The 140778-nt window shown below is 35.1% G+C and overlaps 17 protein-coding genes and 2 non-coding genes across 27 annotated transcripts; 7 read left to right on the forward strand and 12 right to left on the reverse strand.

The window, feature by feature from the left end:
• Positions 1-365: 365 nt before the first annotated feature.
• On the reverse strand, positions 366-6056 carry LOC108997122 (L-aspartate oxidase, chloroplastic-like). Of its 2 annotated transcripts, none has more exons than XM_018973265.2 (9): positions 5913-6056; positions 5672-5775; positions 4865-5006; positions 4323-4677; positions 3584-3826; positions 3260-3316; positions 3075-3155; positions 2048-2109; positions 366-1558 (listed from the first exon to the last, which is right to left on the reverse strand). In XM_018973265.2, exons 3-9 carry the CDS (start codon positions 4996-4998, stop codon positions 550-552), a joined length of 1941 nt encoding a protein of 646 aa, XP_018828810.1. In that variant the 5' UTR covers positions 4999-5006; positions 5672-5775; positions 5913-6056; the 3' UTR covers positions 366-549. The 2 variants fall into 2 exon arrangements, with proteins under 2 accessions (XP_018828810.1, XP_018828809.1); XM_018973264.2 differs by having other exon boundaries at positions 4865-5009.
• Positions 6057-10073: 4017 nt separating this feature from the next.
• On the forward strand, positions 10074-13890 carry LOC108997124 (protease Do-like 1, chloroplastic). The gene is made up of 8 exons (XM_018973267.2): positions 10074-10627; positions 10733-10855; positions 11259-11430; positions 11752-11789; positions 12459-12657; positions 12790-12942; positions 13104-13238; positions 13550-13890. The coding sequence occupies exons 1-8, from the start codon at positions 10161-10163 to the stop codon at positions 13625-13627; spliced, it is 1365 nt and encodes a 454-aa protein (XP_018828812.1). The 5' UTR covers positions 10074-10160; the 3' UTR covers positions 13628-13890.
• Positions 13891-15710: 1820 nt separating this feature from the next.
• LOC108997114 (carbonic anhydrase 2-like) lies at positions 15711-20010 on the reverse strand. 2 transcript variants are annotated; one of them, XM_018973247.2, is made up of 9 exons: positions 19807-20010; positions 19016-19077; positions 18775-18921; positions 18449-18497; positions 18217-18333; positions 17983-18036; positions 17522-17607; positions 17294-17399; positions 15711-16042 (listed from the first exon to the last, which is right to left on the reverse strand). In XM_018973247.2, exons 1-9 carry the CDS (start codon positions 19993-19995, stop codon positions 15878-15880), a joined length of 975 nt encoding a protein of 324 aa, XP_018828792.1. In that variant the 5' UTR covers positions 19996-20010; the 3' UTR covers positions 15711-15877. The 2 variants fall into 2 exon arrangements, with proteins under 2 accessions (XP_018828792.1, XP_018828791.1); XM_018973246.2 differs by having other exon boundaries at positions 19016-19092.
• Positions 20011-24664: 4654 nt separating this feature from the next.
• LOC108997041 lies at positions 24665-25960 on the reverse strand. The gene has a single exon (XM_018973124.2). It carries the CDS (start codon positions 25816-25818, stop codon positions 24946-24948), a length of 873 nt encoding a protein of 290 aa, XP_018828669.1. The 5' UTR covers positions 25819-25960; the 3' UTR covers positions 24665-24945.
• Positions 25961-29500: 3540 nt separating this feature from the next.
• LOC108997017 (probable phospholipid-transporting ATPase 8) lies at positions 29501-36446 on the reverse strand. 2 transcript variants are annotated; one of them, XM_018973091.2, is made up of 11 exons: positions 35464-36446; positions 33942-35296; positions 32916-33026; positions 32548-32824; positions 32344-32432; positions 32151-32259; positions 31838-32068; positions 31618-31743; positions 31100-31198; positions 30467-30658; positions 29501-30337 (listed from the first exon to the last, which is right to left on the reverse strand). In XM_018973091.2, the coding sequence occupies exons 1-11, from the start codon at positions 35854-35856 to the stop codon at positions 29744-29746; spliced, it is 3576 nt and encodes a 1191-aa protein (XP_018828636.1). In that variant the 5' UTR covers positions 35857-36446; the 3' UTR covers positions 29501-29743. The 2 variants fall into 2 exon arrangements, with proteins under 2 accessions (XP_018828636.1, XP_018828637.1); XM_018973092.2 differs by lacking the exon at positions 31100-31198.
• A 9257-nt stretch (positions 36447-45703) lies between these two features.
• Positions 45704-55013, forward strand: LOC108997111 (serine/threonine-protein kinase BLUS1-like). The gene is made up of 21 exons (XM_018973242.2): positions 45704-45942; positions 47132-47774; positions 48246-48500; positions 48902-49026; positions 49172-49216; positions 49327-49408; positions 49525-49593; positions 49670-49840; positions 49940-50005; positions 50768-50836; positions 50954-51094; positions 51232-51305; positions 51795-52001; positions 52399-52490; positions 52607-52683; positions 53436-53561; positions 53649-53691; positions 53782-53828; positions 54345-54406; positions 54495-54546; positions 54640-55013. The coding sequence occupies exons 2-21, from the start codon at positions 47607-47609 to the stop codon at positions 54706-54708; spliced, it is 2040 nt and encodes a 679-aa protein (XP_018828787.1). The 5' UTR covers positions 45704-45942; positions 47132-47606; the 3' UTR covers positions 54709-55013.
• A 1702-nt stretch (positions 55014-56715) lies between these two features.
• On the forward strand, positions 56716-59488 carry LOC108997128 (cinnamoyl-CoA reductase-like SNL6). Its single transcript, XM_018973272.2, has 5 exons — positions 56716-57169; positions 57438-57619; positions 58491-58685; positions 58782-58935; positions 59016-59488. Exons 1-5 carry the CDS (start codon positions 56905-56907, stop codon positions 59315-59317), a joined length of 1098 nt encoding a protein of 365 aa, XP_018828817.1. The 5' UTR covers positions 56716-56904; the 3' UTR covers positions 59318-59488.
• LOC108997129 lies at positions 59489-61233 on the reverse strand. Its single transcript, XM_018973273.2, has one exon. The coding sequence runs from the start codon at positions 60311-60313 to the stop codon at positions 59831-59833; it is 483 nt and encodes a 160-aa protein (XP_018828818.1). The 5' UTR covers positions 60314-61233; the 3' UTR covers positions 59489-59830.
• On the reverse strand, positions 60968-61065 carry LOC118349758. Its single transcript, XR_004802676.1, has one exon. It is a non-coding gene; the product is annotated as a small nucleolar RNA snoR1 (small nucleolar RNA).
• A 364-nt stretch (positions 61234-61597) lies between the features above and the next one.
• LOC108997090 (universal stress protein A-like protein) lies at positions 61598-67329 on the forward strand. The gene is made up of 4 exons (XM_018973202.2): positions 61598-61965; positions 63147-63268; positions 63392-63510; positions 66752-67329. The coding sequence occupies exons 1-4, from the start codon at positions 61782-61784 to the stop codon at positions 66858-66860; spliced, it is 534 nt and encodes a 177-aa protein (XP_018828747.1). The 5' UTR covers positions 61598-61781; the 3' UTR covers positions 66861-67329.
• A 421-nt stretch (positions 67330-67750) lies between these two features.
• Positions 67751-71621, reverse strand: LOC108997088. The gene is made up of 2 exons (XM_018973201.2): positions 71448-71621; positions 67751-71257 (listed from the first exon to the last, which is right to left on the reverse strand). Exon 2 carries the CDS (start codon positions 71222-71224, stop codon positions 68054-68056), a length of 3171 nt encoding a protein of 1056 aa, XP_018828746.1. The 5' UTR covers positions 71225-71257; positions 71448-71621; the 3' UTR covers positions 67751-68053.
• A 2047-nt stretch (positions 71622-73668) lies between these two features.
• Positions 73669-75557, reverse strand: LOC108997127 (50S ribosomal protein L12, chloroplastic-like). The gene is made up of 2 exons (XM_018973271.2): positions 74834-75557; positions 73669-74051 (listed from the first exon to the last, which is right to left on the reverse strand). Exon 1 carries the CDS (start codon positions 75432-75434, stop codon positions 74868-74870), a length of 567 nt encoding a protein of 188 aa, XP_018828816.1. The 5' UTR covers positions 75435-75557; the 3' UTR covers positions 73669-74051; positions 74834-74867.
• Positions 75558-75614: 57 nt separating this feature from the next.
• TRNAP-UGG lies at positions 75615-75686 on the reverse strand. Its single transcript has one exon. It is a non-coding gene; the product is annotated as a tRNA-Pro (tRNA).
• A 4394-nt stretch (positions 75687-80080) lies between these two features.
• On the forward strand, positions 80081-86263 carry LOC108997025 (DNA (cytosine-5)-methyltransferase DRM2-like). Of its 4 annotated transcripts, none has more exons than XM_018973105.2 (10): positions 80081-80356; positions 80958-81003; positions 81231-81368; positions 82146-82245; positions 82326-82372; positions 82841-82957; positions 83245-83344; positions 84440-84540; positions 84740-85486; positions 85703-86263. In XM_018973105.2, the coding sequence occupies exons 2-10, from the start codon at positions 81001-81003 to the stop codon at positions 86135-86137; spliced, it is 1788 nt and encodes a 595-aa protein (XP_018828650.1). In that variant the 5' UTR covers positions 80081-80356; positions 80958-81000; the 3' UTR covers positions 86138-86263. The 4 variants fall into 4 exon arrangements, with proteins under 4 accessions (XP_018828650.1, XP_018828651.1, XP_018828652.1 ...); XM_018973106.2 differs by having other exon boundaries at positions 80081-80290; positions 85703-86137; XM_018973108.2 differs by lacking the exons at positions 80081-80356; positions 80958-81003 and adding an exon at positions 81062-81120.
• Positions 86264-87461: 1198 nt separating this feature from the next.
• On the forward strand, positions 87462-95178 carry LOC108997083 (ATP-dependent RNA helicase-like protein DB10). The gene is made up of 9 exons (XM_018973195.2): positions 87462-87716; positions 88790-89147; positions 90053-90205; positions 91072-91140; positions 91703-91972; positions 92138-92488; positions 92692-92969; positions 93252-93635; positions 94297-95178. The coding sequence occupies exons 2-9, from the start codon at positions 88824-88826 to the stop codon at positions 94718-94720; spliced, it is 2253 nt and encodes a 750-aa protein (XP_018828740.1). The 5' UTR covers positions 87462-87716; positions 88790-88823; the 3' UTR covers positions 94721-95178.
• Positions 95179-104859: 9681 nt separating this feature from the next.
• Positions 104860-109089, forward strand: LOC108997042 (transcription factor MYB118-like). Its single transcript, XM_018973125.1, has 3 exons — positions 104860-105563; positions 105717-105843; positions 108154-109089. The coding sequence occupies exons 1-3, from the start codon at positions 104860-104862 to the stop codon at positions 108772-108774; spliced, it is 1452 nt and encodes a 483-aa protein (XP_018828670.1). The 3' UTR covers positions 108775-109089.
• An 18913-nt stretch (positions 109090-128002) lies between these two features.
• LOC108984721 (phosphoenolpyruvate/phosphate translocator 2, chloroplastic-like) lies at positions 128003-132292 on the reverse strand. The gene is made up of 9 exons (XM_018956765.2): positions 131843-132292; positions 131301-131423; positions 131071-131223; positions 130139-130224; positions 129883-129967; positions 129662-129781; positions 129471-129548; positions 128325-128454; positions 128003-128168 (listed from the first exon to the last, which is right to left on the reverse strand). The coding sequence occupies exons 1-9, from the start codon at positions 132185-132187 to the stop codon at positions 128092-128094; spliced, it is 1197 nt and encodes a 398-aa protein (XP_018812310.1). The 5' UTR covers positions 132188-132292; the 3' UTR covers positions 128003-128091.
• Positions 132293-132402: 110 nt separating this feature from the next.
• LOC108984722 (tRNA (adenine(58)-N(1))-methyltransferase catalytic subunit TRMT61A-like) lies at positions 132403-135985 on the reverse strand. Of its 3 annotated transcripts, none has more exons than XM_018956769.2 (4): positions 135972-135985; positions 134479-134971; positions 133739-133983; positions 132403-133552 (listed from the first exon to the last, which is right to left on the reverse strand). In XM_018956769.2, the coding sequence occupies exons 2-4, from the start codon at positions 134925-134927 to the stop codon at positions 133314-133316; spliced, it is 933 nt and encodes a 310-aa protein (XP_018812314.1). In that variant the 5' UTR covers positions 134928-134971; positions 135972-135985; the 3' UTR covers positions 132403-133313. The 3 variants fall into 3 exon arrangements, with proteins under 3 accessions (XP_018812314.1, XP_035551198.1, XP_018812313.1); XM_035695305.1 differs by lacking the exon at positions 135972-135985 and adding an exon at positions 135760-135942 and having other exon boundaries at positions 134479-134937; XM_018956768.2 differs by lacking the exon at positions 135972-135985 and adding an exon at positions 135760-135942.
• A 1354-nt stretch (positions 135986-137339) lies between these two features.
• On the reverse strand, positions 137340-137735 carry LOC108984720 (zinc finger A20 and AN1 domain-containing stress-associated protein 5-like). Its single transcript, XM_018956764.2, has one exon. The coding sequence runs from the start codon at positions 137733-137735 to the stop codon at positions 137340-137342; it is 396 nt and encodes a 131-aa protein (XP_018812309.1).
• Between the last annotated feature and the right edge of the window lie 3043 nt (positions 137736-140778).

Here is a 140778-nt window from a genome sequence, read left to right on the forward strand (position 1 = left end):
ATGCTCGATTCCGCCGCTCCGTCACCAATATGGCGTTTAAACAGTTGGTGGCGGTAGTTGGGCTGCAATTGTCTTGAGGTGAAAGACCTGTAAATATTGTCATGCAATTTTGATTGATCAACTGAAATTGAACAAGCATCTAATAGCATCCTTGCCCTTCCCTTTGTCTGAAAGTTATTTTGACTGAGAACTATCCTATCATGAAGCTTCTTCAACTTGACTCTAACGACAGAAGACAAGCTTTCAAAGACACTCTCTCAACCTACCTCGACGGTTTAACTTTCAGATATAACTTGATAATGTGATTGTAATATTTTTCATGAAATTTATTATAATAAATTAAGCATAGAGGAAACGAGAGGAAGTGAAGAAAGAGGAAGTATTCCAAATTTTAAAGTGTCCAAGTGAATTGTAATAATCATTTTGTCACCTTTTTGCAATTATTTTAAATTTAAATGATCAAATTTATGATCATATAAACGTAACAATGAGAAGTTCTTAAAAGACCTAAACATGCGAATCTTGCCAGCGCGGCTGAGTTGCTGACTGCTATAAGGGCTGCCTGGATAGTTGTCGTGAACTCCAGGTACTCTTGACTGATGAACAGGGGAAAATAACTGTTGGCAGCCTCTTACTTTCCTCCAGATGAGGGAAATCAATGGTGTAGTGGAGTCCACGGCTTTCGTGCCTAGCAAGGGCACTGCTAATCACGAGCTTTGCACAACAAAAAAGGTTCCTCATTTCACAAGCCTCAAGCCCCACCATTGTTGGCTCCCAACCGTGTTGAAATAAGTAATCCTCCCATTTCCCCTCCAGCTCACCAATCTTTTGCTCTGCAAATTCCAGCCTTGTTGTTGACCGAACGATTCCCACGTATTCCCACATGATTGATTGCAGTTCTTTCCTTACTTCCCTCGTCATTTTTTCCACTTTGTTCATAGCATCACTTGCAAGTACCAAAGGAACAACTGGTCTTGCCCACCAATTTGAAGCGCTGGGATCATGTTTGGAGCTCTTCATGTGATCGATTGAGGGCTGGACAGCTCTTCTTGCAAAAACTAGCGCTTCAAGCAATGAGTTACTAGCAAGTCGGTTTGCTCCATGCAAACCTGTGCATGCAACCTCACCGGCCACATACAAGCCCTGCACATTTGTCTCCCCTTGGAGTCCAGCACGGACACCCCCGCACATGTAATGAGCTGCAGGAACCACTGGAATTGGTTGGCGAGTTATGTCCAGGCCATATTGTAGGCACTCAGCAGCAATGTTGGGGAAGTGTGAGAGAATTTTTTCCCTGGGCTTGTGACTTATATCTAGGAGCGCATACTTCTCATTCCGCTTTTTAAGCTGGTCATCTATACTTCTTGCCACTACATCCCTGGGAGCAAGTTCTGCTCTGTCATCATACGAGGGCATGAACCTTTCCATTCCTAAATTGTACAAAATGCCTCCATCACCCCTAACAGCTTCAGTGATAAGAAATGCATTCTCTCGAGATTTGGCTGGTTTCGTGGGAAGGCCTTCGTCAGCTAGGGCAGTTGGGTGGAACTGCACAAATCTGAGCAACAAAATAATGCCAAGAAAATATAATTTCCATTATATCAATATATAAAGATCAATAAAATCCTATTGTCTACACAGTAAACGAGATCTTCTAATACTAAAATGATTTGTGGCCATGTAAGCAGAGGTGTAATCCTGATTTAGGAAATCTAAAATCACAAGCTAATGCAATTACTCTTAACAAAATTGGCGAAAAGGATGGGTTTCATTCTTCAAAGCCCCTATATAAGTGCAAAGTAGCTTATCCAGTATTGAGCTATATATATATATATATATATATATATATATATATTCCCCAATTCCACTCACCATCCCAAATGATGACCTTGCACATTCAAATGTTACAAAAATAGGCATTGTGGGTTTGAATTTGGATCTTCAAAATTCTTCCTGAATTCTTACATGATTACTTCGAAACAGTTTTGTATGACATTTATCCGGGAGAATTTATAATTTCAAACAAAGTTGAAAGACATTTACTCACTCCATATTGGATATTACAGCTTGAGCTCGATGGGCCATGGCCATTCCGTCTCCAGTGGCAACCTGTAAGAACCAATTGAGCATAAAGTAGAAAACAGAGAATTAAACTCGTGATCAAACAGGCTAGATCTTTTAGATGGTGTTTTACTGTCACGTGGAGTCAGAATCCACCAGATATAGGTAGAATTATAGTAGTATCTGAACGAATGCTAAACGGAGTATTACAACAATAATGGATGAAATTAATATAACAAACAGAGAGAGAGTAAGAGAATCTATTACCATATCGTCAAATGATAAGATTAATTGTGTCTTTATACTCTTTCTCGGGTTTATTTTTTTCTATAGCTATGCAAGACTATCTGTTGAACCCGAGTATAATTTTGTCCTGCTAAGTAAAGAATCCCATCAATATCACTTTAGTGAAATGACTTTCTTTGTTGCTACTTTATGTATTGCAGTTTTTCGTTCAGTTTGTTCTGCTTGACTCAAAATAAGACAAAATTAGTAATTTCTGAATTCTTGTCTTGACTGCTGCCTCATAAGATTGATGAAATTCATATTTGATGAGACTTTTAAGCTTCAAAATTTTGATTTGAAAGAGAATGAAGTGACCTTTTAATTCAGATGTGATTAGACCTTGAAACTTTCAAAAAATTTTAGTTAGAAGAGGATGATGTAACTTCACAAAGACAAAACTCCATGTTTCTAAAACTATATACAGTAATAGAAGTGTTACGGTGAGCGAAGATTTCAACAATATTAAAAGTTCAACGCATCTATTAATTAAAGTGATATATATATATATATATATATCAGAAGTAATGTATGCATATATAAATCTTTGTAATATTTTGAATCATAGATTTTGACACATTGACATTGAAAGAACCACAAGAAATAATTCTTTCAGACACAAAAACAATTTTTATTCTGGCCATGTATGAGAGCATCATCATCATTAAGAAGCAATTGGAGAGTCAAACCCCACTTACAACATTATACAGTGGAAGTGTGAAAACATTTACCGGAGGATTTGTAGTTGTCGGATACATGTGTCCAGCACCACCTGATGCAAGTAAAGTCACCTTTGAAATAATCCTTATCACCTGAAAAATACAAAACAACAAAGGTTGCAGAATAGATACTTTTATTTGGAAAAATATTGCCACATAGAATTTAAGAAACTTTAAGAGGTAAATTCTTTCTTCACCTCTAATGTTTCAGTATTCAATGTGTCAAAACCAAGACATACTGTGTCAGAACCATCCTGCAATTGGCAAAAGACTCTCTTTAGTGAATGCCGGTATTCAAACTATGGTGGTGTCAAAGTTTGTGTATGTCAAATTGACACAGATAAAATAATGAAGTCCAGAAGAAAATTCAGCTAATATCATATGTTGAAACAGTGTCTTAAACCCACAACCAAGATATGCTTAATTTTTCTTTTTTAAGATCATTCGACAGAAGGGTACCATATAGGAGCATGTAAAATGCAACGTGAAACAAACATTATAAAATATTGTGAAAAAGTGACCTGACAAGTTAGCAAATCTACTGCAAAATGGTGTTCGAAAACAGATATATTTGGATCATTGACAACTGCCTCTAGTAGAGCACGCTCAATCTCCCTTCCAGTCATATCAGCAGCATGAACAATTCTATGATGAGAATGCCCCCCCTCTCTTGCTAGATGCAAATTGCCATCTTCTCCATGATCGAATGAGGCACCCATAGCAATCAATTCTCTGATTCTGTCAGGTCCTTCTGTACAGACAACCTGGATAACATAACCAAACTTGATAAAAAGCTCAACCATTTATGCAAGAGGCAATGGTAATTGACACTCAATGAGACAATATTGAGAGAGCAAACACAACCAAATAACATGCCCAAAGTTTGCAGGTTCTATTTTTCATAATGGAAATGTTCATTTAATGCAAACTTATTCAAAGAAACAATATATCATTTTCAGCTTTTAAAAAAAATCTCATCGTATATAAATCAAGGGCATTAATTGTAGTTCAGTGTACTAACTCTAATAGGGTTCAAAAAATGAGGGCGTGGGATAATGTATCATTCACGTAATATTTCAATACGAGTGTTCCCAGTTAATTTTATTTTCTTTTATAGTCTCAAACAGACACTTATGAGCTATAAACAAATATGCCATGCAGCATGACCCTTGAAATATCAATGCTATAAATTCATACCAGAGATCAGAACACAGAAATGAATGATATGTATAGAATAAAATCACAAGTTTTGAAACTAACTCTGACAGTCTCCTCATCACACAGATAAGCACCAGCTACAATTGTGTCGTGCATGTGACTCTCCACAGAATCTGAAGGGCAAAGCACAGCACTAACACCACCTTGAGCATAGTTTGTGTTGCTCTCATGAGGCTCATCCTTGGTAATCACAGCAACAGTTCCATGTTTTGCAACTTCAAGAGCGTAACGAAGGCCAGCAACTCCACTTCCAATGACAGCAAAATCAAAATACTTTGTGGAACCATCTCTCAAGCAAGATGAAGTTACAGTTCTAAGGGGCTTCTGATTATCACCAAATGGAGATTGGGAAAAATTACACCTTTGGAACCGCAAGAATTTTGATACACTACATGACCTGGAAGATCAGGACAAAAAAAGCATTCCACAGATTCAGAACGCGAGTGTGTAAGAAAAAAAATAAAGACATAATATACAGTCAATGGAACTGTCTCGGTGCTATCATAAAATAAGTTTCTGAGCTGTGTTTATAGATTAATAAAAGCAGTTCTGTAAAACATAAATATCAGAAACCCAATGTGTACCATGAAAGCTCTTTCTGGGTACTTCTCTTTAATGCTATACCAGACACCCAAGAAGTTTTTCTACAGCCATGTCCCTTGCTTAGTGCCGAACTATAATGCAAGTTGCCGCTTCCAGCAGGTATACAAGTAGTCATTTGCAATACTTCTGCCAGATAAAATCAGCATCAATACCATTAAAAAAATATTAAATCAATGGGAATAGAACTATTATTTCAATCTATCCCTTGAATGATTTCACTTCCCCTTCTAATTATTCTAAGTATTTCATCTGAGCACAATCTCTTTTCCTTTTTTTTTCAATCTCTTTGAGCACAATCTGCACAGCCCAATGCCATCATATCCAAGTTTTCAGAGTTATTATAAGGAAGAAAGTACATGTCAATATGTCATTCCCGTTCATAACAAGCTACCCCCAAGGCATTGCTTACAATAAATCGAACTTCATAACCAGACATTAGTAAAAAAAAAAGTTATGATTGACATCCCTAAAATCAGAAACAACGAAAATACATTAAAAAAAAATGTAAGGAGCAATTCAAAGTAGAAAAGAGCAACAATCATCACCAAGTAAACAACAACCCAACATCCTCGCATCGAAAACATAACCACCTATTATCCAAAAAGGGTAGTTACGACAGAAAACCGGCATAAAACCTTTTAAATGGATAATGACGAACGAACTCCGGCATGTTAAACAGACATGTGCCAGAGATTCAAGATTTCATCAGAATATTAAATCAAACACCTGAACCTCAATTCAACCCTCTGCGAAAGGAAAGAAGTAAAAGAAGAGCTTTTAATACTTACAAAGAGATTGTATTTCTCTCAAAACTGTATAAAGTCTGGCTATAGGATAATGGAAACAAACGAATTTATATCTGGGTCTCTTCGCTTGTTTTCAGACGATAAACCTGAAGCCAATAAACAATAGAAAGAACACATATTGATCCCAAGAATATTTGTTCGTACAAATTAAAGATAACAATAAAACAAAAAATGGGGTCGGAGTAATTTGTAAAGAGAGGCCAAAGGAGTGGTGGAAGCCTACGTTTCGCATGCGCCAAATCCAGTACTTGCTCAGGAACCACCGTACTTCGAGGCGCCATCCTCCTCCTACATACGTGTGCAGCCAATGTTTTGTCTCTCTCTTGTTTTTTCTCCTCTATTAGTAACGGTTATTTCGATTTGTAGGATGCAGAACTATTACATGTGATTAAAGACTTCATAATCTTAATCTTGATATCTTTTTTTTTCGCAAGCATTATAAATAATTTTATTTATCGATTACTTTAAATAAATAATTTATTAAATAAACACTAACTTAAAATATATCACTTCAATAAATTTAATTTGAGACGACAAAATCAAAATCAATGATTAATAATAATGACTTTGAATTCCTCAAAACATTAAAAAAAAAAAAAAGTGGGAATGAAAATTGGAATGACGATTTTGACACCGAGGAGACGGTCCACCTGGTCAGAAAAAGGTAGTCGAGTTTTTTTTTTTTTTTTGGGTCATGAAAAAGGGTAGTTGTTGAAGCACAGGACGCCCACCCACCCGCAAGGTCTGTTCATGGTTATTTAGGAGCCAGTGGACCATAATCTTCAAAAAGTGATCATAGCCACCCAAAGCGGTCCAATGACATGGGTTCCTCCTCAGCTTTGCTTCTTTGACTCTCTTTTATTGCGTCGGTGGAGAATAATAATTTCCAGCGCTGTAGGAATTCAGATTGAGAAGAAATGAAGAATTTCCTCGAACCTGACCAGACATCAGTAGGAAAGAAAGACACGTTTACTATTTGTTAATAATTTAATTTCCATTTTTATCCTTCTTCTGAACAAAATTGGATTTCTCCATCTAAGTTGGACTTTGTCACACTTGTCTTGCGTGGAGGGAATGTAATTGGGGCCACCTCCCACTTGCTCGAATTATATTTAAATCGGAATCGTCTAATAATATTTTATCATCTCAATTTAATTTAATTTAATATTAAAAATTAAATTATTTAATATTATTATAATATTATTTTTTTAATATTATTATTTTTTTAAAATTTAAAAAAATTAAATTATTTATTATATTTTATATTTTATATTAAAATTTAAAAAAATTATATTTATGAAACAAACGAAGCTTTTATTAATTAGGTCGAATATTCTCTTAAATGAAATGGGCTAGACCTCCCGTCTCAAAGGCCCACGAACCCAAAATCAAGAGCCCACTTAGCAAAAACCAAAACTACGAACACCCAAACACACTAATGCAGAATTCTAATCCAAACATCGTTGGTGGCGATTAGGCAGTGAGAAGTGTTGAGAATGTTTATGAATAGTAGTAAAAAATAATAATAAAATAATAATAAAATATTGAATAGTAGTAAAAAATAGATAAAAAATAATGAATAGTAAAAAAATAGATAAAAAATAATAATAAAATAAAAAATAGTAGTGAGAGTACTCTCACTTGCTAAACATAAGAGTAACAGACGAGAAATCTCGGGTGTATCAATTCCTCCAGGCATGGCAGCGGACCTGAAGCCCTAACAGTCTACTGTCCAGTAAGGATTAGAAAATGTCAAGCCTTAAAATAAGTCACTTCAGTCAGGCACTCAACATGTATAAATAAAGGTGAAAACACACGCTAAATGTAACTTAGGACCCTGAGGATTGCAAATAGTCCTTTAACAATGTTCTAACTTAGGTATTGGATGTGTCATTGGCTGTGTCTCTCACCATACTGAGCTCCCATTATCTTCTTGGTGCAGGTTGCTGGAAGTCATTAACAAGAGTACGATACACATCCATAACACAATTAATTGGGTGATTCAATAAATTAAATCGGACCATTTATGAAAATTTTGAATTGGTTATTTTAATATTAATAAAAAATAATTTCTAATGCAAATTAAGTATTTATATAATGTATAAAGGAGTATAAAATATAAATTAATTAATTAATTTTAATAAAAATATGATATGAATGTAAATAGTTTCAATAAATATGCTATTCATGTATTTAATACAAAATACTCATGGATCATCGCCTTCAACTAAAGAAAACAAAAAGTTATATGTTTTATCTGATACTTATTAAATACAATAATAAAAAAAATTAATGAATGTAACCCTAGCGCCTCCATCTCTCTCTCTCTCTCGCATAAAAATCTAAAGATTTCAGATCTAATTTTTGCCAAAGGGGAGGTGGAGGAGGAACTTTCCTCATTCTTCCATTCATCCACCTTATATATCGATTATTTCTTTTGCTTAGTTTTATTTTGTTTTCTTTGAAGTCGAAAAAGATAGATCTACAACTTTTTGACAACTTCTGAGAGACACACACAGTACAAGTAAATTCACAGGTCGAAAATTGTTTAGAGAAAAGTGGTGATTTTGCAAAAATCATCCCGCGTGATTCTCACATGCCACCCACATCTACGCGTGGTTTTCCAGCATCTCTTCTCGACACACATACCAAATCACCAAATTCACCATAATTAGACCTTTCAGATCTAACATTTGTGACTGAAAAGATATAAGTGTGTTGCCGTCACAAATTTTGAAGTCTACTGGAGTTAGTTCAAACTGTAATCCGTCTTTTTTCGCATCTATCTTACTGCTTTCATTTTTTGTTTCCTTATTGTTGATTAAAATAAAAAAGAGCTCGTCTCTGGGACATTTGTCTATAGAGGTTAAGTCATCTATTTTTATGAAATGTGAAGTTGAGTCTATATTTAGACAAAAAATGTTATCTCTTGAATGTTTGTCTGTAGAAAGTATCAGTAATAGTAAAGATTAGATCAATCACAAAAGGAAATAATATATTAATGAAGCGCTAAATGCATTATTTTGATTTATAATGTCATATTTGTTGTAGGGACATCCCAGAATATATTTTATTATGGATGTAAATTTTTTTTATGAATAAATAATGATAATTTCCTTTAAAAAAATAATAATATATGTTTAATTTTATCTCATTTATAACATAAACATTATCCCCTCATGAAAAATTATTGGGAAGGTGACACGTGGATTTGACTTTCGTGTTAGGATCTAAATAGAAGCCAGGATCAAATACCATCGTTTCCTACTTCCTATATGGCAACGGCAAGAAGCTTCTAGTCCTCTTAACGTCTAATCTGATAATTAAATTGACCCATTTAGGTAATCTTTATTTTTGAGATAAATGATAATTAATATATTATCAAAATGGTATCAACGTAGAGGTTATAGATAGATGATAGTTATCATAATTTTTAGCGTATCAATAGCTGATATATGGATAATTAAATTTATTATACGTTTTTTTAAAATATAATTAACATTTCTCTTAAAATATTACATGTATTGTAAATATAATTTAAATAGAAAATACTATTTTGATACCTCATTTTGACATCTCATATATTTTATTTTATTTTTAATTTTATTCTTTACTTAATAGTTAAGGAAGTAACTATTAATATATTGATATAATTTTTTTTATATATTTTTTAAACATGTTCTAAAATGATAAAAAAAAATATTAATAAAAAAATTTAAAAAAATGAGAAAATAAATTTATGCTAGGTGGCACGTCCAACGGTCATTGCTGGGCGGCAGTCTAGCACTACTCAATTTCAATAACAAAACTATACAAAACTAAATACATAACAGCACCTTTTCACCTCTTTTGGAATACACTTTTGAGCATGATAAATGTGTGAAATCCCTTTAGCTCCCTCTGTTATACAAAAAATCAGTAGACAAAATGAAATATGGGATATTGGATTCATCTGTCATGTGAAGATGCTGAAATTTGATTATGATGTGAATATGAGAATGGTGCACTAAATTGTGGTAGGTTATATGCTTGCTAATGTGATACGTTTTAAGTTATTATGTATTTAAGTGTTGTGTTGCACATATAAAATATGATTACATGTGTGACTGTATATTATATAATTTAGTAAGATTTCTAAAAAAATATAATATTGCCTTGTGTGGCTAAATTTTAAGGAAAAATAATATTAGTCACTTTTCATCAAAAGTAGTCATAATATTTTTTCAGCAACGATTTTTATCAATTTATTTTCTGGAAGTTACATTAAGAACTTGTTATAGCGAAACTCTCGTCTCAAAAGAGTAGCCATAAGATCACCTCCATTGAGAAGTAGACGGCTTTCTTCAATAAGATATTATTGTAGCAAAAACCTTGACGAGGAGTGACGATCGCACAACAACACAGGCTCAAAGGAGTCAATCCACTCACTGCAGCTGTCCAAAACGAAAAAAATAAAAGAAAGCAGGGAAAGATGGCTGCGTATTCTTCGCTCCTTCCCTCCTTCCACTCCTTTTCTTCTCCACCTTTTTCGTCTCCATTTTCTAGCTCCCCAAACAGAAAATCCATTTCCTTTCCCTCCAAATTCCTCTCTCCCACTCCCCATCCCAACCCCCCTATCCTCTCCTTCCCTCAACACCACCACCGCAATTACGCTTTCACCCCTAACGGTAATAGTTGCTGTAGCAGCAGCTCTAACAACACCACCACCAATCCTTCGTACATCCGCAAGCTCCTATCATTCTCCTTCCCTCTAGCTTCGCCCCTCGTTCTCTGCGCTTCGATCGCCTTGTCTTTCTCTCTCCTTCTTGCCGATGTTGACCCCGCCTCGGCCTTTGTGGTCACCACGCCTAGGAAATTGCAGACCGATGAGCTAGCTACGGTTCGCCTTTTCCAGGAGAACACGCCCTCCGTAGTTTACATCACCAATTTAGCTGTCAGGTATTCTATTTTGCTTGTACTATGTTTTTCTCACTTCGGGTAATCCATTCTGATTTATGTTTCCGTTTGTTTGATGGGTGTGTGACTGTGTTATTGTGGCTTTAGGCAGGATGCGTTTACGTTGGACGTGTTGGAGGTGCCGCAGGGCTCGGGTTCGGGCTTCGTGTGGGATAGAGAAGGTCACATTGTTACCAATTACCATGTGATTCGTGGCGCTTCTGATCTCAGGTTGGCTTGTTGCTTGTTATCAATTCATTCAATGGGATGGATTGTATACTCATGCCACTTCTTATAAAGTGACACCTCTAGGAATGAGGTCGTGAAATTTTTAGCCCATAATATGGGCTGTATCGAAATTGCTTCGGTGAGCCAAGGAAACTTCCTCGCGTTTGTCTCTGGGAAATCATGGAAAATTTTGCATCAGTGACGGATTAGTATATTCGATTGATGGCTGTTTTACTTCATCATAAATTATCTGTTTGCTTTGATGCATGCGATGCTTTGTGCTCAGACTTGGGGACTGTGATATTTGTGTTATGCCTCCTCGAGATTTTTTTTTTTAATATCGTATTAGGTTGACGTAATTAAGCTCCTTATTGTTGATATTTAAGTTGGTGCTGATTGTGTACAGGGTTACTCTTGCTGACCAGACAACTTGTGATGCAAAAGTTGTTGGATTTGATCAAGATAAGGATGTTGCTGTTCTGCGTGTTGATGCATCCAAAGAAAAACTGAGGCCCATACCTATTGGTGTCTCTGCGGACCTGCTTGTTGGTCAAAAAGTTTATGCCATTGGAAACCCTGTGAGTATGACATTTTTTTACTTATTCTCCTTTCATAGGACAGTTCATCTTTAGGAAAGCAACAGCGTGAAGGATTCATTTTATATTTTTTAATCCATATGTGCAACAGCTGAGTTAAACATCAAGCATGAGATAAATCTTTTGTTCTTTTCATCTCACCAGTCCAAAAAAGTGCCTAGAAAAATATTTTGTCGGCTTATCAGGATTAAATGCTATTTCCAAACAGTTGTCAAGACATTGATCATACCGTCAATGTTATTTTTTGCATTTACTATGTATCCAAATAAATTAAGAATCTGCTTTATTATTCATTTTTTGCAGTTTGGACTTGACCATACTCTTACTACTGGCGTTATCAGGTATAATTCCCATTGAAATTCACATTGCGTCTTGCTAGTAAATGTGATACAAAAAATTTTGAGTTTCCTCTAGGATGGCCTAATTTTTTTCTCATGAACCATTTTATGTAAACAGAGTTACCTTAATGCTAGTGGAATTGGCTATGATGATTTGGTTGTTCCACATATTATGAGCCCTTTTAGAGCAACCTATATTTAAAAGAAAAAATCTACACAACCTCCTACTATTCACACAACCTCCACACACCACACTTTTTTTAATTTTTATTATTTTTTTCTTTTATCAAATATTTAATATATGAATAATGAATAGAAGAATTGAATTAGTTTAAAAAGAATAAATTCAAAAAAAATTTAAAAATTTTAAAAAATATGGTGTGTGAAGGTTGGGGAGGTTGTGTAGCATTGCTCTATTTAAAAATATCAGTTCTTATATATTTTCATCATAATTGAGAAAAATGTATGCAACATTTATGATGTGTGCATGCACGTGGCTCTGTGTTTAACATACCAATAACTGATGAATATTCATATTGGTACTGTATCCATAAAACATGCTGATATCCCCTCATGTAAATTTGGCTTTTCATGTTGCTTATCAAGAAATAAGCATATGACATGTATATAAAAATATTGTTTGCTAATGTGTTGTTGATGTTCTCTTCATAGTGGGCTTCGCAGAGAAATTAGTTCTGCTGCTACTGGCCGACCCATTCAGGATGTGATACAGACAGATGCGGCCATTAATCCTGGCAATAGTGGAGGGCCACTATTAGATAGTTCTGGAAACCTAATTGGTATAAATACAGCTATATACTCTCCATCTGGTGCATCCTCAGGTGTTGGATTTTCAATTCCTGTTGACACAGTGAGCTACTATTAGACTATTTTTTTATTCTTTGTAGGAGAATCTCAGTATAGACATCATGTCTAATTGAGACACAAAAGCTTCTCTTTTGATGATAGATTAGATTAAGTCTCTTCATTCCTGCATATCCAGGTTGGTGGCATTGTTGACCAGTTGGTGAGATTTGGGAAGGTCACAAGACCGATTTTAGGTATTAAGTTTGCGCCTGATCAATCTGTGGAGCAATTAGGAGTAAGTGGGGTGCTTGTCTTAGATGCTCCTGCAAATGGTCCAGCTGGTAAAGCGGTGCGATTTCTATAAGCTTTATCTACATTAAAATGTATTTCCTGTCTGCTGAGTGGAACATTCATCTGTACTTTGATATTTCTTATTTCACTGACATGCTTATTAAGGTTGAAGGTTCTCTGCTTCCACTTAACCAGAATTGATCAATCTCTATGCTACAGGGCCTGCAACCAACTAAACGGGATAGCTATGGTAGACTCATTTTGGGTGACATCATAACATCTGTGAACGGTAAAAAGGTCACCAATGGCAGTGATTTGTACAGAATTCTTGACCAGTGTGAAGTGGGTGATACGGTAAGGTGGCATTTTATTTCTTCAGTTTTTCTTGCTCTCTCTCTCTCTCTCTCTCCCCCTCCCCCTCTCGGGGGTTAAAATGGCGCAAGTGGAAGAGACAGCAAAACCAAACCATCCTAGTGAAGTAATCATTGAAGAGAACACAATACAACCTCTACTCCTGTTTTTCTATGTAGGCTCTAGCTAAACTTTAGTATTTAGAAGCGGTTGATTCTGTTTGGCCGGAGCATGTTTAGATAAATATTTCTTTAGTTCTGAAGCTGATTTAATTAGTTTTCAGAAGTGCAAATGGTGATTATTTTGGCATTCAGGTGACTATCGAGGTGTTACGTGGTGATCATAAGGAGAAGATTCCTGTAATACTAGAACCAAAGCCCGAAGTGTCATGATGTGCCTAGCGGTCCAGCATGTATATTTTAGGCACATGTATACTTAAAAATATTATTTTTGTGCGTTAATTGTTTCATGCTTAGGGGCCCTGATGTACATATGTATTTCAACTGCTGTATTACCTCTGATAACAAAGTTCTCATATTGTTGAGGGCAGACTGTCGAACAGTAATATCCTTTTGTGGGTATCACTGGAAAGTGAAGAATATAGAAAGTCTATAAGTGGGATGTAAGAGCTGCACCTATTTGTTCCTTGAGCTAACTGCACTCATTGAACTTTGGTTCTTTCAACTGGTGCCATTTCATCTCATATAATTCTACTCATCATCCCTATACCGTATATCTACTTTTATTTTTTATCTTTATATTTTTTTTTTTCCTTAGCAAGTATATGGTGTAGGGATGATGAGTAGAATAACTCTATTAGTTTAGCAGGAATTAAAAATAAATAAATAAATAAAACACCAGTAGTGTGCTGTGTAGTCAGCTGGATAGCATTCCTCTTTCATCTCAGGCTCGAGCATGCATGTGCTCATGCCTTCGTATTGGTTGTCCAAGGCCTACTTTTTTTTTTTTTAATAGAAAAACACTTACTCATTAACTCAAACAACATTACAAGTGTAAATCAGTCCATAGGACTTGTTGAACACAACTGGGAACAGAATCCCACCATACATTAGTTGCAATAACATTTCTAGAAAACCTTGCTAGTTTGTGTGCAGATTCATTGGCTTCTCTATTGATGTGTACAATTGAACAACTTTGAAATATGCTCTCGAGCTGCTGAATTCTGTTACTACATTCCCATAAATGGAATTCGAAATATCAGAACTGGTTATCTCTTGGACTAGTAACAGTGAATCTGTTTCAATGCATAAAGACTGGAGACCAAGAGGAATGCAGAATTGCAATCCTCTCAGTACCGCAATTAGCTCGATCTCCAAAGGCTCCATCACAGCAGCTTCTTTCTTACTCACTGCCATTAAAACTTTTCCTTCTCAATCTCTTAAAATGAGCCCTACCCCTGCACTGCCCTCAGCACGAAAAATTGCCCCATCCACGTTGAGTTTTGTCATTCCCTGTGGAGTTTTGTCTTCTTAATATTGCTTTGATCGAGAACTTTAACTGCTTTGTAGGTCTTATGCAAAGAAAGAGATTAATATGCTAATAGGTGTAATTGCAATCCTCTCATTCAACTACATGCTAATAGATTTGGTGGGCTTTCACAAATGATAAATGGTGCAGTTTTATTTTTTATTTTTACGGAGAGTTGGTGCATTCGATCTTGTACCATAATAAACCAGCGGCTTAAAATTCGTACCATGGAAAACCAAATTCAGTGGAGAGAAGTAAATGGATTTGACTTCCCACAGATTTTTATTTTGTAATTTTGGCTTCCAACAAATTAAAACCTATTTGTTACTGGTGATAAAGGTTTTCTGGCTTTCCTTGAAAAATTAAACTCTTGTGATTTTTTCACATCTTTTTTTTTTTTTTAATCATTTTTCACGACACCAAGACTGTAGAACTAAATTGCCTAGCTAGTGTGTAATTGAATGAAACCAGTGTGAAATTACTATTTATCCTAAAAGTTTAAGTTGATGGGAATAAATAGATTTATTATTTATTTTATATCTTAACACTCCCTCTTACGTGTGGACCAGACTCTCTCTCACATGTGGACTAGACTCCCCCTCAATAGGTTGCCCAACACGTGGAATATTTAATTTAAATGAGATAGAGTATAGAGTCAAGGTTCGAACTTAAGATCTCTGCTCTACTATTATGTAAAATTATTATTTGTCCTAAAAGTTTAAACTGATGGAAATAGATAGATTTTATTATTTATTTTAATATCTTTACCGTCAGACCACGGATACTTAAGAAACTAGGAATATGTCAAGGAAATTGGGAGGCAAATTGAAATTCAGTCTCGGGACACAACCAAAATGAAGAAGAGCCTCATCTTTGCCGGAATGACCTCTAAGCATGCAAGCCCTAGAGCTTCCAATGCAGAACAGTGGCCACATCCTTTACCTAACAAAGAAACAAAGAAGAAGAAAAAAATGCAGTACCAAAAAAAAAAAATCAATCAGAGCTTGCATGTTTATTCTTTATTGAAGAAAATTAGGAAGTTCATCATACAGTTCTAATAGGAGCATGGGTACTGATCTCCTTGTTATTTAACTCATCAAGCCAATTACAGAGTACATTGGAGCTAAGACAAAGTCACTGGTAATGGTTGATGTTCATACAGAGACAGAAGGAGAAAGACCAAACTCAAGCCCCCATAGCTCAAAGCTTCCTTTAACAAAGTCGTAGTAGCCGCCCTTCAATGCAAGGGTTTTCTTCATCAAGCCTTCCCTCACAAATGGGTAGCTTAGTAGGTTTCCCAGGGATACATTTACTGCCTCCTGTATCATCCAATTCCAACATACAATGGTGATAAGAAAACTTCAGGAAATGTTCTAAAAAACTATGAATAAATGTAATGAATAATATCTATAATTTTATAGAAATATAGGTGCAAGAAAAATTCTATTTATAAGTCAATCATCTGGTTAACATATCTAGTAAATTAAGTGTTAACATGACATAATTTAATTTGAAAAATAAATTTTAAAATTTGAATCTTATAAATCAAATATTACCATGATTTATGTGACATGTATGATGTATTCTACACACTGATAGAATAACTTTGAATGTAATAAGTAGACCTAATATTCTTTATGGACATTATAATTAGGGTTGAAAGTTGATCAACCAAGACCGGAGAAACCAACTAGACCTACTAGTTCAGTCCAGACCGGACCAGACCAAGACTGAATGAAATAGAAAACCGAAAGTTTTTAGTCTAGTCCCGGGGTGGGGCTTTTCCACCTTGGACCAACCAAATAGTAAAATAAAAAATATATATTTTATATATTATTTATATAATAATTATATAATTAATTATGTAATTTTCATCTAACCTATCACTATTTACAATATAAGATTTTAAATATGTAAATTGTAATTAAAAATTAATATTAATATAATTAAATAATCCACATTAATAATTCACTTAATTTTAATTTGGTAATTTAAATAAGTTTTATTAATTTATCTAAAAAATAAGAAAAAATAAATAAAAATAAATTGGGCCGAACAGGATCGGACTGGACCAATAGCTACAGGTCCGGTCCCTACTGATGTTCGGTCCGGTCCGATTCGGAAAAAATGATGGATCGAAAATTTCAGTCCATCACCCTAGACCAGACCGACCGATTTACTTCCCTAATTATAATTTATTGTTCTATCTGGTTTCGAATAGGAGTGAGACTACTACGCCGCCCCACTCTTATCGCTGGGTGTATCGACTAGTGGTTTTTTTTTCTTTTTTCTTTTCATATTTTTTTAATACATTTAAATATTTTTAAAAAATAAAAAAAAAGTATATCAATATACTTAAAATCATTTACTTAATCACAAAGCAAAAAAAAAAAAAAAAAAAAAATTGACCAGCAATCAAATAGAGCGGTCAAAATGGAGAGGTAAAGTAGTTTTATTCTTTAAAGAGTACTAAAAGTTTATGTGAGAAGATAAGATTCCAGCTTCTTTCTTTTTGCACCCATACATTATATATTTCATTGAATTGGGTTAGGAAGAAATTAAGGATTTACCTTTTCACAATGTCCACAGAGTTCTGGCATAGGTGCATCACCGAATTCTGCTTTCACCTTGGCTTTGGCAGGCAAAGCGATTTTGACCCAGTCTTCTATAAAATCGCTGCATGCGCATATATATCCCAAATGATCAGACTAGTAGGTACTAAAGGCAATCCACTTCTTACTCCAATCAAAATATTTTAACTCCTTGAACATAATTCATGAATTCTAGTTGAAAATTACGTAGAGGGGGGTCCCTGATCTGGAAAAGAGAGCAGTCCCTTAATTCCACCACAAGCACTGTGCCCAATCACCACTATGTTTTCCACCTGTAAAATATAATTACCAAATATACTATTAATTCCAACCATTAATTACCTACCTACTGCTCGGAATTTTTTTTTTTTTTAAAAAAAACTGATTTTTTTTTAAAACCAATCATTTGATGACATGTCATAAAATGATGAAAAAATAATTAAAATAATAATAATTAATATTTACTTTCAAAAAAAAGTTAGATCATGAATTATATCATGAAAAATAATTTGTACAAGTCTAAATAAATAAATTTTATACAAATTTATATAAAAAAGTAAACTCTACCTTAACAAAATAAAAAATAAAAAAATTATTTTTTATTAACATGACTCAATTTTTCAAAAAATAAAAATAAAAAATTACACGAAACTTAAGCATTACGATACCTTAAGATGCAAAACAGCGTACTCAACGGCAGCCCCAACTCCAGCGTATCTAAGCTGTTACAGAAACATACAAGACCGAAGGCAGGCCCAAGCACGTACGTATGTCAGAAATGTACGTGAAACAACTATAAATACCAAAAACGAAAAGAGAAGGCGGGGACCCAAAACGGAATAATTACAGAATAGAATATTAATGATCATCACCAAGCCAGCAAAAAGTAATAAAGCTAAGACCTTATCATAAGGTGGAACCAAGTTTGCAACATTTCGGACCACAAAAGCTTCTCCTGGTTGGAAATGCAGCACGTGTGATGGGCACACCCGGGAATCCGAGCATGCAAACACCATAAACTACAACATATTGACATTCATATATAGTAATTATAATACGGGAAAAAAGCCCGGAGTTCAAAAGAATAAAAAAACCAAGCATGCATGTATGTTGCAGATCATGATGATCTACTACCTTGGGGCTTTGGCCTTTTGCAAGTTCACCGTACAAAGCTGGGTTTTTGCTGCAGAAAGTATTCTTCAATTAGCAGATATATATATATATATATAGATAACACCTAGCCAGCTAGCTAGTTTTCACAATTAATATATATATATATATATGATTATATAAAAATAATTTGATATGATATAATTCGTCAGATTGTAAAATTATTTTTATTATAAAATAAATTTAAAAAATTATATCTAAGATTATTTTTATATAATTTAAATTACTGTAGTAGTAATATATATGTACGTAGCTTCACAAAATGTGAAATATGAAAGTAGGTTACTGACTCGAATTTCTCGTTCTTGAAGTGAATGTATCCGTTTTTTATCTTCTCAATTGGGTCAAAAGGTTTGCGGTCAGAAGTTTGGGTTTGTAGCTCAGCCGTTATCTGCCCCACTTTTGCAGCCGCAACGGCTTTCAAGTCCCCCTTCTCACTGTCACGAAATATTTACAATAATTATAATTAGATCATCGGTTATATATACTCGATGTCAGGTGACAAGATTCAGTAGTACTGATCGATCGTACCTGAGGAGCTTCTTGAGACCCTCAATAGCTTCCTCGTATGCGTCTTTGCCCATGCCTTCTCTCTGCAAATTAATTGACTCCACCCAAAAGGAAAGAATGTCATGTAATTATGGAAAAAGTTCACAAACAGTACTGTTAGCTCTCAGTACTCTTTCTTTTTCTTTTTGTTTTTTTTTTTAAAGGAGAGGTTTCGACAGTATGCATGCATGGAATTAAGATACCTTATATTTAGAGTACCTACATATTTTTCAGCTCTTTTCCAATTCTCTTTAGGTTTGAGAAAAATCAAAAGATAAAATGTCTGGAGGGAACCATATTTTAAACTCGACTTCTCAAACGGTGTTTCTCATGTGCACAATATTATTGGGACCATATTCTTCGCATTTCAACTGCATGCCTCAGCTTCCAGTTGAAACGAATCTCTCTGATACTTTCCCACGTCTAACACGGTACGGCGGACTTAATTATCAGTGTGATGAACACCCTTTCTAGCTAGTACTCATGTTCATGAGCAATTAACTGAAAGTTATGGAGTCATTGGTCCTGCTTACAAACTTTTATCTGATCTCTCATTCAGCCACACTTTACATCCGGTTAATAGAGACTTCAAAATTGTTTAGAAAAAAGAAAAAGAAAAACCGGTACATTGTGACAATACTTGTTGTTATCATTATCTGCATTATCAAACTAGCCAGCTAGTAATCATGTTAGATGTCGATGGAGGGATCAGTGAAAACACACGCACAATGCAAACAATGATAATTCGGAGAGAGAGAGAGAGAGAGAGTTACCCAAGTGGGAGTGATGATGGGAGCGGGGGCAGCGAAAACGGGCTTGTTCTGGATAAGCGAAGGAGGAGAGGGAGAAGAAGAGTACTTAAGCCTAGCAAAAACTGAAGGACGTAATGCAGCTTTCTTGAGAGAAGATTGGGTAGGAGAAGTAGATGAAAGACACCAGCCGTTGATTGAAGCTGTCGACATTGCTCACACCACCCTCCTGTTGGGTAGATTTATAAATTAAATATTTACTACGTAGTCTGACCCGCACTAGATAATGAAAGCGAAACCCCAATGAACGAGAGCTTCTACCGTGGTAGATGAGGTAATTTGGAATGCTGGAGATGCATGGAAGAGAATGCCCATGCCCTGGCCCATGGACCTTTCCTTCTTCCTCGGTATGCATGTCACTTTTTGCACGAATTAGACCAGTACACGTGTCCAAACATTGTGGTCGAGCCCTTGACAAATGTTATTGCCTTGTTGGCACCTCTGAGATCACGTACGTACATGTCTCTAATAAAACTCCACTTTATTTTTGATTGACAAAATCAAACTAGTTTAGGATCCAAAAAACTTTTTTTATTCTTTATTTTGAATTTTACACTAGTCAATCACGTTGTATCTGACCCTCTCTTGTTAAAACTAATAACCTTCAAGCTGAAAAAAAAATTAGTCACTTGCATTATATATATATATATATGTGTGTGTGTATGCTCCATCTCTTGTCCAAACAAATTTTTGTCGACTAACATTCGAAGGTACGTAGCACATGACATGACTTAGCCTGTTCCTCGGATGCCAAAAACCTGATAGCTCCCATATTTACACAACTGCATGCATGCATGCATTCTCCCCCATCTTCAGAGTAATAAATGTTACATTTATGTTAATGATGTGTTTCATATCACCAACATCACGGTATTCCTGCAGTTATAGAATAGGCGACGTTTCGTACCCTGTGTAAACTCTGATACGCTTAAGTTAGTATCAGTATATATATATATATAAATATATATATATATATTAAAGTGGGTGATAAGAGTCTACCTTTGTTCATTACTTTCACCAATCTATTTATAGAAGAATGTGGTCTAAGGGCCATTCACCTTGGTCGATGGCCTAGCTCTTCTGCTTGTCTCCTATTATCCCTATTAACAAGAAAATGTGTCTCTCATTACATTGGGATTCACTCAAGGACCTCATCCCCGCAGAATTAGGGATGTAACAGTCCTTCTTGTTTGAGGGAACCTTTAATAAAAGCCTTCGAAGCCTTCTGGAATGTATGGATGGCCTGACCTTTTAGAGATGGGCTCGAAGCAGGGCTTAAATATCACCTCCACTTTATATATTGTGCTGATCTTACGGTGCACCAAAGGTCAGGCCGGGTAAGATTTGATCAAAAAAATAAAAATAAAAAAGTCTGTTTGGTAGAAGACAAACGTCTGCAGGCGCCATTAATTCGTTATCAAAATCTAATGGCTTACAAGGGACGACTCAATGTGTGATGGAGTATAGGGATAAGGCTAGCTCTATATATCCTTAATGGATGGACGTTCTTGTATCGTGTATCCATCCATTAATATTGGATGGCGTTCGTACGACTCTATCCCTAGAGTGTGGTATATATGTCAAATTGCGGGCCAACTGTAGACTTTGTGATTCCAATATCATGGCCTTTTGATCCCATTAAAATAAATAAATCAACACTCCTAGCTAGCTGCTCCTGCATGCAATTCTCTTCCGATCTACATTCTTAGCTGGGCGCGCACTGCTAGCAAATCTCATGCCCACATGACTAGTAGTACTCTACCTAGCTAGTTGCAGAGTTGCAAATGATGCTCTTAATTATCCCAACCACATGCATGTACTTAACTAAGGTCACCAATATCTTCGACGACGTACTGCACAGATGGAGATGATCGATCATCAGAAATGATCAAATTGATCACATGAACGCCAACAGGGTGACTAGCAGCTCCCAAATGGTTTGCAAAAATGGAGTGCCTAAGTACCTATGTGTGGTTTCACAATGCATGCATGCTCTAAGTAAGATATGGGTAAGGCTACGCGCATATATATAAGAATCATAATCTCAGGTATAAACTAAAGAACTCATGACTACATATGCACGCGCGGTATATAGCATTCTACGTGATGCTGTTATCAGGGAAAGCAAGGCAGATTATCAGGACACCTTGTTTGTTTTTGCTGTACCAAATTTGTTGGATACACGAGGGAGGGAGGGAGGGAGGGAGGGAGGGAGAAACGAGGCAATTGATGCAAACGGCCGGTATAACATGTCGAGAGAGGCACCGGCGCTACTAATGAAATGAAACGTGACAACCATTTTCCATTGCACAGATGCTAGTTTTTTCTTCATATACATGTTTCTCTTGAGAAACAATGTGGGTAATTCAGTGTCTGATCACATGAATTAGAACACGCACACGCGAGAAAGGAGAGGGATGGGTATGTGGTTTTATTTGGGGAACTTTGTGTTTTTGTAAGCTAAGCCCAGCCATAGTGTCGACATTGTTTACAAGGAGAATGTCAACACGATGTTGCCATTTTAATTTGCGTTAATTCTATCTACACATTTTTCTGCAATCAAATTAACTTCGAACGAATAGGACCAAAGAAGAAAGAATATTTGGCAAAGTAGATCGTAATCTTTACTTATTTATCTTTTTCTTCTATTTATTAATACTTCAAAATTTAGAAAAATATTTAGTTATTTTGTTTATCACTTTTAATCATTTATATATTTTTTCAAATAATTAAAAATTAAGAGTTCGAGAGCTGGGTCAGCTTAGCTTCAAATATCACGATTACTGTTGCATTAGGGCAACATGATGATCGTTGTCCTATGCATAAAAATGGGCCAACAAAAATTTAGGATTTATTTAAGAAGATGATCTCATCTCATCTCATTTCATTTCAAAATGTCTATCCTGTTATTTATAAATTCTAAATTTATTTATTTTTTCCTATTCCATCCTTTAGGCCGGGTTGGGAAGGAGCCCGACAGGGTCCTCCACTTATTAGGCCAGGGCCCTACTTGAAAGTGAGGTTATGGGCCTGATAGTAACAGTCATGCATCTTGTCCTCGATAAACTGCAATTATTTGTGGACCATGCCACCTTTTAGGCTACACGGGAATAGGATAGCCCGCCCATCAATGTTCTAACAAGAGCACTTTTTTCCCAAGTTTATTATTTGCTGTATCACAACTATGCTTATGGATCGAAGAGTTATGTTATTAATAAGTCATGTGTTTTTAAATAATCTTTCAAATCAAATCATGTCATCATATTTTGTAAGTATATATATTTTTCTCTTGGTAATATTAGTGCCGCCAATATTGATTAATAGACAGAGATCGGCACAAATCAAATTGTCGTGTTAATCAAGGGATTGAATTGTATGTGTTAATGTCGTGTTTTGTATGCCTGAACAAGGTTTTGGCAACTCGAGTCGGGATCTTCACTTGCAAACACAAGGGGGAAGGTGGGCTCGGGGTGGATCAGGGAATCTCTGATTCCTTAGTTAGTCTCGAGTGTTTTGAGTCTTGTCTTTTTTAATCATATAGTTCAGAGATAGTTCTTTGTATTTGAGATGTAACTTTTATACAAAGTTATGAGAGAACATTTTGTTCCCCCTGTCAGGATTAAGTCGTCCCGCTCGCATCTATCTTAGTTTGGGCATTTAATGCGACATGGTGTTATGAGACAAAGTTTTTAATGCAGTGTGGCTTCCAAGGTGTGTCTCAGTAGTGACTAAACGATATGGTCACTTTTGGTCCTCTCTGTCAGAGAATGGAGGGTCGTGCGATTCTTTCATTTACCTATTGATGTAAGTCCCTTAATGCTAGGTGCAACAAGGGACGTCAGAGACAACGTGTCCTATATGGTTGCCTTATCTGGCATCCCGCACTTTGTATTCTCCTTTCTTTGATACAACCTTGAGGGCTAGACCCCTTTGACGACTTTGGATTCTCGAAAGGGTGAGACCCAAGTTGAAACGGGCCCCATAGTTGGGGCTAGGCCCAATTAGGATGGGCGGGGGAAATACCCCTCCCACTATGAGTACCATTGCTCTTGGGGGATTGTACTGGCATGGATTTTCGGGTGTGCATGCCTTGCTGATCTCTAGAGCGTCGCATGCATATAATAGAAACGAAAGAAGATCATCATGTGCCGTGCATGATTCACCTGTTTCTAGTGTTAATTATCTGGTTTTGAGGATCAAAAGGTGTGAATCCAAAAGGACCCACCAATACAGTGATCAAGTTGCCCATGTGTACGTATATAATTAAATAGCAGCTGTAAAACTAGTGTATGAATTTTTCCTTAATTTTGTTGTTCCACTAGAATATATATATATATATATCTTCCTGCATACACATGAGTGATCAAGACTGATTTTAATAGACTGAATGACTAGAAAAGGGGACCATTCTGGCCTGGGATTAATGTTTGACACCCATTCTACCAAATTCTCCCTAATTAATTAACACGCAGTACCCTCCTTATAATCAGGCCGAACCCACAAGCAGCTATATAGCTAGCGCACGCCCACCAAGCATTTGCTTTAACTTTCGATCCAAGTTTCATGTTATGAATTAAATATTGTAGGATATTTGCTCACATGCATGCATATATATATATATATATATATATCTCATGCGTGTATTCATGTATACTTATCATTCCCTCAAAAAAAGGAATACTATTCATATCCACATGTATTTTGTTTTTTTAAAGAAGATGAAATCTCAAATTTATTAATTGTCCTCACTTATAACGGAGGAAAATCATATCCACATGTACTTATAACAAGAAAAAAAAAAAACTTACAGAAATATATAGAAAATCCACGTGCACGTACGTAAAGTTCACATTGTACATGAAAATATATCGTGAAAACTTATTGACAAATGAAGTAATTATTTACATAAATCATGTAAAAACTCGATCATGCCCATTAATTCCATGGCTCTCTTTTTTTTTTTCTTTGGCAAGCAAGTAATCACATTTCATAGATAGATTACCTGCTGAATCTCTGATCTCTCAATATAAAATTAATTGTACCCTCCCACAAAAAAAACACGGGTCAATCAAAACTCGATCCAGAGGATCGATCCGGAAACCCTCAGAAAGGAGGCAAGCTCCTGCCCAAAGTCCCCACGCTAGTCCAGAACCCGACCAAGTCTTGCCTGTACGGCAGGTATGTCCGCCTCTTGTCCCCCTCTTTCATCGCCCTGTTCCTCACGTAAAACACCTCGTGCGCCGATGACATCGTTTCCCTCGCCGCCTTCTTCACCTTCTTTTCCTTCGAATCCGTCTTCTCGGCTTTGATGATCTCTTCCTTCTTCGGCGTCAAGAATACCAACGTGTCCTTGCCTTCGCTGTTGCACCTGCGAAGCAAGCTCAGTAGCCTCCAGCGTTTTGATGCAGAAGATGATCCAGTCCCTGTGGAACTGCTTTTCTTGCATTTAATATTGCTGGGTGAGGCTTTGGCAGAATTGTTGTTGCTATTATTATTCGGGGTCCAAATACAGTAAGTTCCCGGAGGAACCCCATTAAGCTCAGCCTCCACATCTTCCTCCGACGATGTCGAAAATCTGGGGCTGGGATCGCTTTCCTCGACGAACAGCTTCTTCAACGGAAGCCGGAGAGACAGTGCGTCGTGACCCTCTTCCTCCTTCGGATCGTGAGCGAAGTTGGTTTGCAGTTGAATTTTCTCCGGTACTGGAAGGTCGCGATTGAATATCGGGAATACCGGACCGAACTGGCCGTCGAGGACGACCACATCGTCGGCCTTAGAAACCGAAACGAATTCGAAATCGTCCTCGTTGTCCAACTCCCCGAAATCTTCACCCCGAAAATCATCACCAACTTGTCGTCGCCAGTCCCCTAAACCACCAAACTCGCGAGTTACTTGAGCAGCTATGTCTGTGAGTCCATCAGAAGAGTAGCTACTGAAGCTGAGACAGACCGAAAGTTCAGAATTTTCTTCTTGCATTTGGAGTACTTTTGTCTTTTACACCGCTTTGTGACTTCGTCTCCTAGACGATGATGATGATGATTCTTTCTTGATCTTCTTCTTATTCTTCAATGTAAATCTGTTTGGGAAACGAAAGGAAATTATATATATATATATATGGGGAGGTGGGTGGTTGGTTCGTAATTAATGATGTTAGAAGAGAAACAGCTGAAGATTAAAATAAATGAGGAAAAGGGAGGCGTAACTGTTGGCTGTTGGCGTCTATAGCATTCTCGAATCTCTTCTCCTCGCCTTGATATTTCTTCTTATTTCCGTCGTTTTTACGTTAAATGTGGTAATTAGTTCCCACGTGATTCTAATATATTTGGACTGACCTTTGGTATTCATATTTTCTAGATCCCATCGATTTGGTTCTGTTAATTATTTAAATTTTTTTTTTACTGTTTTAAATCCAACCAACTCATGACTGTTGGGTTGCGTTAATTAGTATACGAAATGGGTCTCTATAATTAAAATATTTATTCTCATAATTAAATAGTTATTTTAAAAAAATTAGAGGTATAAATATTCTTGAAAGAAAATGATGTAATATTTTTTTTTTAAATATTTTTTTTAATGAGCCCCCACCTTTTTCACACAATTCTTAAAAAAAAATTATCTCAATATTTTTTAAAAGAAAATGTTCTGTCAAATTGTTTATAAGGTCAAACTGTATACATATATATATATATATATATATATATATATATTTTTAGGTATCCCTGATCCACCTGAGCCGTCATCGATGACGGTTGAAGTGGATGTTCGAGAACATGAAATTAACTTTAAAACTGAATTGAAGAGCCTTCACATTGGATAAGATAAAGTGGTGGGAAAGTTACCACCCATCAGTCCAAACAAATGGGAAAGAATAATAGATAGAATTAAAGAATGGCAGCCTAACCGCAGACTTTCTAGAAGGATAGAAAATCCGCCACCAGAGATAATAACGACTGTACAGTACACACGCACGCACGGCATGACTAAATTCAGATCATTGAGTTTTATAATCGATAAATGCTATTATTTTTATCATTCTCATATATTAATATATTATTTATTATTTTTATCTTATTGCCTAAATAAAAAGATAAAAATAATAAATTATAAGTAATATTTATCTTTATAATATTTTCCTTGCTTGGCAAGCAAAGACAAGTTGCCATGGAGTCATTCAGTCCCCAGATTCCTTGAAGAACAAGGACACAAATAAATACTTATGATATATATGCTTAATTTATTAAATCATATGGCATAACTTGGGACAGCAATTTTTAGTTATATTCTATTTTTAATGCATTACATTTGTTTATCGATGTGGAGAACAAATCCATTAATATGATTAGATTTTATTTATAAAATAATTTTCAAATTAAGTTTCTTTTTTAAATTAAATTCTATGGCATTAATAACTTCACTTACAAATCTAATATTGATATTTTATACGCTCCGATATAGTTTTAGATAATATAGTAAAAGACAAATCTAGTTTTAGATTACGTTTGGATGTAGAAGTGAGTTGAGTTGAATTGAATTGAGATAATAAAATATTGTTAGAATATTATTTTTTAATATTATTATTATTTTAGAATTTAAAAAAATTGAATTATTTATTATATTTTATATTGAGATTTTAAAAAGTTGTAATGATGAGTTGAGATGAGTTAAGAGATGTTTAGTAACCAAACCAAACCTTAAACGAGGGATAGAGATCAAGTGCCGTAAAATCCGACCTTGGAATCCTAAAGCAATTAGAGAAAAGTTTTTTTTTTTTTTTTAAGAAGATGACGATACTCTAAATTTCATAAAAAGTCTTCATTTATAGTGAAGAAAAATCGTAATTACAATATAGATACTTAGATGATATAATTTTTCAATAAAACCCATGCAAAAAAAAACAAGAAAATAAGCACATAAATCAAATGATAAACCCATGCATCTTACCGGAAACAAACACTACGAGATCCGCAAATTGAAGCTAAGTTGTAGGCATGGGCATTTTAATATGGGAGCTACTATACTCTATCGCCGGAAATTCTCACAGAATATTGTAATTTTTTTTTTTTACTTTCTTTTAAATATTTTTTTAAATCTCTCAAATATTTAAAAAAAATTACAAAGTCTTTAAAAAAATATTTCATTAACTATATATTAAATAAAAAAAATTAGTTAATAGATTTTTTCGGAGGAAAGTGACATTTTCTTTATTCTGTTATATATAATTATTTTTATGTATTTTTATAATATAATTGATCAAAATAATTATTTTATATTAAAAAAACGACTTAACTAGTACCTAAAATTTTAGTAATATTTATGTTCATTTTCACCCTCGAATTGTCGTCAATTCTGAGTACCTCTCTCGTGCTTCACAAATACCCCTTTTGATGATCCGGAAATCGATACGCATTACGCGGCGACATTTATGTTATCATTCTTTCCATCTTTCTTGCTTCTTCTTTTTTTTTTTTTTTCTTTTTTAATAATTATTGTGATAGAAATAGAGTCGAACTGTCCTCGTGACTTTGAGTCGTAATTGGTGTTGCTTGATCTGGGGCTGATCCTGAATCCTGATCGTAATCCTTCTGTTGATGGGTTTGGTGATATTGCAAATGGTGGGTCGCTTCCCACTCGTGAATCAATATTCCCTGGAGTATGGTACAACATCTTTTTAAAAAGGTTGGCTTGGAAAAAAGGCCAACTCCTTAATTATCTTTTGACCTTCTACAGAAGAGAATACTAGCTAGCTAGTGGGGTAGTTCTCTGATTGGAATAAAGATTCTCGTATCTCCAATCTCCATTACTTCAACAGGTATCATTAGATTTATACAACGCATTGACTGCAAGATTATTGGTGTACCCCAATGTTGGCTTTAAACCTTTGTTTGAAATTTTGGAATAAATTCCACACACCAGTCTGTGCCATTGGCTCCAGTCTCAGAGATTTTCAAGCTCGAGGAAAATCCATGCAAGAGGTAGCCCCCCCTGAAGTGGAGAAGTTCGATGAAAAGTTTCACGCAGATCTGAAATGTGACACATGGATAAACACAGGTTGCCGCCTATCAAGAAAGTCTAACGATGATTTAAACATTTCCTGTATTCTATATTTTGGCCTTTTGAAAATATTCGAGTTTTATCGATCATTTATTATGAGAGGAAATGAATTAAGATAAAAGTTAAAAATTAAATAAAATATTATTAAAATATATTTTTTTAATATTATTTTTATTTTAAATTTTGAAATAGTTAAGTGGTTTGTTTTATTGTGTGTAAAAATTTAAAAAAATTATAATGATTATATAAAATAAGATGAAAAATTTTATGAAAGTGAACGAGACCTTAGCTTTGACGTGGATAGAAGATGAATACAGGCAAATGTATTCTACAAATTCCACGAAATTTGATCATGAGTAGTTCTCAAGATCTGTCATTTGCACCGACAACCTCAGCTTCTGTTTGTACGCTCTCTCATTCAGGTAAAAGTTTGATCTGGATTCTGTAAAACTTATCTGAAAGCTCTCATTCCAAATAAGAATCCGACATTCTTGCTCCACAGCACTTTATGTTGGGATCCCTATTCATCATATATTTGTATGCAAAAACATTTTTGCAATTGTAATTGAGAAGCAACCAGTTGGTGATCTTAACTCAGAACAGAAGAGTTTTGCTTAGATAAAAAATATTTACACATTTGGAATGCTGGGAAAAAAACAGAAACATAAAAGATCTGGTATTCCTGGGAAATGAATAAATCAATGTCTTACTAATCTACGTGTAGGATCGAGGTAAGTTACACAGGTCTTGCCTATGCCTACATGATCATCATTCCCCAATGATGATTCAAACACCAACCTCGACATATATAGACACCCAGTTCACATAAGCTAAGAGATGTTTTTGTGTTTCATAATTCCCTATGCATCAATCTCTCCCTGAGATGTAGCAGTCTGTCCTTGAGTTGCCCATGTAATGTAGGAGTGTTCAGAGTCTCGGAGTCTTCCAGCCGTTTTATTTGTATTATGTCATGGAGCATTGGTTTAAATCGTGTTTGGAAAGCCCTATAGCAAAAATAAGGAAGCAGAGTGCAAATAACTACAAATGGGGTGACCAGCCAATAGAGAACACTTGGGGCACAGGCTTCCACAAAGACCTGATATGCTGTTGTTGATATGGTTGATGGGAGAGAACCATAAATGATTAAGAATATGTACCAGAAGGCGATGCTGCCCCAGATGAAGAGGTGCTGGATCCAAGTGAAGTAGTTGATGGAGAGTGCCATTTGGCAATTTACAGCCCACACCACACAAGTATACATCGTGACACCAAGGATTTCATAGTCCAATACTTGCCCATCTCTTCGAAAGGCCTGGTTAGTCATGAACTTGGTTGTAGAGAAGAAGATAATTATGGAGCTTATAAATCCATTAAACATCCAACCAAGGATGCGGGGCCAACTGAAGAGGATGTTTTCTACTCCCTCCGAATATAAGATGGGGTACTGTAATCGAAAGAAGCATGAAAATTACATGTTTATTTAGGCTTCTATATAAACCTTCAACGAAAATGTGGAAAATAAGCAGGTTGATTGCTATTCCTATAAGCTCAGACAAGGATAATAATTTTATACCTCGAGGCAAAATCGTGCAGAAACATCCTGGTCGAAAACACCAAGCGCAATTACAGGAAGCGAGGTGAAGAAGACATTGTAAAATGACATGTACCAATCATTGTATGCAGGCTGACCAGAGAAAGAAGCAAGGGCCTCGAACCAAAATAGAGTAAACCCAAATGTTATGTTCTTGTAAAAGAAGTAGCATATCTGCACCAACAAAAAGAATACAGTAGTGCATGTCAACCAAAGATACGTTTTCTGTTGATTACTTCTTGTATCTTCACATGCAGCAATATATTGGTAAGTAATCATTTCCGTAACAAGGAAACTGAAGAGCATAAAATTAATAATATGCAGCTTAGAATCCCCCAATCACACCATGAGAAGGGACTAGAAAGGGGAACGAGAAGAAGCTAACTTTTCAGTTCCGATGCATGTTTATTTCCACCAAGAAAATTTTAGAAGGAGCATCAAGCCCAAAGAGAATGGAAATGATTTTACTTAATTTCTTGACAATTAGAAAATTTATGAAGGAAACATTCGAGTCCAAAGATAATGGGAATGATTTTTCTTCCTCAACTTCTTGACAGTATAGTTTTTTCCTTCTTTTTCAAGATTTAAGTGCAATAGATGGAAGCACAGTTCTACCATCATTGCTATTCGCCTGTAACACCAATGGCCATGTACCAGCAACAAACGTTCTAGAAAACGGAATTGAGCTATTGAGTAATCACTAGCCATCACAGCCTGCAGTTAAGAGACATTTGGAATCAGAAGTTGGGTCTTTTCTCTTATTCAAAGTGAAAACCTAGAATAAAGTAGTGCAGAACATAATCAATAGCAATGGAATATACATATTTTACAACTGACAAATGATATGGCTGTGAGCTTAATCATCAGTGAAGCAAATAATAAGAACAAATAGTGTTGCAAGTCAGGAATTCTTTTCAAATACATAATTTCTAATGGATTTATACATTAATATAATTCGATTTAAATTTGCACCTGCTGCAGATCAGATATAATTCATTAGTCACTTAAAAGGGGCACTACGAGTGTAAAACTCCAATAAATTCAATAGAAGTCTGGGTGACATACATGAGCAAAAAGATGAAAAGAAAAAGGCATGGGTGGGAAGAGAGATAAGACAAAAAAGATATAAGGACCTGCATCCCTTCAACTCCACTGATGCCAACTCCAATATCAGCCTCTTGAAGCATGCCAACATCATTTGCCCCATCACCTATAGACAGTGTTGTCTTACTTGTTCCCTCTTTTACCAATCTGGTCACCTGCAAATCTCCTATATTACTATCAGACTATCCTGATGTCGTGAAAAACATAAACTACAAGGAAACTTTAAACCGGCATGATCAGAAAACTTACACGAGCTTTCTGCTTGGGTGAAGAGCGGCAGCATATAACAGAAGAACAATTAATTGCAAGTTCAAAAAATGACTTCACCACATTCTTTTCTAGAGAAAAATCCAAGGACTTGCCATCTATTATCAGGCCAAACAAAATAGTACTTTCTTTAGCTGAATTAGAACTTTGTTTTGCTGAGTTTATCTGAGATATCCCTTCTCTAATTTGCTTCGTTATGCTTTCAAGCGAAGCCTGTAACAGTCAACGTTCCAGAAAGTTTTCTGAGCATTTGACCATTAAAAAAATCAATGTTGTTTACTTCAAAATCCTGTACCTTTGCAATGGCCTCTTTATCCCCTTGTTTTTCCAAGGCATCAATATCTGGCGAATCAAGAGTGATTATGATTTGTTTCATATCTTGTCTAAGTAAACTACAAGCATACCTGGAACAATTAAAGTATTTATAAATTTACATAAATATTCACATATCACAAAATAATTATTCTGCACTAAATCTTTTACAGTACCCAATGTTAACTGCTGTTTCCATTTTATCACCAGTTAATACCCATATCTTAATTCCAGCTCGGGAAAGCTTCTTGATACATTCAGGGACCTGAACACCAGAGAGTGCTATTAGATCAAAACGGATGATAAAATAATGAACTGAAATGTTTTAAAAAATAGAATGATTGATTTGGCTCTTAATAGAACAAATATTCAATACTTACGCCCTTTTGTAGTTTATCTTCGACTGCTGTTGCACCAAGAAGAATCAAATTCCTTTCAATCTTATCAGCAGCTTCATCTACCAATACATCATGATATACAGTAACAGATGTTTTGGCCATTCGGAACTCCTCATCCCATGATTTATATTCTTCTTCACCAAGCTCACGGTATGCAATTACCATGGTCCGTAGTCCATCTTCAGCATATTTTTTTATGTGATCCCTGGTCTGAGACTCAAAAAGCCGCCCGTCTTGTGAAAGCCTTTCAAACATTACACTATAGCATATGCAGATAACAATATCATATCAATTGACTCAACTTGTAAATTCATTCACGTAACAAGTAGTGTATGCATCAGTTGTCTAACCTGTCCGCCCCCTTGCAAAGGAGCAATAACTGATTTTCCGCATTCCTTACAACTACAGACATTCTTTTGCGAGCACTACTAAATTCTAAGACTTGGAGAAGCTCATATACTCTGGGATATAGAAAAACAGGTCATGCCAAGTGTAACCAAAACGCCATAAATGAAACTGTAAGAAATAAAAAATAAATAAATGGAAGACTGGAAAAAGAAAAAGAAGAAGAAGATGATGAATTAAAGAAAATATACAATAACATGCCTCACCCAAACGTAGCCGTTTAGCCTCTCTCATAAAATAGAATCTAGTTATATCTGCCATGGATTTGATTGCCACAACAAAGAATCCTAGTGTTTTGCACTAAAAAAAGAAGAAAGGAAAAAGATAAAAGGAATGCCCTAAAAAGCAATCATTTTTCATATAAGTGTAATGTAATATTACAGAACTTCTCTACAGATTTCTCTGATATTCTGATATTAAACTCTTTTTTCTTCCCTCCTTCCCCAGTTCATTATACAAGAAGGCCTCATCAAAGTAAAAGATGCATCCCTCAATGTATCATCTTGAAGTCTGCCTTGTGATTTCAAGACCTTCGAGAAGCCCTATATCCTGGACAGTTAATTGAGAAACGGTAATTTGCTACCAGTTTTAAGGCTTTGTTTCTGATAGATGACATTGGATCATTGGCTACAAAAATTGTTAAGAGCAGAGAGAAAAGATTTTTTAGAACAAAAGAAAAACTCAAATTCATATTAGGCATATTACACTTGCAGACACCATGAGAAAGTTGTTTGCTGCAAATGGCTGTTTATGAAAGTGAGAAAGATTATATTATTATGTTAAATATGCAAGCAGGATTTTCTTTTCAAAAACATAAGCTGAACAATTATATATGAAAATAGAAAACATGGTCCCTCAAATATGACAAATGGACATCATACTTCATATAGACAACTGGCCGCATAGGAAGCGGACACTACACTTGAATGAATTTATGATATGTACCATAAAATGTTACGTGAGGAGCTCACCTGTCAACCTTTTTGCCAGTTTCATAATCTAACTCATGCAATGAAATGCTTGTTTGTGTCCTTCCATAAAACTCAAAGCCAACCTCCCTTGCAGCTATTATAAAAGCTGCTTCATCCGGTGACTCAGCTTCATAGAAAATTTCTCCCGACTCTTTATCGACCACAGGAATAGCTGTATGACAGATTGCTAAGACCCGAAAGAATTTCTGAATGATATCAGGATGAGGTTGATTAACCCATTGCCCATTCATAATGCGCTCATCTCTGAAATTGAATCCCCTAATCAACCTTCTGAAGTCCATGGCATCGCCATCATGGCTTTGTACATCATTTGATGCATCTCCTGGTTCAGACAGTGCACCCCTCCTCCTCATCAGTGCCCTCTCCACTTCTGTCGTACCACGGCCATAATCAGTGCCAGCTATTGAACATTTCATAAACTCCATGGAATTACATGTCAAAGTGCCTGTCTTGTCGGAAAGTATTGTATATACCTGACCAAGTTCCTCATTCAAATTTGATGTGCGGGCATGTGCTGGCCTATTTGTTTCTTCATCATACATATCCTGATCTTGGTTAATGAAAATACTCTGTAAAACCTTCACGATCTCAATGGATACATATAAAGATATTGGTATCAGGTATCCATACAACATTAGGGCTGTGAAGAAATGAAGAAACGCGGCAAGTAATGATCTTTTGGGGTCATAAAACACAGTTGAATCATCTGGACGAAGATACCACCTTCGGTACTTTCCACCGCTAATATCTTTTTTGGTTTCAATTCCAAAAAACACTGAACCAACAGAAGCTATCACTATCAGAGTGCTGAAAAGTATGTAGATTATCTTGTCCATTTTCTTCTCAATTTTACTTCTCTTGGAAGGAGGATCTGTAGCATTCTGCATCACTTTTGTATCATGTCCCGTAAAAACAACCACTCCGTAGATATATTCAGTGTTTTTAAGCTTAGAATCTCTTAAAAGCAACTGTTTTATGGAAAGGGGGTATTCTTTGCCATCATAGGTCAAAGCTCCAACAAATGAAAATAAATTTTCATTAGGGTCCTCACACTTGATCACGGCCCTAAATTGTCTGAAGGATTTTTCATCTTGAAGATGGGATGTCACCTCCAAGGCATGCTTCAATTTTAAATTAGTCTCTCCGTCAAGGTTCATGGTCTCAACATAACAAATACCATCCTCATAGCTTGACGAGAGCAGAATAATATCAGCAGGAAAGTATTCATCTTTACACACCTTTACGAGATCACCAACTCGAAGTTTCTTCCATTTGATTTCATGGAATGTATAATCTCTATACACTCTGACTTTTCGATTGTTTGCCTCAATATCCTAAAACCATGTCAACACTCAGCTAGAAACCACATAATTAAGAAAGAAAGTTGGTTATCAAGAGTTTCATCCTCTCTCTCTCGTATTTTAAATTCTATCAAAAACAAGATTTAGAAGATTCACAATCATGATAACAAAACGAATTAAAAAGGGCATTCAAATATTACCTGCTTTTTTCGTCTCCAATCTTCCACACCCTCCTTGGCCATAGTAGCTCCAATCACCACTAACAATGGTACAAGAACACTAGGAGCTGAATAAGGTGCCAACGGAGTAAATGAAACGCAGGCCACAACTAGAAAGTATATATTTGCAACCCTCCTAAACTGCTCAAATAAAGACTTTGGAATAAAATTAACCGCCGTATACTTGGTAGTTGAGACAAAATTTCCTCTGTATTTCAACTGAACTGCCCCTGGATTGCCCGGATCATTGCAGTACACAACCCTCGAGTACCCTCTTCGCCCAATTTGAGCATGTTTGTCTTCGAACTTTGATAGAAAACAAGCAAATGAATAGAGTTTGCTAAAAAGTATCCCTCTCCTCCGCCCTTCTGGCATTTTCAAACCTCAACAACAAGCGGGTCTTTTTTTTCTTTTCTTTTTCCCAGGGAAACCAAATAAATCACCAAACACACCTCAGCCCACAACTCATATTTCTTTTCACTTTCCAAAACAATCACCAAGCAACCAAACAAATCTTTAGCTTACAACTACTTATATAAACTCAAACCCATTATTTGCAATTCACACCCTCCTAATGCAAAATAATTTAAAAAACGAACAATATTTTTTCTTTTTAAGAAAAAGAGAGAGGGAGAGAGAGACTAATTTTCACCATTCCCACTGAGAGTTTGGGTCATGAATGCTTTCAATCTAAAAATGACGATTTGATAACTTCACGAGCTCTGAATGCTTTTTGTGAGCTATAGCCAGAGTCACGAAGGCTTTCAATCTAATAATGAGGACCTGATAGCCTCATGAGCTCTGAATGCTCTGTTTTCAAGCTATAGCTAAACACAGAAAATGTATGAACCAAGTGTAACATTACGCTCAATGCAAAGCACGGACAAAACAAACTTATTATTTGGGAAACCTCATTGTTCTATGCCTCTGCCATTAGTGTTCTGTTCCTTGCTTTCATTTGAAGTTGCAGAGATCTCTTCCTTGTGGGGTTTATAGTGTAATTGTAGAGAAAGAGAGATAACGTAAAGGCCAAAAAAGGGCGCTTTGTATGCGGCGGGTGGATTACTGCGCTGGAGTCTGTAGGAGTTTCTCGTGAAGTCCAGCCTTCAAGGGAAGCTTGACGTTTGCCTGTACGGCAACATGTCACGATCTTTGCCTTACACGTGGCTGATGGTGCCAAGACAAATGAAGTTTGTTTTGCATGCCTACTTTTGTTTTCCTTTCTTTTCCATGATGTTTTTTTATTCACTTCGACAGCCAATTAAAGAATAAGAGCGGTGCTACTTGTGATCTTTTTTTTATTTCAAATTCATAGATTTCAAATTCACAAATAATCACTTCAATTTGTGATTTTTTTTTTTTTTTTTATAAAAATTTTTATGATTGTAGTATTTCTTATTAGAAAATAACTTATATTCTATTTAAATGGCACTTGGAGTTTTTTTATTACGAAAATCTCCATTCAACATAATTAAAAATTAAGGCATGAAAGTAGGGAATCGCTTGATCATTGAGTGCATCTCTATATTCTATGAAGAATTATGCTATATATATATATATATATATTATAATAATATTGTAAATTTTTTATTTATTTTTTAAATATTTATAATAATAATAAATAAATAAAAAAATACATTTATCAAGACATTTTTTATTTTATATAATCACTTTATATCTATATAATATTTATCATTTGAGAATGGTCGTTGGCCCATCTACACTGAACAAACGATGAGATGTGCGACTAGTAGTGGGTCCAGATTGGAGTTAGCCCTTTTTGGGCTTTTGTTTTGAAATCTCTTAGCAGACTGGGCTTAAAGTTGAGGAATTAATTTTGTTCTTCCATATTTAAAGAACACTTTTAATTTGTTTTAATTCCTATAACATTTGATCCTTAATCCTGATTGAAAAATTTTCTGTACACGGAATCTTACACTGAAGAAAATTAAAAGGTAAAACAGTATTAATCCTTGTGTCTTCATAAATGCAAGAAAATTTTTAATATTCATACAAATCTCGTAAAAATATCGTCAGTATTTATTTTGATTTATTAATTTTATGGTCTCGACTTTTAAATTAGTATTATATAGATTTACACTAACTCCATTTTTTTTCAGTGGCTTATTCATAATATCTTCAATATATATTAAATAAAATATTAAGATGATAGTTCTGTTCTTGCAAGCTTGATTGCAACATAAAAAAAGACACGAAGAATGGAAAAAATCTGACTCTCTTGCGATGAGTTTTCTCCCCTCTCTAGTAGTCTCATCCTTTATGAGCCCTACCTTAACCCTTCTCAGTCCTCCAATAACTTCACTCCTTAAACCATTAACCAAACAACCACTCCACCACTTTCCAACCACCCATCTACAGTAATGTCAAAAGATAAGTCAAGTATCGATCTTCTCATTGAGCAAACACAATCTTTAACTTGGGATGATATCATCTTGGTCTCAGTCTCGGAAACAACCACAAAGAGTTTCAATCATGCTCTTATAGGTAAGTTGGTCTCAGACAAAACCCTTACCAGGAATATTTTTCACTCTATCATATATGTGGTTTGGAGTTTTGTCCCAGATCTCATCATTGAAGATTTGGACACCAATACCTTTCTATTTACTTTTCCATCATCACTAGAGAAAAATCGAGTTACCTTCAAAGGCCTTGGAATTTTAAGGACTACCACATGGTCCTAAAAGTTGACCCCCAGGTCCGAGCCTCCAGGAAGTTGACCTTACTTTCTTTGTGTTTTGGATCCGTATTTGTGGCTTATCCCTTGAAATGATGACAGAGGATAATGCTGACAAAATAGGAAGAGTAATGGGAAACCTTGTTGAAATAGACCAATCCTATTTACCGCACAACTGTGTGAGACCTTGCTTACGTATTAGGGTTGAAATAGACACAAGGAAACCTCTCTCTGGAGGTTTCTCGGTGCCCATAATCAACAATAAACCTGCACAAATTTGCTTTAAATATGAACTGCTTTCTGAGTTCTGCTACGGTTGTGGAAGATTGGGTCACCTTCATCGAGCCTGCCCCCTTTTTTACCAACTCTGCTGAAGAACCAAGATTTGGTCAATGGATGAGAGCTGAATCTCAGGACTTACACCGCTTTAACCCAACTTAGAAAAAAGTTGAAGAACAAACAAGGGGTCAAGCTCAGCTGATTTCTTCTCTCAGGAATTTGTACCAAACCTCGTGTAGCTTACCCCCAGTCAGAATTAGAGAATCTTCTGAAAATTCCATGATTAGTCTCAACATAGTCTCCAAGGATAAATCCAAGGCCCAATACATGGGTAAGGGTAAAGCAGTCCTCATCAACACCAGTGAAGGAATCAAAAAGGAGTTTTTCATTAAGCAGTTGTTTTCTGAGGCGTCAACCACCAAATCTCCTATCGAAGAAGAAGATACTGTTCACTCTATTGTACAACTCGTTCAAGGAAAAATCTCTTAACCATGCATATTCCCTTCGTCTACACGTGGCATCAACCAATGCCATCACCTACCTGAATCATTAAAAGAATGCAGTCATCTTGTCCCCTCAACTCAGACCGAATTGACAAATGCCAACATATCACCTTTTATTGTCCCCTTATCGGAACCATCAGAACAAGATGTCTCCCCATGTTCCCTATCGATTAAGGCCCAAAAACCTGTTTCTCAAGCTGCAAACATTAAAGTAGCCAGCCCATTACCAATCAAGCCTAAGGTCAGCCCATCATTTCTTAACCAAATATTGTCTCAACTTCAAAATAAGGATGGACCAGACGCATTTCCCAAGCCCAAACACAATCTTTCCTTACTTGTTAGTCCCTCGGGTAAAGCATGTCTTGCTATCAACAATCTTCAGGTCAGCCCAATATAATCTCTAACCTAAGCCCATTTTGCTCCATATTCTTATCTCCGCAATCAGTCTGCAGCTCCCCAGATTCACACCCTAATCGCAACAAACATGTCCTCTGCCTTCTCAACCCCATCCCTAGAGACTACAAAAAAGAGGAAGGATCTCATCGTGGAGAAAACTACCCCACTATTTCCACACAAAAAAATGTTTTCTTAGTTCAACAATTACAATAGAGACAACAGATACTAAAGAAGACATTAATGGAGTCCAGACGAACAACAATGCATCAAGCATTCCAGGAGCATCACCAGCAAGAGTAAGGCCAAAACCAAGAACAAAGAAGGAAAGAGTCCAGAGGAGGAACCTGAAGAAATCATATTCTGTCTGTTATGCTCCTCAACAGAACCAGGAAGTCAAAGAATCGAGTAAAAATGTTCAAACCCAAACCATGAATCTCTTCCCCATAAATCCAAAGTCTGAGGTGGTAGGGTCCTCACTGCCACCAATGAACCCATGAGGCTCATTGCATGGAATTGCTGAGGTATAGCCCGACCTCTCGCAATCAGATCTCTAAGGGCCATCATCATGGCCCATAACCATGAAGTTATCTTTCTTTGTGAAACTTTACTTTCTCCTAAAGACACTGCTCGTATTGTAAATATGTTGGAATTTTCTTTTTTTGTGCATGCTCCCTCGGCTGGTAAATGGGGGGACTTTTGTTGATGTATCGACTTGGTTTTGATACTGAATTTGTAAATATTTCTAGTAATATTATCTCTATGTTGGTTTATTCTGATCCCATTCACACACCATGACTCTTAAACCTAGTTTACTGTCCCGCCCCTTCTAGCCAAAAACATATATTTTGGAACCAAATTAGTTAGTCTTTTAACTGAGTCTTTCTCAGGTCCTTCTTTGGCTGTGGGTGATTTTAATTCAATTCTGTCTCATTCAGAAAAACTAGGGGGGAAGCCTTTCTTTCAAGCTTCTAATCCAAAAGGACTCCAATTATTCATGAATAGATTTGGGTTCATTGATCTTGGTTCCATTGGACCAAAATATACCTGGTCCAATAATAGACAGGGGCATAATCTAATTAAGGAAGAGAGACTTGATAGGGGAATAGCAAATCTCTCTTGGGTTGATCCTTTTCCCCAAGCAACCATCTCCACCCTCAATAGAATCTCCTCTGACCATGCCCATCTTCTCCTGGATACCTTTAATAGAAACCAGTTCTCCAAATCTTTCAAATTTGAGCAATTCTGGCTTCACAATCCGTCCATCTTTAAGATCATTAAAGAAGCTTGGAATTCTCAATTTTCTGGAACCCCTTCATTTATCCTGTCAAAAAAGCTCAAATCTACAAAAAAAGCTCTTCGAGTCTGGAATCTCAAAAGCTTTGGTCATATTCAAACTCAAATTAATAATTTTTCCAAGGCTCTTTCTTCTATACAAGGGCAAGGCTTTATCTCTTCCTCAAATCAACTGGAATTTGATTTGTGAGAAAATCTGAATGAGATGCTTTTAAGGGAAGAGAGCTTATGGAGGCAAAAATCTAGAATTAATTGGCTCACTACCACGGATTTGAATACAAATTTCTTCCATGCCTCAACTTCCATCAGACGTAGAAGAAATCACATAGAGTCACTCAAATTGGGAAGAAGCCATTGGACTTCTGACCAATCGGTTATCATTGAAAAGTTATAATCACTTCAAAAACACCTTCACCTCCTCAAATCCCATACCCCTGGTTGGTCTAGATCAATTATTTCCCAGGAAAGTCTCAGACATCGAAAATGAATTCTTGTGCAAAATTCCCATGGATGAAGAAATTACTCTTGTTGTCAGAAAACTTCCTTCTACGAGGGCCCCAGGTCCTGATGGTTTCACTAGATTATTCTATAAAAGTTTATGGAAAATTAAAAAGGATCTGATTGCAGTCGTCAAGAGCTTCTTTATTCATGGTAAACTCCTCAAAGGACTTAATCATACAAACCTGGTTCTAATTCTCAAAGTTGATAATCCTAATGAGGTCAACCAATTCAGACCTATTAGCCTCTCTAATGTTTGCTATAAGATTATAACAAAAATTCTTGCTAATAGGCTCAAATCCATTCTTCCATCCATCATATCCCCATATCAATTGGATTTTATCCCGGGTCGAATCATTCAAGAAAACACAATTCTCGCCCAGGAAATTTTTCATCTAATGAAAAAAAGAAAAAGTAGAGTTGGTTCTATGGCCATAAAAATTGATATGGTTAAAGTCTTCGATTTCATGCATTGGTCTTTCTTCCTAGAGGTTCTCCATCAAGCTGGATTCAAAAAACAATGGGTCAATTGGATCAAAGAATGTATATCAACAGTCTCTTACTCAATCAGCATTAATGGGTCTCCCCATGGTTTCTTCCAACCGTCTAGGGGATTAAGACAAGAAGATCCCCTATCTCCATTCCTTTTCATCCTAGGGACTGAAGTGCTCTCTAGGCTCATTGCTAATAAAGAAAATCTCAATCTATTAAAGGGCATCAAGTTGTCTAGGAATGGTCATTCCATCTCTGATCTGATGTTTGCGGATGATTTATTTCTTTTTGGTTCAGCCTCAACCCATACTGTTCAAGTTTTTGAAGACTATATTGATACCTATAATTCTTGGTCTGGGCAAACTACTAACCAAAAAAAATCATCCCTCCACTTCAGTAGGAATATCTCCTTGGATTCGATTAACATTGTCAAAAGCTCCTTCGAATTCAGAGTCTCATCCCATAATTCGAAATATTTGGGATTACCTCTCTTGAGTGGGGTTGAGAAAAAAAAAATTCTTCACATAAATTTTTGAAAAGATTCAATCAAAACTCCAAGGTTGGAAATCAAAAATTCTCTCTCAAGCTTTTAAAACTGTCCTGATAAGAGCGCTAGTTTGATTCCCTCCTATGCCAAGTCCTCTATGTTGTTTCCAAAATTCATGGCAAAAAAGATCGATACTCTTTTCAGAAGATTCTGGTGGGGGTTTGAGGATCTTCAAAAAAACAAATTCACTCCTAAGCCATGGAAATTCATATGCCTTCCTAAATCCATGAGTGGTCTTGGTCTCAAACAAATCTCCATTTTCAATTCTGCTCTTGTGTCTAAATTCGCCTGGTCCTTCCTAAATGGCCCCAACAGTCTTTAGAAAGAAGTTCTAACAAAGAAATATCTCAATAACATTTCTTTCCTACAAGCTTCCCCTAAGGCTAATGATTATGGATTTTGGAAAAGCATTTTGAAACAGAGAGATTTCATTCAAAACAACATATGTTTTCAGATTAATAATGGAGTCTCTACTAGAATTTGGAGTGACCCTTGGATTCTAACCCTTCCATCCTATATCTCAATTCCAAATCCTAACTATTTCTCAATTGACCATTCAATGTTGGTCTCTGAGCTTATTCTTGAAGAACCTAGGCACTAGAATGTTTTGCTTCCAAATGCCATATTCTCATAACATACCTCAAGAGAAATACAAAAAATTCCTCTGGCAAATCACAGATTTCACCATATCCCTGATAAGATTAAATGGATACATCATCCTCAAGTGCCTTCTCTGTAAAGTCAGCCTATGCAGCCCTTGTTAATGCAACTGGTCCAACATAATCTACAAATCAGTTAACTAATTGGAAGAATCTATGGAAATTACAAATTCAAGATAGACTCAAGTTGTTTCTCTGGAAAATCTGCCACAATGTCCTCTCAACAAAGAGTCTCATAAATTCAGTCTTTCAACTGGCTGATGAACATGTCAAGTGTCATTTGTGCAACACCGAACCTGAGAATATCTATCACTTTTTTTTCAGTTGCCTGTATTCCAGAGTAGTATGGAGAAAGTCCAAATGACCCATTGATATATCTCTTTTTGCTTATCAACCCATTTCTATCTGGATCAACAATATTCTCAAACCTTTGACTAATCTCAAGATTTCAGAGGAGGAACATCAATATTTCTAAATCTTTGCCATCATTGCAATGGACAATCTCTGGTTCTTTAGAAATAAGGTGGTCCATAAGCAATCAACCCCCTCTATCCATGCATATGTCGAATATGTTTTTACAACACATTCACAACATTCAAGAGCTTGGGCAGCAAAGGATAATCTGATCGGTGAAAACGATGTGAGACACCCTACTGGATATCACCTCATTACTTTTGATGTGGCGATTCGAAAAGAATGATCCATCATTGCTTCCACTTGTTGGAAAGATAATGGAGATGCAATTTTTTTCAAAACAAATTTCATTAATAATGTTAGTCCAAATCAAGGAGAAGCAAGTGTAGCTCTTATGGCTATTAAAGAAGTTGAAAGACTAAAGCTTGAAAAGATAGTGCTACAAGAAGATTCAAAAGTGACAATCCAAGCAATCTCAAATTCCTCTCCTATTCAAGAATGTATTTTAAGTCCCATCAGAAATGATACCAGACATCATTTAAATTCATTTAAAGAATGGACAGTGAGGAAAATTCATCGATCAGAAAATCGATGTGCGCATAATTTAGCGCAATGGGAAGCGGCAAAGCAAGCCTTTGAAAACATCCCACTAATACAAATTCCAACATCTCTATTGCAATTTCACAGCAGAAAAAATCCTCCTGCATCTAGGTAGTTTTTTGTATCAGACTTTTGGAATTCCTATGTTTGTGTCAGACTCTTTATGTCTTAATATATATTTCTGAATCTTGCGAAAAAAAAAAAAACTTGATTGCAACACATGTCCTGTTGTATATGATCCAACAATTGCAGAAGCTAGGGGCCTATCTACAGGTGTTGTGTTTTGTAAAGATATTGGATTGTATTAGGTGATTCAAGTTGGGTGATTAAGATCCTGTTTAAATATTGAACGAATTTGAGATGAGTTGAGTTCTTTATGAATAATAATGAGTTGAGATTGTGAAATGAGTTTAGTAGAGCCCACCTAATATGAGTTTAGATGTTAAGATAAGTTTAGATATATTTATAAAAAGTTGAAAAAGGTTGTGGGTCCCGCGTGTAAAGAGGTGTTGAGTTGAAAATGGTCGTGGGTCCCATGTGTAAAAGAGGTTTTAAGTTTAAATGAGTTTAGTGATTTGAGAGTTGGGTATTTAAATGTTAGATTCAACTTAAGATTAGAATGCACTGAGTTGATCTCAGTTTACTCCAAGTTCCCAATTGAGCCTAAAACAATTTTATTAAAAGAGCCTAATGCAGGGAAGTTTCACCGTTTTGTTTCATATATACAAAACTTATTAACCAATGCTACTTGAAAAATTCAGCATGTGAAAAGGGAACTAAATGGTGTTGCTCACCAATTGGCAAGGAAAGTTGTGATTCAGGAGCATGAATTAATCGATATTGACTATGTTGCTGATTGTATCAAAACTATTGTAATGGCTGAATGCCAACTTTGTGATTAATATCAATTATGATTTCCTGTTTCAATATATATATATATATATCATAAATCATACGAAAACACTTGAATAATAGTATTATGCGATTGGTAAATTGGTAATAGTATTAGACATATTATATATAGTCGTGAAGTGTGCACACGCTACACAATTTTTTTTTTAAAAAATATAATCAATTATTAAAAAATTAGTTTTTTTTTTTATGTAGGTCTCGTATTTACTAATTTTTTTAAAAGGATTGCGCAATGCTTGCACTATTCACGACTGCAAATATCACTTCTCATAGTATTAGAGCTATCAACATTGATTTCTCTATATGCATATGCAAAATTATATTTTTTGGAGATTGATTTTACATATCAAGAAAACTCTCATATTAGATTATGTATTTTTTAGTCAAATAATAAAAAAATATTATTACTTATTTTTTTCTTAAAATTATTATTTTTATATATTATATTAAAAATATAATAAAATGATAAAAAAAAATATAATATATTATAATAATAAAATGAATATGAAGGTGAATGTGAAGGTTTACTTATATTGTTGGAAATGAAAGATGAGGAAATGGTTGTGAGAGAGAAAGTGGGAGGAGAGAGAAAAAATTGATAAAATAATATATGAATAGTGAATAGTGCATCTTTAAAGATGTTAAAATATTGTTTATAACTATATAAAATTATAAAGATGCATAATTAAATATAATTTTAAAAAGATATTGTAACGTAAGTCTAGATAATTTTATTTATAAAATTTTTTAAAATTATAAAAATATTTTTCTTAAAATGATATTTTTTTTATTTAATAAAGAACATGTATATACCATCTCTAATTAGAGATTATAAATAAAATTTATCTTTTCTTATAAATTAATATTATTTTATAAAAATATATATTTTTTATTATATGTATTGTGAAAAGTGTTGTGTAAAGTTTAACGGCGAGAGATTCGATCCCCGGACCCAACACTGGAGCAGTTGGATACAGGTGGACGCAGGGACACAACATACGAGAGAGAGGAAAGACGTCTGAACTTTCATCGTCTTCGTCATTATCATCAAGATCACAGTTCAGGTCGAACTACTACGGAGTCGACCTCGTTTTGTCAGGGCTGTTGGATTTCCATCCTTCTATACCCGTCAGATTCAGCTGTAGTTCGATGTACTTGATACCGAAACCCTAGGTCCGTCCGTTCTCTGGCCCATTATATATCCGGCTTTTATTTATTTTTCTATTTTTAATTTCGTCAATTGGGACATCTTTTTTCGGAAGATCTTTTGTATAGGTGAAAGTAAAGTTTTATTGAAATATAACACTACTAATCGCAATTCATGTTATGTTGATTCGTTGAGCATGAAAAATTTATTCTTTCATTTCTGAAAACAATTTCATTTTTTGAAACGAACTGGTTCTATTGGATTAGGTGTAATTGGAAATTGAGTGATTGCAACTTTAAGTTGATGGTTTGGGATGGGCTCGAAGTTGGATTTTTTGGTCGTTGGTATCGGTTTATTTTGCGATTATTCTTCGAATCGGAGTGTAAAGTGCTAGTTTTTGTGACTCCTTTCTGAAAGCACTGCACTGGAAGCCTGAATTTTGGCTTATTAAAAAGGGGGCTGCTTTAGGTACTGGTTTTGCTTCTCAATTTTTGAAAGAAATCAGAGTGTGCTTGGATTTTGTTATTAGAGGGGAGTATTTTGCTTTAGAATCAGCTTAAAGTAAATAATTTTTCCTTAGAGTAAGCCAATGCTTGTGGAAGTTGTTGGTGATGTGGCTCTTTTGGCAGTATTCTTTGATTATCGTTCTGCCAGTGCAACTCAGAATTTAGTAATTTTTCTATTATGAAAGTTTGATGAAGATTGTTTGTGTAAAAGGTATCTTCCGTGTGGACGTCTTTGGATCAATTACTTTTCCATCGTTATTTATTCTTCCTGTAACCATTTTGGCTGCTATTCCAAAATGCATTTGTGAATGTCTGTATTCTGATAGAAAATTGTCAGTATCCCTTTGAAATGCATGGAAGGCAGATTGTTGTGATTTAAGCCACCTAATGGGGAAGTGGATTGGTTAGAGCAAGTTACTTAGCCATTTAATTGGTTTATGAATCAATAATTTTGTTGTCTCTGGTGCTCCAGGAATGAGATACAGGATCTTAAAATAAAAATACAACAAAGGTAGAGTTTATTTGCAAATTATTGAAATCGCTCCTGGTGTATGCACAATTTTTGTTACATTCATTAGTTCCTTCTACTGTTCCTTATTTATTAATTTCAAAATTATGCAGAAAATCATTCTTTTAAACTTGTAAAATGGGTAGTTCTTTTTGCTTCAACTGTAATACCACTCTAATGACGGCCTTTATAATTTTGTAGGAGTACTTTCCTCGAGAAACATTAGTTCTTCATATCCTTTCTGCAAATCATACTCAACATTTGAGTTGGTGTTGGGAGCGTGGTTGGTAGTTCATGACAGAACAGTATTAGCTTGTCGTTCTGCTGGGGGTGCTTGAGATGAGATTAAGGACTCATTAAATCGTGTGCACTGTGTTGTCTTTGCCTTATTTCTTATTTGAGCTAGCAAGTTTTGTATACACTGTTATCAGCTAGTGTTGCTCAAGGGTTGTTAAAAGTACCGGCCCTTCTGACTTTAGGAGATCTTGTTAGAAATTTTCCTGATGAAGTCGCAGGATACATTTACTATTTTGTATTGAATAAAGGGAAAATGCTACTAAATTGGAAGAAACCCAACATCAAGCTCACCCTTACTTCCTCAGAATACATTTTATTCGTGTTCTCTGGAACATCAAGGAGTAAAGTGGGTGTTAATGGTGTTATGTAAGAAGAAGCCATGGAGTATGTATCAGAGAAAAGATTCCCCGTCAATGCAAAGGATTATAAATTATATGAAGAAGTTGGTGAAGGAGTCAGCGCCTCTGTGTACAGGGCTCTCTGCGTTCCACTTAATGAGATAGTTGCAATCAAGGTTCTTGATCTAGAAAAGTGCAATAATGACCTGGTATGTGCCTATTTTTGTACAATAAAAACATATATTTTCTTTTTATTGAGTTGATATTTCATAATTGGTACACATTTATATTTGATTTGCACTTGTAATAATTGCAATGTGATTTTTGGAATCATTTTCTTAGAGAATTGACTATTTACTAAAAATTAAAGTCTTAGAAAATTGACTTACAAATTGTTGAATTCAGTTGTTTATATTTGAAAGGCCTATGTGATGTATCTATTCCAAGTAGAAAAATTATTCATGGAACTCTTTCTATTGATAGTTAAGATAAATTTCATGGAACTTATTTAAACATCACTTTTAAAGCCATGCATGATGTACTGATGCTTATCATAAGACTTTCAATTGCATTTGCTAATCAATAATTATGTGACATTCTGCAAATGTCATATTAAGATATACTTATAAAAATAAATGTCATATTAAGATATATTTTCCTTGTGTTTTTAAACCTTTCAGGATGGCATCCGACGAGAGGTACATACAATGAGCTTGATTGACCATCCAAATGTATTACGGGCGCATTGCTCTTTCACTTCTGGCCACAGCCTTTGGGTTGTGATGCCATACATGTCTGGTGGGTCCTGCCTTCATATAATGAAGTCTGGTTATCCTGAAGGTTTTGAAGAACCTGTTATTGCTACTTTATTACGTGAGGTTCTGAAAGCTCTTGTTTATCTTCATGCCCATGGTTACATCCATAGAGATGTGAAGGTAACGTATGGCACCTGCTTATATTATTCTTCTCCCAAAATTTGTGCCTTATTTCTGCAGCACGGCACCATTTAGTAGGTTTGTTTAGTAGTCAACTGTTGTTGCCATTTTTTATAACAAAAAAAAAGGATATGAAAATAGTTTTCTTTAACCAAGACATCTTGATGGTAATTATCATATGATGCTGGGGAGACTTGTCTTTTGCTTTTGAGAAGAGATAAACTATACTTCTATGCTATTATGTTAAATCTCCAAGATGCCATATGTAGAAAGACAGCTAGAATGTGGTTTGCTTCATATGTCACATTTTAGATCCATTTTTTTTAAATGAATTTTTTCTTTCCTCTTCCACATGGATTGAAACTTGTTTTCTTATTAGTGTCCTCAACTCTGGTTTGCAGGCTGGGAATATCTTAATTGATTCTAATGGTGTAGTCAAGTTAGCTGATTTTGGTGTGTCAGCAGGCATGTTTGATACTGGAGATAGGCAACGTTCCAGAAATACTTTTGTTGGGACTCCATGCTGGTACATTTTTTTTTTTTTTTTTAAATTTGAATTTCACTGCTCTTGGGCCTTCCTTGATTTACAACTTCTTGACACCCCACCAAAGTCTCCATTTAATTTTATACTATGACTTGGAACTCATTTTGTTTTGTTTTTCCTTGGTCAGGATGGCTCCTGAAGTTATGCAGCAATTGCATGGTTATGACTTCAAGTCAGTAATTTGCTGATCTGATATATGTTTTTTCTTTCCTCTTTCTTTCTTTCTTTCTTCTTTTTCCCCCCGGTTGCTCAATTCTATTCATTCCGAATATTTGTATTCAGAGCAGATATATGGTCATTTGGAATAACAGCACTTGAACTTGCTCATGGCCATGCCCCATTTTCCAAGTACCCACCAATGAAAGTAAATTCCTGAGTTCTTCTGACTTACAATTCTGTTGTATACTGGATTTATTTTGTCTATGTTTGCTAGTTAAGTTCACAATTTAATCTTTTATCCTTTCAATTTTTTTATTGTAGGTTTTGCTGATGACATTACAAAATGCACCTCCAGGTTTGGACTATGAAAGAGACAAGAGATTTTCAAAGGTTTGTGTTGTTTACTCAAGACTTTCTGAGACCTAGCATACTTGAATATTGTTACTGAAGGGTTTTATTTTTGTAGTCCTTCAAAGAGATGGTAGCCACTTGCTTAGTGAAGGATCCAAAAAAACGTCCAGCTTCAGAAAAGCTATTAAAGCATCATTTTTTTAAACAAGCACGCCCAAACGAATATCTGGCTAATACCATTCTCGATGGCCTTGCTCCTTTGGGTGATCGGTTTAGGATGCTGAAGGTATCTTTCCTAACCACTCTCTTTCTAGTTTGTAAAACTCTGTTTCAGTTGTGGAATCACTTTTGATGTAATTCCTCTGGATTGGCTTTTCTGTTTCAGGCAAAAGAGGCCGATCTTCTTGTGCAGAACAAAGCTCTCTATGGGGATAAGGATCAGTTATCTCAGGTGACAATTCTTCAAAGTCATTTGTTCTAAACAAAATGATATTGCATAATACTCCTACATGTTTCCTTCTCTTTCCAATTAGTTGAGGCTTTCTGATGTTGTACAAGTATGTAATTCACGTCTCCAAAGAGAGTGTCTTATTTGGACCAAGTGGTATTTCTTGACCCCAATAAGTGAGGTTCAAATCATACCAGGGAGAGAACATCCGAGTCTCTGACAATGTCATGGTAGAATTTTTAATACTATAGATACATTGCTTTTCCAATTACTCTCTCTCTCTCTCAGCTTGCTCACTTTGTGAGGTCAAGAGAGGACCTCTAGGAAAATAATTCAGACCAATGAGCTTGAGGATATCTCATGTAACGAGAAGCAACCTGTGCTTTTTGTACAAAATCCAAATAGTAAATGTTTTTTTTTAATTCTATAAGCTCATTTCTTGTTGTTAAAATCTCGGAACTTCTATTTTGTTAAAATAAGTACTTTAGAAAATTGTATGAGTTCATATTACATATTCTTGCTATGTTTAGGAATTGGTTTCTTCACTTGGGTGAGTATCTTGAGTTGTTTTTTTCCTTTGACAACAATGGGTCAAACCTAGATTTACTGAATGGTTGTACGTTTCCTAGAAATTTTGTACTTGTTTTAATCTCTTTTCACTACCTCATCGTCGTACCCAAGCATAAAGAAGGCTCTTTTAAATAGAGAAGCTTATTGGTTTTTGCAATTTCAACGAATCTGAATGAATTTTCTCATTACTTGCAGCAAGAGTACATTCGAGGCATAAGTGCCTGGAATTTCAACCTTGAGGATTTAAAAACTCAGGCTGCCCTTGTAAGTAGTGTCAGATGCTGGTTTTGTATCAATTCATTTCATTATACCTTCGGATCTTTGGTGAAAAGTATGCTGGGGTCTATGTCTTGTCTTATTTTAGCACTGTATTGTATCCAGATTCAGGATGATGGCATGCCAAATGCCGAAGATCAGGATGTTACTAAGAAGCAAAAAGACAGACATGATGATGTCGTGTTCCCAGCTGAGAGACAGTCCCGGGAAAGGGTCAGCAACGAAAATGCTCCACCTAATCATGAGGTATCACTACTATTGCTAAAAGCTACTCCTGTTTTTGTTTTTCAATTTAATTGCATTTATGTTCTGAAAATCCCTTGAATCTGTGAAGTTTAAGTCACTCGTACATATGTTTGACATGTGCCTTCTGTTTGTTTTAGGATGGTTTCAATGATCTTCATGATTTGGAGAGTTCACTTCATTCATTTCCAATAAAACCTCTTCAAGCACTTAAGTATGACTCTTCTTTTTGGCCCTCATTTTCTATTTGAGTAATAACTCTATAATACATAATCTTCTCAAGATCCCACATATTCAAAAACATCTTAATCATATTCTGTTGAAAGCTAAGTGCTATTTTATGCCACCAAATTGTATATAGCATGTAATGCTTTTTTATGTTTCCAGGATAGCAGCCCACCTATGCATCTCTAGCTGTAGATTCCAGGATTTTCTTGATCTCTTTTATTTCTATACTTGCGTGTATGTGATGTATATTCTCCGTCTACTTCAACAATACGTTTGTTTCTTTTTATTGACTATTGATAAAACTTATCTTAACAAAAATGTTTGATTTTTTGGGGTGTTCCCAGCTATTGTTTGTTACACTTTTTTGACATCCTTTTACATCTTGTGCACTAAATCTGATAGTAATAAATATAGCAGTCTGAGTTTTGTCTGTACAATTCGTACTTTATTTAAGCAACCATTTCTTTTAATGCAGGGGTTGTTTTGATGTTTGTGAGGATGATGATATTGTGAGTAGTCCAATAGCTGTGGATCAAAGAAATGGAAGAAGTGAGAGTGAGAGTTCAGAACAGAGTTTTCTTTTACCACGGCATGTCATTCCTGAGCATAAAAAATTTTTGAGTGGTTCGCTACTGCAAGAGAACGCTCTATCTCCTAAAAGATTTCTTGGTGATGGGGATAGGTGAGCCACATCTTATTAATTTTAACTTTGTAGATGTTTTTGTATTACCTAAGTTTTGATTTGATTGGATTTTGACTAGTTTGAGATGTCATCGCAATATGATTCCCACTTTCTCTTGTATATTTCCTGTGTACTTGGGCTATCCCTAATTACATGGTTTAATAAAATTCTTACTTATAAAAAAAAAAGGATTCTCACTTTATCAGCATTGTCTTCTCATTAAAACGGTGGGTTGCTGTTTTGGTGTACAACATTATGTCATCTTGTAATCTATCCAAAAAGAAGTTGTCTTTGTAGTTTATTCCATACATTTTTTTTCCAGTAATCGGAATGTATGCAAGTATAAAGCTTTTCATTTAGTAAGCTATAATAATTTGTCTTGAAACTGGTTTTAAAGGGATTATCTACAGCCAAAATTTCAAGCCGACCGTAACTATAGTGGTTCATTGTTGTACCGTCAGAAGAAAGATGCCAATAACATTTCATCAGGTATGTCTATTGGGATTTTCTTGCTTTTGACTTGGTAACATTTTCAATCAAAGATGATATCACGTTTTTAATACCACATAAAAATATAATCTGGTATTATGCATCTGCTTATGTAGTTGAGGATTCATCAGAAGGAGCGGTTGTTCAACGTAAAGGGCGCTTTAAAGTCACTTCGGCTGACCTCAGCCCCAAGGTATATGCATTCGTAGGCTATGCTACAATCTGGAAGGCACAACTTTATAACTTTTCTAAAGTAATTCAGATAAAAACTACCTTCAGAAACTCGTAGCTCAATAATGATAACCATCTTTGGTTTTCCTTTTTTTCTTTTCGCCCTTGAGGAGTCTTCATATGTGTTTCCTAGCCTGTACATCTATGGAAGCAATATGAGTGAAATTAGCATATAAAAAAGTCTTATGAATTTGTGTTGTAACCTATTCCCTATTATAGCAAGACAGTGTCATCCATTTATATATTGGACACTTGCTTCTATATGGCATGAGCCATCACATTCTATGACTTCAATTTCAGTGGAACTGCTACTGAATGCACCTTCATCCGGTGGATGGTATTGCCTGATATACAGAAGTTTGGCATCAGGATATGGTGTCACCTTTTATTTGTGCGTGTCAAGTCCCAAGCTTGTTTTATATGTTGGGTGTAACTGACATGCCCATCCCAATGTAAACTCAAAACATTTGTGAAGCACGCTTCCTATGCAACGCCTTTTTTTCTTTAATTTTTTCACCATCTCTTTCTCGCTTAGCATCCTTGGAGGTCTTAAATCAATTGTTGTGAATATTCCTCATTCTTTTTTCCTTTTGAACTTCGGGTATGATATATAATTCTGATTTATTTTGTGTAAATTGTTATGATGCTTGAATTTGTGAAAAAATAGGCATGGAACTTAGCAGTTTAACCATTGCCATTCTTATCTGCATACAGGGTCCTACAAGCTGCATATTTAGCCCAATTTCTGGATGTTCAGCCAATCCAACAAGCCCTAGCCTTACATCTTCCTCAATTCTCCCGTCTTTGCAATGTATTCTGCAGCAGAATGCCATGCAAAGGGTATGTTTACATTTATATATACAACCCTACATTGTAGAGAGATTCTGTCCCAAAATAATTCCATTTTTTCTTTTCAAATATTGACAGGAAGAACTCATTAAATTGATTAAGTATGTGGAACAAACCTCTGGTATGTCTCTCTTATTGATCATTCACATCTTTTTTGCTAAATAATACATGCTAGGATTTTGTTGGATTTGACCCCTTTTGTTTGATACAGGCAAGCAAGCAGAGTCAGCTGAAGCTGTCCCAAGTGACCTGTTGCAGGTATTCCGTTTTGATGGAACATTTTAAAATGATTTTCCAAGGGCTCTAAAAGTCTGATTAACCTTCTTCAAGCAGCAATCTGATTTTCTTTTTAAAATAAATTTTACTGTCACAGGTGGCAACCACCCATGTCATATAGAGTGGAACTTGTCTTTTAACCTAATGAAACTATCAAGAAAAACTAAAGAAACTATTTAGTGGAAATTAGATTTGAGAACTTGGGTTAAGATATGGCCAGCAGGCACCCTCATAATGATGATTCTTTTAATGGGATATTAAATTTGTGGGTTTGTGTACCCAAAGATTCAAGAATGGGGAATGAAAAGGATATATTCAGTTATGCACACATAATTTCTGACACAAAATGGTTTCTGACACATACAATAGCTTCCATATTATTTACCAATGAGGGCTATTTTACTTACTATGAAGGAGGATATATTCGTCTGTTTATGTATAATGAGAGAATGTTGTCCAGTATTTTAGACAATGATCTCAAAATTGAGAAATGTGCAGATGCCTCCTGCTACCTCCAGGGAGAAAGAGCTTCAGTTTCAGGTGAACCATCTGCAACGAAGGTACCAGATGAATCCCAAATGACTTTGGAGTGTGTACATATTTCAGCATATAATCTCATAACTAACTGAATTTCATCTTCAATGCCAGTGTTGAGAGTCTTGTTGAGGAATTGCGGAGACATAAGATGAAAAATGCCCAGGTGTGTACTTTTGCAAGTTGGATCAAAGTTTGCTTTATGCCTCCGGAGGCATTCTTGTCACTGATCAATCCTGTCTTGCATTTGTGTGTGCAGTTAGAAAAACAATTGAATGCTTTGGTCAACAGAGAAAAGTTTAGAAAAGAGGATGAAGAAGCACAATGATGTTTTTCATATTTGCCAGCACGCACCTTGTTACTGAAAAAAAGGGTGTTATTTCTGCAGAAGTTGGTGTGATAAAGCATGATGCGAAACATCTGATTATTTCTTAGTGCCTAGTGAGGGTCTCTATGATATACTTCTGAGGTATAGGGCTTCTTTTTTCTATTGTATTTTAGTGTATCATAATCCATGTGTGAAGGTGTGTGTTAAGCCAGATACGCAATTTTGATATCATATTCCTCGAGTCCAACTGTGTAACATGTAATTTATTTGACTGTATAATGTAATTATATTTCATTTTGGCTCTCTCTCTCTCTCTCTCAACCATTCCAACAGTCATGGTCTGGGCCACTCCATGTAGATTTTGAAGGTCAAGAAAGATTTTCAACACTAATAAACAACCTCGTAAATTTATGAGTCGGTTCAAGGAGGAGATTTCTTTTTTTTATGTTTTCTGTGGGAGACCCAATTTCATATTAACATTATTTTTTAATGATAAATTCTATTTGCAATTCTGAGTTGGAGATTATGTGTATAGTCTTATTGATGAATGAAGATAAAAAGAAAAAAAATATCAAAAGAAAAAATGTTATTATAATTTTAAAATTTTTTTTAAACATAATTATATAGCATTACGTGCGTAAATAGAGACCATGTACAGATTTGGTTAGTTATTTGTGGGTGCAGGGGCTTCCTATTTGTGCTTTTGGAGTGATTGCTGTGTTCACTTCTTTTTAAAAAAAATTAATGTTATGATTTGAAAACGACACAAAAGTGGACCCACGTGGGGTTTAGTTTTTGGTTAGAGTAAAGCTAAGCAGACTCTTATTTAAAAAAATAGAATCTATTATTAAAAAATAATTATTTAATTATTTTTATTAAAAAATAATCTAAAACAGTAAAAATGAATAATAATTAGAATATATAAATATTGTGTAATTATTTTTAAAAAATAAAAAAATAAAATTTATATGAAATAAATTAATTTTTTAATAATAAATTTTTTTTTTTTTTAAAAATTATATAAAAATTATATATTTTAAGACTATATATAACATCTGCTTTAATTATTACATTCCCCCGACGATAACGTAAATTATCTCAACTACTCAAAAAATAATTTAGGAGTAGATAGCTTTCTCGTGCGCAATTGGTCGTTCAAGTTTTCAACGCGTGACGGCTCCAAATTCCCTTTTACTTACCGGCTGAGCCCTTGTTTCTAGCCGAGCCGCTAACTTACTCTGCTTTCATTAATATTACATATATGAAAAATTTTATTCCTAAGCCTCATACACCACACACCAACCTTTTTATAATTTTTTTAATTTTATTCTCTTACTAAATATGTGATATATGGATTATGAGTAGAATAATTCAATTATTTTAAGAATAATAAAACCAAAAAAAATTTTAAAAAAATTTTAAAAAAATAAAAAAATTTTGGTGTGTGGTGTATGGGCTTATGAGTAGCAATGCTCTACATATATATATATTTAATATTTGTCATTTTGCACTTGTTACACTTCATGAGTCCACCATGCTTTTTGACCCCAACAAAGAGTCCAGAGAGCTTCTAGAAATACAATCATGGCACCAATCTCCACCGTCCAATAGAACTTCCATCGAAAAGCTTATGTTTATTAGCATATTCTAATAAATATTCTTAATTTTTTGATACACTGTTTAATACACCAACCTACTACTGTGGCTATCTAAAAGGGACAGAGTCAACCTAATGCAGAGCTGTAAAGAACGTGTTCATTATAAGAAAAACAACCTATTATATTGCAGCTGTAATGAACCCCAAAAAATTAAATTTCTTCTGACGCTGGGGCTTGCCCAAGCCACAGAATAAACCAACCACTGCTGTATTGGTCCCCAAATATGCCTTTTTTGGGTAATTAATAAAGAAGCTCCAAACATGTCAATCAATTCATTACCTTTCATTTTCGAGTCAAACCCAATGGACACGGCAGGGCTTTTGTAAGTTGTAACACAGACTGAGCAGCTAAGCCGAGCCACTTCCATCAATCTTGAACCTTCATGTGCAGACAGACAGACAGACAGATAAAGGCAAACGTCTTTTACATGACTTTTTTGTTAGTTTCTGTGTGTCGTCGTTGTACCTCTCTCTCGGCTCTACTCCTTCCTAGCTAGCTAGTTCATTACCTCATTTGGAGCATATTCTGATCGCAGGATATGGGGATTTTGGGGTCAGAAGAGAGCGTGAGGGTGGAGTTGGAGGAAATCCAGCGGATGCTGGTGGCTTGTGCTGGCCTGCAAAGAAGGAAAGACGAGGATGAACAGTTCAAAGGAGTTCGTGTTCCTTCCATGGGCTTGGTCGACACCGATGATGCAGACAAGTTGGTTTGTGTCACCAGTGGTGTCTCTTATTTAGGACTCGCCATTGTAAAGAAGCTCTTGGCTCGTGGCTACTCTGTCCGGATCATCGTCGAAAACCAGGGTAATTTTCTCATTAATTATTTTCACCGCTACATACATATATAAAAGAAAGTGTAGGTATAGGAACCAAAAAAAATTTGAGTTTCTTTTGAGAACTGCTTTATTTTTCCTTATTTTTCCAAGATTTGATGGCAAGTCAAAGGTTGGAATTTGCTTCCTCCTTGTTCTAGTCCATGTTATCGGGCGAGCAGAAGAGCAATTAGTCTCGGGGCTCGCTGTCTTTTTCCCAGATTAAATTACATGTACAATCTTGCCTTGTGAAAATGCAGAAGATGTAGACAGATTGAGGGAGATGGAGAACTCAGGAGAGATGAGGGCATGTAACAACAATATATCTGCAGTTATGGCGAAGTTAACCGAGATTGAAAGCTTGTCAGAAGCATTCCATGGCTGTCTTGGCGTATATCACACCTCTGCATTCACAGATCCAACTGGCCTTTCTGGCTATACAGTAAGCCTTCTACTAAATCACATCAATTTTCTTGTTCTATCTGCTAAACATTTATTTCTTACACAAACATTAGATTAGAATTTCTGGGGCCCCTTGCATGAAAGCATACATGAATGCAGATGGCAGATGTAGAATCAGAGTGGTGTCCACTTGACATAAATTAATGGGGGCATTTGAAACCACTGGTTTCTCTTTCCTCAGAATGTTCATGCCATTTTTCCCTAGCAAATTGGGGCAAGAAAGGTCGACCTTAATATCTTCAACTTGTAGCAATCCCTATCAATTGAAGGCCACCCGACAGAGGTCGAGAGCAGCCTCTGCTCACCCGTCTCTTTGGATTCAAATAGATTATTCATTAAGCACAAATCGGGGAGTTTGCAGTAACATTAAGATCGAACTTCCAATAACTTTTGTTCGAAGTTCGGTGAAACATTGGCATAACTCAGTAAACACGCTGAGGCGACAACCAAGTTCAAATATACCATGTTAATAAGACACAACATAATCTAGCAGTAATCCTATGATTGAGTCTAATGATAATATATTGGGTTGAGGATTAAAGTAGTCTTTCGAGTGTGACTTTTGCCAAATTTATTCATATATTTTAATTTTTTAACTTCTTTGTTCTGTGCTTTTGATTTTGATCATTTTAGTTGTTTCGTTATCCTACCATTAGCTGCACTAACGAAGCTGACGGCAGGTCAGCACAAATGCTATGTGAACACCTATAAGTAGTTGACATGTGTCTATTCGATATAAAACAATGAAGATTTTAATATTTACTAAGTAAGAAATATTAACCCGATTAACCAGAGCACATTTTCTAACTCTTCGAGATCCTATAGGTTGTAACCCTTCTTTTGATATATAGAAATACATGGCGGAGATAGAGGCGAGGGCCTGTGAAAATGTGATGAGAGCTTGCGCAAGAACACCATCGGTAAGAAAGTGTGTGCTTACATCCTCGATCTTGGCTTGCATTTGGCGGGGCGACAGCCAACATGATCTCTCCCCTGTAATAAACCATGATTGCTGGAGTGATGAATCATTCTGCTTAGAGAAAAAGGTATTTTATCTTCAACCAAATCACGTTTTAACCGATGTTTGTTCAACCCAGATCTAGTATCTTGTTCTTGATTTTGACTTTCTGAAAACATGGCAGTTGTGGCAAGCATTGGGCAAGCTGAGGGCAGAGAGGGTAGCATGGAGAATTGCCAAGGAGACGGGGCTAAAACTGGCCACCATTTGCCCGGGACTCATTACTGGTCCCGAATTTTCTTGTAGAAATCCAACGGCAACAATTGCTTATCTTAAAGGTATTGTCATCATCTCTCGTCCAATGGAATTAAAAGATTTGATTCTTTGAAGCCTTATAAACGAGTGAATGAAAATGCAGGAGCACAAGAAATGTATTCCAACGGCTTGCTAGCAACTGTAGATGTAAACAAATTGGCAGAGGCTCAAGTTTGTGTTTTTGAGGCAATGGACAAGAACGCAGGAGGCAGATACCTTTGCTTCGATGATGTCGTTGATAGGCAGAAAGCAGAAAAGTTAGCACTAGAACTAAGGATGCCAATAAACAAGATTTGTGGGAATGTATCTGCTGCTGGGGATGTTCCGGCTCGGTTTCGGTTGTCGAATAAGAAGCTTTCTAGTCTAATTACAGAAACACACGGATGTTGTGACAGAGAGTGTTAAGAGATAAGATTCCATCCTTAAACATATGTTAGGCAGCACGTATTGGGAGATGATGATGTATCGAAGTTTCAACATGGTGTTTTCTCCACATTCACAGTAGCTCTAGATCGTTATTCCATTGCAATTCTTTCTAGAATTGGTCATAAGAGACATTTTATGAAATCTAAGAAAGATCAAAAGAAAGTTCAGATGCTTTGAGATGACAAATAGGGCTGTTCACCGCATGCAGATCTCAGATCTGGATATCCGGCTGTACATGAATTCAGGTCCAGATTTATGTACCCGTTCGGGTGTCTTTACAAAAAGGAGGGGCCGAGAATGGTGCCATGCATTGTACGCAAATGCACTTCTGTACCCGGATATCCAAATTGATCAAAAAAATATTTTCTAAAAAAAAAGACAATTTCAAAGCCTTTTCACCAATGAACCATAATTAGATGCCGACAACATGATCAAACAAAAGCATGAATACTGTAACACAGGACCAAATTGAATCGAATATACAGAATAACATCAGGAGGGCGTGGATTTAGACTCAGAATTGCTTTTGCAAAGCTTGTCATAAGCCTCGAGCTCCTCATAGTATATGTCCCACACGCACCGCACGCATCCACTGCCACAGCAATCCCCCGGCAGCGGCTTCTCTGGCGGCGGCGGCAACGTCAATTCCTCCTTCGTCTTCGATTCTTCTTCTAATTCCTTCTCGTTCCCGATGATCTCCGGTTTTGGTTGATGGATTTTTGCCTCGTCGGCCATGGAGTCGCAGCCGGAGTTGGCGCGGAAGAATCGCGATGGATCTCGGAGCCGAAGGTTGAAGATGGCGATTGTGTTGGTCAAGCTTTCTCCCAGGGTTAGAGAGGCTCCACGGCTCATGGGCAAGCCGACACGGGCTCGAAATCTGTGCCAATTGACAACGGAGGCTCTAGCTAAGGTATCGGCTGAATCTCGCGAGGGAGGGTAATGAACGGGATCCAAATGAAGAGGAATACAAAACATATTCAAAACCGAGGTAGTTTCATCCTTCGGTCAAGGTTTTTTACAAGTTACGGATGCGAGTTTGCTACTCACCGTATCTGCACACCAAATTATAATTTTTTTATTTTTTATTTTTTAAAATAAGTTTTTACTTTTATTTTTATTTTTTAAATTATTGAATTATTCTACTCAAAAAATAAAATAAAATAAAATGTGATGTATGTTGGGAATAGAATTTTTTATGCACATTACTTAAAAAAAAAATAAAGGCTGCCGATGCACAGCCCTATGACAAGCCAAGAGGATTCGGGACCTCTAATTATATATTTTTTTTCGAAAAAAAAAAGAGATCTGATTAGTGATTAGCCCTAATCAAAACCTGCGTCACTTCGGCATTTTCCTTATAATCAAATGCGGTTCCTCAGAGAGAGGAGTTCCTAAAGAGAGAAGAAAAATACGAAGCCACAGAGATTTTGCTGATTTTAGGGCTTCCAAGAATCCAAAAGTACAGAAACAGACTCAAGACCTCAAAGTTAAAAATGATGATAAATTCTAATTCTTAGGTAGATCCTTATGCAAAACAAACAATGCTAAAAGGCGGGTTAAACCGAGTGCTACGACTCAAAAATCTTTGAAAGAGATTGCATAGAGAGAGGAAAAAAAAAGATGCGTAGGGGCTCAGAAAGTTGCCATCTCTGCTCAAGGAAGAGCTTGTTGAAAGCTCTTCTCATACTAGAGGTGTCAGAAATTTCAAAGCATTCTTCATCTTCGCCCGTTAAAGAACAAACTGAAAAAAGTTCTCCCAAACAACTTTGATTCGGGACTCAGGACTAATGGACGATGAAGACCACAGAGAAAGAGAGACAGAAACAGAGAGAGAGAGAGAGAGAGAGAGAGCGGGGCGGCTTGCCTTACCTTTAGGGTTAGGAACTTAGGATTTAGAATGTATCCAGGGAAGGGGATGGTGATAGAATTTATAGGTTATTTTTGGGCTCTTTCGCAATTAAAATCAAGCAATCTCTCATGGGTCCAGATTTATTTGGACTCCTAGCCCACCTTCAATTTGACAAAAGCCCAATGGCCCGAGAAAAAGAAAACGTGACTGAAGTTGAAAATAAAGCTTCTTTCATATTTTTTTTTTTTTTTTTTTTAATGACTGAATTCATTTCATGCCCCTGTTTCAGCACGTAACCGACGAACCGTAATGGCATATAGGGGATTTCACAGTTCAAAACTCAGACAGAAAACGACAGTGACGCGCCCCGCCATTTCCGCTGGCTAACGGCATTTAAAGTTTACCGGGGTGGCAGTTAACTAAGCCAGGGAGCACTTTAGCAATTAGATATGGACTGCCACTAAATTATTCAGTTGTGCGCAATGAGCACCCCATTAGTCCTACAAAGCGGGAGATAGGCGAGACAGAAGTCCAGCTTTTTCCTCCAGAGACTTCGTAGAGAGAGTTCCAGCGAGTGAGTGGAAGAAGAAGGCGATGATGAGGGAGGGCGAACCGACTAGGATAATGCTCGGGGTGAACGTGTCGACACTGAAGGGGTATCCATATGCATCAATAAGCTGCACAAGAGCATTCGAGTGGACTCTCCAGAAGATCGTTCGCTCCAAGACCTCTGCCTTCAAGCTTCTCTTTCTTTACGTTCATGTCCCCGACGAAGACAGTTATCTCTATCTCTCTCTGATAGTTTCTTTATATACTCTGTTAGGTTACTGTGACGATGGAGGAAAAAAAGAAAGAAAGGGGAAATCGAAACTTAATTATTTTCCTGGACGCCATTTGTTTGGTGTTTGAAAATGCCTAGAAAATCTGAAATGAACTATTTAAAGGATTTGATGTTTATGCATCTAATTGTTTCTTATATAATGTCCGTGAACTTCATGTTCTTTAGGCCTTAGAGGCACTTGTTCGAGTTTTTCTATAAACTTAATTCGATCATTTTGTATCTCTTGGACACAAATATGACTTGTATATGGCTAGGAAGTTTTGAGGAGCATCCTTCATGCTTCTGAATTGTAGAAAGAAATTTCAGAACAATGGAAACGAATGTTGGCTTCTCAATCTGTATCTATATCTCTAGAACTTCGGCGAAATATAGAATGGAAACAAATTTTTTTAACTGAGAAGTTGAAGGTAGCTTTAGTTGGGACTTGGGAACGAAATGAAGTGGAATCTCCGTGAATTGGACGGATTGATGGTTTGTTGGCGTTCAATGGTGGCAATGCATCAAAGTTGATGGCTCATTTAATCGACTTTGGAGGCGGCATTTAGAGCAGTGGGCTGATTAAAGAAACTTGAGCTGCAGTAGTGTTAGGCGTATGATTGATTGTGGATTTTCATCAGCAAGAAGCATAAACTACCGGACCTTGTCCTGCAATGACATTAGTAAATTCATTCCCAATACAAAGCCAGAAGGACTTAGTTAATAATGATCCTTGATATAAACCTAGTGTAACAGTAGTGTTATAGGAAATTTACTTGCAATGCCTCTACTGGTTCTTAGACTGGATACAGATTTGTTATACAAATTCTTTATTCAAGTTAACTTTACTTTAGAGGAACTCCTTTCTACCCCAAAATCCAACCACATCATGATCTCTCTCAAGTACTCCTGTCATATGCCTTCTGTAAGCCAATAGAGACCATATGGAGATCTTTACTCATTTCTCTTTATTTCTTCTTTAAATGACTAATTAAGAAAATAGTTTCCATGGTTTAGTTGCATAATACCAAATCGATTATTCGATACGGTTGTTTCCTTAATTTTCTGCGTACTGTTATTTTATGCCTTGTGTTGATCTATGTTCACAACAATGATGGTATGCTATAACTTATTTATGCTAGGTTTTGATGACATGGATAGCATTTATGCATCACCTGAAGATTTCAAAAGCATGATGAGTAGGGACAGGGTAATGGGGCTTCATCTACTACAATACTTTGTCACTAGATGTCATGAAATCCGGGTACTGATCTACTTTTTTTTAATCTCTCTCTCTCTACTGATGTACTTCAAGTAACCGCATTTGTTTGTGTGTATGGACCTCATAGTATTGGATCAAATAATCTTTATATTGGAATGCTTGTAGGTTTCTTGTGTCGCGTGGATCAAGACAGGTGATCCCAAAAAGGTAATCTGCCATGAGGTGAAGCGAGTCCGGCCGGATTTTCTGGTTTTGGGAAACCGGGGTCTTGGCCTGTTCCAGAGGTATGCTTTTAGGAGTTGTTTGTAAATAATTTTTCATCCCATCTTATCTCATATCCTCTTATTTCTTTCTCAAACATTATTCAAATTAGGGTTATACATCAATGGATTTGGCATCGGTTTCGGCGCAAAACCAAGAAACCACCGATGTTTGTCATGAGTCTATTGAACCGGTCGAAACCGTGGGTTTGGGGAGAGAAAACCAATCATATCAGTCTCAACGTGTGTCAGTGCGATCTTGTCAAGACCCCATCAAAAACCGCCATAGGACATAGTCCTAGGCATGCATGGGCTAGCCAAGGCCACCAAGAGCCAATGACGTGGGCCCCCATGGGTTTCACACCACTATCACTTATTTATTTATTTTTATTTATCAAGGGACCTATTAGGATTTTCACTTTGTATTCTCTATAAATAGGACCCTTAGGCATTTAGTTTACATCTTTTGAACCTTTGACAAATTCTCTAAGTGGGTAGACTTGTTCTTGAGATCAGACTTGTTCTTGAGATCACCCTTTCGGTGCTAGGCACTTAGACTACTTGGATGCAATTCATGAATCCCTAGTAGAGAATCATCACCTTGCATTCGTGAATATGTGTGATTCAACTTATTTTGTTCTTGCAACTTGGTGCAATTCGTGAATTAAAGTTGTTATCTTTGTTATTTTCAAGTTCATCAATAAAGAGGTTTATTTCATCTATGTGCAATTCATGAATCATAGTTGAATTGGCTATCTTTTGTTCCATTCTATTATTTTTATTGTTCTTATTTTCCATCTTATTCATCTACATTTTCTTGCATATCTAAATATCCATATAAACCAAAAAGAGTATTCTTATTCCTTTGTTGAGTCCATTCATCTTTGTGCATTCTTGACTTGGTGGTGAAATTATTCATCATTGTGTTCTTGAATGTTCATACGTGTTCATCCATATTGTTCATCCATTTGATCCTTGTCACCCACAAATTTCGACCACCACATTGTTTGCCTTACCTTCCACAATTGGCCACATCTTATAATTATCCTTCATCCATCATATTCATTGACCTAGCCAAAATTGCCACTTCTCATCATCCAACTTGCCCTAGCCGTGAGTCATACTTACCATAAGTGGCTTGCCCATAAATCTTTCCATATCCATAAAACCCTAGTCTATATACTCAATTTACATATTCGACCACACCAAAGTCTTCCATCCATAAAACCCTAGCCGTTCACCTCAAATCTCTAGAAGGTAATTCATTCCTTTAGGAGTCTTGCCTCCATCCACTCACACAAACCCTAGCCGTCCATCAAGAGACCTCTTTGACAACTTCCTTAATTCAAGGAAAGTTGACTCATCCCATGCCAATCCCTTGATTCTAGGAATTTTCTTAGAATCACTCAATCCCTCCAATCACTCATTCAATTCCTTAAATCTCTCAACTCATTCTATAGACCTAGTCAACCAAAGACTCCATACTCTTGCCATATTCAAATCCAAACCCTAACTTCCTTATCTTATCCTAGCCAATCCTTAAAGTCAATGAGCAACCCTTGACTCGTTCAAACTCCATCTCATCTCCTAAATCTAATCCCTAAAATCTCTCTATTCTTCCAATCCATCTACTCAACCAAGATCATATTTCTATTGCCAAAACCGAACTACCCTAACATTAATGGTTATCCAATCCCAAAGTCGGGCAACTCTAGCCTCTCTCATCCACATCATTCTCAAACCCTAGCAACTCATCCTAGACTCCAACCATAGTCCATCACTTCCTAATCTCGAAATCATCTTTAGCCACCACACAAAACCCTAACTACACTTCATCCTACCAACCCTAATCATAAGTGTCCCCAACATCAAGGGCAACCTTCAAGCCATTCCACTTAGCAGCAAACACCCATATTTATCACTTAAATTACCCAAACTCATCATCATCACCATTTCGCCACTAAACATCATACATCCATCAACCTAGGAACTCATCTTTACCATCATATATTGTCATTATTGATCAAAGTCCAAGCAAGAGGGCTAAGGCAATCGGTCATCACAAGGAGAACCAAGGCAAGGACAACCCAATGTTTAGGGACTAGACCGAGGTCCCTAACAGGTCTACCGTCGGCATCTTCTGTGAAGGAGGAGAAACTGAGGAAGAAGGAAGAAGCATCGCACTATCGTCTGCTATGGACGAAGAAGAAAGTTGCAGAGAGGAAGAAGACGACATGGGGAAGAAGAAGAGGGGTGGGAGGGGTTATTAATTCATTTTGAAACGGTGCAATTTGGCTTAAAAGCCAAACAGCGCCATTCTATTATATATATATATATATATATATATATATATTTAACTTCTAGGCCCTAAAACGATGTTGTTTCACTCATTTAAGTGAAATGGCGCCGTTTTATATACATACATTCAAAAAAATATAAATAGATCGGATCGGCCGGTTCAGCAGTTTCCCAGAGGTTCAAACCGGCGCCGAACCGCCAATATCGGTTTTCCCTCAATTCCTCTCGCCCGCCGACAGATCCTTTGACGGTTCCGGGCAGTTCCATGCTCCGGCGATCAGTCTGATCGGTTCAAGGCAGGTTTCGTTGGTTCCTGTACACCCCTAACTCAAACACAAACACTTTCAAACTAACCATTACAATTTTTCCAAACTAATCATTATAGTTTTCCCAATTTTCCAAATATATACAAACTATCTCACTTCTTTTTTTTTTTTTATGTCGAAAAACTTCTCCAAAGCAAGGCTTTTCGGACCCATCCCTGCAAAGTAAATCCCAGTCTCATGCACCCTCAGAAGTTTTCCTATACAAAACTGGTTAAATTGCTAACTTTGCACCAGGAGTGTGGCCCAAATGATTGTTTGTTCCCATGAGGTGTTGAACCTTGGACCTTGAAGAGAGTTATACCCAAAATTAAGGCCTTTACCATTTGGGTCAATCCCTTGTGGTTCAAACTATCCTACTATTGTTCATAAATCATCTTACTACTATTCATAAAATTCTTATCCACTAGTGATTTTTTTTTTAATAAGTAAACAATTATATTGATATGTATAGGCATAGTCCAAGTCCACATTATTTGAAGACTCACGTTCCCTATTCTCATTTTCAGAACATGGCACCGTAAACCATGTTTACTAATTTTTGGATTTGCTAGCGCTGCTTGTCTTAAGAAGGCTATCGTGTTATATGTTGACATGTCAGAGGGTATTTTGAAAAGTAACATGATTCCTGTGCTGCTCTGCAGGATTTTCATAAGAACAGTAAGCGACTTTTGCGTGAAGCATGCTGAATGCCCTGTCATCACAATCAAACGCAGGGCAGATGAAATACCTGAGGATCCAGCTGATGACTGATTGGCCTGAAATGTGCCTGATTTGTTTCATTCTGTTAATAAGCTTCGCTTCTGACAGTAGGCATGAGCACCTCTTGCTTGGGAAGTGCTCATGATTTGTAGAATTTGCATTTCATGGAGACTATACATGGCGAACATATGGAGATACTTTGTTTTTCTCTATGGTCGTCGTTTTCGTTTGCTGACTACTTTTGAATAACACAGTTCCCGCTTTTAAATAACAAAGGGCAGATCAAACACCAGTCATCAGATAGATTCTCAACACTCGTCTCATCTCATCTTATCTCGTCTCATCTATTCTTTTCTTAAACACCAGAGTGCTTATATGAGAAGACTCCCAAGAGCATATCTGGATCGATGGATTCCGTGGACTGTTCTCCGTGATCTGGACAGGTTAGTTCTGTTGAAGAGCACCTTTCTTTCAAGTAGGAGATGCAAAAAATTGTGATTTGGATGTAGCCCAGCAAAGTCGTTCTGGGCTCGTTGCATCAGCACAGTAAGTAATATTAGACTCCCATGTCAAAATGCATATATTTCAGGCAGGTGCAAGAGGAACCCATTAATAATGTAATTGGAAGTATTGCATCGACTAAACTAGCCCTAATTTGAAGTCTCAGACTCTCAACCATTCAGAACTAACAAACTAATTGGAAAGAAATTCGTACAAATTCCAGCTAAAAGCAAAATGAATTCAATCTTGTGACAAAATTAGCAGCCTGACTGTATGGATTTTGGGGTCATTTGTCTACGGGTTAGGTGATTGTTTATTGTTCCGATTCTTTAATTTTGGGGAACATAGCATGTTGAAACATTTTGGTTAACTTGGACAAGGTCAGATTGGAATAGGTCAAGAGTCAAATATTGAATTCTTGAAACAACATATGCTAAATGTTACAATTAATAACAGAGATCCATTATGATAAGAGAGGGGGTATAAAGTGATGAACATATCTATACCTATACAAATGAGCATTGCAACCAGTTCAACTAAGGCAAGAACAAGACCAACCCATCTGTATCAAGTAATAAATACGCACCAAAAAAAAAAAAAAAACTCCTACACCTTACAAGCATCCACAACAAGAAAGTAACATTATATATTTCTAAAGTCTAGACATCGATCAATAGCTATAGCTGTAAAGTAAATGTGCCTATGTATATAACCAAAATGCTCAGTATCTCGTATTGTCTGACCTAGGATGAGGAAGATCCAACCATGGTGCTCACACTCTCCAGAAGCCCTTTTATCTCGCTTTCTAATTTGTATTTCAACTCCAGTGACACCTCGCCATCCGAGTTCACCAGCATTGAGTTCATTATCTCAAGTTTCTGCCTTACGAAGTCAAGTTGTAATTGCGGTGAAGAAGATGTCTTCTCTGGAGTCTTGCCATAGATCGGAGGAGAAGCTTTTGGCAGTGTTATTTCTCTTAGTTCACGAGTCTTCAATTGAGTTGAGGGATATTGCAGGTCGAAAGTCACTGTGGCAGCTTTAAAAGGGTTGGAGTGTAGTGAATGACTGTAGGCTTCCTCCGCATCAGAGCTCCTTACAAAGGCAACCCGAGCACAGAAATTGTTTGAGAACACCTCTGTTTCTGCTTCATTCAGCATCCCAAACTTGCGATAAATTCTAACCAGATTAGCTTTAGAAGGCAAAGAGGATTCTGGGCCAAATGTCAACGAAATCACTGTGGGTGAACCTTTTCTATCTGTGTTATCAGGCGTTCCAGCAGCCTGCTTTGATTTATCCAACTTTGCATCTGGTTTTTTAGCAGCTCTCTCTGGTTTAGCTTCGCATAACTCTGCTTTGTCATTTCTCCTAGCGTCATGTTTTTCAAAAGCTCTCTTTGGTTTACTTTTATCGTATGATTCTGCTTCTTTGTTCTTCTCCGTCCTCTGTTTCTCAGCAGCTCTCACTCTTTTAGCTTCATGTAACTCTGCTTTGTTATTTCTCCTCGCATCTGTTTCTTCAGTAACACTCTTTGGTTTATTTTCATGTGGCTGTGCTTCTTTGTTCCTTTTCCCCGTCCACTGTTTCTCAGCAACTCTCTTTGGTTTAGCTTCATCTGACTCTGCTTCTTTGTTCTTTTTCCTCGTCCTAAGTTCTGATACATGTCCAGTTGATTTGTTGTTAGTATCATTCCGGTCGTTATCCAATGACCCAGGTTCCGAGTCTAGATTCTCTCTCTTTCTACCAGATTGATGTTTTTTTTCCGCCTTGGAGACTGATCCATCTCGATAGACTGAACTTCTGAGTACGGACAGAAAGCCCTCAACCATTTCAAATGACTTCTTTTCCATGGGATTCAAGGGATTAAGAGCTGCTCGTCGAACTTCAGATAGCACTTCATTAGCAGATGCCTTAACTTTCAAGGGATCAACTATCGAGGTCCGATCTTGTTTCGGTGTTCGAGGGCTGGAGATGTCAGATGGCTCACGGCCCAGATCAATTTCTTGGGAGAGTTTCTTCAGAAATATTTTATCGTTACACTTCTGAATTGAAGGGGAGCCAGCAATAATCTGATCCCCTAAACGAGCTTCGTCAGAAACTTCAAGGGACCCTGTTTCTTTTTCTTTCCTCTGTTGACCCCTAATTAGACTAGTGAAGGGAGGGGACAAGTACTTGCTCTTCTTCCTTTCCCTTGACACAACGCCTTTTTCATTTTGTCCTTTGGCCTCGCCGTCACTTAGTTGAACTTCAACATTCTTCAACTCCCTTTTTGTTGAGGCAGGTTCATCATTAGTTAGTTCTTTGCCACGATCATGAGCAATTTCAACGCTGACACCGTAATTTTTCTTCCTCCTTGGGCTCTTCCTAGTTTCTTCCCTGCTCCAGCTGCCATCATTGTCGACACTTGGAGCTTTGCCATCACTTAATGGACCCAACATTTTAGCCTTTTTCAAAGACGCCGTCGCAGAAGTCACATCATTGCCACCCTGACCATCAGTTTGGTCACTGTTTTTCCTCTTCTTCCTCCTAGATGATGGCACCTGCTTGGCTGAGTTTGCCCCTACTTTAGCCACATCCCAAACCTTACATTTGGCCTGAGCATCAATGCTCCCTTCCATAATTTCAGCAATGCTTTTCTGCTTCCTTCTCTGACACAGTCTATCCTCTGAATTCCCTTGGCACGTCTGCATCGTGGTTTGAGAAGTTTGGCCAAACTTGGGACTTACCAGTGAAGAAATCCAATCATCTGTGAAAGGCCCGTGAATTGGGACTTCTACCGTGCTGCGAATGCCCACTATGCTATAATCCAAATTGTCTTCTAGGCCTGGAATTGGTTGTGGTTCATGATACATGGGCAAATGATAATGCCCCTTTGCATGATAAAAAGCTGCCAGCCGGCTCTTCAACACCCCCAGCCCAAGTGCACCATGTATGGAAAGAGTCTGCGCAATACGTTTCATTTCAGCAAGAAGGTCCACTGGTTGAGACCAAATGTTTGAAAGCTTCCCTATTCTGCCTTCAGGCAAAAGGACTCCATCCTTGATTCCAGCATTAGCTACCAATACTCTATTATCAATTCCATTTCCATTCTGATTTGTTACACAAGAACAAGTCATCTCTAGCCCTAAAAGCCTACCAATCTCATCCACAGCACTCTGCACAGCATAAACAAAGCTTTTCGAGTTACTTTGCCTTGACATCTCTTCAAAATTGTCTTCAAAGTGTTTCAGCTGAGAAGGTTGGCACCAAGCAAAGGTGCCATCCCCAAAATATGCCACAAGCAGCCGGTCCCTCACTTTGAACTTGACTGCGCAATCCGAAGCATCCGAAGGATCATATACCTGCCCTGGCCACCATGGGTGACTCCGAATCTTACCCCACACAAAGTCACCCACAGAAAAATTATACCCGTCATCAACCATATCCTCCTCAGCTTTCCCGTCGTCGTTCTCACTTGTATCTTCAATCGGAACCTCAATAGCCTCAATTTTCCCATCCGAATCCTCCTCATTATCGCTCGAAGAACCATCATTTTCTTCACTCCCAAATTTCTCTACCAAATCCCTTCTCTCTTCAACACTCTCCCTCTCGTTGTCGCTACCATCTTCAACCTCAAATTTTCTGACACTTGCTTTCAATTTCAACAAGGAAGACACTCCTCTCATATCAGAGTCCTCAAGCCCATATTCATCTTTACTCGAAACCTCGGTCTCAACCACCCGAGTCTTAACTACTTGAACAACCTCAGCATCCATATCACCATTCAGAAGGGTTCTCTCAGGACCGGACCCAGAACCGGCCGAACCGGCAAGACTCTCTTTAAGGGGCTTTTCAGGGGAGACACGCGGTATAGCTGGTTCAGCTGCAGGACGAGAACCCCCGGCTAGGGTTTTAGACCGTGTTTCAACTGTTCCCATCACCGGGAAAGCGTATTCTCCCAACCACGACAACTGAAACGGAAACGAGATAGGAACAGAACGACGGGTAAATCAAAAGATTGCAGGGTTTGGGGTTCTTCCTCAAAGAAGACCCCAACATCGGATTTAAATAATACCACCAACAAAAAAGGAAAAACAGAATAAAAGTATGGACTTTATCATTGTTTCTATAAAGAACAGAAAAGGGTTGGGGGGGAAGTACCTGAAGGCTGAAGAAGGGGCTAGGGATTCCAAAGCCTTTTTTTTTTTTTTTTTTATCCTTCGGAAGCGATTCTCAAGACCATTTTAGAGAAGACGGTGGAATCAAATTCCACAGAGAGAGAGAGAGAGAAAGAGAGAGAGATGGGGGAATTGAAAATATCGGGGGTGAAGGGGAGGAGAGGAGAGGTTCGTCTCATTTTCAAGCGGTGGTGACTCGGCGGTATTTTGGGCTGTCTTTTGTCGTTGGTATCAAACGGTCACTTTCACGTTTTTATTATGTAATATTACTTGATGCGCAACGCTTCGAGTGGAGATTAGTTGGTACTCGCTGCCTCGGCTGATAACTTCAAACCTGCGTAGACCGTCGTAGACTTCCACAAGCTGAACGTTCATTCGTTCATGTTAAAAGAAGCTGAGCTAGCAACTGACAGTTAAAAGACTGTATGACACGTGTCCGCTTTGCTTGTAAACCTTAAAAAACGAAAAAAATCTTTTTTTTTTTTTGGATTTATTTTCTTCGAATAGAATTTGGACGTCCACTCAAGATGCCTCCCCTCGAAATCCTTGTTAGGTATAGACCATTTTGGCTTGCTATTTTTACTCATAAAATTAAGACTTGAATTGTGCCAATAGCTGGAGAAGAATATGTCCAATACACAATGACTAGTTATTTTTCAAATTCTCCGACTTTTTCAAAATAGTTTTATAATATTTATTGAGTTTTTATTGTTATTTGTTTGGTTATTTTGAACAATATTAAACCAAATAAATGACAATAAATACTATAAAAATTACTTCATATATCTATCTCGTCGAGAAATTCAAAGTTTCGTGTTCAAAGATGAATATCTCACGAGATCTAGGTTTCATCTTTTCTCAATTAGCCCACAATCTCCTTCTAGACCTAGACTTTGGTTTAGGAGTGTAATTAGTTTAGTTCAATCAATTTTTGGACATATTATCAAAACGAATCGATCTAAGTCGGTTTTAAAATTTTGAGAATCGAAATTGACTGGTTCATCTAAAGAATCGAAACTTTTGATTTTTTCGATTTCGGTTCAGATTTACATGTGTGATTCAATTTTTGACATTTTTATTGGGCTGATTGATTTTTTTAACCCAAATAAATAATTTTTTTAATCCAAATGTGAGTTTTAGAGCCCAAAACATCATGCATATAACCAATGGAAAATTAACCAAATACAAGCTTAAAAAAAATTAACCAAAATACACTAATTAGTTTAATTAAAACATGCATGTAATAATGCCTAAAAAAACCTATTAAAACTTGCACATAACAATATTCCCAAGGGTTAAAACTAAAAGCATAAAACCTACATATAAAAAACAATTAGTCAACATAGCAAGATCTAAAAAAAAAAAAAAATTACAAATAATTGCAAATGCAACCACTAAAGTGTAAAAAATGTACTTATAAAAAAAGATAATATATATATGCTATACTTATACCATATTATATATGCAAGTATCTAACTTAATATATAAGGATAAATAATACATTTTTAATAATTTAATATTACTATTCATGTTTAAAAGTAAATTTATATTAATACAATATAAATAATAAGATTTAAAATTTATGTTATATTAATTTTATAATATATATAATATATAATATAAAAAATTAAAATATATGTTTTGGATAATTGAAACCCACCAAACCGGATCGAACTGATCGGTTCAATTGGATTAATTTCGATTTTTCGAATTTTTTTATTTTTTATTTTTTATTTCAACCCTACCTAGGTTAGCTTAAGAAAATAAGGCCGGTAGCCACTTATAACATATCAAGCTTGGTCCTGTCTGCATCTTAGTAATCATCACGGGCACACGATTTCAGACCAGCACATCCGATGGCTAGATTTTCTTGGTAACAATAGTTCGGCTTTTCAATCGTTATTAAAACATAGAAAATGTACAAAGCAGCACCTCCTCAACCCTCCATTTATTACGTCTTTCACTTCACTTGCTTTACTTGTTGGAAGATCCTGTCTTATTACCTTAGGGTTGGAAGCAAGTTTTGCTCAGCCATCACTCGAACCCTTGAGATGGATACGATCGACATCAACAATTCAGTAGCCCCAGCTCATCTGGGGAGAGCAAATCAGCACCCAGCAACATTTTCCCAATAAAACACTGAATTATCGATCGGAAAAAGTATAAAGAATTTAAGTGTGGGTGAGAAAAGGTAAACGGTAAAGTAGGGAAACTAAAGACTGCATGCACTGAATTTTCCAAAAGCTTGACATCCTCGTATGCTTGCATAGGCCGAATGAAATAAGGTGTGCTGAGACAAACCCATTCAAAACTCGCTGGCTGTTGTATTCCAAGCACTACCAATACATATATATGGCAGAGGCAAGCCGTTAACAAGAGACAAGCCCCTCCTCAACTCTCCCATTATATTGAAATAAACTTGACTCCCAACATCTAATAAAATTAGAAAATCCATCCCCAAAAAAGAACCAACAGCACAGATCAAGGAAGGAACTTTCACGTCTTTTTCTTGTCTCTCTCAGTCTTCAGATGTCAAAAGATATGCATTACATCTCGTTCCTGGTGGATAGTAATGGTAATCCGGCTCCTATAAGCAGAAAGGTAAATCTTAAATTTGGTTATAATCAGCACTACCGCTTAAGATGATCAACAACTTGCTCAGAACATAGATATACATAAACAAAGATGTTCATTTGAACTTTTTCTCGGGAAAGTTTAGTATCATTTCATTCTATAAGCAGCCAGTTTAACTAGCAGATGCCAAAACAGTTGAGGAAAAAGTTGGGTTTTAAGTTTGTGCCTCAATGCATCAAAATGTTGTAAGAACATACTGGACTCTTAACTACTTGGCTATTGGATCACAGTCCAATTAACTCTATAATAATCAGGTATGCAAAAGCATTGTTCACAAAAAATCCTTTTTAACCAAAAGAACAAAACCAAAAAAAAAAAAAAACAAAAAAGAAAAAACATAAAAAAACCATTCATTTCTCTTTGTTTTTTTACCACAAAGTGAAATTGAAAAGCACAATGCAAATAACATATTACCCACAATTGAGTTCCCCCCCTCACAGCAGATAGTGATCTTGGCCTATGTTTCTTGCATAATAAATTTTATTAGATCCTATCCCGTTGAAAGAATTAGTCCATGACACACGCTTCATTTTCACAAATTTCCTGACTTCTTTCGGTCGTGCAATTCGACAAACAGAGCAAGAGCAACTATACCGTGAAATATTGTAATTGCGGTTACTTAACACTCAAAGAGCAGAATTCATTTTCAATTCACCGTGAAATTCCACTCAGTTGAGAAAAAAACCAAACACGTTACACTATACCGCCGAACGAACAACATAACATCACACTAACCTCGAATCAGGAAATCGAAAATAACAAATGAAATTTAAACAATGGCGATCTTAGCCCCAGCCTCCTCGAGTTGCTTCTTGGCCTCCTCAGCCTCGTCCTTGGACACCCCCTCCTTGAACTTCTTGGGCAAACCTTCGATGAGCTCCTTGGCCTCCTTCAACGCCAGGCTCGTCAGGGCCCTCACCGCCTTGATCACCGCGATCCTGGCGTTGCTGGGCACGTTCTCGATCACCACGTCGAACTCGGTCTTCTCCTCGACGGCAGCGGCAGATTCTCCGCCGCCGACTCCGGGTGCGGCTGCGACGGCAGCGGCGGGGGCGAAGGACGCGGCAGAGACGCCGAGCTTGTCCTGGAGGTAGTCGACGAGGATTCTGGCCTCCTCGAGGGTGAGGCTGGAGATGTCGGCGCCGAGCTTCTCAATCTTCTCGGGAGCGGACACGGCGGAGAGAGGACGAAAATGGGTGCAGCGGTGGCTGAGGTTAAAAGTAGAGGTTAAGGGGAAGTGGAGGGTGGATTTGGGAGTGTAAGTAGGATAAGGGGAGATAGAGGGCGTAGGATACGGGGAACACTTGAGGGGGAACGTGGAGAGAGTGCTCGCCATTTCCTGTCTGAGAGAGAGAGAGAGAGGGAGAGAGAGAGAATCAAGGAAAGAAGAGGATAGGATAAGAGAGACACGGGCTCATCAAATGGATAGAGGCGGGCGAGCTTCTGGTTTACAAGGCTGCCGTTCTGAAATCTTACAAGCTTGTTCTGTTCGAAAAAGGTAAAAAGTAACATTAAGGGGGCATTCCGAGAATCGAACTCGGGACCTCTCGCACCCAAAGCGAGAATCATACCACTAGACCAAATGCCCTCTTTTCTTCAAACCGCAGCCTTACATTTATAAGATATATAGATCTATGCCTACAAACTTTTTTTTTTAAAACAAAAAACCCACAAATTTTATTTAAAATGCACAATATATATGACTAGTTTTGTTTTTCAAATTTCAAAATAAAAATTATATTATAATTTTCTTTTAATTTTATCAAATTTTTATTAAACTTTTTTTTTCACTCTTTTGTATAACCAAACGAGGCCTTAGTGTAAATGATTTTAGTAATTTCACCGGTTTACATTATTTTAACAAGTTAAATAACAAAATACAAGTTTAAATTAAGACTCGTTTAGATAATGAGATGATATGAGATAGTTTTAAATGAGTTGAATAAAATATTGTTATAATATTATTTTTTAATATTACTATTGTTTTAAGATTTGAAAATGTTGAATTATTTGTTATAGTTTATGTGAAAATTTGAAAAAGTTGTAATACCGAAATGATATGAGATCGTTTCATATCCAAATTATAAGCCCTAATATTTCCTAATTATGTAATTTAGACTTTTTATCACCATCTAAAAATCTAATCAAATTGTGGCGTTAGTCATTTGGAAAAAAAAATTCAAAAAAAATTAAAAAAAAAAAAGATCTAAGAGCTTTTTCCATCTTACGTGTTATTAATACCATATTAGTTTTATTGATCTTCTTCTCTCTCGAAGTCTTTCGAAAAGATTGCTATATTCATTTTGTTTCATAAAATAAGTATGTTATTTTGAAACCATCAAGATGTTGTGGTGCATTGGTTCATCAAGGATTTGAATATGGGTGGATGAATGAGTTATTTTATTATAAAATTGGTGTATAAAATATACTATTTAAATAACTTAAATGATAATATTTGATTTATAAATTTTGAATTCTAAACCAAATTATGTAATGTATAAACATTTTACTAAGTGTATTATCCATACTGATTTATAATTATAATTTTTAAAATCGTAATAGTTAAGACATAGCATTAGCATCATTCGGAGATAAAAATGATTTTTATTTTTATTTTTTATCATTGATTCATTCAAATTGGTAAGAGTAACGTGCGACAGAAATTACATGATGGAAGGCAACAAAAAATGATTTTTATTAAAGAATATATATATCTTGTTTAATTTGAAGCTGAAAAAGTATTAGCGTATAATTATGCTAGTTTAATATTAGAATAACGATATATGTAAATTTTAAATGTACAAGTTTCGATTTTTATAAATAAATAAAAAAGAAAAAAAAAAGAAGAGAGAAAAAGAAGATACAACTTATTTTTTTCTTGGTAATATCCACTCTTCTTTTACGAAAGCTTGTGCGACTTGTGCATTTATAACTTATTCATAGAATTACTCTTGAGAAAAACTCTACTCTTGAGAAAAACTCTTTTAAGGCATGCAATTGGGTACATGCTGTTTTAGTCAAATTACCAAGATACAAGATTGTCTTGAATGGATAGATAAAAGCATGGATGGAGACTGCAAGCAAGTAATACTGCTATTACTACTGATAATAATATATTTATTATTATTTACAACTAATAAAAATAATAACAAATATTTTTTAATTAAAATTTAAGATTTTATATCATTATTATTTTTTTAAAAAATTAAATTATACAAATAATATAGAGATGATTGTACCACCTTATTTGGTTATACAGTTCAAATAATATGAGATAAGATATTTTGAATAATAGTGAGATTTTAAAATTAAAATGAGATGAGATGGTTGGTAAAAAAATATGTGTTTATATAATGAGATAAAATGATATAGTTTTAATTTTTTAGAGATTTGATAAAGTGGTAAGTCTCACTAATTATTGAAAACTATTTTTAATTACTGGATCAAAAATATTACGAATGTATTAAAAATAAGTACTATCTATTCTTAATTTAAAAACCCATAAATATTTTGACCTTTCCAAAATATATATTTTGTAGTAGGTCATAATTATTTCAATATTCCTAAATATGAACACATTTTTTTGTTAAACGAAATTATTCTAATTATGATTTATTTATTATACTATAATTTATGAAATTCGAAATATTTTTTTTCTAATTATATATTACAATAAAATAAAAAATTCTAATAGATAATTATATACATTAAAAATGTTCTTGTTTTTTTCTCAATTTATTAGTTTGGAATTTTCAAATAAAACTCCAAACTGCAGCCACGTTCAATAGTCCCAAAAATATCAATAACATTGTTAATTTTTATTATTCTAATTATCACGTATTGAATATTATCTATATTGGGAAAGGAAAAAGATAGTCTGAACCGTTCCATTTTGAACGTTTACATAATTTTATTATTATTATTATTTAATGATTAAAAAAATAATTTTAAATATATTGGTATTTTTTAAAAAAAAAATATTTATATATATTAAAAAAATATAAAAAGAAAACCCAACGGTAAAAGTGGGCCGTCATCGTAGCCCATTCATGGGGAAAAGTGAAATATTATTATTGTAATTATGTATAACAATAAAATTGATTATCATAATATATAATTATATTTATTCAAAATCTCATAGTGTTGAAACTTGAAAGGGCATAATATAGGCACTACTGTATCGTTATTGTAGCGTCGGTGCACGGTGTTGAAATTTGAGAGACGAACGAACGAAAATTCAAACTTACCCTTTTTTTACACAGACAATTACAAACCAGCCGTACCAATTGTATATCATTTGTCATCCAAAATGGGCCAAATTACAATAAAACTCACCAAATACAAAGATTAATATTACTTATCATATTTTTATCGTCGTCTTCTTATTATCTCGTGATGTGATATTAAATAATTTAAAATTATCTATTTTATTTCACTTGTAGACATATCATTTAAAAGCGATGCTACTCCCACTACTAGGAGCTCCCGCTAGTAGTTTTGAGATGAGTTTTTTTTATATTTTTTTACATATATTTTTTAATACATTTAAATATATTTTAAAAAATAAAAAAAATTCATAATATTATTAAAAAATATTTACTTAATCATTAAGTAAAATAATAATAATAATAATAAAATTCACAACAGTAAGAACTAGTAGTAGAAACAAGTGGGAAGAGTGGTATTTTCTATCATTTAATATCATATCAAGAAATGTCACATAAAAAAATATTGAGATGATGATGATAAAAATAATAATAAAATATTTTTTCTAAAGTTAAAGTTAATATAGGATGATTTTGGTGGGGCGTTTCAATATCTCAAATCCAATGGGTCCAAGAAGCATTATCTCCGACGTTTCCCTCTAACTCAATATTATTTAATTATATTCTAACAATTATCCTAATTTTATAAATTATTTTGATTTAGAGCAATCAATACATAACTGATATAGATAATAATTTCTGTAGATAAAAACTTAGATAATGTGATATTTTATGATTAGATGGACATTTGTTAATGATTAATGATATGTTTATAATTATTCTATACATATTTTCAATTCATTTTATTATTCAATTAATACAAACCAATTTTACTTAACTATCCTATGCTCTGAATAGAATTGGGGAAGAGTGCAAAGAAGTTTTTTTATATTTTTGAAAAAGAGTGCAAAGAAGTAGTAAGTCTGTCTTTCGATTAATGATATATATAAGATATTTTTTTAAATTACGTTTTTAAATTACGTTTTTAAATTTTTAAATAAGGACATTTTTATAATAAGATGATACATTTATAAGTTATTTTATTATTTATTTTGAAACATAATTATGTAAAATTTTGTGAAAAAATAGCACGTTTATAATTTGTTTCCAAGTCATTTTTTTGTATCGTGGACTATTTCTTATGGGCATAATTATATATGAAGACTTTTACAACACACACCATTCAGGTGATATAATTAAATTTAAAAGATAAAATATAAAATTTTAATTATACAAATTAAATTATATCATGTGAATGATATGTGGGGTAAAAATGTTTAAATAACATTATTATTCTGTCTTGTTTGTATTCAAAATTCACCTCAATTAATTTCAACTCATTTCATCTTATCATTATAACTTTCATAAATTTGTATATAAAATATAATAAACAATTTAATTTTTTCAAATTTCAAAATAACTTTTTTAAATTCTCACATAAAATTTAATAAATAATTCAATTTTTATTATACTATTCATAAACTATCTCAACCTATCTCAACTTGTATTTGATTCCAAAATTTTCTTCATTTGCAAGTCTTCGGGTAGACACAATTCAAATTACTTATATAATAAGATTTTATTTATAAAATTTAAAATTTATTTATTTTTAATTTTAAATCAAACCATGCCACGTAATCATTTTCTATATGGGTTATCCCCCCGCTTATAAATATAATTTTTCCAAGCATCATCATGGTTCTTCCCCAACCTTGAATGGAGTTTCTCTCTCTAGACTAGAAATTCTCTAGAATATCTCCGCTATCTCTGCATGTAGCTTCATCTACTTCCTCTCAGCAGTATTATGCTTTTTGTTACCATTATTTTGACATACACTACGGTTGGAAGAGCTTCGTTTTCAAACTCACGATCGAGGTTTTTTTATTGGCCTCTGTTAGTGAGAATTGGTCTTTCAGGGAGACATTTGGTATGTGAATGTAGTTTTGTTGTTTTGTGCTCCTTGCTTCACGTTTGGTCGAGAACATAGAGAAAGGTAAAAGAAATTTCAAAGAAAGAATTCTTTGACTGTATCGGAATTATTTTTTAAATTGTGATTATAAGAACGTACTCCAAGTTTTATGCATTATAGTGAATTACTTACGGTGGATTTTAATCTGTAAGCGAGCTTATGTGCCAAAACTTTTTGTCCCCACTTGATTTATGAAATCACTAACACGATGAAAAGATCTAGATTTTATTATTTATTTTATATTTTAATATTTTTTCTAACGTATGGGTCAGATTATTTTTCAATGGTTAAACTTAACATGTAGAATATTTAATTAAATAAGATAAAATATAGAGTTATAATTCGAATTCAAGATTTCTGCTATGATACTGTGTGAAATTACTATTTGTCTAAAAAATTTAAACCAATGAGAAGACGTAAGTTTTATTATTTATTTTATATGTTTAATATGATTGGATAAATTATAACATATATGAACAAAGCAAAATTCGAAATCTCAACATTAATATTATGGGATTGCTATAAATTCATCGATGCTAATATTTTTCATTAATTCTTTAATTAGTGATTGCGCTTTAATTTGCCTTTACATGATCCCTACTTCCTTATCTGTGTTCATGAACAGCGTGTAAACCTCAACCTTACGCAACGGTGTAGATTACAGATAAATGGTACTGTTTGTTATTCATTCTAGCTTTATATTTGTTGTTATATTGTTTTGGAATCCTCTCCTTTCACAACAATTCTTCAGTTTTGAATCCAACTAAAACATTTTGCTTGAAGGACCGGTAAATACTTGATAAGAAATCAGTTTTTTTATTTATACATTTTTATATATCAACGGTGATTTGACTTCGGTATGTTGTGCTTGTCGGTGTTGACGTGTGTACTTAAGCAGGACGGAGATGCTTCTGGTGTAGAGGATGACAATTTTGAGTGGAACACTGAAGATGAGCTGGAAATCAATGACTTCTCTTTACCTTCTCATTCAAGCTTGACACCCCCAAATGGAGAAGCTGTGGTCGGCTCTGGGGAGGTATATGTTTTTAGCTGCATATGCTGATTCTCCTTTATGTCGGTCAATTTAGCTGCCTATGCTGAGAATTAATTATTGGTTAAAAGGATATGTTGGATAACTTCAGAGTTTAATTAGTTATTTGAAATATGTGTGTCTGCCAATGTCTCTGTCTGCTGAGGTCTATCCTTGATTACACTTTCGCTTTATTTTTCCAACCTGAAGGTTTTGCCCCAGATCATAATAATCTTGAATTTCTAGACATTCCATCTGAGGTCCAGTCTTGGAGGGGTATTGAACTGTTTATTCAATAAAACTGTGCCCCTTTTCCTTCACCAAATTTATCTCCTCTCATTCTAATGCCAACACCAAATTGCAAATGACATTTATATGAACTCATCATGTGACATTTATGAACATTTTCCATGCTTTAATTACTTGTAGTGTACATTGTGGTGTTAATGTTGAAGAGCAGGGATTTGCTGGGGTTCCCACTATTGCATTAATCATTCTTGATGTTCCTATCATTTCTCATCATTCATAGAATGCATATGCATGATATATATACATATATATGTGTGAATGTATACACCTATATCATCTTATATATATATATATGTATTTATACACGTATTTCTCCTTCTTCCAAAATAACTGCTGATGCCCCCATTTACTCAAAATTAGTACTTTCTTCTAGTTGGCTTTGGTCACATGGAATATTTGTCTGTGCATGTAATATTTGCCGAGCAATGCTTATTTTTTGTTAAATAACAAATTATTTCCTTTTTCTGCCTCAAGGCAAGCTCATCTGCTGGTCCTTCCAACTGCAAGTTGATTGGTCATTTCATAGGGATGGGATTCTCTAAAAAGATGGTTGCCAAAGCAATTCAGGAAAATGGTATAAGCTCAGTCTTACTTAGGTTAGTCACATGTTTTTTCTGGTAAGCATTGCAAATAACTGTTAGGTTGAATGTCCAGGAGAAGAAAATACAGATTCAATTCTAGAAACCCTTCTCACATACTCGGTGAGTGAATACCTACGTAACTCTCAGATACTGTTTTTGCTACTTCGACCTTGGCTGCATAAATTATTTTCCATTACCCCATCTTGATTCTATGGACTAAGTCACATTGTATATAATAATCAGTTCTCTCTGTCTGTCTGTTTTTCCCTCTCTCTCTCATGCATCCATGCACATAAAGGAATTGCATACCATTTAGACCAATTTTTTGCTGACCTTGTTAACTTTTGCTGACACTCTTACTCTTTGCTCATGCCTTCGTTGGAGTTCCCTGATCAATCCCATGCCCTCTACGACTAATTTCTTTTTCATGGCATAATTGATTGCCTACCTTTTTAGACCAGAGTATGTTGTCTATATTTTTTCTGGTAGTTTATGATGTTATTGAGCACATCCCAGTGCTTAAACTTTCACAACTTAATCTGCCATTGGGGTCCCAATTTCCGATTTTTATAATGATTTTCTTTGCAGGCTCTTGAATCGTCGCCTCAAAGACAGCATCACATTGACTCTGATCATTGCTCTTTGGAATGTGAAGGGAATTTTCTGGATGATTTCTCAGATATTGATAGTTGTTCCAACAATGAGGTAGATGTGAACTTTTTTTTGGCTTGGCTAAATACTCTGATGATGTTTATTGGGTGAACTCTTTAACCTGTTCGTTCATCTAGTATGCCCTTCTGCAAAGATGTGCCTGCTAACAACTCTTTATTTGGCATTGTACCTGCTCATATAAAATTTAGAACCTGAAATGTCATTGAAAGTTGTGCTCTCAATGATACACCTACATAGGACATGCAAGCTCATAATGACAGCTCCTTTTTTTCTTGCTTTTTGTATGTATAAATTAGCTCATAAATCGATCTATCTTGCAGAAAATCATGAATACTGAATTTGATGAAGAGGATAAATTGTCGTCCCTAGTAAATATGGGTTACACAGTGGATGAGGCTTCACTTGCGATAGATAGATGTGGTACGAATTTCAGTGTTATATGGGTTTTGAACTGTTTTACTCATTATTCTTTTTCATGATGATATTGATATCTGGGGAAGACTTTCGATTTGGTGGAGATCTTGGGAGGATTTTAAGATTTGGCTTTGCACACCCCACCAACCACTGAAAAAAAGAGACGAGACAAAAATTATAAAGGATTTATTATGTTGGTGATGCATTCTGGCCACGATTCATGTATCTTTTCAATGCCCATTTTGCTTCATTCATATCTCAAACGACAATGCATTGTTGAAACAGAATCTAAATTTTTCATTCTGCTTCATCCAGTTTAACTTAAAAAAATAAAAAATAGTGGTCACTGAAGGTTTCAATTCTCAAGTTACTTTCAGGGGCATATCACTTAAATTTCTCATGAGACAGGCTCTATGTAATACTTCTAAGATGCTGTTTGCCTTTGCTAAGTAAAGGTTCATTTGAATAGGACGCTTTTGTAAGTCAAAAAGTTAGTAGTGACCCTTGACAGTTGTTTATGACAGATTTTGCTTCTTTATTTTACTAGTTCCATTTTGAGCCTTTTTCTTAACTTTAAAAGTAATACAAAAACTTCACAAGAATTCCAAAAGGGGGTGTAGTGACTTGTGTTGAACTCTATATAGAGACCAATGCAGTAACTTGTGTTGAACCATAGTTATGAGATTCATGTAGTAACTTGTGTTGTGATATAGTCATTTTGTCATTCCTGAATCGGCTTACCTGCCACAAAATTTCCATCAAGGCAAGATGGTGTTGGCTTTTTTGTATCAATGAATCATGGAGCAAAATATTTAGTATGTTTAGCTTTTTAGGTTTTGGTAATTGGTAACATGAACAAGGGATGACTCAGTGGAGGTGGGTAGCTGCAACTTCTTATAAAAGCCCTCTTGTAATCAAGGTATAGTCCAAGTTGAGCTGGTGATCTTTGTTTCTGGTGCTGTTGACTACAAACTTTACAGCGGTATAAATTTGTAGCTATATACTTATAGTGCCCTCAGTGCTCTTAAGTGGTATTTTCCTTAGTTAACCATGCTTCACATCTTTTGTCCTTGGCCTTATTATGCGTTCCAAACACTGCAGGTCTTGACTCCTCCCTTGTGGAGTTGACAGATTTTATCTGTGCTGCTCAAATGGCTAAGGTGGCAGATGCTCATCTGTCAGAACTCCCCCTCGAAGTCAAGGTAATCTATTTTGCCTCTTTAAGTAGATATAAGTCTATCCACCAAAACAAAAGATGAATATGAAGCTTTGAAAACATTCTTCTAAGTTTAGTTTATTTTTCTCCTTAGTTGTAAATGAACCATAATTTATATTCTGATTATATTCATACCATTTCGGGTAATATCTGTCAAAGGTTGATTCGTTTTATCTATTTCACAGCCGAAACTTAAGCATTCATGCAATGAATATGCTAAGCACAAAAAAAGGAAACTTTCTGATTATGAGATGTGGACAAAGAAAAAGCAAAACGAGTTTGAGAAGAGGCTCCTTCCTGATGATGATGAGACCATTCGTCTCCCACATCCAATGATTGGATTTGGCGTACCTACTGAACCATGCCCAACAATTCATAGAACACTTCCAGAGGCAGCCATTGGCCCTCCCTTTTTCTATTATGAGAATGTTGCTCTTGCTCCTAAAGGGGTTTGGACCACCATTTCACGGTTCCTATATGATGTGGAACCGGAGTTTGTTGATTCAAAATACTTCTGTGCTGCTGCCAGGAAAAGGGGCTACGTTCACAATCTTCCAATCCAAGACAGATTTCCTCTTCTTCCATTTCCACCACAGACCATTCATGAAGCATTACCCTTGACGAGGAAATGGTGGCCTTCATGGGATAGGAGAACAAAGCTGAATTGCTTACAAACTGTCATTGGTAGTGCAAAACTGACACAGAGGATTCGCAAGGCACTTGAAGACTATGATGGTGAACCACCTCTGAGTGTTCAAAAGTACGTGCTTGATGAATGTCGACAATGGAATCTGGTCTGGGTTGGGAGGAATAAGGTTGCCCCACTTGAGGCTGATGAGGTAGAAATGCTTTTGGGTTTCCCGAGGAATCACACGAGGGGAGGTGGAATAAGTCGAACCGATAGGTATAAATCACTCGGTAACTCATTCCAGGTATGAAATCCCTTTATAAGACGAGTCAGTAACTTGCAAATTGTTGCAAACAGTATCATTTACTTGCAAAATGTATAAATATTTCATGCCGGAGATGCTTGTTAATTAATCTTCTTCTCTAATTTTCCCAATAGATTCCCAAAATTTGAATTATTCCCTACAGAAATTACTGAGAATTGTATGTGCCAGTAAGCTTGTTGATTCTGTTAATTTCAGATTGATACAGTAGCATACCATCTATCTGTCTTGAAAGACATGTTCCCGGGTGGCATTAATCTTCTCTCCCTTTTCTCCGGGATTGGTGGTGCCGAAGTAGCCCTTCATCGGCTTGGCATACCTCTTAAGAATGTTGTGTCGGTTGAGATATCAGAGGTAAACAGAAATATCCTCAGGTGCTGGTGGGAGGAAACAAACCAGAGAGGGAATTTGATTGACCTTGCAGACGTGCAGCAGCTAAATGGTGATCGGTTGGAGCAGCTAATGAGCTCAATTGGCGGGTTTGATCTTGTGGTTGGCGGGAGCCCATGTAATAATCTAACGGGTAGCAACAGGCTTCACCGAGATGGACTTGAGGGTAAAGAATCTGCCTTGTTCTTTGATTATTTCCGTATTCTAGACTTGGTCAAATGTATCATGACAAAAGCACAATGATTTCATGAAAATTAAAACAAAATTATAATCTGATTCTGTGCGGATACGATGGAAGTTTATGAAATTTCTGGTGCTGGGACATCTGAGTTTGATTCAACTCAGATCTCTTGCACGCAATGTGGAAATAGTTTCTTGATGATGAGGAATTTCATATACGATCTCACCAGTCTGAACCCACAATTCATGTCCCATAATAAATATATCAAATCTAAGCCCATCTCTTACAGGCCAACACCAATTATAAAAAAACCTGGTTAGATACAGAAACACTATCCAAACGAGCTCTAATTAACAGAACAATCAAAGACTTGAAACTCATTATAAGTATTGTCACAAAACTAACACTAGGCAATAAGAAAAGAAAAATTATATTAATCATTCTTATACACCATATTTTTTTTTTCTTATTAAATATATGATATATGGATGATGAGTAGAATAATTCAATAAAAAAGATTACTTTACCGCCCTATTTGTACCATTCCATTTGATCGCTTGCTAATTTTTTATAACTTAGTGATTAAATAAGTGATTTTAAATGTATTGATGTATTTTTTTTAAATATTTAAATATATTTTAAAAATGTGAAAAGAAAAATAATAAAAAAAATCCAAAAAGTGAAGGGGCAGTAACTTTGAGCGGGCTACTTTGGGCGGCAGAGTAGCACGACTCTAATTCAATTAGTTTAAGTAGAATAAAATTAATTTAAAAAAAAATAAAAAAAAATGTAGTGTATGAGGATGATGAATAGTAAAGTTAAAAAAGTAAATAAATAGAAACCCTTGTCAAGTGTGAAGATCTCCTGCAACTATTATCTCAATTTTTTTTTTTTTTTTTTTTACATTTCGGATAATCCATTGGGGATAAAGGAGATGACAATCTTCCAAAGCCAATTGGGTGATATTTTATTTTTCACAGTAATTATAATTTTTTATTCTAAATCTTATATTTTCAAACGATATATATATATATATTTAGGTATATAAAAAAAGTAATGTTAGATATTATTTTAGATTGTATAAATTTCGCCTAATTATTTAAAAAAAAAAGTAGAATTTGTTATTAAAAATAATTTTTTTATATAGATCTCAAATTTAATTATTTAAAAAAAATACATAAAATTTATCCATTCTGAAATTATAAATATTATTTTTCTGTATAAAACGTCACACACGAGAGGAGATTCTTTTTAGGTTTCCTAAAAGATGGTTAAATAAAAAAAAAAAAAAAAGGACGACGGCGATGACTTCAACCATATCTTCAAAATGGCCAATGCTAAAAGTGCCTAATTTTTTTTTTGCTACATCTTAAGGCTTAATCCAACTCAATACCACGCAATTTCTCTCCTCTTTCCTTCAATGCCCGAGAATACTATAAATAAACATTCGCCGATATCTAATTTGCTTCCTACTTCCTCTACGCGCTTCTCGCCCTTTAGAACCGTGCTTCTGTCTCTCTCTCTCTCTCAGCGGTATACGGCCAATTCATACATAGAGAGAGTGGGATAGAGAGATAAGGAAGGGTCCGTTGGATACTCCCAGCATTTCTCGCTGTTCGAATTTCAATCATACGTCCTCAGGTGCAAAGTTACAAACCATGTTTCTTTTTCCTAAGCAATTTGTCAGATCTGAGTTCGATTTTTGGTTTATGCATGGGCCGTTCACATGATTCAAGGGAATTGAATCTAGGGTTTTAGCGAACGTGATTTGGTGCTTTCTAATGCTCTGTCAGTTTGGTTACCCTGAAAGGACGTATATGTAATTTTGTGTTTCTTTAGGGGTTTTGGCTAATTATTCGGTAGTAGTCAGGGAATACGGAGGAGGTAAATCGTATCTTTTTTGAGTTTTGTTTTCGTTTCCATATCCTAGTTTTATCGGGAGCCAAACGAAGTTTTGGTGCTCGATTGTTCTTTGCTTGTGAGGCTATGAACTTGTCTGTGAGTTAGGATTTTACCATATTTTGTTGAGTTTTTTTGTTTCCATTATGTGTGAACCGCGTTTAGGGAAAAATCTTGGCTTCGGGTGTCTGTGCCTTTGAATTTTCGGTTTTTTTTTTTAATGCTAAGAGCCCTTGAAATTTGTTTATTTTTGTTAACCATGCACTTTTTTTTTTTTTTTTTTTCACTTAAAAATCATGCGCTGTGTTTTGTTTGGATAATGGAGAGAGAGTATTAGATTGCTTAGGTCATATAGAGAGTATTAGTATTGGGGGGTGAGATGAGAATTTTGTATTTTGTTTTAGTGTTTAAAATATTATGTTTTAGTATTATAATTGTATTGAGATTTGAAAAAGTTGAATTGAGATTTGAAAAAGTTGAATTGTTTATTATATTTTGTATGAGGATTTAAAAAAGGTGTAATGATGAGATGAGATGAGAATTTTGTGTCTCATCCCACCCCCAAACCTGCCCTACTCAACTCAGTTTCTAGGTCTAGTAGACATGCATTTTCTTTTTTTCCTTTTATGTTTTCTTATTTTCTTTTTCCTTAACCCACCTTGTTACGAGGAAAATTTCTTTTTACGAGTCTCAAGGTTGCAGCAGTTTTCATGTAGCTAGTATATGCTGTCTCTGTTGGTGGGATTTGGTGCTCGTCAGTTTGAACTTTTATGGCTTCTCTTTTATAACTCCCCCCCCATCTTCCTGTTTTGTAGGTTCTTGTTGCATTGTTTTAGCAATTCCATCGCAATGGCTGCCACTGCAACTGTCTCTTCTACAGGTCCACGGTATGCACCAGAGGACCCCACACTCCCAAAACCATGGAGAGGCCTTGTTGATGGCAAAACTGGGTACCTTTACTACTGGAATCCAGAGTCGAATGTAACCCAATACGAGAGGCCTTCAGGCTCGACTCCTCGACCAAAGTCTTCTTCAGTGCCCATTAGCTCTTCTGTCCAAGTTCAACAATCTTCCCAATTACAGCGTCGGGGCTATGGTCCTGATGTAGATGAGAGGTATGGAAGAGGTAGCAACGGTGGTTTAAAACCCGAGGCTGGATCAAGGACTCAGCAGGTTTGCACTCACTTGTGTTAGCTATTGTTTTAATGGCTGTAGAATCTGCAATACTTAGATATTGTGCATTCCCCTCTTGCATATTATGTGATGTTGGAGTGACATAGGAACGCTATATACATGAATGGTAATTGGGTTGCTTATGAGGACGAGAAGTTACTTTCATAGGATTTACACTTTTGGTGGTATGTTTAGTTCTAGAAACACGATATTCCAGCAAAAGAAGATATTTAAGGCTCATAAAAGCTTAATTATACTTTTTTTTTTTTTTGGTTGAGTAATGATATATGCCATAGCAGCCAATGGTATTGAGCCAAATGGAATTTCCTCCACCCAAAGGTGTAGATGAGTCAGAGGTTCAATTACTGTCCGTTGGTATGCTTTTATTTGTACACACACACACACACACAAGTAAAAAGTTCCAAAGAGAAGTTTTGGAATTTTAGTGTAATATTTACTTGCTAGGTATAAAAACTAGCACAGTTGTGGATTTTCTCACATTGAATCGAAGAGAAAATGAGCTGAGCACAGCTTTTGTTGCATTTGGTTGTAGAAACACAAAATTTATAGAGTTATAGCATTTATTACATCTGTTTAAGAGACGTGTTTCAGTTTTCTTTATGTTTCTTGCTCACTATGTATGAACAACATTGCCATTGCCATTGCCATTGCCATTGCCATATGAATGATTAACAAAACTATTAACAATAGAATAACACATTGAAACCTAAGAGTTGAACAAATCGGATTCAAAATGACTAGTAACACTGGCTATCAAAAGCAAGAATGCGAGGACTCACTGTCTTGCAGTAACCCTCCTCTTGAACTCTTACGAGCATGTATTACATCTGCTTTATCTCTGTTCTTCAGTTGGAACTAATGTGATGTCCTTAATTTTGCATTAGAGTATAAAAGGGGGAACTTTCCATTCCAGTAATGCTTCAAATGGGACTCTCAGTGCTGGACCTGGAGGTTCTACAAGAGCCCATGTTGCTTCAGATGTTGGAGTTGGTTTATCTGCAGAGTCTTATCGTCACCGGCATGAAATAACTGTTAGCGTGAGTATTTAAAAGCTTCATGCACTGGATTTACTGCAGTGATGTATATTTCAGTGACCTGCTATTTGACTGGATGAATTGGAATCTGTTCCTCCCTCCAATTTGGATGGATGATGGATAGTTATTAACATTAAGTCATTTAGCTTGATCATCTATGAGGCATGAAAGGTGTTGTTTGGTTTTTCTGCTATTGTGAGTTGAAGAGAAGGGGGAAAGCATGACGTTGTGTTAATATAGTGTTTACAATATTTGTGGCTTACTTTGAAGGGCTGATCCATTTTCTTTCATACTTATGATTTTGGTCAGTGTTATATTTTCAGTTGAGATTTTGAATAAAGAGCTATTCATTTGCTGTCAGAATTATTTTTATTTTTTGTGATTTTCAAGGCAGACATGTCCTTGTGTCATTGTCCTGGCATAGTTTTGTTGGACTTGAATATTTGTGCATTTTACTCTGATGGCAGTATTTGAACTGGATCAAAGATACAGTATTCTCTATTTCCTTCCACTAACAAACCCTCAATATTTGAAATATGTAAAGCCGATTTTGTCCAACTGAAGTTATGCCATCACTGTTGTTACTCCTTGTTATCAATTGTAGCAGAGTGAAAAGTGGGTTCTTTTGAACATCCCTTTACAAGAGTTATTCTTATGTATAGGATGAGAAGTATAGTGGGTCATAAATCTTTAAATCTTATGGATAGTGAGAATATTTGGGTGCTGAAAGTTGATTTCCTTTTTTTCCCCTTATTTTACTCCCATATCTATTTTCAGTAACACAGTTTTATGCTTCTATACATTTACTGCACTGCTTGAAGTGTTCATCATTTTATGATTGCTGATACTTTGTTTTTCCTTCTTTTCAGGGTGATAATGTGCCTCCACCTTTTACATCATTTGAAGCTAGTGGTTTTCCACCTGAAATTCTTAGCGAGGTATGAACTTCTAGTCCTCTTCTGTTCCACACTTTTTGAGGGCATTATGGGTTCTGAGTCAAAGATTTCGCATAAGTTTGGTAAAATATGTATCCTGAGTGTTTCATGTGCAAAGTCCTGTGATTGCTGGAGGTCCAATTTTGAGTTTCAGACTCATGTTAATTTTCTTTTGTCATCTGTACTTTTTGTCGCAGGTGCGATATTTGCTCCTGGGAGGAGCTAATGTCGTACGCTGTGTGCCCTCTTTGTGGGGGGGTTTGCATTTAGTTTGGAGCGCCCTTCTATGGTGGACCAATTGTTTGGGAAGGGCTTTCCAAATCATCCAAGTTCGTGGCCGGGACTGCCGTGGGTGATGATTCAGTCTGCCACTCGGTCCGAACAGAAGAAGAGGCCTCCTCCTGCTCTAGCTTGCGTCAGCAAGCATTGTCTGCCTGCATATGGGGGGTGGTGCTTCTTCTGCCAATAGCCAGTCTATAAGTTCAAAATGAAAAAAAAAAAAAACCCAGAAATATTGGAGCCAGTACCTCTCTCACAGGGGCTGCGGGATTTTTGCTTGTTCCAGGTACACAATGCTGGGTTCTCTGCCCCAACTCCAATTCAGGCACAGTCATGGCCAATTGCTCTTCAAGGTAGAGACATAGTGGCCATTGCCAAAACTGGTTCGGGGAAAACCTTGGGTTACTTGGTTCCTGGATTTATTCATCTCAAGCGTACCCGTAAGAATCCTCAATTGGGTCCAACTGTGTTAGTATTGTCGCCAACAAGGGAGTTGGCAACACAAATACAAGATGAAGCAGTGAAGTTTGGAAAATCATCAAGAATCTCGTGCACGGTATATTACGTTGTATTCTAATATTTTCTGATTTAGGCAGTTTTATTGTACATGTACCTATATCTATACCATAAACATTAAGTTTCTTTTAATATGTTTGCTGAGGCTTATACATGACATATGGTATGCTACTGATGCTTCTATATATTTGGTTGTTGTTGGTAGTGTTTGTATGGAGGAGCTCCAAAAGGACCCCAGTTGAGAGATATAGACAGAGGATCAGATATAGTGGTTGCCACGCCTGGCCGCTTGAATGATATTCTTGAGATGAGGAGAATCAGCCTTCATCAAGTTTCTTACCTTGTACTCGATGAGGCTGATCGGATGCTTGACATGGGTTTTGAACCTCAGATAAGGAAGATTGTAAAGGAGGTGCCTCCTCGTCGCCAGACCCTCATGTACACAGCAACATGGCCAAAGGAAGTTCGGAAAATTGCAGCAGATCTGCTGGTCAATCCTGTTCAGGTTAACATGGGCAATGTGGATGAGCTTGTCGCAAACAAGTCCATTACGCAGGTGTGAAACCAATTGAAGGATTCTTGCTTGTCATGATTTGCCCAAGTGCCCAAAAGCACTGTGGCATCTCTTAATTTGTTTTATTTTGTTTAACCCCTCATTGTGTATGCTTTCTATTTTATTATATTTTGTTATCAGTGGATTGTTATGAATTTTTATGGTCATTTAGTCTGTGTGCTTATATGCTAGTTGGCCTATCGCAGCATGTTGAACTGTTGGCACCCATGGAAAAACACAGGCGGGTGGAGCAGATATTGCGATCTCAAGAACCAGGATCAAAGATAATTATCTTTTGTTCAACCAAGAAGATGTGTGATCAGCTTGCTCGCAATCTTAGCCGCCAGTTTGGTGCTGCTGTTATTCATGGAGACAAATCGCAGGGTGAGAGGGATCACGTGTTGAGTCAGTTCCGAACCGGGAGGTCTCCAATTCTTGTAGCTACTGATGTTGCAGCTCGAGGACTGGATATCAAGGACATCAGGTTAGTGTTTTTTTTGTATGTTTTAGTACAAATGGTCTTTGGTTGAGTTTTCTGAGGATCAAGTTTTGGGGTTGGAACATTGATTTGCACTGCAAAGATAAATGTTATCCTGCATTTTTGGGATGCAGTTCAAGTTGAATATGAATGTACCGGCTAAGGATGTATCATTTCAAAGAATAAAAGAAAAAATGAAAGAAAAGAAACACCATTACCCATTCCTTTGTCTTCATTCTCTGAGTTGAAAACTCGAAGCAATAATTATAGTCGTGATTTCTGTTTCAGGGTAGTTATCAACTATGATTTCCCAACAGGAGTGGAGGATTATGTTCATAGGATTGGGAGGACGGGGAGGGCGGGTGCCACAGGTGTGGCTTATACATTCTTTGGCGACCAGGATGCCAGATTTGCTTCAGATCTCATCAAAGTTTTGGAAGGCGCAAATCAGCGAGTGCCCCCCGAAATTCGTGAATTGTCATCTCGTGGCGGTGGGATGGGCAGGTCCAGACGTTGGGGTTCTAGTTCTAGTTTTGGTGGTCGTGATGGGGGCCGTGGTGGACGTAATGATTCAGGTCATGGGGGAAGGGGTGGGCGGGGATTTTCTTCTACCCCTTCTGGACGGCCAGAAAGAGGTGGAGGCCGTGGAAATGACTATGAGTCACGTGAGAGGTATTGGGGCTTTTTTTCTTTTGAACTTTATTATCTTCTCCCTCTTTAGATTCATATGAACTTGCATGTTGGGATTTAGTGTCTCTTGAAAATGAAGTCCTTCCATCCTGTCATATGATGCAGCTATACTTCTGCCTACCAATTTATACTTGTTCTTTTGACTTAATTTAGTATGTGCATAAAACAGATTTACCAAATTTTCCTATGTTTTATCTACATTTGAATTCATATTATCTAGTTGGAGCATTTGTTTTTTTGGAAATTTTGGTTTTATTTATAATTGGAACAATGAGAAAGTGGTGATATATATATTTTTGATAAATTTGGCTGTTTCCAACAGATAAATTTGGTTCTTTTGTATACCTCCTGTGTACACGGGCTATATGCCTATTTCATTCTCATTTATATTTATAAAATTTATCTATTACTTATAAAAAAAAAAAAAACAGAAAAAGCGAAATGTTTTCCCCTGCTTGAGGAAAGGGGAGATTTTTTCTCTATGTATTTTATTTTTGTTTTTTGTTCATGCTTTTTTTAATCTTTGTTAAAGTCGCATACATGGAAATTTATATCTAATTTTTCTACTCTATTAAGAAGAGTTATAATAATATACAATAGAGTATCTTGAGAACTAATGGTTGGACTATACCTTTTGTGACAGGTATGACCGTGGTTACAACTATGGACAAGATAGAGGCCGCAGCCGCAGCCGCAGTCCCAACAAGGGTTCTGCTTGGGGTGAACGCAGTAAAAGTAGGAACCGCAGCCGTAGTCGTAGCCTTGACCGGTATGATAGGGCTCTACAAACACATGTGCGCTCCCCAGTGCGCAGTTTGCACCAAGCAATGATGGAACACGGTAGGTCATCCCCACCACCTCAACACCAGCGTGTGCCGCTTCACAACAGTGGGAGTGCAAGGGAACCCAAGGATTCACCACATGAATGGGGGAGATCCTTGGGTGGAGGGCGGCAGGAAAATGGAGGATTTGCCAATGGACCTCGTTCTGCTTATTTAGGGGATGAAGAGGAGGAAGGCATGATACCTCAGGATGAGGATGACGTTGTGGTAAAACGCAGCAGATGAAGGTGCCGGCCTGAGGCTGCGCTTTGTGTTTGTTTTTTACCAGTGTTGTAAGTGGAGGTAGGTGCTATAACTAAGAAAACGGTGGTGTGGAGGATGATTAATTTTGTTGGATGTCTTGTTGGAAGAGTTTGAGGAGGTGGGGGGGGGGGGGGGTGTTTAAAGAAAGACTGAACCAGATTCCTTAGAACTTTGACTTCATTTGTTTCTCTTTCTTGTGTTTGGTACGGAAGAAAGGGCAAGGATGAAACATCACTCAACAAATGTATTGATGTAACATGGTGAACTGAATAGTATATTTGCTAATTGTTCTTGCTATATTTCATGGTCTGATAAGTATGTTGGTGTAGTCAATTTGAGAATGTAACAGTAAAACCTCACGAACTAGGTATGTTATACAACATGCTCAATGTTTGATCTATGCTTCTGCCAGAATGAGTCTGTCTCTGGCTTCTTATTTATTTGCCATCTTATTGTGGTATTGTGAGGGTATTTAGAAAAGATTAATACTTTAAGAGATTACGTATAAGTAAATTCTAAATGGGCTTATAGTATATTATTTTATGGCCAAAACATTTTTCTCTTTAAAAAAAAAAATAACAAATTATTATTTGTGCTGTGAAAACAATTTTTACCAAGTTATCCATTTTATCTTCCCGATGTCATTTCGAATATAATTTCTGGTTATTGTACGGTAGTTTTGGGGAACATTGTGCCGTTCTCTTTCTCGGTTTTTTGTCGATCGAAATTGTCGTGGCTATGTGCTCGTTAACAGCTACGTACGGAGGCCGATCGAGCCAATAAATTAAGCAGCAGCAGTGCCTAGCGCTACCATTTAGTCCTAAAAGGAAAAAAATAAGCAACGACCTGGATATATATATACATACACACTCTCTTCTTGATTTCCGGTTGAGCTGGAGCATCTTATTATTGCTTTATGCCATTTCTTTATAATTTATTTTATATAATATTATTTATATGTGCTAGCTGCTGTTTCTGTGTTGGCATTTTGGGACTCCAACCAATCACGTTGTTTCGTGCCTTACATATAACATCCTTTCTTATGACTTCTTCGGGCTTCTTTAATTGTCTTTCAGTTGGTACACGTGTATTTCATGCACGGCGTTTCGCCACATCATCAGGATAATATTCCCCCTACTGAGTTCGCTCTCTCTCTCTCTCTCTCCCCCCTACGTTTTGTTTTTCCCTTTATAACAAGATACCTTTGCCCCTTTTCTCTTTCTTTTTCTATTTGCTTCCAATAATTATCTCACGCTTATATAATGCACAAATAATTTTAGAAGACAAGTGACAGGTTTATAAAATATATTTTAATAAAAATAAAGCTTATAAATTGTTGTAACTAAACCTGATATATACATTATATATATATATACACACTAGATTGACTTTATAGCAAATAAAAGTTTTGCAATCTAACCTATCGCAACATATTTTATTAATATGTAAATTAATTTGATTTTTATAAGATTTTTTTATGAACTAAATATTTTTTATTTTGAGATTTTCACGAAATTAAGCTGCAAAAACAACTTAACATGCTTAAAGGAACCTTCTTAATTTATTTCAAATATATTATGTTTATGATTCAAGTTTGAGCTGCAAATAATTAATCAGGTTAACATATATGTACACGCGCGCACACAAACACACACATGTAAGCAAAATGACGATTCTATAATACAGAATAAACACTTAAAAATAAAATCGAAAAGCTTTAATGCCAAGGAAACAATACCTCCAGCCATGGATGTTCCTCACGATTTTGTTGCCATCTCTCACTAATGTTTGGCACTTCCAAACTCTGATCACTCTATTTAGATGATTTAGATGGTGTAAGATTGAAGGAGATTGAGTAAGTGAGTCTGGAGACCAAACTGTAGTATTTATAGCCAAAGCTTCCATCAAGTTTTAGTGGCTACGTGTCCCACGTGTTCAATTCATCATGGGGTAGTTCCAATGTTCTGCAAATGTGATGAACACTGGGAATGGACCACTTCAAGAGCTCCTAAAATGAAGGGGAGCTGGAGACTCGTTCTTATGAACGGCCTCCGTGAAAAACGGTTAACATTCTCCCACTTGGTCCACACTTCTAATATAATGTCTCATCTTAAACCCATCGATAATCTGTATTTAAGTAATAAATACAAGAATCATGGTGATAGATCCTCTAATGATGAATATTACTTTCCATGTATTATTATGTATTTATTTCTTAAATATTATAATTTATGTGGCAATAATTTCTTAATGAATAAACTCTATGTTTATTTTTGGTCAAACACAGATGAATTTTTTTAAAATCAAATTAAGGTGCACATCAATATGAGAAAAATATCAGAATAATTAAGAATTTCATTTAAATAATATTGTCAATACAATGAAAAATTACATAATGGAACCAAATCCCATATTTGCTACATGATCATTGAATTTTAACAAGAGAAATTCTATTTGCAGTCCTGAAGTGGGGACTGTATGTGCAGGCACATGCTTAAATGAGAGAAAACATTATTTTAGGAGGGATACTTTTGTAATTTTACAAAATTTTAAAGTTAAAATAGCCTAGGCCTGCACATACAGTCCCCAAGTAGGGACTGTACCTAGCATTGCTCTTTTAACAATGGCATGCCCTTAGTCAAAGGATCAATGATTATTAGCTCAGTGCTGATGTGCTCAATGACTATTTTCTTTTATTTAACACGTTCCCTTATGACTAAATACTTAATGTCGATGTGATTACTTCGACTTCCATTTTTGTTGTTCTTAGCCATAAAAACAGTAGCTGAATTGTCGTAATACATTCTCAATAGCCTAGAGATAAAATCCATAATTCTAAGCCTAGAAATAAAAATCTTAAGCCATACACCACGTGAAGTAGCCTCAAAACAGGAGACAAACTCGGCTTTCATAGTGGAAGTGACAGTCAAAGTTTGCTTGACACTCCTCTATGATACAGTTCCATCGGCCATCAAGAATATATATCCTGATGTTGATTTGCGTGAATCAATACAGTCAGCAAAGTCAGAATCTGAGTAGCCAATTACTTTCAGATTATCCTTCCGTATATACATAAGCATGTAGTCTTTGGTTCCTTGAAAGTACCTCATTACTTTCTTTGCAGCTCTTCAGTGGTTTAAACCTGGATCACTTTGATATCGTCCCAACATTTCCACAACAAATGCAATGTCAGGTCTTGTACAAACCTGAGCATACATTAGGCTTCCGACAGCAGAAGCATATTGAATGTTCTTCATTTGTTCCCTTTCAAAGTCGTTCTTCGGGCATTGGTTCAAATTGAACCTATCACCCTCCACAATGGGAGCTACACTTGGTGAACAATCATTCATCCGAAATCTCTCTAAAACTTTATTAATATAGGTTTCCTGAGACAGACCCAATATACCTCGAAATCTGTCTCTAAGGATCTTAATGTTAATGACATAAGATGCATCACCCATATCCTTTATATCAAAATTTTTAGAGAGAAGTTGTTTTACCTCATGCAGTAAATCCTTATTATTGGTTGCTAGCAAAATGTCAACCACATATAAAACAAGAAAACAAATTTTACTCCCACTGACCTTCTAATATATACATTGATCTATAACGTTTTCTACAAAATAAATGAAGAACTTACATTATGTAATTTCAAATACCATTGGTGGGATGTTTGTTTTAAACCGTATATAGATTTCTTGACCTTGCAAACCAATTGATCACCATCACTATATGAGAATCCTTCAGGTTATTTTATGTAAACCTCCTCCTCTGGATCTCCATTGAGAAATACTGTTTTCACATCCACTTGTTGCAACTCTAAGTCAAAATGGGCTACTAATGTCAAAATAACGCGTAAGGAGTCTTTCTTAGATGCATGAGAGAAAGTCTTTGTGTAATCGATTCATTCTTTCTGAGTGAATTCCTTAGAAACGAGCCTTACCTTGTATCTCTCAATATTGCCCAATGAGTTTTTATTTGTCTTAAAAATCCATTTACATCCAATAGCTTTTACACCATTAGGCAACTCAACAAGATCCCAGACTCCGTTACTCTTCATAGAATTTATCTATTCCTTCATGACATTGTACCATAATTCTGATTCTTTACAACTCATGGCTTGTGAAAAGATATCGGGATCATTTTCGACTCGAATGTTATAGTCAGATTCTTGCAAATACATAACATAATCATCAGGAATTGCTGATCTCTTTGGTCTAATAGATCTTCTTAATGTTGTACAGCCATATTCTTGAGAAATATGTAATTTAACTCGTTGTTCAAAAGTTCTTGGCAACTCTTGAACTACCTGATGTATTAGAATGCCGTCAGCAACTTGTGGAATTTCAATGATTGGTTGTTTAACACCAGTCTGTACTTGAGGGATGTTGTAAATAATAATCAATCTATCACTTGAGGTGGAAGGTTGAGATTCTGAATGATCATTCTCAGAAGAAACTGAATATTATTAGACAACAATCCCATACTCTTGAAGAAACTTTGCAAATGACCCATGTGCTTGTCCATCCTTTGTGTATCTACCATAATATTCTCTATCTCTATCTGATCTCACGATCTTAATTTGCTTACCGCATTGTTTCTCTACTTCAGCCTTAAAGATTTTAAAGGCATCTAATGTTTTGTTCTTGTTATAAAGCATCTAGAGATACATATATCGTGAGTAATCATCTACAAAAGAGATGAAATATTTATGATCATGTGAGTCCATGTCTGGACTACATATGTTAGTATGTATGATCTCTAATATGTCCGAACTTCTAATGACACATTTATTTGACTTATTGGTCTGCTTTCCTTTTATGTAGTCCACACAAGTCTCAAAATCAGTAAAATCCAGAGTATTAAGTACCTCTTTATTTACCAATCTTTTAATTCTTTTTATGGGGATATGACCTAATCTCCGGTGCCATAATTTAGAGGAATCCTCATTAATAACATATCTTTTAGTGCTAGTGTGAACATGCATTGAATCATAAGTGATATTGTTTTGTAAATTAATGCAATAAAGACCATTAGACAAAGTATCATTCACAACACAATCAAATTTATAAAATAAACTGAATGATGAATCTGAAAAATTAAAGGAATATTCAAAATGTACAAGCCTTGAAACTGAAATCAAGTTTCTAAAAAAACTTGAAACATAAAAGGTTTTTTCTAACTTTAAAACAAAACCACTACTTAAAGTTAAATAGCAAGTTCATATAGTTTCCACAAGCGAGCTTATTTTGTTTCCTGATAAGATGCTTTGCTCACTTCCCACTGGCTTCTTTAAATTTTGCAAACCATACAAGGAATTCGAAATGTGAATTGTTGATCCAGAATCAATCCCCTATGTGTTAATATTGACATTAAGCATATTAGATTCATAACAAACAAATAAAGTTGGATTACCTCTGTCTGCAAGCTATTTCTGAAATTTAGCGCATTCCTTCTTCATGTGTCCTTTTTTTTTTTACAGAAGAAACAGCTGGAATCTTTTTTGATACCAGCTTGGGGAGGTATTTTACTTTTCCCTTTCTAATTGGCTTGAGATTTTCCCTTTCCACGCATTGCCAGTATTGCACTTCCACCCTGTTCCATCATCAGTCTCCCTTCCTCTTGAACACACATGGTCATGAGTTCATTAATTGATCATTTATTCTTATGTGTGTTGTATGAGATTTTAAAGGGTCCATATTGGGGCAGAAGGGTGTTCAGGATGTAGTGTACTAGAAAGGACTTCAACATTTCAATCTTGAGTTTCTTCAATTGAGCCACATTGTCCCTCATTTGCATGATGTGCTCGCGCACACCTCTCACACTGGTGAGCCTTAGGAATAAGAACTTCATGATTAGGGTACTTGTTAGTGCCTTGTCTGAAGTGACAAACCGTTCATCAATGTCTTTCATCAAGTTTCAGACATTTTCATGCTGATCGACAGAACCACGAATACTGGCATAAATTCTAGTCTTAATGAACATCATGTTGAGGCGATTAGATCTCTTCCATTGCTCATAAAGCGTGATGTCCATTTCAATGCTGGTATCATCGAGTGCTGGTGGTTCGTATTTCCTAATAGCATAATCTATGTCCATCCACCCTAAATGAAGAAGAACTCTTTCATTCCAGACCTTATAGTTTTATCTCTTAAGTTCAGATATTTCATAACAAATATCAGAGAAATTTACAAGTTGTACAACTGCATAAAATTATAGATTACATGTTTATGTTAAAACTGAGGCCTAAATAAAATTTCATGCTTTGCTAATATAAATCATGCTTAAGAATTGAATCTATTGACATAAAAAATGCTTGTGGGCCAAAATTTTAATTCAAGTAGATTCAATTATTCTTTATGATAGAATTTTATCAAATTATTTACTTAATTCATAATTCTAAAGTGTATATTATAATTATAATTTGATATATATATTATATCTTAGATTAAACTTTATGATAAAACTATCAAATTATTTATTAAATTCATAATTCATGTGGGTAAATTATGAATAACTTGATATTTTATCATAATTAATAATATAAATATAATAAAAATTCCTATGGGATAAAATTTATTATATTAAGTATAATTAATTATAATTAATGTCTAATATTCTTTATGTGATCCTAATCAATCATAATATATAATTTTACTTAATTAAAGATGTTCTGGCTATTCGCTATTTAATTAAAATTATATGGATCACTAGACATTAAATTGCATAAAGACTAGCTTAATATTACAAATTACATAATTTTAACTAATACTAACGTGTTATTATTATGCACAAAATATTCTCATAATATAAGCATAAATTTGCATAATTAAAATTATAATATTATGCATAACATTTAATTTCATGCCCTTAACCATATATATACTCATCCAAAAAATGCATGTATTAATATAGAGCAGAATAATCAATTCATGCAAACTAAATATGAGCATAATAAATAAATTTGCATAACAATTATCTAAATTGCATATAATTAAATCAAATAAAAATTATAAGTACAACAATATAGCACAACAAATATAAACACAAAGGGCATGGGCCCAAAAACGCACTTCACAGACCAAGTATAAAAGTGGAAACTAAATGTCGTTGTTTGTCTTTGTTTTTGTAATTTTTTTTTTTTTGAAAACCGGCCCATATAAACGACATTTCGTTTTTCCAAAAATGAAAACGACGTGTCGTTTTTCTCCTTCTTTAAAATAAGCCTATATAAACGATTTGTCATTTTACCAAAACTTAAAAAAGACGTGTCGTTTTCTCTATACGAAATGAATGCTGGCCTAACTAAACAACACGTCGTTTTTACCAAAACTAAAAATTACGTGTCGTTTAGCTCTATTCAGAATAAAAGGCCTCCCAACTAAACGACATGTCGTTTTCACCAAAATTGAAAACTACGTATCGTTTAGCTCCATACTAAATAAAAAGCTGCCCAACTAAACGACATGTCGTTTTGTCCAAAATCAAAACTACATGTTATTTTGGTTGTCTTCAACCTCCAGACTGGGTTGCAGATCAAGATTTCTTGGACGTTTTTGACGTAAAAAAACTTGTTTTAATCACATAAAGCTTAGAAAACTATTTCTAAATGATTTCTAATCTTCTTTCGAATAAAAAACGTCTAGAAATCAAAACTTAATTTTTTTTCAAAACTTTCGACAAAAAAAGGGACAAACAGAGCATTACTAAAACACCAAGATAGAGAATAAAACGGGGCTTTGATACCAAATGTAAGCAAAATGACGATTATATAATACGGAATAAACACTTAAAAAACAGAATCGAAAAGCTTTAATGCCAAGGAAATAGTACCTCTAGCCATTGATGTTCCTCGCGGTTTTGCTGCGATCTCTCACTAATGTTTGGCACTTCCAAACTCTGATCACTCTATTTAGATGGTGTAAGACTGAAGAAAATTGAGTGAGTGAGTCTGGAGACCAAATTGTAGTATTTATAGCCAAAGCTTCCATCAAACTTTGGTGGCTACGTGTCTCACGTGTTCAGTTTATCAAGAGAGTTTCAATGTTCTACGAACGTGATGAACACTCAAAGTGGACCACTTCAAGAGCTCCTAAAATGAAGGGAAGCTGGAGTCACGTTCTTACGAACGGCCTCTGTGAGAAACGATCAACAACACACACACATATTCTCATTTAACTAAAATGTGATTTGTCATTTTTGTACTTCTATTTAAACACACATATTTGAGCATTAAGATAGAATGATAAAAATGAAAAATTAGATGTTAATCAGGTGGAGATGTGTGGTCATGTAAGGCTTCCGTACAAAATTTATCATATATATATATATATATATATATATAAATTTCTAAACAAAAGACTCATCTGAAGTATGAATCATTCGGATATTTGTGAAGAATGATGGATTATATCATGCATCAAACGCCATGATCTTCAAGTTTCATCCTAATATAATATATATAGTTATTTGTGGTCAAGATTAATAGAGATAATTATGAGGAAATACATACATACATACATACATACATATATATATATATATTGAGGATGCTGCTAGCGGGCTGCCCAGCCTTTACAGCTGGGAGTACAGCTAGTTGAAAATTTTTATTTTTATGATTTTATTTTAAATATTTTGTTAACATCCTTAATCATTAAAAAAAATATACAATTTTATTAATAACCACTTCCTTAAATATTAAGTAAAAAAAATTTAAATACATGAATTATATGCAGTTTTTGACAAACTTTATAATTTAACAAACCACATCGAGCCACATCAGTTTGTGAGAATATTTTCGTGTAATTACTTTATGGTTAAAGTATTTCTCATATATTATTAATTAGTTTGTAACTTCAGGTAGCCAGCAATGATTTAATTATGAGTGAATTAATACAGCCATTAATGCAATAAATTAAATAGATTCCAATTAAGGATCTGCAGGTATGGAAAAGCCAGTTAATTAAATAGATTCCAATTAAGGATCTGCAGGTATGGAAAAGCCAGTTAAAAAATTAATTGCTTAGTTTATATAATTATCATGAGCCATATATGGGGGTTCCAGGTTATGAGCCATTTATGATGCATGCATGCTTAGCCTGAGTTGTGAAATGACTAACTTGGCCTGCACGCAAGCATGCCCTGATCCCTCCCTCCCTCCCTCCCTCATGACTTTGAAGACAATTTAAAATAATTTAATTAATTTCTGTGAATTCTATTTAATTATCTAATTAAATCTCATGGCATGCATTAACTTTCGGCAGGCATATATGGTCAGTACTTGTAATGGTCGGTGCTAAAAGTTATCCTTTTAGAGGAAGTCTCATCATGTATAGTTTAATTGCTGTACATGCATGCATGCATGCATGCAATGCGCTCTCTCTCTCTCTCTCTCTCTCTCTCTGTGGTCAAATTAAAGACTTAAAGAGGATTCTAAAATAAATTGTTTTGTCGAAATATAGAGAAAAGACAACAACCTTTGCTGTAATAATATGAGAGTTCATCATGAGCTACCTGATTCATACAACCCAGAACACCCTCATGATCTTCATCAGCGCGTCTAATCATTTACAGCTTCCTTCTCACGCGTCCTTAATTTCTTATGAATTGTTCTCCAAGAAATTAATTAAGCATATATATATATAAATTGTTAGAAGTTAATTAATTTATATTCCTGCCTAAGAAATTAGAGAATTAGGGCAGCATATGATGATGATGATGATGTCGTCTTCCATGGATGCATATTATATCATGTGTCCAATTATTTATATAATAAGCTGCTATGTCCGAGAATTATCCAAAAATATATATATATATATATATAACGACCTAATCATTATATATATTTTTTCCAATAAAAATACTAAGAGTGGAAGCTCAACAGTCACAATCAACAAGCAACATTAGCCGTAGGATAGAGGAATAATGAGCAATGGTTTTTGAACCAAGTGGGTCCACACGAGCTAGCCCTCCTGGCGGCCTTCATGAAGATCTCTCTAGCTCGTGAATAAATTGCACACAGACCCCTCATTACTTCCCCACATTAACCCAAACCCACCCAGCTTCCAGCTTTTCTGTCTTGAGCTAAGCTAGCTATAGCCTTTTCTCCCTCTGCTAGCTGCATGGATCAGTACTTCGACACAAACTTCAGAGATGATTTTCTTTTCTTTTCCAGCCTTTTTCCCGATCAAAGTCTCTCGAAACCGGAGTTGAAAAACGGGTTTTCCTTAGAAAACTCTAATTCCAGCTCCAAGGACTTGTCTGATAATCTTCACCATATTGATAACAGCTTTCCCCTTATAAGTACTGGGTCTGATTTGAATCCTCACCTGCATGTTGATGATGATCATTTCAACGTTGAGGGGTTTATCACGGACCCCAATCCTGGGATTCAAGCTCCGTGTCCGGATCAATATCCGGCGTGTGAAGCTTATGAAAGTCATGATGAGTTTCTGAAGGATTTTAATGCTAATTATGCGTCTGGTAGTACTCTATTTGCATCGGATAGTAAAAATGGAAACATGCATGGCTTTGAAACCTCGTCTTTAGGCCTTTTGGATAATATTCCTCATCAAAATTTTGTTCAGCCTATAGCCCAAACTCAGATATATCTGCCGCTGAAGATTATTCAACAACCTGCATCAGCAGATGGTAATTTTGCTGATGATATCTCATGCATAACAGCGGAAAATGGATATTATAATTATCGGCAAATATTAGCGGATCAGAACATCAAGAGGAAGAGAGTACTGCACATCAGAAAGACAAGCAGAGTTCCAAGAAGACCCACCATAATCAAAGGCCAGTGGACTCCTCAAGAAGACAGGTTTAATTTAGATCAGAATCATATATATAATTTGTTTGATTTTTTTTGGCATCAAGAATATATATATGTTTTCTTTATTTTATTTTTATTTTTTCAATTATGGTTTCATGTTTTGATGCTGTTATTGATATTCTTGTTGAGTTCTATCTGCAGGCTGTTGGAGCAATTGGTCCACCGGTTTGGAATAAAGAAATGGTCTCAAATCGCAAGGATGCTGAATGGAAGAGTGGGAAAGCAGTGTAGGGAGAGATGGCACAACCATTTGCGGCCAGACATTAGGGTTTTCCCCTTTTCTTCTTTTACCCTACCAATACATATATATACATATATCTACACACACACACACAAATATATTCACAATCACAAGTGTTCTGTTGTTGGGAAATCATATTTCTAACGAGGAATATCACTGAGAAAAGTCACCGATTTCCATTTTATATTATTTTACTTAATTGTTAAGAAAGTGTTTTAAATGAGTTAATGAATTTTTTCTTTTTTAAAAAAAAAAAAAATAGTTTAAAAGAATTTATAAATGCTTGAAAAATACACAAAATAAAAAATTGCATTGCACTTCTCGGTTGGAATCCTCGGGAGCCACTCTCGGTGGCTCTAGCAGGACCCTTAATTTGTTGTTACACACACACACATTATTAAATATACACATTATTAGAAGTAATTTTAGGACAACTTTGGTAAGTAACACTTACTGTGATTTCATAATTCTAGAAAAAAATTGAGCTGTATTTTGCCTTGGATTTTATGAAAGTTGGAAGCTAGATAGAATAAGAAGATGTTTGGATTAAAATGTTTGTAATTTGTTTTTGCATTGAGGCTTGTTTTGATGAAGGCACTCATCTTGTGAAAGTGAATAGTTTTGTTGATTTTTGTGTTAGATTTAAGCGAATGACTAGATGAAAAACTTTATTAAGAAGTAGAAAATTTAGTCATTGTTAAAAGAGATGTTAAAATTAATGTTGAAAATAATAAAATTTTGAAATCCAAACTTGCCCTTAGCTATTCACATTCATCAAGAATGGTCATTATTTTTACTCTGTTGACACGCGTTATCAAATGTATACAGATTATGACGTTACATTCTTGTTGTTATCATTTCTTTGTTTAAGCGTTTTATGCATTTGCTGAACACTTGCCTTATTTTTCTTTTGCATACATATCATAAAAAATTTAAACTAAGTAAATTTGCTTTAATTAGCTATTCACATTCATTAAGAAATGAGAATTGTTTAAGCTATAAAGAGATTTCATAAAAGTAAACTAATCAATGACGTGACTTGATATTATATGTCAGATTATAAAACTACTTTTGTTATAATATAGATTTAATGTATCACATGAAATCATGTCAGTTTGTGAATTGACTTTTGTGAAATCTTTTTGTTGCTATAACACTCTGCTCAAGAAATTGATCATTATATTTACTCTTTTGACACGCGTTATCTAATATATCAATACTGTGACGTTGCATTTTGTTATTACTGTTCCTTCGTCTATATGTTTTTTGGAGTATATGGCTTGCCTTATTTTTCATTTTCATACATATCATAAAAATTTAAAATTTTTGAAAACTTTTGGAAAGTAAACTTGCCCTAATTAGCTATTCACATTCACTAAAAAATTGGTCATTATATTTACTCTTTTGACACATGTTATCAAATGTATCGAGATTATGACGTTGCATTTTTGTCTTTGTCGTTTCTTCGTTTATGCATTTCTAGAGTATGTGAACACTTGCCTTCTATTTCATTTGCATACATATAGACATATAAATGTTATATATGCATGTTTAGTTATTCATTTATTAATTAGAAATTTGTAATTATTTTACTTGTTAGGCACGTATATTTATCGATTGAGTGTATGGAGCTGATTATGCCCTTGTATTTGTTATCATTCTTTCTATTGTTATGGAACAAGTTTAATTAAAGTGTGCCTGCGTGTGTGTATTTGTTTATGTGTGTGCGTTAATTATGTGTATGTATGTATATATAGAGTTGCACTTACACTAGCTATCACCTGTCCGAACTCTTCCCCATCCACGATCAATTCGATTGGCATTTTCTTAACTAATAATGCTACTCATAATCTTAATTTTTATCATCATATCATCATCGTATGATGTGACATTAGATGATTGGAGACTATTTATTATATTTCACTTGTGAACCTATCATCTAATTAATGTCACATCATGAAATGATGAAAGAATGATGAGAGAATTGATGATGAATAAATTTTTTCTTTCTTAACATGCAAGAACATGCATGGCGATGGGTGCCAATTTGGACTAGGGTTTTCTGATCCAGATTTCGATCGTTAATTAGCTATACATATAGATCATGATCAAACCCCAAATCAGCTGACCCCTAACATTATGGACCTTAATTATTTCTCTCTCTTGATTTAGTTCATATTAGTTTACACTGTTAATCGTCTCTATACTCTTCGTATTGACAAACCATAACATAGAGACAACGATCGAACTGTATATTCAATACACACACACACATAAATATATATACACGTACGCCAGGACTGTGCATGCCTATAATATTCCTTTTTGTGTTTGCAGAAAGATGCATGGAGCGAGGAAGAAGATAAGATACTGATTGAAGCCCACAAACAACTAGGAAACAAATGGGCTGAAATTGCGAGGAGGTTGCCGGGAAGGACTGAGAACACTATCAAGAATCATTGGAATGCAACAAAAAGAAGGCAACACTCGAAGAAGAAAAGTAAGAAACCAAGTCCCAACGCGGGCTCCCTCCTGCAAAGCTACATAAAGAGCTTGCAGAGTACTTCAACTTCATCAAGAATGGACGAGATCAACATCAATTCGCTCTCAGAAGCACCGGACATAAAAATGGTCAACATGATGAGCACCACTAAACAGTACCAAATTCAGCACGGGAGCTGGGATCTCAATTCTGCCAATTGGGCTGTCCCAATTTATCATGATAAAAAAGATGCCATCGGTTTGTCTTTGGACAAGCATGTGGTTCCTGAAAATAATGGCTTTATGTCGATGGTTGGAGAGATGCCATGCTGCTCTAGATCTGTGGTGGATGCGGAGAGCAATATCAATATGGAGTTTGAGATGCCAGTGGAGATGGACAGTACTAGTCTTATGCAGGTTGAGTTGAAGAAGGAGATGGATTTGCTGGAGATGATTTGTGATTACCGCAATCTTTGAGCTAGCTAGCTGATGATCATCTGCGGAATTCTTGGTGAGATTCTCTAGCAATCAAGTTGAAGAAGCACGCATATTCAAAGTTGGAGTTCTTGACTTCTTCACCCATCCATCCAGATAGCTTTTCAAAGTCATGCGCCCGGTAATTAAGTAGCTTTTATTAGGGGGCTAATAAATGTCGTTGTTTTCAGGTGTACTTTTTGATCTTTTTCATGTAAGAGTTATACTTAATTTGCATAAAATGGTACTTGTATTTGTCAGTGTCAGAGTACAAGTTTCCCCAATTATACATTGGAGAATAAACTTAATTTCTACCAGTTTTACTCATGTTATGGATTACATATATATATATATATATTATGCGCGCCTGTCCTGTCCTGTCTCTTTTTAGGGTTTTTAAATATTTTTCTTTTTATTTTTTAATTTTTTTTATTTCTAGTGGGATGAATCGTGGAAAGCCGAAGCATATTATATATATATATATATATATATATATATACTAGGTCAAAATAACGTGCAAAGCACGTTTGCCTAGTTGGGTAAAATAATTATTTTAAAAAAATAATATATATTCTATAAAAATGATAGTTAAGTAGAGTATAATAATTACATGCTTGCATAGATTAGAAGATAAAAACATTAGTTTAAAATATAACATACTCCAACACATATTTATAACATTGATAGTTTTAGCAAAGTTACTTGCGATAAGTTTAATACAAACCCAACAAAAACATTAGTTCAAAATATAACATAGTCCAACACATATTTATAACATCGATAGTTTTAGCAACAAACTCGACAAAAACATCAGTTCAAAATATGAGTCCCTTGATGTTTTTACTATGATCCATCATTTTGTGTCTTCTTGTACTGCATCAATAGAAATGACATTGAAATTCTTGTGCTGTTGTTGGTTGAGTCGATTGGGATCTACTAAAAGTTCAATCATCCACTCTTTCTGTGAAACTTGTGCTACAAGATTTTCTATATAAGACAAATGTTCCTGCAAAAGAAATTTTTAATAACCTTGCATGATTAATAAAAATTTAAAGAATATATATGCTGGAAATTAATGTAGTAAATATGTCAAAAATTCTAAGACAGACGTTTTTACTCACAACAATAAAGGTAATAGAAAATAAGAAAACATACATCACCAGTATGATTCATTAGCTCAACTGCCGAACAACCGAATGCTTCCTCTACAACTTCACCAAACATAACAGCAGATAGTTTTCCTGTACCATCGTCGAGTTGAACATATGCTCGACAACTATAAAATTGATGGAAATATCATTTTAAGTTAGAATCAATAAAAGTTATACATTAAATTTATCACATAAATTATCAAACAGAACAAAAAATTTGAATGATACATACCGTGGTTGGGAAATACTTTGGTGTTTGCAATGGTAACAAAGGAAGCTATCATTGTAATCATACCCAGTTCCTTTATTACAACCAATACATGACATGTAAAAAAATATCTGGCGCAAGTCAACCACTATTATCTTCGCCTTTATCCAAAATTTTGCTTTCTACATTACATCAAAAATAATTTTTTAGATGAATTGATTGTATAAATATTTGAATTTGTTACGAAAAATAGGATTTTACCGCCATGGGTTGTAAACTTTTGATCAACTCAGCAACATCACAATTCTTGATTATTTCTCGTATACCAACAGAAGACAGAGATGTAGACGGGTATGTCAAGCATCTTGCAATAATACTCTCAAGTAATGAATCATTAATTACCGCCCTTAAAATTCATAAAAACAAATGCAACATAAGAAATACAAATATGAAGATTTTAATATTGAAGTAGCACGAAACAAATAATGACTTATTTCTGACGATTACCACTCTTGCAATGAAGTTGCCTCAGGAAGAACAGGATTGATCATAAATTTACTTTTCGGACGTGATGAAAGAGACAATCCTTCATTAGAAATAGAGATCGTGATTAATGCAAGCATATACAATATAAAAGAAAAATATAAGATTGTTAATTATTAAAAATACCATTATAAGAACCAACTCTTATTCTTGTTCCAAGTATAACTGGCTTTGTCCCAATTATTTCTGATATTTTTTTGCATTCATCTTGCACAAATTGACCCCACATAGTTAAACATATGGGGTTTAAGCTACAAAAATTGGAATAAAAAAAGAATTAACAGAATATACAAGAAATAAAGATTGAAACATAATTTTAAAAAAGTAAACTACCTAAAAAATATTTTTACCTTTGATCAATGACATATATTTCCTGAATAGTTGTTGGTCCATGTACTGAAGTTATCTCTCTACATGGCTTGATATTGATTGCAACAGCTAAAACATCTGAAACAATTGGATCCTTCATTTTTCTGTTTAATGCTACAAAAGTTGAAGGGGAATGCAATATTACAAAATTGGACGTGTACAAACTGAGCATTAGCATTGGTCTATGCATATACATATGCAAAGTCATATTTGCATAATATAACCATAAAATCCTCCACATTGGCTTATGCATATCCAAATATTTAGCTACCTATGAACAGCGCTTATCCAAATTTGGATAACCACTATTCACCCTACAAATATTATTGTAATCATTATTTATCTCTCCTCCCACTCTCTCTCTCACAATCATTTCATTTTCTCCCTTTTTCAACAACACAACAAATCTTCACTTGCAAATTCATTTTATTATTATAATATATTATATATATTTTTTTCATTTTATTATATTTTTAATATAATATGTAAAAAAAACTATATTTTTTATTATTGAATTTATATTATTAATGTCAAATGTATGTAGTGGATGCTAATTGCAAAATATATATAAAAAAATTGATTTTAGCAAAACAATAATAATAATAAAATAATAATAATTTATTATTATTTTGTGTCAAATATGCATAAACCAATGTGAGAATTTTGCTTGAATGACAAAGTGGATATGGAAAAGAGGCGATTTTGCATATGCATATGTATAGACCAATGCTAATGCTCTAAGTACAAAATGGAAAGATTAAGATTATACTCTAACCTCGTTGTTCTCTTGTAAGTAATTCTTCTGCTGACATTGATTGGTGAGGATCTATTGATCGGGTTGTTTCATTACATATTACTGTGCTTCCTCTATTGATCCTTTTAATGCCTTGGTGCCAACCAGTATCCCCAAAAGGAAATAATAGCGGATACTGAAGTGGATCATAGCAGCCAAAATAATACTGAACTATATGACTTCCACCAGAATGACCAAAGACACAAATGTCCCGTCCTCCCAACTGATCTGCATCTTCATTTTCAACCCATATCGCTGCAACTTGTGAAGATGTCGGGGCATTGAACACACGCTGATCTAGGCCAGCATCTGATCTTATATGGATTACTTGATTTTCCAAATTTGGCAAATCACCAAGAGATCGGAAAAACACAGAATATGGATTTATGCGAAGAATATTGATGAGTTGAGCTATAATTGATGGGTTCATTCTGTCTGAATCAGAAATACGATTTTCTAATTCGTGCTCAGTATCATAGAAATACAATTGGAGAGAAGAAGGACGACCATTTAAAGGGACTAAATCATCGATATAGTGATAGATCTGTCCCTGAGTTCGGAAGGTATAAATCCCTTTATTTCGTCTGCAAAGATCTCTATCGAATTTAACTCCAAAAGATGTAAACGCGAACTTGTTATTATAAGTCCGAACATAGGTCTTAAAATGCGCCGCTTCATTTGCATCGGAGGTAAAAAGATCATAAAGCTGATCAGGGACATCATTTGTGGCCAAAGAAATTGTCCCATCTGCACAGCAAAATCCATTTGTTTCATGATAGAATCGTTTTGCTTTACAATGTCTGCAACAAGGCACATACGGCAAGGAATATGCTTCAGATGGCACAACTTGCAATAGTTGTCTACGTCCAACAAAGCGACGATGTCCCCTACCTATTGAGTTTAAAAATGAACAGAAGACAATAGGCGTAAACCCATCGAATTGTTTGAATGATCTGGCTAAGGACACTGCTGGAAGAGTGTCAAGAGTTGACAATGGAATAAGAACGAATAATATAATTATACTTGTTTCTTACCCCTACGAGATGATGGTATACTTGTTTCAAAACTTGACTCTTCCCGAACAACACATGGAGCCTATTTGAATAGGATGTTCTCAAATTTCAATAAAAAAGAATATAAGATTGATTGAATAAGAAATATGAAAAAATAATTTCAAGAAAACCTGTTGAATCAAAAACTGATTAGAGACGGTCGTTTCATCTATGTTTGTGTTTCCTGATTGACGTGTCAGGAAATCCATAGAATCACTCGGACAATCAGAACGATTCGCCACATTGTTTAATGATGAAGTTGCCTCTGAATCAACTATACAGACATTAACACCAGGAGGAACACATACTTCATGAGACGAAACCAATTCATCGATATCAACACCAGCGCGGAAAATTCGTTGTCTCTTTGACACTTTTTGTAGAACAGTGAAATCCTGAATGATGTTTATATGTTGGACATCATTATTTGAAGGTTCATCAATTGACATAGTCATTTGATCACCCCCAAATGAAGCTGAATCTTTTAATTGGATGGAATTGCTTCTAGATGCTTTTTTTTTAGCATATCTTTCTCTCTGTTTTGTACGGAGTTCTTCTTTTTTCTCTTCGGGTAAATCTTTATACGAGATTTTCTTCGCCGGTTGTTTTCCATGATCTTCAAAAAATAGTTTCAAAGCTTAACTTTTATAAAACTAATATTACTATTTGAAAACAAATGCTACATAACTCATTAACACAATCTTACCGCTTCTCATTATGTTAACGAAGCAAACAATTCTTCTAAACGTTGGATAATACTGTTCCACACAACCCAAACTAAATGAATAATCAATAACTACTTAATGCGAAATAAACGTCTCCACATTAGTGACATATAATAATATATATATATATATAAAGGGACTTACAGGTCTTGAAATGAACAGTGGAGAGTCTTTTATATATTTAGATCTCTTGATAAGGAGGATAATTCCTGTTTAGACACAAAAGACATTGTAAGTTTTGATTGCATTGTATACACACAAACACACACACACACACACACACACACACACACACACACAACATCGTTGGTCTTTGAAGGTTTTTTCCCACCTTGTTGTATTTTTCATGTCCATTTTTGCATTTTGATCTGGATTTGAAGGTTTTTTGGTATCTTTATTAGTTTTGTATTTCCATTTGGATTTGGGATATATTTTCATTTTGTTGTATTTTCATTGTTCATTTTTGCATATGAATTAGGATTTAGATGCGATATATTTTTTCATTGGTCTTCGAAGTGCTGTTTGTGTATTTTTATTATTCATTTTTTGATCTGTATTTGGATCTAAAGGTTTTACTCGCATTTTTTCATTTTCTTGCAATTTTTTTCATCTAATTTTTGGATGTGTAAAACCTATTATTAGAAAGAAAATTATAATATTAGCAAAAATGTTATGATTTTTTTTGTTGTATTATTGTATTTTTTTATTTTCATATTTTCACTAAGTTGTGTTCGTTTCGTTAGTTGATTTTGAGATGACATATGTAGTAGGCCTGCAATCCGAGCTAAAAGTATCGGATATGCTTTCTAATTGAACAGTTAGTCATGTCATAAGAGTAATATTATTATGTTTACATTTTTAAAAGACGGATGTTAGATGAGTGATGCATGTAGAAATAGTCTTAAGACGTGTAAATTTCGCATAATATTTCATTTAAAAAAATTGGATAAATTTGAGACTCACATAAAAAATTATTTTTATAATAATGAACTCTAACTTTTTTTCCAAAAATGCATGGAACTTGCACATTGTGTAACTCATAAGTTTAGGTTCAGTAGTTTGACTAATCTAATGTAAAATATTTTACTCATATCTAACCAAAATATGAATATGCATTTAAGCTATATGAAAACCTTTAAATATAATTATTATTTTCATAAATTTCCGTTTTAACACCGGTAAATAAATATCGAATTGCCTCTATCTCTAAAAGATGATCAAGAGAGTAATTGAAAAGATGGTCACCTTGACCGAGCTGACGCGTCGATTTTGTGGTGGTTCAACAGATTTTTTTTTATTTTTTATTTTTTTTTTACTTTTAAACTTATTCAAACAATAAGTTAAATGCATAATAATATATATATATATTAATATATATATATATATGCATAATATATATATATATTATAAGTTAAACTTATTCACGATTTCCCATATATCTTCTCTCTCTCCTACATAATAATATATATATATATATATATGAATAATTTTAGAATTTTAAATCTTCACCGTTGAACTTGGCTTTATGTGTCAATCTGATATTTATTTCTTAACCATTCTCTCGAAGCTTCTTCCCGACCCACTCTCTCTGGCTCTTTCTCAATCCAACCTACTCTCTCTCACTCTCGGTAGCCGCTAGCGACGCTGTGCGTCTCCTCCAGCCACCAACGTAGCCACCCACAACAGCAGCGCCGCCAGACGCAACCCTCAAACCATCGTAAACTACTGTGATGCCCTACCGCACCCCCTTCCCCCTGCGAATCACACCCCCTGCATCTGCGATGCCCTAGCCCCAGTTTTTACTCACTCTCTCATCTGCTCTATCTCTCTCTTTGCTATCTGCGATGCCGAACGATGGAACTACTCGACCTTGGGATCCAAGAGATTAGAACGGATTTCCGTTTGGGTATGTTTTTTTTCCTTCCCTCTGTTTTGTTCTCTGTTTCTTGATTTTGGGTTTTTTATTTTTTTTGAGTATGTTTGAATGTTTGAGGAGTATCTGTTTAGATCTATTTAGCTGCAAAATGCTAGAGTCGTGGGTTATTATTATTTGGAAGATTTGTTTAGATCTCTTTAGATTTGTTTAGATCTATTATAGATAACATATATATATAATGAAGATTTGTTATTATTTGGAAGAAATGGTTTTTGGGATGATGTATCTTTGATTTTTCTAGATTTTTTTTTTAAATTAGTTGTGTTTCCGGGTGGAGTTTGGGAAAAAAAATTGGGGCCTTTGGGTTCCAAAATATTTTTAGGAAAAGCAAAGACTTTAGAGAGTTAAGCAACAATTTCATGTTTGGCTCCATATTAACGATTGGTGCGATGCTTGGTGCTGTCACAAGTGGTAGGATTGCAGACTTCATTTAGTATTTAGAACACAAATATTATGCTTTCCAATTTGACTTCTTAGAATTGTTTTTAATAAAATAAAGGCTTTTATATAAAAAAATAATGATAGTCTGAAATTTAAATAAATATAGGCTTTTAGTGTTAAAAAAAAAAAAACCCGGGTATAACCCGGAACCCGGGTTATACCCGGGTTTTTTGGTGAAAGTTGTTTTTTTATTGTTGTGTTATCGATATGTGGGTCTCTTATTCTTTCTCTGCTTAGTTTTGGTTTAATATATTTTGTTTGGTCTGGATTAGGTATTGTTTGAGGAAGTTGAAGAAGGTGAAGAAGAGCAATGGGCAAATGCTTGCTATCAATGAGGTATATTCTTGAATCTCACCTATGAGTTGATTGTCTATGAAATGATTTATTGGATAATGATCTAGGTAATTGTGGTTTTAGAACTCTATGTTGTGTTCTTCATTCCGAAGAACCTAGTATTCTTTTTGTGCTTATGATTTACGATGTTTGTTAAAACGTAGAGAAATGCTGAGCGTGGTTATCAAATTAGCTGTGATTTTTTAGTGTTGGTGTTGCTGCTTGTTTTGCTTTCCATATTAATTTGAGGGTATGATGTTTGTTATTTGATCATTTAGTATTTCTTCCATGCAATGAAGCAACAAATTATGTTTGTGTGACACCCACCCGTGGGTAGCCCAAGTGGTATGGGTGAACTTGTGCCCATGAGCCCCACCCATGTCACAGGTTCCATTTTCCCAAGGATCAAACTGTGATTTAAGTGGGAGGTCAACATCGTTGGGTTGATGAACAAATACATTTTTTTCGGAAGTATTTTTTTCAGAGGGGGTTGATTTGTTTTCTTTTTTAAATCTGGGTGGAATGTTCTCTAATGAACAATTTTTGTAATTGTTCTTGTTTCTGTATTTACAGAAATTGCATTTTTCTAATTTCCTTTGTTCTCGGGCATTTCTATTTGTTGTTTCTATTATCTGTGTTCCCAATATTCTCTGCAGCCAATATTCTCTATTTGTTGTTTTTAATTTATTATTTTAATTATATTAAATTTTATTTTTAATTTTTTGAGCTAATTAGGATTTGCAAAATTAGAGATCAAAGCTAGACACTCAAGTTAAGGTCTATTCTGATGTAAGTGTTTGCTGGGTATCACAAAACGTGGTTGTATGTTTATTTTGTTTTGTTTTCTATATATGAAAACTCTGTGCATGACTTTGGATGTATTTTTATTTTTTGAATTTTTGATATATAGTCATTTGTACTTGAATAAAGTATCTCGTTTACATGGGTGCTTGTTCTGTTTTTTGAACTGTCAAGTATTGGAATTGATATTTGGATCTTATGCTGGGTTTGCCCACACTTCTGGTTGGGGATTGCCATTAGAAACATCCTATGTATTTTTTTCGGAGGGGTTGATTTGTTTTCTTTTTTAAATCTGGGTGGGATGTTCTCTAATGAACAATTTTTGTAATTGTTCTTGTTTCTGTATTTACAGAAATTGCATTTTTCTAATTTCCTTTGTTCTCGGGCATTTCTATTTGTTGTTTCTATTATCTGTGTTCCCAATATTCTCTGCAGCCAATATTCTCTATTTGTTGTTTTTAATTTATTATTTTAATTATATTAAATTTTATTTTTAATTTTTTGAGCTAATTAGGATTTGCAAAATTAGAGATCAAAGCTAGACACTCAAGTTAAGGTCTATTCTGATGTAAGTGTTTGTTGGGTATCACAAAACGTGGTTGTATGTTTATTTTGTTTTGTTTTCTATATATGAAAACTCTGTGCATGACTTTGGATGTATTTTTATTTTTTGAATTTTTGATATATAGTCATTTGTGCTTGAATAAAGTATCTCGTTTACATGGGTGCTTGTTCTGTTTTTTGAACTTTCAAGTATTGGAATTGATATTTGGATCTTATGCTGGGTTTGCCCACACTTCTGGTTGGGGATTGCCAATAGAAACATCATATGTATTTTTTTCGGAGGGGTTGATTTGTTTTCTTTTTTAAATCTAGGTGGAATGTTCTCTAATGAACAATTTTTGTAATTGTTCTTGTTTCTGTATTTACAGAAATTGCATTTTTCTAATTTCCTTTGTTCTCGGGCATTTCTATTTGTTGTTTCTATTATCTGTGTTCCCAATATTCTCTGCAGCCAATATTCTCTATTTGTTGTTTTTAATTTATTATTTTAATTATATTAAATTTTATTTTTAATTTTTTGAGCTAATTAGGATTTGCAAAATTAGAGATCAAAGCTAGACACTCAAGTTAAGGTCTATTCTGATGTAAGTGTTTGCTGGGTATCACAAAACGTGGTTGTATGTTTATTTTGTTTTGTTTTCTATATATGAAAACTCTGTGCATGACTTTGGATGTATTTTTATTTTTTGAATTTTTGATATATAGTCATTTGTGCTTGAATAAAGTATCTCGTTTACATAGGTGCTTGTTCTGTTTTTTGAACTTTCAAGTATTGGAATTGATATTTGGATCTTATGCTGGGTTTGCCCACACTTCTGGTTGGGGATTGCCATTAGAAACATCATATGTTTGATAAAATGGTGGTCTTTATGTAAACAAAACAAATAATTTGAGATTAGGTTGACACAAGACTAACGAAGCTAGAAACACAGTATCAAACATGAAAGTAAAAAAATATTTACTCTAAATAACTAACAGAAAATATTACACTAAACAATCATGCACTTACAATGATCAAACACCAGAAAATTTTAGTTTTTGAAATCTGCTGGTAAGAACACCTTAGAAGAGCTGGGAAAGAAGCTGAAAAGAACTCATCAGTAGAAGAAATCATCAGTAAAAATCAGCAGTAAATATTAAAAATCAGTAAAAGGAAAAAAATAGAGGATAAGAGAAGAGAGGGTAAAGAAGCTGAAAAGATGATCAGTACGTAAAAGAAAAAATGGAGTATTAGAGAAGAAGTAAAAAATACAGGATTTTTCAGAAAATTACCTGTAATGAGGAACAATATCTGAAACCAAACAAAGAACACTATGAAAATAAGAACTCTCCTAAAGATGAACACAACATCATCTTTTAAAGTATGTTCCTTCTCTTTCTAGGCGTCCTCTGACCTCTTATCTATCACCCATATCACCCATCATATCACCCATCAGACTGCTGTAAAGTAAGTAAAAGTTGTAAAACCAATCAAATCAGACATCAAATCAGAGATAAAAAGAAAATCTTCCAACAAAATCAGACATAAAATCACACGGAAAAACAAGAAAAATACTGTTGATTTCTGTACATTTGAGATAGGCTCTGATAAATAGAATTTTTCATTTATATATATATTATCTTCCATCTTTTTTGTCATGAATATGATCAGCTGGGGATTTGGTCGAGGGCTTTAATATAAACCCTAGCTAGCTTGAGATAAAGAAAATGTATATATATGGCAGAAAACCTTATATATAGAGAAAAAAGGTTTATTAGAAACCTTTTGTGGAAACTTAGCTGCTATGATTTTCTAATAAAGCCGTGTGTGTGGCTTTATATAGAGAAAAAAGGTTTATTAGAAACCTTTTGTGGAAACTTAGCTGCTATGATTTTCTAATAAAGCCGTGTGTGTGGCTTTATTAGAACTCTAGGTTAAAAAGGTTTAATATAAACCCTAGCTAGCTTGAGATAAAGAAAATGTATATATATGGCAGAAAACCTTATGATCAGCTAGCTCAAGATCAATGTTGTGAGACACATGATATATAAATGTGTGTGTGTGTTACATACTCTATATAGAATTCTTTACAAGTTATTAATTAAACACATTAATTCATTACAGATTCTCTCTCTTGTACAATATTTAATAAGGAAACTTCTGTGAAAGATTGCTGAAATTATTTCCTGTCATTATATATATATATATCGATATATAATAGGAGCCATAAGTCTGCAACAGGCCGGAGTAGTCTTTGTTGGATATTGGTGGATGAGAACGTACAAGTTTTATTATTTTTAATCATTTAAATATGTAAATCGTTATATTATTTATATTCATGTGTTGAATCAACCTACTGACACAAGCAATTTCTTTCTCCTGCTGACACAAGCAATTTCTTTCTGCTGACACAAGCAAAAAGACTGCTTTTTAAAAAAATACAACTGAGTGAATAAATGTCAGTAAATGCAGAATATCTGAATAATTATCTATATTCATGTGTCAGTAAATGCTTGTATCAGTATAAAATGTCAGTAAATGCAGAAGCTGCTGTATTATCATGTGAGAGAGAGATCAGAACAAATCAGGGCAAAATAGACTCTGCTTTTCGAGACACAGTCTATTTCATGCATGTATGCTTTTTATTTTTGAACCTTTTGGTTTTGGCACATATATAGATCGCTTTGATCTCCCTTTTTTGGTGAATAACATGCTCTGACTTTTTAATTCATTTGAAAGATTCAACAGTATGAGTAAAAGGGTACATAATTCCTACATTTTCATGCATTTAATTATGAATGCAATTGGAGAATCGAATCAAAGGTGGATATTCTGGAAATTCAAAGGCAAAGTATAGAATTCTTTACAAGTTATTAATTAAACACATTAATTCATTACAGATTCTCTCTCTTGTACAATATTTAATAAGGAAACTTCTGTGAAAGATTGTTGAAATTATTTCCTGTCATTATATATATATATCGATATATAATAGGAGCCATATGTCTGCAACAGGCCGGAGTAGTCTTTGTTGGGAGTAGTCTTTGTTGGATATTGGTGGATCAGAACGTACAAGTTTTATCATTTTTAATTATTTAATAATTATCTATATTGAATCATCTACTGACGCAAGTAATTTCTTTTTCCCGCTGACACAAGCAAAAAGACTGCTTTTTAAAAAAGTACAACTAAGTGAATAAATGTCAGTTAATGCAGAACATCTGAATAATTATTTATATTCATGTGTCAGTAAATGCTTGTATCAGTATAAAATGTTAGTAAATGCAGAACATCACCATTCTCAAAGCTATTCACTGATCCCACGAAAGAAAAAGTTTTTTAAAGGTCTTTTGCTCTGCAAAAAGATATTAAAGTAATAAAAAGACATTTACGGACACAAAATATAAAAAGCAGTATGTGCTACACGGATGTCACACGGAAAAACAAGAAAACCACTGTTCATTCCTGTTCATTTGAGATAGGCTCTTATATAATAGAGATAGATATATATCCCATGAAGCTTGGGAAGCATGCATGCATGCATTTTAATTTTGACGCTAGCTAGCTAGCTAGTAGCTAGGCCCAACGTATATACTGTAGTGTATACGACATCCCTTTAATTTTTTGCGTTTGGTATATTTAATATTATTATATATAAGTGGGTCCAAGTATTTGACTAATTTAAGAAATAAAATGTAGATTAAAGCATAAAGCAATATTTTAATTTGTGTGTATAGTTATATAAAGGCTTGGGAATGACAGCAGATTGAACATTTTCAATAAGCCGTTTTTGTAAGAGGGAGAGGTCGGTTTTGGACTTACATTTCTTTGATTGGAACCTAATTAATTTGCATGCATGGTTTCCCTTTTCACAGTGAAAAGGGATATAGTTAGATATTTAATTTGTGAGGCCCCCCGGCCAAAAAGTCCGGCGCACTGCTCGCGCGCCGTCAGAATCATTCGAATTATATATTAACACCACCCTCAAGCTTTATTACATGCATTTACAATTTTGCATGACTGTGTACGTGGTACTAGAAATATTGTTCCTCTTCACAATAATGGCTTTCCTATTATTAACACCATGCACCCTCGAGCTTAATTAATTAGAGAGAGAGAGAGAGAGATGTCAAGGCCTTCCTTCTTCACGGTCTTAATTTCCAGACTTCATTCAGTGGATAATCTTGGCGATCTGTTTTCTTTTAAGGAAGACAAATGATGGAGACAGTACATATATGTAAGACATGCATGACAGACTATATATGCACAAGAAAAGGGAAAGAAATCTTCATACTTGATATGAGATCAGAATTTTCTTTTTTTAAATGGTTAAAGTGTAAGAGTTTTATTAAAACTCTATGTTCCACACACCTATATCCTAATGGGTTTAGACTGACTAGCTCAAATATTATCACTTAATTAATGAGTCACAGTGAGACACAAATGTCTCTAGATTTCATTATGGTCAGAAGTCTATAAATAGCATAAATGGGTTAAAGGTTCTCATCTACAATATTATTGTGCCTCTAGCCATCGGGAGACACTCGGAGGTAAAGTTGTTGGGGTAATCATTCTCTCATAGTCAAGTCAAATTCTTTATCAAATTGAGATGGAGGGAGGTACGTTTTCTAACTATTATTATTTATTATCTTGAATCATAGAAAATCGAAGATCCTTATATTTAGGCCCTCTTTGGAACTTGGATTGAACTGTTTAATTTTAAACTGAGTTTAACATCTAAACACTCAATTTTCAAATCACTAAACTCATCTCCATTCAAAACCTCTTTAAACGTGGGACTTACAACATTTATCAACTCAACACCTCTTTACACGCAGAACTAACAACATTTTTCAACTTCTCATAAATACATATATAAACTCATCTTAACATCCAAACACATCTAAACTCATTTTAGGTGGGCTCACAAAACTCACTCCACCATCTCAACTCACTACGATTCATAAAGAACTCAACTCATCTCGGTTCAGCTCAACATCCAAACGGGGTCTTAGTGTTTCATGTTAAAATATTTACATGTGGTATCAGAGTCACGTTATAGATATTTTATGATCTCGATAAAATATATAATAGGTAAATGTCTATTTGATTTTATACATGCCTCCCATATGTTTCTCTGAATTTTTATTTTATTGTGGTCTGATTAAAAAGTTGAAAATCAATATCTTTCTTTTGGTTTGAAACAAAACTCACTGTTTGGAAATTTTATTCTCACTGAAGATAAGTTACTGGTTCAGTTCTTGATATGAAAAATTATGATCTTGATGTTCATGCATATACGTGGAATTACTTTTGTTTATGCTTGGGTTTTATTTTTCCCGGTTTGTTTGTACTATGTTTGTGTTGGAAAAAGAGTGAAATTAGTGGAAATTTTTACCCTTTTTTTGCATGGTCTTGACAGAGAGTAGTGAGAAAATGACAATAAATGGGGTTTGGAAGGAGAGATGCAAGGTGGTCGGAGTACCGTCGTTGGTACCTCGGGATGGAAAGCCCAAGTCGACGCCATGTAGAATGCCTTTTGGGTGGTGGCCTGATTTGTGAGATGGGTTTCGAAAAAGAAAAAAAAAAGTAAGGAAGGAGGTGGACGTCGGTGGTGGGAAGAGGTTGGGAAGGCATGTTGGCTTCTCCTCGCAGGAGACGCCCACGGTTGTTCCAGATAGAAGGAAGATTAAAAACGAAACATGGGGCAGCACTGCTTAGGGATGAAGAAAGAATAAGTAGGGTAGGGTTTCTTAAAACCCATTTGGACCTTGGCCTTGTACTGGGCCGTGGGCTTTGGCCCAGTCCAAAGAAATTAAAACAAAAGGACAACAGGCCAGCACAATGGGCCACTGTTATGGCCTAGCTCGAGAACAACAAAAAATAAAAAGGAAGGAAAGGGCAATGCAGTCGGGCTTGTACAGTGGGCCTAACCCGCGTCTATCCATTACACTGAACCGGGTATCTGCCAGGTTCCTGGACCGGTCCGGTCTAGACCCGGACCGATCAGATTATAATATAATACAATAATATTATTTATTAAAATTAAAAAAATCTAAAATTTTATTTTATCTTATGTGCATGTTCTTTCTATTAAATACATGTAAGAGTTATTTCATTTTTTACTTTGGCTATTTGTTAAATTATTTTTATTGTGCAATATATAATTTTTTTTTATCTCATATGGGGCAAATGATTTGCACTAAAATTAAGAAAAATATTGGTTGCCCAAAGGTACAAGATTTGTCTTAATTTTGATGGAAAAACCATTAAACTCCATAGCAAATATGAGTGTGATGAAGTGGACAATTTGTGTTAAGATCTACTCCCAAATGAGGATTTTGATGACACTACTAGTTCATCCATTAAAGTAAAGTTAGAGTGAACAATTTGTGTGTTAAGAGGAGGATATTGATGACACTACTAGTTCATTCATTAAAGTAAAGTTGGAGTGAACAATTTGTGTGTCAAGATCTACTCCCAAAAAAGGATTTTGATGATATTACTAGTTCATCAATCAAAATAAAGTTGGAGTGAATAATTTGTGTGTTAATATATACTCCCCAGATGAGGATTTTGTTGACACTACTAATTCATTTATCAAAGTAAAGTTTGAGTGAATAATTTGTATGCCAGAGTTTACTCCCAAAAGAGAATTCTGGTGATACATCTAGTTCATCCACATAATTTAAGGTTGGAGAGAACACTTTGTATGTCAAAGTTTTCTCACAAAGGAGAATTCTGATGATACAATTAGTTTATCCACATAATTTAAAATTAGAGGAAACATTTTATGTGTTGGAATTCACTTCCAAATGAGGGATGTTGATGACACTATTAGTTCATCTAGAATGATTTAAATTCTGTTATTGTTTATGAGTGTCAAACTCAAAATATTAATGTGATTAAAATGTTTTTCTTACAATAAGTATATGGATATTTTTACAAGGTTTCTTGTACAGAATGAACTCTAGTTTAGGAAAATATGAGTATGTCGAATTTACACTAAGAGTTTTAGACCTTGATTAATCCATTTTAAGTCTAACATAAATTATTATTGAAAATAGTAATAAGGGTTAGAAAAGTACAATGTTTAAGAAAATTGAATTAATTACTACATATCAAACTATATGAATTTCTCAGTTTTGTATAGAATGGTTTACTCCAGATGCATTATTATTTTATTAAAATAATGAGATATGAACAAGTTGGTAGCATGGTTGTTAGCTAGATACAAATTTAGTTTGCTAATTTGTATGAAAAATCAACTGTATCTTTTGGTAAATGAAGAAAATGATGGTCGCGAAATTGTAAAAGCTATGTCAATTTAATTTTGAAATAAACAAGGACACATGGAGGTTTAGGTGTCCTAAATATAAGACTTGATTCGAAGGGAATGGTAAAATTTTCTTTCTGTATAAGTTTCAAATTAGATCTTATACATGTTTATACATTTTTTTAGATTAAACTCGAGTGTAAATGTTCATATATATTTATTTTGTTTGTATAAGTCTCAAATCAAACTCTATAAATGTTGATATTTATTTTGGTAGTTGAACTCGAGCACAAATATTCAAATTTCAATTTGTTTCAAAATGCCATTTATGTTGATTCCATTTTTTTTTTCAATAAAATCTTTACTTGTCATGCCTTCATAATAGTACTTTTGTTAATAGTTTTTCATTTTCACTCATGAGGCATGTACTAGAACCAAATGAAAAATAATTTATGAAAAATCTTTACAATTTGTGGCATAAAATTTGAAACATAATTTGTGGCATTAAAATTTTGGAGAATATCACCAAAGAAAAGTTGTAAAGATTAATAAATAAAATATTTTCCGTATTTTAGATTTTCTAATCTCAAAATGTATGTTGGTTTGATTTGTTTCTATTTATAGTTTGAATTTTAAGGAAATTGAAATGTCAAATTCTTTAAGGTTGGTAAAATCAGTGGAAGTATAGAAACTAGAGATGTGATTGTCGTGAAGTGCATTATTGTACTTCAAAAATTATTGTAGTTTCTTTTTAGGATTATCTCAATGATAATATGGAATTATAAGAAAATAATCATTCACCTCATCAGAGAAACATTGCTAAAGAATTGGCCATGGAGACAACAGAATAGGTAACCTCATGTAATCTTCTTGATTTTCTATTTGGTTAGGCTACGTAGTGTATCTTCAAAATTTAAATTTGACATAGAAACAAATAAAAGTTCACATATATTTTCACAAGTTATAGAAATAAGTGATTCTATAAAAGATCAATGCATAAATAAGTGATTGAAATCCATGAATCAATGTAAAGTTTATAATTTCATCTAATTGTCTAAAAAATATAAAAAATCAAATATAAATGGGTCTTGGAGACAAAACCCTGACTTTAAAAATAATGTTGAAGGATATAAAGTCAAACTTGTAATCAAGGATTTTACTTAGAAATGAGCATTGATTAGAGAGAGATTTTCTATTAAACTTGAAAGAACTCATTAAGGATCACTATGACATTGGTAGCTCATTATGGTCTACAGTTACATCAAATGAATATAAAAACAATTCTAGAGTGAAAGTCTAAGTTTACAAGAAACGAATAATAGGATTACTTAGAAAATGTAACATATTTTTTTTGAAAATTGGTATCTGAAATTTGAAAATACCAATACTATTTTTGAATTTAAGAAAAATATTTATTGTTAATGTATATACCCGTAGGTTAATGAGAGTATATTTGTATTTATGGTCATACATATATATAACTTCTTGACAAATATGAATCATGGTTTGTAGTATGACATTAAAATTATGTCTCTAAAGAACTTTAAAAATAAAATTTATGAATGAGACATCATTCGTAATTAGGATTGAATTTTAATACTAAGACAATTACTGTTAGGATTCTCTCTATATAGTTGCATATAGTTTTGAAAGATTTTTCATGAAGAATTGTTTGTCAATAGATGCTTTAAAAATAAAATGTGACATACTCAGTATTTTACCGTGTCCTCGAATTGATTAGGTTGTTAAATAAATTATGTATATGATTGTTATAAGAAATTTGATGATTGCACAAACTTGTATAAGGTTGAATATCAATTTTTCAGTTGGCATCCTTGGTTGTTGTCAAAATAACCCAATGACATTTGACCCAAAAGCAAGAGTGCAATGTTATTTGCAAGAAATTAAAGACTATATTATTGCCTAAAAAATAATTGATACTCTTAAGATAACTGAGTCTTTGCAATAGAGACTGAGTTTGTGGCATACCACAAATAGTATTTGCAAGAATTGATACTATTTCATGTGTAATAGAGACTGAGTATATGGTATGCTTTGAGATCACAATGTATGGTATCTGACTAAAGAAATTTATCTTAGGACTTTGAATTGTCAACTTATAGCCAAACCGCTAGGAATGTATGGCAATAATTTCTCAAAGTATTTTTATCTGAATGATGAGTATTTAATAAGATTTTAAATACCTATGTGTTAAGGAGAAAATATAAAAATAAACATGTTCATATCAATAGTGTGTTAATGATTATGCTTTAAAGAACATGTTGAAAAGATGGGTCATATGCATATACCCATAATGTGAACATGTTAAAAAGATCATTGATATGCTGAGTATTTTGTTACTGGACATTGAAATATATCTATTATGGTTATTTCTGCAATAAATATGAATTGGAACAAAAAACAACACAATATTAGCCTTAATTGTCCCAATTAAATATCGTGTTAACTTAAGTTATTGATGTTGTGGTACATAGAAGGAAATTTGTTAATTATATAACATAAGCTAGACTGTCATTACTTGCATTGGTAGCTGATTTTACATTGATATTACAGAACTCATGTAATGCATTTTGAGCTATAAAAGTTTTCTGGAAATGAATGTGCACAGTATGATTAATTTCTTGTAATAAATCCATGAACGAAAAATGTTATTTTATGAGCGTATGGGCCAAGTGGGAGAATGTAAGAGTTTTATTAAAACTCTATGTCTCACATACCCATATCCTATTGGGTTTAGACTAGTTTAAATATTATCACTTAATTAACGAGTCACAATGGACAAGAATACTTCTAGATTTAGTCATAGTGAGACACAAATGTCTCTAGATTTTATGATGGTCAAAAGTCTATAAATAGCATTGAGAGGTTAAGGTCCAAGGGTTCTCACCTACAACATTATTGTGCCTCTAGCCATTGAGAGATACTCGGATGTAAAGTTATTAGGGTAATCCTTCTCTCATAGTCAAGTTAGATTCTTTATCAAACCGAGATTGAAGGAGGTACGTTTTCTAACTATTATTATTTATTATCGTGAATCATAGAAAATCGAAGATCTTTATATTTAATGTTTCATGTTAAAATATTTAACATCAAGTTGCTATCATTTTCCGTCTCTTTGCAGAATAAATCAAGCAGCCTTCGGCTTTGGCTTTATCCGCTTTGCTCTAGAATACAAGAAGACTCCAGCAAGAGCCACGGCAGTTCCTGCAGTTAAAGCAACTCAGCAAGCATGTAGAAAGTGGGAAAAAAAAAAGAAAGTAGATAAAAATTCACATATATGTATAATTAAGCATAATAACAAGCTATTGATAAACCAACAATCTGCAATCTATCATCAATAGATTACTTCAAAAAATTTACCAAGGGAGTTAATGGGTGACACAGGGGTTTGGAAGAAGAAAACTGAGGAGACTATGACCACCACCCGCTTCACGCAGTTTCCAACTGCGTGGGTAACAGGCGATACCATCTGTAATATCATATAGGAGACCTGCCAGACAAAAATTAGTAGAATCAGAATGGCATGGTGTGGGATACTCCAATAAAACAGCATGCTCCAATTAAATATAAAAATAGATAAGAAAAAAGAGTTCTGGGAAATTTAAAAAAAAATGCTTACAGAGAAAATTCACCAATGACCAACATGATTTAAACGGGAAAGGAGTGTTAGTTCAATAATTACTGACGTGCCACAGCAAGGATGACACAAATTGGTTCCCTCAAGAAGCAGAATGACCATTTGGATTCAGAACGTTATTCTTCATTGTTTCATGTGTTGTACTAAATTATTTTATCTTAGAAAGTTGTGGTTATGTTACTTCCAGAAATACATTTCACAAACGAATGACTTTTTCCTAACAGTCTACCATCGGTGTCAGAGTAAAATTTGCTACTTCACAAAGGAATCGAGGGATTGTATCTGCAAATCCCATTGAAAGCATAACTTTGCAGAGAGGAAAGATAAACAGTAGTCAGAAGGAGCTTATAGTGATTGCCCCCAATAAACTACAAATGAAAGAGGAAAAAACATTCAGAAGTAAAGACAAGAACAAGTTGATAATTTATATTTGCAAAAATGCCACAAATGATGCAGATATGGGACAATAAACAATTTCATACTGGCTGATGAGGTGTATTTAGCAATAATTTCACACCCCAATACTTTACTTTTACTGTTGCATTCTCAAATTACTAGAATAGAGAGGTCTAAAATGCTCAAGCAGTTCACAGCTTTTTGAGCAATTGATAACATGCGAAATCTCTAGAATGATAAGTGAATGGTTTTGTAGGATCTGTCCCATTAGGTATTTAGCTTTAGAACGTGAACCTGCTATCACACTAACAGAACTAGATATGAGTTCCATCTCCAGACTGTGATTCACATAACAGAAAATCAACAATCAAGCATAACACAATGCTAAAATAGAACATTATGCATATTTATTGTTTGCAGTACACGCAATAGACAGAAATGGGGCACAAAAAACAAAAAATCAAGGAACTAACCTGCTGGTAACAATGGAAGCAGAACCCAGCCAGAACTGATCTCACACATAGTTCTTTAACATTTAAACCTTGATTTGCCTAGGAGAAAGAAAATAAACTGCTTAATACCTAATTTTCTTTAAAAAAATTTCTTGATTAACAATAGTGATATTAGTGGTAGAAATCTCTCATGATCTGAATTTACTACTTACAGCGGATTGCAGGTATGAAGGAGTGAACTTAATGCCTTCCAAGAAAATAGCCATAGGAACCAACAGGATAAAAGAAATAATAGTTATTACTGAAAAAAGATTGATATTGTCCAAAGTTTCCTGCAATGAATAAATGCTGGTTATGTCCAAAGTTTCCTGCAATGAACTTATCGTGCTTCTCTTTAATACTTTAAAATGTGACTTGCATCTGAGTTATGTACCTCTTCCTTAACCATAAACTTTTTGCTGAATACATTACGAGATTGGTTTGTAAGATTGGAGGCCATTGCACTATAAAAACCAGTCCTGTTTCAACGTGAATGGATGAGTCACATCTCAGTACCAGGCCTAATTATTTGGACAAATGTTGTTGCTTTATATATTAACAGCATCTAATCTATCCAGGGTTCTGTCTGAAGAAACCTCCACGTACAAGAGAAAACTCCTTATTGAGACAAGTGTAATTTGCTCTCTTACCAATTGAAAGAGGTCTCGGTGAAAGATGCCAGAACCACTCCACCTACAATTGGCATGAGGGAAGAAACTACCCAGATAGTGGGCCTCTGTGTGCACAGGATGGTCAAAAATAAAAATTACAAATGAATGTGTTGGTCAAATACCATCAAAGACTACCTGCACTAGTACACATATCATAAGAACAAGGACTTTAAGAAGTTACGTATCACAGAAGCAGAGGAAAACAAGTGGCTTTGCAATCACTCATCATCAAATGCTCAAAAATCTATATTTGGATGTAAGATATCAATCATTTCGAGGAAACTTTAATCATTTTGTTTTGCTATTCAAGGACCCTAAGGGCCAGATTATGCTTCACAGTTTTTTTTTATCAAAATATCGTCTGTATTCCTTATTTTAATTGGGTTACTACTGAGAGGAATCCATAAATATAACACCCAGGTAGTGACTTTTTTTAATTACAGTGATCTAACATCGTAAATCATGTTAGGGCTCACTTCAAAGCAATGTTTCCCAAAGGGATTACGCAGCCAGCCTGGGAATGCAGTAACAGAGCTAGGTCCTAATTCTTTCTTTCTTTATGTTAATATATATATATATATATATATATATATTGCTAGAGAGAGAAGAAAACCAAAGTACATAGATCCCAACTCTTCCTTAAATTTTCCAGGGTTCTAAATCGTGTAATAACCTTGAGGTGCTTGCTAAGTACTTTCTTTTAAATTGTTCTTGAGAGTGAACCAAATGGTCCTCTATTGGCACTTAGCAAGCAGCTCGAGGTTAGGCATAGAAGGGGAACGTGCATGAAACATTTTCCAATATTATGGCACGCAACCAAATTTATGTTTCTCAAGGTTACATCATATATCACAATAAGAGAATACTATATGCAAAAGAAAACACTAGGAAAATAGGGCAGAATCCCTTACCTCACTAAGAAACAAGGCTGAGAGTACAACCGTGAAAAAGGGCTCCATAGCTTTGATTGTGTGGGTGAATGAAACAGCAACTTTCCCAAGACTAATGTTGGTCAAGAGGTTCCCCATCGTGTGCACCACAGCCAATGGAAAAATCACTGCAAACTGAAAAGTGAATATTCATAAAACGCACAATCAAACAGAACAAAGTACGCAACTCTACCAACTTCATCAAAAGGTACCTGGGAAGGCGTGATCTTTGGCCTGGTAACAATATTGGATGCCCACATCAAAGTAATCAACAAAGTCCCAAACCCAACTTGAAATGCGGTAACCGTCGCAGGAAATGGGTAGACTTTTAGAACCTGTATGTAAAACCAGAAGTAGCATTGAAACTCTTGCAGCTCTGAGATTAGCTGAATATCAGAGATGAAATTATTATAGCAAAAGGGCAGAGAATTATATCTCCATAAGATATTGTAATAGTAAATTTTAGGTACCTCAACTTGGAACCCTTTCACTTTGAGGGAGGGACAGGGAGAAGAACATGAAATTCTAAATAATTATAATCTCATTTATTCCTTGTTCAAAATTTTAATATCTCTTATTTTCCCACCATTTTAGGCGCCCAGAAATTCATCAAGTATTCCAATTTCTAGGTACTACGCATCCATGGAAAGCAAGCACGTCTTTGTAAGTTCAAGTTTCTGAGAGTATGAAAATGAGAAGAAAACATAAAAAAGTCCTGGCTGACGCAGGGAGATAAAAGATAGAGACGATGAACCTGTTTGTTGTAGATGTTGAAGTAGATATTCAAAATATACCAAGCCCCAAACATAGCGCTGAGCTGCAAAGTCTTAATCACACCGCTCGGTTTCACGGTATCTTCCGTATTCTCGGGCACCGAAGCAGCCCTGACCTTAAGCCTGTTGTCTCTTCGGTTCGAAAGGAACAAGGAGCCACATAATCGCGCGCTAAAGCGTGACGAAGAAAGTGCAAGCAGAGGACTTTGCCTTGGAAGTCCATGGACGAAGTTGAAGCCGGGTAGTTTCGGAGACTTTGAGTGTGAAATCTGTGTGAGTTTTAGCAATGGGGTCGAGAGAGACAGAGCTAAGACAGTGCTCTGCATTCTGTGGAATTTTGAAGAAGCCAGAGTTGGAGGGCGAGAGAGAGAGAGATGTTAACGTTGCAAACTTGCATGGAAGAAAGTTATAAATTGCTATGTTTTGTTGATACTATTTCAGATATTATGTTTTGTTGAATTATTAATAAATATATATATATATATTAACTGCTATGATTAAAAATGATAAAGTTTAAACTGAAGAACAACCTTTTTTTTTCTATCTGTATAGAATTATCCACTTTTAATTTAAAAAAATCAAAACATTTTAATTAATCAAAACAACCTTTTTGATGAGCGAGTTCAGAGGGTAGAGGTGAAGATATTTTTTCTGAGGCAAAGTACGACCGGTTCTCCGATAACAGCGACCGTGACATAGCGTTGCTTTTCAGTGTTTATCAGCCCTGTCAAGCGGGGAGGCACGTGGGGTCATTGAATATGGAGTTAGAAGCTAATGTCAAAAGTGACAGCAATTGACTGGCCAAGGAAATTTGGATTGAAGGAACGAAGAAATAATATATTTTTTTTTATTGAGAAAATCGGATAATAATAATAAAAATAATATAATAATAGTATTAATTGTTTTGGTAAATCGCGTGTGAGAAAGAATGATAGTGTTGGGTGGTGGCGAGCTAGTTTGGGAATGAGTGGAGGGCATGGAGTTTGGGAATCTCATGTGTACTGTATTTGCTGAGACAAAGATGTGGCAGCCGCTGCTTCAATTTGGGACCAGATGTCACAGAGTAATACATCAAGCAAAATTCTTCCTCATGTGCTAGGCGTGTTTAATCGCCCAGATTGGCTAGGCAGCTGCTCTTATAAAACTCCCTCATGTGCTGCTATGAGCACTTCATACTGGCAACCAGATGTCATTCTTTAATCCCATTTGTTTTCCGGACGCCAAATAAAATTGCAAGAATCACCCATCGAAAATATTCAGTCAAGATTTTCAAAAAACCCAAGTCCTAGCAGCTGCTAAATGGTGATTCAAGATAGATTTGACATCTTCTTGGAAATAGGCAAATTTTTGAGTAACAAAAAGAATTCCATACATGAGATCTGGACTGAACTCGCTAGCCTAGATAGAGGAATAAGAACTCTTACTGTCCTACAAAATGGAAGGGTGGCAGAATTATGAGAGGCATTTGAGTCGTGCAAATGTCAGGTAACCAGTGTGGCCTTTTGCCTCGCTGCATGGCCTAGCCATGACTGTTGGTGAACTCAAATTGTCCTGCACATTGTTTCCTTCGCCTGAACGCCGCCGCCTCTTACGTATAAGAGACCCCAGGTTGACTCCATCACCCTGGCTGCAATCCATTCTCACTTCTTGAACTTCGTAAGTGCGAAGAAGTACCTCAAATGTTCTTATATCTAACACAGAAGCAGAAGATACAATGTACAAGCACCCATCAGTGACCTATTCAACTATTAGAAACCCAACTAGAATATTTAAGCTAGAGTGAAAAGATAAAGCTATCTAAATTTAGCAAAATATGCGTAAACAAAAAACATTCTTGCCTCTGAAATTGTAGTGGAAATCGTTGCTTAAACACATACCTGTGAATTTTGATATAAGAGTATCACAGGCTCGTTGTACTTGCTCAATACATGGGGAGAAGGAGCATAAAGCCCCATCTGGTTTCAGCATTTTTGCCGCTGAAGGAATGGCCAGCCAAGGTTGAGGTAGGTCCAGGAAGACAGAATCTGCTAACCCAGAAAATTCCTCCGGAAATCCTTCTCCTTGAATGTCTCTAACTCCCACAGTGACTAAATTGCTAACTTCTGTCTTCTCAAAATCCTCCCTATAAAAGTAAAATGTCAAATCAATATTTCTGTTACATCTTCTCAACTTAGTAGCAAAATGGAACTTGGGTTCAATTAGAAATTACATCTCCAAGTTACTAGCTACTAGCTCACCAAAATAATGTTCCCCAGCACTACTACTACTACTACTGTGATTTTCAGATCTCTTCACAAAAATGCTTTTTGGATATCATTTGAAATTTGTCAAGCTAGTTTCTTGAGATCCTAAGAAATTCAGATTCCCTCTAACACGAAAGACACCCAAAGTTTAAATTATGTTGAATAGGCTAGGTAAGTTCTTCAGGTATTCAACCACCTATGAGTTCTAACAAAGGGAAGTTTGTAATTAAAGTTTATGACTATTTTAAACTGACTTCTACATTCATGAAAACAAAGATAAATATGAAATTACAATAATTAGATAACAATATAAATGGATGATATGATCATCAATACCAATCATGAGTAACAAGTGGAAATAACCCATTTTTTACCTGGCTGAGGTAACCCTTTGTTCATGAAAATCAAATGTGTAGACATGTCCTGTAGGAGCAACAGCCCTTGCAAGTGACATAGTTAAAGATCCACTTCCAGTCCCAGATTCCAGAACCAAACAACCGGGAACTATTTCCAAGTACATGACCACAAAGCTTATATCAGCAATATAGAGAATCTGGGTCCTGTGACTTAGGACCAGAGTCCATAATTCAGGAGTTGGAGCTAACAAGTAAATAAAACCACCCTTGTTGCTAAAAACCTTGGATCCAAAAGGCTTTCCAATCCAGTCTGAATGTTTGAATACACCAAATCGGTTTTGAAGTACAGAATCCTGACATACTTTAACAGCCTTCATGTTGTCATGTCTCTCATAGACGATAACCAAATCTCCATCACAGACTATATGAGAAAAAGATATCTTTTTTGTTGGATCAATAGGCAACATCCTCAAACTCCTGAACTTGTAAAATAAAATACAATAGCAACTACCTGTGAGAAAATAAAAATCCCATATAGAGTAAGCAAAACAGATAGTAATATATAAGAGACTCTAAAGAAGTTAGATTTTATGGACCGGAAAAGGTCCTGAATGATATTTTCTAAGTTGCTCATCAATGTTTTGAGGGAGACTGGTCCATATTTTTTTTTTTTTTTGCAAAGGAGACTGGTCCATATAAAAGCACAAAACGCCTCATATTTCACAAGGCCATAATCGGTTTTGTTCTACAGCGTACAATTTTCAATAACACAATGGTAATAAAACCAAGAAACTTGTATCCCAATCTAGAGCAGGAAAAAAAGAAATTCTTGCAACGAGGTTTGGTAAACATGAAAAATAAATCCCATTGGCAATTGGCCAATGAACTTCAGTAAACCAAAAGCTCCCAATGAATAGTTAAATCTCTTGTCTAATCAATATGGAGTCAATAAGTGCAGCACAATTAACTATGTACTCACTAAAGTAACAGATACTTAGTCATACAAAGAACCGATCTTTAGCCAAAACAATCCATACTTTTCCGGCGAAAAAACAGAACAAATGAAATGAAATATATAAAAAAAAAATCAGCGTGCTGCGTAATCCCTTTCTTTAGCCCCCAAAGAGAAAAACTGCAATTCCCTTCCTCCCAAAGTGCAATGCTTCTCTATCCAAAATTATACCTTTTCTACCCATGTCAAAAAAAGCATCGTAGTTCCCCACTACCCCAACCAAATATCAAAATTCAAAATTCAAAGCCATTCATCACCAAGATATGAGACGTAACGGAATCTCTCACCAGCCCAAGAGACTACACTCGTGCAGAGCTTGTGAAGCACCGAGCACGCATTGCCATAGGTGAGCTCAGACTCAGTGGGTTCTCAAAGCACTGAGAGGGTGTGGCCGTATGAGGAAAAATATGGAAAAAAAAAAAGCGGAAATCATATAAAAAGATTCAAGAAAGCATTAACAAAGTCGGGGAGAGAGGGGGGGGGGGGGTGGTGGAATTACATGACAAAGCTCCCCAACCGCCAGAAATTCGATGGGAGTAAAGGCTGTAAAGCTCGTATTTAGGGCGGCTTGAGCCTTGAGGTCGACAATTTTGGGCTTGTTGGGTTTAGGTTGCGGTCCATATCCATTTACTTTTACGGATAATGACTAAATAGATTGTCATGATGTCATCAATTAACTAAAAAGAATTACAAAAAGTATTTGTATAATTTAAAATGGAGAGTTTAGAAAATAGAGTAAGTTTCGTCGACTCATTTTAGAAAATTGATACGTGTCTCTTGAATATGTGATAAGTATATATATATATATATATATATTTAATAAAGAGACGTATCAATTTTTTAAATTACATTTTTTAAGAACAAGTGTTTGTCACATGTTAATGAACACTTCATATATTTATAGATTAGTTGGAGGAAGTTTACTACAACTCAATTTTCTATCCATTTTAAAAATACAATATTTAATTTTAAAAACTCTAATTGCAAATATGACTTTTTTTATACCGATTTGCCAATAGAAAAACACCTATAATTTATACTTCCTAATTAAGTAGGTGTCCGTCCTATTGGAGTGGTATGCAATGTTTTGAATACCGTACCGGACGTTGTACCGGTTAAGACACTGAAACGAAATATTTCAGTACCGATACCCTTTCGGGATAACGTTTCGGGATAGTCGATATATAAATAAATTATATATATAAATATATATAAAAATTATATTTCAAAATAATAGTCTATATATAAATAAATTATATATAAATACATATATATACAAATTATAAATAGTCTAGTCTAAATTAAGGATTAAAATATAAATTTGTAGTATGAAAAAATGAAAAAAAAAAAACATACAAGCCGAAATATCGGCCGGTATCGGCCGAAATATAGGCCGATACAGGCCGAAATTCAGTCCGAAATGGTCGGTACCGGCCGGTATTTTAACCGGTATGGAATAGATATAATACCTGTACCGGCCAGACGGCTGAAACGAAAAATTTCGATCGTACCGGCCGGTACGATACGAAATTTAAAACTTTGGTGGTATGCCCTGACATGGGAAGGCGGGCAAAATCGATTTTTACCAAGTTTTTTTTTAATTGTTTTTTATGTGGAAACTATATACATAAAAAAAGACTTTTTGCATGTTTTGAAAATGCCTGCATGGTGACTTGTGAGTGGTAATGGGTATGCAAACAATGCACGTAACTAAAACTAGCATTGTCAATGTTGGGGAGAGAGAGATGGGGAGAGAGATGGGGAGAGTTGTAAAAACATCAAAGACAGCAAAAAACACTCGTCAAAAAGCGAAATGGCCTAATGTACAAAAATACTAGCTCTTCTTCTTCTTCTTCTAAACCCTCCACTACAACTTGTCATCCTTCCAAACCAGATTTAATTGCTTGGCCAAAAGGTCCCTCCCAACAGCCTTGAAATCCACACTACATGCATGCTCTTCTGGGTGCCTATGCATTCCACAAAACACGTTCGCACACCGGCACACGAATCCTGCCAACCCCACTTTCTTGTTGCAGCTCTTGCACCTCTTCTTCGCGCCCCTCGAAGTCGAACCCTCAATTGCAGCAGCTACATCGGAGTTCATGGGATCCTCCAAGATCAGTGCTTGGACTGCTTCTGCAAGCACTTCCTCTGCTTTAGCAAGTTCTTGTTTTATAAAATCTTTGTAGCACTTAGAGCACAGGTTTTGTTTCTCTTCAGATCCATAAAAGCCACAACCATTAGCGCAGAGAGGCGAATCCATGTTGATGTTCTTGAGATCCTCCTGCAAATCAATGATATTTCCTGCTTGTCTTGTCCCTGTTTCTACGCAGTTTTATTTCTCCTAAGGCTATAATTGAAGGCCAATCGAAGGGATTATTTTATATAGATAATGAGAGGCGGACTGGACTCGGGGTCCGAGAAGCAGAGTCCGCTTTGGTTTTGGAGTCAACCCACAGGGAGAGATGTTTCTGATTAGGTGGCCGAGGTTTCCTTCTCCCTCTAGGTTTAGCATTCAAAATGGGAAACTCTCTTAGATTTAAATACTTTCACCGCCTCGTTTGTTTTAAAATTGATAAGTTGAGATAAAAATTAAAATATTATTATAAAATATTTTAAAATATTATTTTTATTTTAAAATTTAAAAGAATTAAATTATTTATTTTATTTTATGTAAAATTTTAAAAAAATTATAATGTTAAGATAAAAAAAAATTTTAAAATTTTAGATTTTAGCGTTGAAAACAAATTATCAGTTCTCACAAGACGTCCTATATTTGTGACTTATAATTCCAGATAATCTCCATTTATATAAAAACAAAAAACACGAGAAAAAGTCCATAGTTTTCTTTGTTTATAGGTCAGGTCTATTTACAGGTTCAAAACCCATTGTTCTTGGTCCTATTGGGAAAAAGGAAAACAAAGATGGAGCAATTGCTGCCATTGTGTCTCGAAGATACGAAGGAATTGTTGAGATTCATTAGTAAAATGTTATTAATATATATATTTTATGTTTAAAGTATGTGTTTAAATAAATTTTAATGTTTAAAATTAAAATTTTATGTTATAAATTATAAAGGTAATATTATTATAATTTATATTATTATATATATTATATGTATAAATTTTATACAATATAAAAAATATTATATATAGTATTAAAAAAAATTAATTTAAAATATAAAATATAGTAATCCAGTCCGGTCTTAAAAATCATAAAATCACAACGGGATAAATACCGGCCGATTTTAGAACTAATCGAACTGGTCCAAACTGGATTGGTTCGGCTGATCCTGTCTCATTTTCTGATTTTCGAATAATTTTCATTTCCCTAAATATATGGACAGTGCGTGTGCTCGCAATGAATAGCAGTTTCAGGAAATAAAGAACTCAAAAGATCGATGTTATCAAAGAACATAGAAACCAGCGGAAATCGAAACAGCGAAAACGTAGGTGATGAGGGGGATTGAAAATAATAGCTCAAAAGAAAACTGGCCACCAATTCATTTTTCTTCTGCGAGACTCGGATCCGGATATCATGCACGAGGGCATAATTGTGACACGCTCGTGAATGCCATAACAGCTGCCTGCAAGCTACAAGCAACACCATTTTTGCTAGCGTTGTTGGGATACAACTCCATAAATATGTTTACTTTTTAATGTAAACACCAAAAACGTCGACAGCAACCAGAGAAATGGCGGTAGAAATCGTTGACAGCGATTAAACCATCACCACTGAACAGAAAACAGAAATTCAATGTAGCATCTCTTGCGCATAAAGCAACCACAGCTCGTGTCAGTATTTGAAGGGAAAAAAGATGGCTAACTCAACCCAGGGTTCACGCGAGATGCAAGTAGTGATAATGCTCTCAACAGCTCACTCCACGCACTTATCCTCACATATACTTGGGGGAATGAGGCGGGCATTAAAGTAACCAAAAACTGTCCTACTACTCATGTCAGATAGAGGAGAGAAAATGGCGTCACAGACAACTCAACCCAAAGTTCCCACAAGATGTAAATAATAATGCTCTCAGCAATATCTTATTTTTATATAGGTAAAATAAGATTTTATTTGATCAAGTGAATAGATAAAGCCCAAATACAAATGAAGAACACCTAGTTACAATTTTTTTTTTTGATCGGTAACACCTAGTTACAAGTTTGGAAATGCATATAAGAAAATCATGGGAACTAGTCCGATTGATGACAATTACAGAAGACCATAAGAATAGAGCATGGAGGAAGAGACGTCTAAAATATCCAGCATCCTGCGACCGTCTTGATCTTCAATACTCCAACCATTCCTTTCTAGCCAAATACACAACATGAGACATGTAATTATCCTAATCCATCTTCATTATCCTAATCCGCACTGCACCAATTTCATGATGAAAAACATTATAAATACAAAGGGATTCCATAAACTGACGTGGCACGTCTATACTGTGCCACGTCAATTAATTTTGTTTTCTCTTCCCCGTACCCGTCCCTTTCTCCCTCCCCTTCCCAGAGTCCCCACAAGATGTAAATAATTATGGTGGAAAGCGACGAAGTCTAGGATGACACCGACGACGACTACAGATGGCAAAAATAACAAAGACAACAAATGCCAAGTGGAAATGAACGGGAAAAGCACCTAATGAAGGGGGAAAACATAAAGGAAAAAAAAGAAGAAAAAGACTTACTGGCCAACGGAAGAGGACGACGAAGCTCAAAGGAACTGGGAAAATACTAAGAAAAGAACGGGTCAATGATGCTCAAAGGCTGGACTAGGGAGGACTAGAGCAGGAGGGAAAGGGAAAGGAACTTGACAAATTTCGTCCAAACGGCAAAAAAAAAAATCTCACATGGTAGTATGCCACGTTAGTATGTGGGATCCCTTTGTGTCGGTAGCGGGACTCTTCGGTGATTACCATGAAGACCTCTCCAACAAGTAAGGAGATCCACCACCCTCTTCGACATTGTCCACTCAAGTCCGGTCCTACTCAAAATCTCATCCCATAAGAACCTCGCCAGCTCACAGTCAAGTAATAAATGATCCTCATCCACTGTTTCACCATTTCTTTTTCGTATATAACACCAATCCATAACGAGCCCTCACCTCCTCATATAATCCATGGTCACAATCCACAAGAAGCCCTCACTTCCAAGAGAAGTAGAGTCCAAACAAAAAAGGCAGCCTTGGAGGCACCTTGCTCCTCTATATGGCGCTTCCAAGGAAAAGGATTATCCAAACATATCTTTCTCTAAAGTAACTTTTCTCACAAATCTATATGAACTTTAACCTCCCCAAAGCTACCTACA

Source organism: Juglans regia, chromosome 10 (assembly GCF_001411555.2).
Source record: "Juglans regia cultivar Chandler chromosome 10, Walnut 2.0, whole genome shotgun sequence".
Classification (NCBI taxonomy): domain Eukaryota; kingdom Viridiplantae; phylum Streptophyta; class Magnoliopsida; order Fagales; family Juglandaceae; genus Juglans; species Juglans regia.

Coding starts and splice junctions, on each gene's coding strand:
- LOC108997122 (XM_018973265.2), bottom strand. CDS start 4,998: ATGACTACTTGTATACCTGCTGGAAGCGGCAACTTGCATTATAGTTCG. Junction 3,317..3,583: donor TAGATTTGCTAACTTGTCAG/GTCACTTTTTCA, acceptor TGCCAATTGCAG/GATGGTTCTGACACAGTATG. Junction 2,110..3,074: donor CGACAACTACAAATCCTCCG/GTAAATGTTTTC, acceptor TGGTTCTTACAG/GTTGCCACTGGAGACGGAAT.
- LOC108997124 (XM_018973267.2), top strand. CDS start 10,161: ATGGCTGCGTATTCTTCGCTCCTTCCCTCCTTCCACTCCTTTTCTTCT. Junction 10,628..10,732: donor ATCACCAATTTAGCTGTCAG/GTATTCTATTTT, acceptor TTGTGGCTTTAG/GCAGGATGCGTTTACGTTGG. Junction 12,943..13,103: donor ATGGTCCAGCTGGTAAAGCG/GTGCGATTTCTA, acceptor TCTATGCTACAG/GGCCTGCAACCAACTAAACG.
- LOC108997114 (XM_018973246.2), bottom strand. CDS start 19,995: ATGTCGACAGCTTCAATCAACGGCTGGTGTCTTTCATCTACTTCTCCT. Junction 18,922..19,015: donor GGTCTCAAGAAGCTCCTCAG/GTACGATCGATC, acceptor ATTTCGTGACAG/TGAGAAGGGGGACTTGAAAG. Junction 18,498..18,774: donor TTCAAGAACGAGAAATTCGA/GTCAGTAACCTA, acceptor TACTTTCTGCAG/CAAAAACCCAGCTTTGTACG.
- LOC108997041 (XM_018973124.2), bottom strand. CDS start 25,818: ATGCAAGAAGAAAATTCTGAACTTTCGGTCTGTCTCAGCTTCAGTAGC.
- LOC108997017 (XM_018973091.2), bottom strand. CDS start 35,856: ATGCCAGAAGGGCGGAGGAGAGGGATACTTTTTAGCAAACTCTATTCA. Junction 33,027..33,941: donor ACTGGCAAAAAGGTTGACAG/GTGAGCTCCTCA, acceptor TCTATATCCCAG/AGTATATGAGCTTCTCCAAG. Junction 31,199..31,617: donor GTGGAGTTGAAGGGATGCAG/GTCCTTATATCT, acceptor TCTTAACTGCAG/GCTGTGATGGCTAGTGATTA.
- LOC108997111 (XM_018973242.2), top strand. CDS start 47,607: ATGGAGTATGTATCAGAGAAAAGATTCCCCGTCAATGCAAAGGATTAT. Junction 53,562..53,648: donor AGCAGAATGCCATGCAAAGG/GTATGTTTACAT, acceptor AAATATTGACAG/GAAGAACTCATTAAATTGAT. Junction 53,829..54,344: donor TCCCAAGTGACCTGTTGCAG/GTATTCCGTTTT, acceptor AGAAATGTGCAG/ATGCCTCCTGCTACCTCCAG.
- LOC108997128 (XM_018973272.2), top strand. CDS start 56,905: ATGGGGATTTTGGGGTCAGAAGAGAGCGTGAGGGTGGAGTTGGAGGAA. Junction 57,620..58,490: donor CTGGCCTTTCTGGCTATACA/GTAAGCCTTCTA, acceptor TTTGATATATAG/AAATACATGGCGGAGATAGA. Junction 58,936..59,015: donor AACAATTGCTTATCTTAAAG/GTATTGTCATCA, acceptor ATGAAAATGCAG/GAGCACAAGAAATGTATTCC.
- LOC108997129 (XM_018973273.2), bottom strand. CDS start 60,313: ATGTTTTGTATTCCTCTTCATTTGGATCCCGTTCATTACCCTCCCTCG.
- LOC108997090 (XM_018973202.2), top strand. CDS start 61,782: ATGATGAGGGAGGGCGAACCGACTAGGATAATGCTCGGGGTGAACGTG. Junction 61,966..63,146: donor TCATGTCCCCGACGAAGACA/GTTATCTCTATC, acceptor TATTTATGCTAG/GTTTTGATGACATGGATAGC. Junction 63,511..66,751: donor GGTCTTGGCCTGTTCCAGAG/GTATGCTTTTAG, acceptor GCTGCTCTGCAG/GATTTTCATAAGAACAGTAA.
- LOC108997088 (XM_018973201.2), bottom strand. CDS start 71,224: ATGGGAACAGTTGAAACACGGTCTAAAACCCTAGCCGGGGGTTCTCGT.
- LOC108997127 (XM_018973271.2), bottom strand. CDS start 75,434: ATGGCGAGCACTCTCTCCACGTTCCCCCTCAAGTGTTCCCCGTATCCT.
- LOC108997025 (XM_018973105.2), top strand. Junction 82,246..82,325: donor CAAAGCAATTCAGGAAAATG/GTATAAGCTCAG, acceptor TTGAATGTCCAG/GAGAAGAAAATACAGATTCA. Junction 85,487..85,702: donor CACTCGGTAACTCATTCCAG/GTATGAAATCCC, acceptor TGTTAATTTCAG/ATTGATACAGTAGCATACCA.
- LOC108997083 (XM_018973195.2), top strand. CDS start 88,824: ATGGCTGCCACTGCAACTGTCTCTTCTACAGGTCCACGGTATGCACCA. Junction 92,489..92,691: donor CAAACAAGTCCATTACGCAG/GTGTGAAACCAA, acceptor GGCCTATCGCAG/CATGTTGAACTGTTGGCACC. Junction 93,636..94,296: donor GACTATGAGTCACGTGAGAG/GTATTGGGGCTT, acceptor CTTTTGTGACAG/GTATGACCGTGGTTACAACT.
- LOC108997042 (XM_018973125.1), top strand. CDS start 104,860: ATGGATCAGTACTTCGACACAAACTTCAGAGATGATTTTCTTTTCTTT. Junction 105,564..105,716: donor TGGACTCCTCAAGAAGACAG/GTTTAATTTAGA, acceptor TTCTATCTGCAG/GCTGTTGGAGCAATTGGTCC. Junction 105,844..108,153: donor ATTTGCGGCCAGACATTAGG/GTTTTCCCCTTT, acceptor TTGTGTTTGCAG/AAAGATGCATGGAGCGAGGA.
- LOC108984721 (XM_018956765.2), bottom strand. CDS start 132,187: ATGCAGAGCACTGTCTTAGCTCTGTCTCTCTCGACCCCATTGCTAAAA. Junction 129,782..129,882: donor AGTTTATGGTTAAGGAAGAG/GTACATAACTCA, acceptor TATTCATTGCAG/GAAACTTTGGACAATATCAA. Junction 128,169..128,324: donor GTCACCCATTAACTCCCTTG/GTAAATTTTTTG, acceptor CTTTAACTGCAG/GAACTGCCGTGGCTCTTGCT.
- LOC108984722 (XM_018956769.2), bottom strand. CDS start 134,927: ATGTTGCCTATTGATCCAACAAAAAAGATATCTTTTTCTCATATAGTC. Junction 133,984..134,478: donor CAAAGGGTTACCTCAGCCAG/GTAAAAAATGGG, acceptor TTACTTTTATAG/GGAGGATTTTGAGAAGACAG. Junction 133,553..133,738: donor TCTTATATCAAAATTCACAG/GTATGTGTTTAA, acceptor CTTCTGTGTTAG/ATATAAGAACATTTGAGGTA.
- LOC108984720 (XM_018956764.2), bottom strand. CDS start 137,735: ATGGATTCGCCTCTCTGCGCTAATGGTTGTGGCTTTTATGGATCTGAA.